This window comes from Myodes glareolus, chromosome 17, assembly GCF_982192425.1.
Source record: "Myodes glareolus chromosome 17, mMyoGla1.1, whole genome shotgun sequence".
NCBI lineage: Eukaryota > Metazoa > Chordata > Mammalia > Rodentia > Cricetidae > Myodes > Myodes glareolus.
In genome coordinates, this window is record NC_142042.1 from 60324602 (window position 1) to 60448343 (window position 123742).

Below are 123742 nucleotides of genomic sequence, written 5' to 3' on the forward strand. Positions count from 1 at the left end.
AAGCACACATCATGGCTCTCCAGAGTTAAGCACAGAGCCTTTTGGATAATCCAGGCCATGGCTCCACGGGTAGTAAGGACTGGACTTCCTTGGATACTTACTATGTGCCTGGAACTGTTTCTGAGACTCCACACATGTTGGCTATGTGACCCTCATAAGTACCCTGTGGTGTGTGTGCTATAGCTAGACCATCTTCTTTAACTTATTTATTTTTTTAAGATTTTGTTTTTACTATTTATGTGTAAGTGTATGTGTATATGCATGTATAGGTGCCCAAGAGGTCAAAAGAAGAGATCTTGTTTACTTTTTTTCTTTTTCAAGACAGGGTTTCTTTGTAGTTTTTGGTACCTGTCCTGGAACTAGCTCTTGTAGCCCAGGCTGGCCTCCCGAATGCTGGGATTAAAGGCATGCGCCACGCCAACCATCCCCCCACCCCCCCACTCCCCCACCCCCCACGCACCTTGTTTACTTTTTTGTGGTTGTGAAGAGACACCATGACCAAGGCAACTTATATAAGAATGGGTTTATTTGGGGCTTACAATGTCAGAGCGTGAGTTCATGACCGTCATGACAGGGAGCACAGTAGCAGGCAGGTAGGCACGCAGCTGGAGCAGTAACTGAGAACCTACATCTTGATCTACAGACATGAGACAGAGAAAGAGCTACCTGGGAATTGTTTGAGCTTTTGAAACCTCTAAGTACACCCCAGTGATTCACCTCCTCCAATAAGGCCACACCTCCTGGTCCCTCCCAAACAGTTTCACTAACTGGGAACCAAAAATTCACAGATATGGAACTATGGGGACCATCCTCATTCAAACCACTACAGAGAGTGTCAGGCTCCTGTGAGCTGCCTTTCCAAGCATTTGTGAGCTTCCCCACGTGGGGGCTGGAATCCAAACTCCAGTCCTCATGATAAAGCAGCAAAGCCTTAACCACTGTGCTGTCCTTCCAGTTCCTATCTTAAATGAGACGCTCTGTATTGTGTTCCATGTTCTGTACATGCTAGCACAGTCTTTACAAACTATCTCCCCAGACCCTAAACCATATTCTATACATAAAGAAACTAAGGCACACAAACCTCACTCGTTTTCCTGAGGTCGTATAACAAGAATGGCAGAGTGCAGATGTGAATTGGCCAGCTTAGCCATTATCCTCACTGCATTTTTAAGTCTTTCTGGGGATGGAGAGTTGACTCGGCGGTTGAGAGCACTTGCTACTCTTACAGAGGACCCAGATTTTGTTCCCAGCCTCCACATGGTGGTTCACAACCATTCCTAACTCTGAGTACAGGGAATCTGAGCCCTTGTGATCTCCACAGGCACCAGGCAGACACATGGTGCACATATATACAACAGACAAAACACTCATACATAAAATAAATTTCAAAAGGTTATAAATATTTGGGGTGGGTGGGTGGTGTGTTCACATGCACTCACTTCCATGTGGGGTACACGTGAGTGCAGGCATGACACAGTACTCCCCTGGAAGTCAAATGAAGACAACCTCAGATATCAGTCCTCACCTTCTCGCTTGTCTGAGACAGGGTCTCTCATTCTCTGCTGCCTACACCAGGTTGGCTTGCCAACTGCCAGGAATTCTGTTTGCACCTCCCATCTGGAGTTAGGAGCACTGTGATTACCTACGCATGAATCCAGCATTACATGGGTGCTGAGGATCCAAGTTTGTTTACAAAGCAAGCGTTCTACCCCCTGAGCCATCTCCCCAGCCCCTACACTCACTGTGTGTTGGGAAATGGCAATCGCCTTGTAAAAGCCGGACAGTGGGCCAAGAGTTTTACCTAGATTATTTCATTAAGTCCCTGTAGCAGGCACCCTCTTTTGTTCTTTTAAAAAGAATATGATATAATGGCCCGGGCAGCCTGCAAGCCAGGCAGAAGCTGCCGCCGGAGCAGTACAGGGTCCCTGGGCGAGCGGCAGAGTCAGGCGGCTGGATACAGTGAACGGCAGAGTAAATGAACATAAGGCTATACATAAAGCTAGACATTTATTACTTAAAAAGGGAGATATAGACAAACATAAAACAAAGACACACACACATACACACGCGCGCACATACGCGCGCGCGCGCGCGCGCGCGCGCGCGCGCAAGAGAGAGAGAGAGAGAGAGAGAGAGAGAGAGAGAGAGAGAAGAGAGAAGATGGCGGTGGGGGGGAGGGGTCCAAAGTGGCTGGGATGGGCGTGGTTAGTTCTTAAAATATCCCAATGGAATAACACCCTCCTCACCTCCAATGACAAAGACTGAGGTTTAAAAGAATGAACTTGCCGAATTCCCCACCGATAGTAAACAGCTCCTGAGCCTGCAGACGGAGCCTTAGAGTGCAGACAATGCTAAGCCGTGTTTGTGAGACGCACAAGCTCAAACCACAGTTCCCACGAGGACTCTTTCCTCGTCAGGGTATGGAGACGTAGCTGCTGGGTCTAGGATAGAAGTTCCTCTGGACTTCTGCAGGACTTTGCAGATAGGCCAAGAGAAGAACAGGCCCCTGCCCAGGAAATTGAAGTCTCTGTTGGTTCAGCTATCCTACCAGATAGTGCCCAGGATGGGAGCTTTAGAGGGCAGGCCCAGCATCGACAGCTCACAGCAGAGAAGGCCTTGTTGCCCTCTACTCCCGTTGGGGACTGCAGACCCTCAGACCCTGAATTTTCTGTGACCCCTTGCCTGCCAGAGTAAAACAACTTGTTTTCCTATGCTCTGAGCATGAGACCCTCATGAGATCCTGATGGCAGGGGAGTGGTTTCTGGTGGGTTTGCAGCTGAAAAATCCCGAGAGCTAGGGCATGGCCATTAGTCAAGGAGAGCCCTAGATAAGCTGCCCTGGAACACAATAAAATGGGCATTCTTGTTTCAAGGATGACCGTGTCTCTGTGTGTACATGTGTTTCAATCTCCAGCCTCTTGTCCCATCACGAACTGTCCCGGGTAGACATGTGGTACTGTACATACTTCCTACAGGGCTAGGGCTCTACCAGTCCTGGCTACAGCTACTGAGGCTTCCGGTAGCCAGGTCTGTCTCTGATTTGCATGTTTGTGAGTTAAATTCACTCAATCCTAAGCGTAACTCTTGGCATAGATTCTGGACAATGCTAACCAAATGTCCCCAGAATGTTTCTGTCTCCTGCTCTCTAGACTCAGTGGCTTCCCCCTTTGCTTTTCTGTCACATAAACCTACTATACCCGCTACATTTTCTTCTTTCCCTTTATGATTAATTGTCACTCCTGGTACAGGCAGGGGCACAGCAGAACCGTGGAAAACCAGAAGTGCAGGCAGGTCTGCCAGAGCTATTGGGGGTGTGGCCAAGAATAAGACTTGTATTTGATCCTTTGGGACTTGGGGGACAGTGGGAGATAGGGCAAAGATTCCAGTCATGAGAAAGGCTTTTGCGAGAGGAGGAGAGAAGTAAAAAAGGAGGAAGAAGAGGAGGAAGAGGAAGAGAAAGAAGAAGAACCCTGTGAGTCATCTAACCCCACCAGCATAGTGAGGACACTGGAAGACCAGTCCAAGGATTTTGGCCATGTAATAAAAGATTACCATCCTCGCCCCACCCCCACCCGCACACCACCCCCGCGCAGCTGCCTATCTTCCTACCTTGCACCTTCTGCCCCCTCAGCCCCTCCCGTGAGCCCACGCCCATTTATTTTAGTGTGGAAAAGAGTCACCTACTGCTCTCAGCCTCTAAAGACATCCGACAACTGTTGGAAGCAAACGAGAAACGGCGTCGCCCCCTAGTGGTCCAGACTCACCTCAGCGCCGGGCTGGCCCTCTGCTGGATTCCCCAACCAGGAGGTAATGGCACGCTGTTGGCGCTGAAATGACTTCCTGATTCTCTTAGAATTTCTGGCTGTTAAATGGTTTGTGTCAGAATGGTGAGGCCCAGGTGGCATCGCCTCACTCCCTCTACCTTTCCAGCCAGTTTTACACACAGACAAGCTATAGCTACCTACGACGCTACAGCGGGAATTGCTGCTGTTTTTTAAAGATGTATTTTTATTTTAGGCATGCGAGTGCTTTGCCTGCAAGTATGCAAGCGACTAGGTGCATGCTTGGTACTGTGGAGGCCAGAAGAGGGCACTGGGTCCCCTGTAACTGGAGTTACAGATGGCTGTAACCGTGTGGCTGGGAACCAACCCAGGTCCTCTGCAAGAGCAGCACATGCTCTTGCCGGATGGCCTCTCTTAGTCCGATACAATGCCTTTTGATGACAAATTGCCCCTGGGAGGATTTTTTTCCCTCATGGTTTAGTAATGCAGCAGACCGGTGTTAAAGAGGAAAGAAAAAAATCTTTGTTTCCGTTTGGGACCATTCAGCCAAGTTGAAGCAGGCTGATTTTCATTCAGTTGAAACCCAAATAAACAAATAAACCTCTTAAATAAAGCCCCATCACATGCAAACCTCTAATGAATAATTAATTTGGCAGAAGAGAAAAAAATGAACAGAGAACCACAGCCGGATATAGGATGGGGAGAGGGGGGTGGTGGTAACTGTGCTGACCAGGTACCACTTCTCAAGAACGGAGACAGGAGAATGGAGCCCCGCGGTCAAGTCAGGGCCTCCCCTGCCAAGCTCCCCATCTGCTTTCCTTGTCCTATGCAGGCAAATCATCATCATAGTAATTGTGTCTGGACTCCTGAAGCTTCACCACCCTGTAAGGTCACTGTCCCCACAGCTCCTCCCCTGCCTCCATTTAAGAGAAAGTAAGAAGCAGGTGAACACAGCAGAGTGGTCTGGGCACAGACACAGCCCCAACATTTGAGGGCAGGACCTGAAGTCTAGACCTATTCTGGCCACCACAGAGGCAGGGAGTGAGACAGGCAAAAGGGAGCTAGGAGCCAGCCCGTTTCCATAGATACCGATTTCACTTGCATTTTATGACAGCTGTGCCAGGCTGCCTGGAGAGGCTTTGTTTAGATGCCTGGGGACAGGCTCAGAAGAAAAACGCTGTAGGAATGATTTCTTTTTAAAATCCTTTGCCTTCCCTCCCCATCTCAGGCCAAATGCACCCTTAATCTCAGCTGACCCTCTGGCAGGGGGCACCCCAGGAAGACCTTTGCCTTTACCTAAGCAGCTGTAGCACCTCAACATTAGACTCTGTGAGGGTCGGACAAAATGGCCCTTACAAGCAAGCCACTTTCAGGACCACTCAACCCTGATCCGAGTGTGAGAATGTCACCAGGGCTTAAGGTGAAGAATCTCACTCTGGTTTCCAGCGGGGACTAAGGGAAACCCTTGGAAAACTTCCCCTGGGCTTCAGTTCAAGCCATGGACTCCCCAGAATCTCCACCTTCCTCTCTTACTTTTCCATCTTCATCTCCTCCATCTCGTCTACCCAGAAGGCCCTTCTCTCTGCTCGTCACTCATTTGCCTCCCATACACACCATCAGGTTTCTCCTTTGCTAGGGCTTCGTGAGATAGATTGAGATACATTCCCTGTTCTCAGTGACTTCGAGGACCTGTCTCGGGGGAGACAGACGTGTAAGTGAGCTACTAAAATCAAGGCAACTCTAGGGTCAGAGGAGGCTTTCTAGAAAAACTAAAGTTCAAAGGAGGCCCCAACAGACAAGTCGGAGCTGAGAGATGGGAAATTCAATGTAGGGGAACTGCACAGGCTTGGAGGCAAGAAGGGTGATGGGGATTGTGCCCGCAGCAGGATCATAGATGCTGAGAGCTGAGTGCAAAGCTATCAGTGGCAAGAGGTGGGTAGGTGCTGCAAGCAGACATGAGACAGTGCGGGCCCTGTGCAGTGTGCTACAGGCCCAAGCCCCTGTCTCCTGAATTTCCAGAGCCTCCCAGCAGTGACTTATTGCTAGCAAGCCACAGAGAGGTTTGAGTATAGGAAGGGCATGATCAAATTTGTGTTTCAAAGGGCTGTGCTGACTGCCAGACCCCACTTACAGTCATTCTCAGAGCAGCCTACTTAGCCTGAGACAGGTTCTGACAGTAATAAAGTTTACATCAGAAAGGGGGCACTCTAGGAGAGCTGCCCTATCCACCCCACACTTGGGAAAGCTCTCCCCACCCCTTACCATGAGCATGGGAGAGCTAGCTCTGCCCCTCACCTGATTGAAATGGTCCCATCCACCCCATACTGACCAGCTCAGCTGCCACCCAGGCACGCATCCAGGACTTCGGGTTGGCACTCCCCAACATCTACCCGATCTACAACCTGCTGGAGCGTGTGAAGGGACTGGGCCTGAGGAAGCATAGCCATAGGATCTCCATGACTTGGGCAACAGCAGGATACTGGAGAGGAATGTGAGTCCAGTATTGATGGTGACCAAAGTCAGAGACCTTGAACCTGACCAACAACTCCTTACACAGCAAACATTTGCAAGGAAAGCTGCTCGGACAAAGGGTCTACTGCAGGGTACACAGCAGCAGCTCCCAGTGCATCCCTTTGAGATGAATGAAGAGGGGATGGGGGAGAGGAGGGAAGGGGATGGGGGAGAGGAGGGAAGGGGATGGGGGAGAGGAGTGAGGAGGATGGGGGGAGAGGAGTGAGGAGGATGGGGGAGAGGAGGGAAGGGGATGGGGGAGAGGAGGGAAGGGGATGGGGGAGAGGAGGGAAGGGGATGGGGAGAGGGGTGAGGAGGATGGGGGAGAGGAGAGAAGTGTTTTTCGGGCTACTTTTTGTTTATTTTTCTTTGGCTTTTTTGTTTTTTAAATTAATATTTTCTTTTTATTTTTTATTTTTATCATCTCTTTCTATGTTTTCCTTTGGGGAGATGCTACAAAGGTGAAGAACAGTTACTGAGGGGCTGGAAAATGAGTGGGATTTGGGTGCACGTTGTAAAATTCCAAAAAATCAATTAAAAATGTTTAAAAAATAAATTAAAAATAGCACATATCGGAACTCTTGCTTGAATGTGTAAGACTGGGTTGATCCCTAACACCACACCCTTCCCCCCCCCCCAAAAAAAAAATAGGAAAAGGAAAAGTTGGATCATCGACAGGCTCTGTTACACTTTCTCCGGGCAAGAAGACCTCCCACCTTGGCTTCAGGTTGTCTTTTCTCCTCTGGCTGTGTTGATGGCGCCATCTAGTGATAGAACTGTGTCTTGACCTCAAGCTTGCTTCCAAAGAATTACCTAAAAGCTTGTATTTTAAGCTTTAAGCCCCCATACACCTCAGGAACGGAATATCTCAGTATTATTTCCATACTAAAGGCTAGAATCCCAAGAAACAGTACACTTGCCTTGGGTCTCCTGGGACCTAGAGACTACATTCAGTGATTCCCATTATTTCCTCTTCAAAGATGAAGGAACTGAAGCCCCGACGAATGGCAGACTAACTAAATGAAGCCATAGGCACCGAAGTTTTCCTGCATCCATTTCTTTCTTTTTAGGAAAATGTTGTCGCATTCAAAACATTTATTTGAGTCAAAATAAAATGAAATGGTAAAAAGAAGGAAGAAGCTTCTCTCTCTCTCTCTCTCTCTCTCTCTCTCTCTCTCTCTCCCTCCCTCCCTCCCTCCCTCTCTTCCTCTCCCTCTCCCTCTCTCTCTCTTCCTCTCTCAATTCAAGGCAACTGGCCCAGGCTGCAGTTATTTTCCCTGTCAAGCATGTCAGCCAGGGTACAGCTGTAGGCTAGACTTGGGTATAATTACAAGAAGAATAATTGCAACCAGAATATTCGAGTTTGCATGAACCTGACACCAATCAGCGGTTAAACAAGTTTTGTTTCTATAGGCTGCGTCGCTGCTTTCTGCAGAACAAGATGCATCCTAGGGTCAGAGAAAGGTGTGGGAATTGTAGCCTGAGGACCACAATTGTGAGTCTGCAGAGGTCACGTTTGTGTCAGGATTAGTTACCGAGTTCCATGTCTGTTGTGTCAGATCCTGATTGCTGCTACAGCAAGTCACCACAAATTCAGCCCCTGAAGACAATCATGGAATGTTGTTACCTCACATGTTTATGTTACAAGTCTGAAGTAAGAAATCAGAATCACTGAGATCAGAATCAAAACGCCCCATCCTGTGTTCCTATCTGGAGCTCAGGGCACCATTTTCCCTGCCTCCCCAGCTTCTGGGAGCCGCTCACACCCACCGACTTCAGCCTCCCTTCGAAGTCAGCAGTGACCCCTCATGTCCTTCTCTCTGTGCTCTCCTGATTCTCTGGCTCTCTTTTTATCTGCATTTTTCTATCTAAGGACTTCTGGAGTCACACCAGGCTCATCTGTCCTGTGAGGATAATAGCTTGGGACTTGGGAGATGGTTCAGTGGGTAACATGCCTGCCCCAGTGTCTCAGAGTTCAGATCCCCCACACCCATATAAAACTGGGTGTGATGACCCATGCCTGCAACCCTGGAGCTTACTGGCCAACCAGTCCAGTCAGTTGGTGAGCACCAAGTTCAGTGAGATTTTCTCAAAAGATGAAAGGTAGAGAGGGATAATAGAATATACCCAATCTTGACTTCTAACCTTGTGCATGCCCACACATGGGCATGTCCGAACATATGTGTAAATACAGAGTCACACACAGTGATGGGGACTGAAAGAGAGGGGGAGAGAGAAAAATTTAATCAATACTGAACTTAGGCAGTAGCTCAATCAGTAAAGTGTTTGCTTTGCCAGCATAAGAACCTGAGTTTTATCCCCAAGCACAAGGTGGTGTGAGCTTGTAATCCCAGCACCAGGAAGGCAAAGATGGAGGATCCCAAGACTTGTTGACCTGGCCTAAACAGAAAGCCTGGGGTCAAGTGGCAGCCCTGGCTCAATAAACATGGTAATGGCTGCTGAGGTATGACATCCTCAGTTGGCCTCTGACATCTACATGAATGTGCACACATGTTGACATTCCCTCCATACGCATGCAGAATTGCACACACGTGTGCACACATAAATGCACAAAAGAATACTGTCCTCATGTCAAGGTCAGCTGGTTGGCAGGTTACATATCAGCATCGTCATAGGTTCCAGGGGTCAGAGTGTGGGCATCTTTGGGGTGCACTTTCCTGCCATCCACGTACACTGAGATAGACGAGACGAAGTACTTATCAAGAGAGTCAACACAGTCACATATGGCAGTGAGGTGTACTTTCCTGTAACATTAGGGGGCTGGCTTGTTGGGGTTTCTGTCCCACCTGGTACCCCACAGCCAGCAAGCCCCAAAGAAAATCACACAGAGGACTCCATAAGATTATAAACTGATTGGTCCATTAACTCAGGCTACTTATTAGCTCTTATAACTTATGTTAGCCCATTATTTTTATCTATGTTAGTCACATGGCTCCGTACCTTTCTCAGGGTGGTAGCTCACATGTTGCTTCTTCAGAGTCTGGGCAAGAGTGGGAGGAATCAGCTTCCTCCTTTCCAGAATTCTCCTGTTCTCATTGCATCACCTCTACTTCCTGTCTGGTTTTCCAGCCTATACTTTCTGCCTGGCCAATCAGCATTTATTTAAAACATGATTACAGACAATTCTCCCGCACCACTTTCCCGCACTTGGGATGTGGAGGCAGGAGGATTAGGCACTCAGGATCATCCTCAGCTATATAGTGAGTTCAAAACCAATTACATGAGACTCTGTCTCAAATAATAATAATAATAGTAACAATAATAATAATAATAATAAAGAGGCCAAGGGTAATGGTGCATGCCTTTAATCCCATCACTAGGGCAGCAGAGACGGTGGGATTTCAATGAGGCCAGGCTGGCCTCCATAACCAATTTCAGAAAAGAAGAAGGTCAACCTAGATGCTTAGCCGAGCCGCAGAAAGCACAGCGTTGCTCCTCCATGAGAAACTACAGACTCATGACGATCTTAGAGGTGCCAAGGCGATTTCAAAGTAAAAAGAGGGAGGAAAAACACAATCTTGAAAAGCTCCCTCTTTATAGAAAGGGTAGAAAATATGCCTTCAAAAAAGAAAACAGCCCCCCACCCACCAAGGAAACAAGTGTAACTCAAACATCTAGAGTCACAGAGACAATCTACTGCAAGATTCAAGCCCACGAGCCCCCAAGTTCAATGTTCTGATTTGCAAGTAGGCAGGAGCCAAACCAAGACATGGTGGTGGTGGAATCTGTTGCCAGATGAGGTGAGATGATAAATATAATATGCACTCCTGCTGAAAAAGAAGCTGAGGTCTAAAGGGAGAGACACCCAGAACGACTCTAAAGCGTTTGGTTGCTTTCTTCTGTTTTGTTTTTAAGGTCCAGGCCCACTGGACAGGAGCTGCTCCGACAAGTCTCCTAACAGCTTCCTGAATTTTAATGGCATATGGAGGCCTTTCTATGCCAGGCAGAAAGTCAAGAAACCATAAATTTTTAAAAGATAAGATTTGATTTGATAAAAATATCAATTCTCTGCACAGCAAAAACACTAAAAGCAAAGCAAAAGATGAGTCATCAGCTGGAAGTCTGACAACGTGCGTAAGGAGGAGAAGTAGCCATAGTCCGGAGAAAAGGCTGCTAAGTCAACAAGGAGAAAAACAAATATCCAACTCATATACACGCACGCGCGCGCGCACACACACACACACACACACACACACGCACACACACACACACACACACACACACACGCACTCAAAAAGTCAGGAGTAAATAATTCCAAGGGAAAGAAATAGAAATAACTAATAAACGTTCTAGAAGTAAACACATCTCTCGAGTAATCAGGAAAAATGCAGATTAGCAGTCTCTTCCCTGCCCCTCCATTGGCACACTGAGGCTGACCACAGCAGTGACAGTGGAACACAGGCTGAGGGGCCGTCCTGAAAGCTGCCATGTCGTCTGGGAGTCTGTTTGAAGAGCAACTGCTGTACTCAGCAACTTTTCAAATCCATCTCTTCTGAAAAGTTAATTCTGCCTGAGAAGTCTTCCTCCACTTGCTCAAAACAGACACACACACACGTTATTCCAAAACTTTGCAACAGAAAATATGGGTGTGCAAAGTGAAACAGATGCAGTACTTAGAAAGTATTCACAGTGATGTTGGGTTTTTTTTTTAGAACAACAGAAAAAGAGGAGGGGGAAGAAAAGGAAGAGGAAGGGGAGGAGAGGAAGCTGGGGGATGGGGTGGGAAGGACCGCAATCCTAACCGGCCTTCAGAACAGGCTAAATACATTCCTAAGGTGGACCTTATCCTGGAATATTATTTGGGGCATTAACCAAATGAGGTTGATTTGTGGGCACTGCAGAGATCAGCAGGATGTAAGTGAAAAGGGCAAATGACAAAATCATGTGCCACACACTGGCCTTGTTTAGGTTTGCACGCATATGCACGCACACAGAAACCAGGCTGGGGTGCACATCAAATTGCTCTGGGGGGGTCACAGTAGTGGAAGCTTTGCTTGAAAAGTCCCTCGCTGTCAGATGATTCGCCTGTCTGTTTGCTTGTTTCCCGAGTGTATGATATTTGCACCTTACACTTGTCCTTTTGAAACTATGCGTATTCCAAGTGAAATAGTCTTCAGTCCTTGGAAAATGTCAGCAGTATGTTGGTTTTTCAGAACAACAACACAATTTCAGCCCTTCAAGTGTTAACTGACAATCACAGAGTCAGGAGACCTCAGATACTAGGGAAGGTCAGAGCCAAACTGTGTAATTGAAGGAGACAGCAGGGGCCCAGAGCAAACGTGGGCTTTGGAGTCAAGCAGCACTGAGCCAGCCCCAGAACTGCCCTTTCTTCCTGTGCCCAGAATCTGGACCTCCCTGAGTCTCTATAAAGCGGAGAGAGAAGTGTGTGCCCCTCAGTCTTGATGCACATATGTTCGGCTCCTCTCTGAGTCCGTGGTAAGCATACGTGGTAAGTACAAGCTAAGTGTAGGGTGGACTCATGCAGCATCTGGGAAGCTTCAGAGAAGTCGTCCCAAGAACTTCTCCCAGTTTGGAAGGACCAAAAAGAAAAAAAGGGCAGGAAAAAGTTTCTAGGGCTTATCTTGACCGTAGAGTGTCTAGACACGCAGGAGGTATAGGAGAAGGCTGGGTAAAACACAGATTCCCGGACAAACCCGGAAGTGCGCTGTGGCCAGCAGAGGATCCAGCATTTTGCATGTTTTAGAGTCTAGCGAAGGGCTGGTACTGAGCTTGCAGGTTTCCACTTTGGACTTCTAATTCCCTGGGTCTCAGGAAGACATAGTGGTTTATTGCAGGTGACTTACTGACCACACTTTAAGACCCACTGACCTGAACACCAAAGTGACATGGCCTCGTTCTTTATCCTTTCTCTGAGACTCTGATCTGGCATTCTCTCTACATGTCCCCATGCACTAAGAACTCTGAGACACACTCTGGGCTGCAGGCGACCAGAGGCCAGTTACTGTCGCCTGAACCAACTATGCCTAACGTGGCAACGGGACCGCTGAGTGAACTCAAGATTTTGAGTCTGGGATAATTCTGCGAGCCAGACCCAGCTCTGGCCTGGATCCTGCCTGTGTGACATGCTCAGCACAAGGACAGGAAGTGTGTCCACCTTCTGCCTAAGCAGATTGGGAAAGATAACTTTGTTAGCAGGAGGCTGGGCTGAGGGGTCGCGCTCTATAGAATTGGCATGGTCTGCTCTCACGCATGAGTTGTTCTGTTCAATAGAGGGCCCCGCCTTGCCCTGACAACTGTCTGGGCTGGAAATCCTCTTCAAAGTGAAAGTGCCCCCTAGTCCCCCTCCAGTCCCTCTCCGCCCCCCAGTCCCTCAGGGCACAGGAGCCCTTGAATTTCAGTCAAATAGTCTGATAATGAAGAATCTAGCTTATGAACAAATAAACCAGGGAGGAAGGACACAGAGGGCATAGCTCAGAGCCCGGTCTGTCCATGCAGAACAACCTAGAAAAAGCAAGCACTGAGTCCCATGCCAGTGAAGCAAAGAACCTTTGATCTCTCTCTGAAGGTGTCCTGACCTTCTTCCCAGCAATGGCAAGGATGGCAGTTACCATTTATCAAGGGATACTTGGTCCGCGCTGGGCTCAGTTTTACACGCTGTTTTATTTAATCGCTGCAACTGTAAGGATAGTCATGTTTCCTTGGGGTTAAGGAGGGGAAAGTCTCTTCTACAAGACCTGGCAGCTGCCTGGTGCTGAGCTGAGACCCCTCACTCCAGATCTTCACATCCACCAGCCTGCTGTTCAGTTTTCTGTAAAATGACAGGCAGGTCTAGGGTTCAGCACACACGGGGGGGTGGGGGGTGGGTTCTGCCTTTTCTGCCACCATGCCTCAGGGCAGAGCAAATACGTGCACACTCCATGTACTATGTAGACATCACACCAGGAGCCATGCCTCAACATGTCGGCATTCGTGTCAAAATGGCTGCTTAACAAAATCCGTGGTAGACAGAATGGACCCGGCACATGTTGGACGTGGTGGAGTATCTCATTTCTTGATGGCTATGGGCTTTGGGACACATGCTAGTAAGAAACTGTATGTGGATTAAAATAAAATCAGGAAATTTAAAAATCATACTTCTAAACATTTTTGCCCTTGCCACTCCATCTCCAGCCACTCTCAGCTCTTTGTGGGTTGGAGCCGTCATCCCGAATTGCCTGTGCCATCATGGGCCCAAACCTTACCTTGTCAATGGCATCTGTGTGAGCACCAGCCCTCCCAATCCCACTCGACCTCAAGGGTGAGTGGGTCCTCCACCGACACTTGTCTGAGTGTCCAGACTCTGCTTGCTGAGTCACTAAGAAATATTCAGGGAAGTGATCCAGTTTGCACATGACCCTCTGTGATATTTCTCGGGGCTTCCCACCCCGTTGCACACAGTAGAGTCTGGAACTTGTTCATCTTCCATTCCCAGTCTCCAAAGGGACAGACCAAGGGTGGTTTCCTCGGGCCCCTAAATCTTCGTGCTACCTGCTGCTGCCAAAAGACCTTTGCTACCTAAGTGACTCTGGCCTGGATGTAGGGGCACCAGAACCACACAGAGCGCGTGGGCTCAGCCTGTACCTGGACTCCCAGTGTTCTGCTCACTCTGAACCTTGGTTTCCTTATCTGGAAAATGAGGGAATTGAGGTTGGTAATGTCTCCCAGGCTTTCCCAGTTCTGGTTTCTCTCCGAGGGAGTGGGGCAGGCATGATCTTAGTCAAGATGGGCTTGGGGACGAATCAACCCATAGATCTGAGCACAGGACAGCAAGGTGACAAGTGGATTCCTCCTGTACTCAAAGCCGCAGAGGTGGTGAGAAAACAGGGGCTGTGAGGGGCTGGATGGCTCTACCAACCATTAGACAGTCCGGTTCCCAGCTTCAAACTCCATATTCCCACACATCACAGCCTCAGTGCTCCCAAAAGCAGAAGGCCAGTGAATTACCCAAAATGCCATGATCTAATAATCTGTATGGTTTCAAAATTTAAAGTTGAAATCTGCCTTTAAATTTAAATTTATGCCTCATGTTTTTGAGACTCAGAAATCAAATAATGCCATACGATGCCAAATGTGGTTAAATCCCAGCATTCAGGAGGCAGAAGCAATCGGACAGATCCCTGTGAGTTAGAAGTCCCACTGGTCTTCATAGTGAGCTGCTCCCCGCCTGCCAGGGCTACACGGGGAACACATCTCAAATAAGAAAAAGACAAGAAAAAAACCAAAGCAATACAGCCTCCATGAGAAGACTTCCTACTGAATGAACTACAAGACCATCTCTGATTCCTGGCAGGCATAGACATGTCCTTTCTTCTCAGTAAGGTTAAGGTGAGCCTCACTCCTCATCTTTTTCCAAACTTTTTTTCCAGAAGGTATGAGATTGGGTGCTAATATTTTCAAGGGCTTGTTAACTGCACACAGAGCCAACAACAAAACTTAATTCTCAGGAGCGGAGGTACATGGCTATAATCATAGTACCTGGGGATGCTCAGGCAAGAGGATCAAAAGTTCCAGAGCAGCCTAGGATACATCCAAGCAAGACCTCCTCTCATAGAATAGAAAAAAAAATAACAGTTAATTAGGCCTTGTTACTATGAATGTTCTTCCATGTCAACCAAGTAAATAAGCAAAGCGAGTGCTAATAAGAAGTGCTAGAAAGCTAACCAGACATAATGACTTTAATCCTAGCACTCAGTAGTGTGAGGCAGGAGGACTGCCCTAAGTGTGAGGCCGGCATGGGCTACATGATGGTTTCCAGGCAACCTGGGCTACAGAAGAGAATTGTCTTAAAGAAAATTAAGGGAAGGGAAGAAAGTCTAAAGAGAAGGAAGGAGGGAAGAGAGAAAAGAAAGGAGGAAAGAGAGAAATGTCCCAAACCCACGAGACTATGATCAGAGCTATTTGACATTCTGCCCATCTGTGCTCAAACAATCCTCTCCAAATGTCTACAAAACGGCACTGGATGCCACCCACCACAGCAGCTGAGGTCATAGGTCACTCCTAGATTAGGTTGGGGGGAGTCATTTTGATAACAAGTTCTGTCGGTCCTGGAATTTCTCAGAGAGAGAGGAACTACAGGAATGAGCGTGCGGGCCAATCCTTCTCAAAAGGGTGATTTCCCTCCCTCCCACTTCTGGCTCCTCTCCTCACTGCTATCAAGGGAACAGTCTTAACCACTGTTGTCAATGGAAAGGCTCCCTGGAAGGCATTGCCCTAGTGCATGTGGGCCATTTCTTTTGAACTTGTGAGTTCGAAAGAAATCAGAAGTAAGGCTGTGGGTTTGTGAACATTTTAACGACAGTGGCGCTTAAGACTTGCACGGTTGATGCCACTCTCCTTCTCCCTGTACCGCTAAAGTGAGACGTGTTCATGGCCACAGAAAACAGAAGGAAAAACAGAGTGAAAGGGAGGTGGCGAGCAAGCACTCCAGCTTTCAGGGAGTCAGTCTTGCCCTTAATTTGTGCTTGAGTAATTGTGCGTTGTTATTTCCTGAAAGAATCCAAATACCAGCTATTTTGCCCCAGTATTTCCATGAGTAAATTGGTAGAATAAACTATCCCGAATTTTGGCGTGTGCCTGCAATCCCAGCTACTTGGGGGGTGGGGGGCTGAGGCAGAAGAAATACACATTTGAGGTCATCCTGGACCCTGGAGGTAAACTGTGTCTCAAAACAAAACCAAACCCTGAGACAGGTCAGGGGTTAAGAGCACATCCACCCTTGCAGAGGCCTCAAAATGTCTTCCCAGAAGTCACATCAGCAACTCACAGTCATCTGTCTTTACAGCTCCAGGGTTCCTGAACCCTCTTCTGAACTCCACGGGCACCTGCTCCCTCACATATACATACCTGTGTGTGTGCGCGTGGGCACACACACACACACACACACACACACACACACATGCACGCGCGCACACACGGTTAAAAGGAAAATAAATTGCTTTAAATCTTTCGTTGGGAAAACGTGGTGAAAACAGCCACTTTTACGACTGTGTAATCTAGTCCGTCCCAGACAACGAAAGGGGTGTGTCTCTCGGACAGCACGTGTCCATGCCTCCTAAGGTGACTTCCCAGTGTCGTTCTTTACAGGGCTACAGTGATATTTCATCCACGGCCCTTTTGAGGAGCAAACCATCACACCATCGTTTACAGAAAACATGCAGCCCTGCATAATCCCTCCACACCATGCAGCTTCTCAAAGGTACTTTAGGTGATGAGGTGAGAAACGATACAAAATTGACAAATGATGCCCGAGCCCTTTAGAGTCAACAGCTTACTGTTTCATTCACTAAATTTGTTTTGAGATAATTATGCTTGTGTACACAACACATACCGATCGCTCTAACCCTGCCTCCCCACCGTCTCCCCCCTTGCCTTGCCCCTTCTCCCCGCAAATATCGCCATCGTGTTCCTGCCTATTCCTTTTGCTTTGTGACCCACTGAGATGAACCAGGGCTTTCTGTACGGCCCTGGGTTTGGTGTTATCTGTTGGAGCCTGGTAGGTTCAACAGAGGGCAAACAACAGACAAGAGATCGTCCTCTCTCAGAACCTATCAATAGCCAATAGCTCAGAGGTAAAGGGTAGGACCTCACAAACCCCTCCCACCTCCTTGATTGACAGTTTTCAGGGGCAGTCTTGTGTGGACCCGGAGCCGGTAGTTACTATTATTCAGAGTTTAATAACGACAGCCTCTGTATTGAGTCTAAAGAAGGGCGATTTATAGCCCTTAGCCCTGTATTCTGTTCTACGAACTTGCGGTCCTCTCTTTTTCGGTGTTCCCTGAGCCCCAGAGGGAGTGGTGTGTCCATTTTGTTTAGGCCCGGCTCACAACTGTTGCTTATTCTCAGCATCTTGGGAATCCTTGGGTCTCTGCTGATACTCTTTGCAGGAAGCGGCCTCTCTAGGATCAGCTTTGTCTATGCGTAGAAGCATAGATATTTAGAAGGCCGTTTGCTTTGTCCATTTAGTTAGCTATCACACATAAGTTCCCCCACTGGAACCTGGAGTCTCCCTAGACCTCAGCTGTTAGCTGGGCTTAAAGTACCAGACAAGCACTGTCACCCCACCACCACCACCACCACCAAAACACTCCATCTAGAAGGCATCTGGGTACCCCCCCAGCACCATCAAGTCACTTTTGCACAGGTGAAGCAGGCCTATTTTGCCCGGCAGGTTGAACGTCTGTTTCACCGGGCTCAGAGCTGGGCAAGGTCAGCGGTGACCTTTCTCCCACAGCATACTGCTCAGCGCTCACTGTGGTTTGATTGCCAGCTAACGTGGCAGGAATTCTAGTTTGGTGCCTCCTGCTTTCTCTCCCCGACAATCAGAGTGTGTGGTGTCTCAGTGTGATTTTAGCCTCTCGTTCTGGTGGGCAGCAGGAGGAGTGATAAGAGCCTGTGTTGCTTCGGGGGCTTTTGGTGCTTTCCTTGGCTCCCCCGGGGGCACATGCGTCCCAGCTGGGACTGAGAACTGTGCCCAGCACCCCACTGTTTCTAGCAATAGAGCCATCAGGGAGGATGCCTACTAAGGGTGTTGAGTCACAAGACCAAGCCCCGATGGAGGATGAAATACCATCCTTTGAAAGGAATCACCCCCTCTCATTTAGTCTGACTAGAAGCAGAAGACTGCACAATGGGCACTTGTTACTCTCCCTACATTACTAAGAGTGTCCAAGAAGATAGCTTCAGGACCTGAAGAAGGACCCCTACACACCTGCCCTCTGCAAGAAGCCGAAGATTCCCCCTCACAGAAGGCCAGTCTGTAGCTAAGAGAAACGTTTGGAGCCTGCAGAAGCCCCAGCTAAGTTTTCCCACGTCAGCTTTCCCCCAACCACCTCCCCCGGGTGCCCAGCCTAGCTGTCCCATTCTCTCCCTCCCATTGTTTCCCAAAGGTCCCTCCCTTCAGAAAAGCCGTCTGGCTGGGAGCTTAAAATATTGCTGGACAGTAAAACCTACCCATCAGGACCGATCCAGTCATATCTGCTCAGTCGTGCAGCATATTAGGGGCGGGGTAGAGAAGGGGGAGGTGGGCTTTTAGGTGGCAAAGGAAAGACATCAAAGTTGCCATTTTCCTGCCGAGCACCAAGAGAGAAAGACAGCACCTGTTTCTCCGTGGGACCCAACTCATACCGGCAAGTTTCCCTTGGGCGGCTACACTGTAACCTTCCCTTCTGGGCTTATTTCCCAGCGATCAGGGTCATACATAGCTTTCTCCAAGACAAAGAAAGATGCCACCACGTTCTATTACTGGGCTGAGATGGCCGCACTTCCAGCTCAACCTTGAAAACCCTCTGAAAGCTCTTCTGAGGGTGTGTGGAGGTTTGGAAGGGAGAGAGTGCTGGGATGTGGTGGGTGTGAATTGAGATGATGTTTGAACTCCAACTCTTGACTTCTTAAGCTCTTTTCATTTTCAGAGACAACAAGCGCCTCCAGGAATCCAGAGGACTATAAATATAAGCATTCCAGTTACCAATCTTTTTTTTCCCCGATTTTTTTCACTACCAACTCTGAGAAGGGAGGGAACGTCCCAATCGTTGAGTGCTGTGAGTGGAGGGGAAGCCACCTGCTCAGGGTTCGCAATGTTAAAGCTGTTCATGGGGGACAGGAAGGAATCTGGCTAAGGGTCCTAAAACTCTTCTAGGGGTGGGTTCTATTGTCTGTTGGTGAGAGCCGCTGCCTAGTGGTCCTACATACAAAGATGGAGGCACATTTACTCCCCACTCGCAGCCAGAGTGGGGCATGTCCTCTGGAGCTTTGAAAACCTTGTAAGCATGGATGTTTATGCGTTTCTGTGCCTTCAAACCCATGAAAAGGCCACACGGCCCTGGAAAATCCCTGGGGTTTCAGAGTAGGGAAGACAAGGCCTCACATCTGAAGTCTGTCCTCCCTAGATGGACGACTTCAGGAGAGTCAATAAACTTCTCCACTTGCCCCTCCCTGATCGTAGTGTCAATATTCTTTATTCTCTGGGTCTCAAAATGTAGATCTGTCCATTTTAGATCAAGGCAAAATGTTGACAGCCCGTGACAAAACTGTAACTGTACCGAAGGGAACAAAGAGGTGAATGTCTCGTCAAGTTAAATGTGTCTAATTTAAAGAGTTGACCTTTATTCTGAAATTGTGTCCTCTTTAAGTTTTGGGGTCTTAAAGGCCCCCTTCAATCAAGCGAGGGTGGAATCAGGCTATAGACACTGTTTAGTGATCTAAAACATTTCTTATTTTCAAAATAAGGACTTGGCAGCTGTATGCTCCTTTATTGTGCTTGCTGTGTTTAGGAACCTGAAATCTCAGTATGAGAGCCACTGCTTCACTCATAACTTGCCGTGGGGACTGACGGACACATCAATGCGCATCACTGTTAGGCAGAGGCGAGCTCTCCGACATAAACTGTGGCTTCAGTTATCACCTCCCCCCACAGTTCTTGAGTGGGAAGTCACCAGGAATAAACGGAGGTCCTGGGGTTGAGGCTTGAAAAAGAGCATCAGTTTAATTTTCATCTGTACTAGGTTGGCGCACACCATCTTCACAACAAAATATAACAGAGAGAATGGCTAAAGTGAGTGGTTGTGGCCCCCACTTTCTCTGTGCCCCAGCATGCTACTGCGGCTTTACTGCTTTGAATGTTCTCTGTACATGCAAGTTAAGACCAGGGCTGGGGGTGTAACTCAGTCATACAGCGCCTGCCTGGCATGTTTAGTCCAATCTTTATTCATGGAGGACAAAAAGAGACAACAATTCAAACACATCACAGTTTAAAGGGGGAGCGGTGGCTAGAGAGATGGCTCCGTGGTTAACTTCATTCGCTGCGCTTCCAGAGGACCGGCCTTTAATTCCTAGCACACATTTGGGTGCTCACAATCATGTGTAGTTCCAGTCCCAGGAGGTCTGATGGCCTCTTCCAGACTTCGCAGACACCAGGCACTCAGGGAGGTATAGACACACACGCAGAAAAAAACATTGTACACATTAAATAAAAAATACTTTTTTCAAATAATTTACTTAAATTTAAGAGGAGAAAGGCAGCAAAAGTTCAGTGGGTTAAAGGTAAAGACTCCTGCCGCCAAGCCTGATGACTTCAGTGTGATCCCAGAAACCCACATGGTAGAAAAGAACTGACTCCCAAAAGTTCTTTCTGTCCTACACACACAGACACATACATGCATACGCAGAGACACACACATACACCACAGACACAGACACATACACACACACACTCACAAAGACACACACAATCTAAAACATATTGTAATACCCCAAACACTTCCTGAACAGCAGAAGGGACCTGCTTCACCGCCATGCTAGTAGGGAGATTTTGTCCTAAGTTACAGTTGCTTGTAACTTGACACAAAACTCTTGAGTAGGCGTAAGGAAAAAAATTTAAAAATTCAGAACAATCCTAACATGGCAGGATGGGTTATGAAGGACACGCTTTGCTCTGACTTTTAGAAGTTACTGATATCATTGTCAGGAAGGTCTTGGGCCGTGTATCATGATACAGTGTGTTAAGGGTCACTGTCTACCCAATTACATCCCAATGTTTCATAAAACAAGCACCATCCGCCCCAGCTAATGGGAAGGCTGATTTGTTTTGGTTCAAGATAGGTACTTTGGATCATTTTACTTTGTTCTTTTTTCCTGGTGTTTGCATTTCCTTGGAAATACTCTTGTCTATTCTAAATTTTATGACCTTGATTATTATTTATCATGAGTTCTTGCTCTCATTACTACTATGTCGAAGAAGACTGGAGGTTCCTGAATTTTGGTGGGAATTGTCTTTATGGGAGCTGAGACTTTTGGCTCTTAAATCCAGCACCCTCAGTCCCAATCCTCTGGCATCTAGAGAAGCCCCACACTCTGAGGTGCTTTGCTCTGTGCTGTGACGGGTCACGGAAGATAAAGCCAAAAGAATGGTCTATTCTAAGGGAGGAGTGAGATTAAGCACACAGAAATAATAAGTCTTACAGGAGAAAATAGAACTATCTAACAAGAAACCAAGCTCCCTGGATCTGTCTCGTGTGTGGGCTTGATGTTTAGATGGATCACCCAACTGTGATGTTTCTCATTTATTTCTGGGTGATGGCCAGAAGAAACCCAGAGGAGGCTCCTCCAAGGAGCTATTGTCTTGTTCTTAGGGCAGGCATGAGTGAGTTCCACAGCTTCAGAGATGTTCAACGTAGAGGAACAACTGACCTGAAGTGATGCGAGAGGTTTTATTTGTTTTGCTTTTACCTTAGTCCTGAATGAGCGGCCCCATTTGTACACACCCTCCTGGTCAATTCGGTCCTCTCCCCGTCAGCCCCTGCTAAGCTGGAGACATTATATATCGTTGTGTTTAACGATCAAACTTCTATATTTAAACAGCCACCTGTAACTAACCCTGCAGCCTATTCGTTCTGTGAAACACTGAACAGTCCTCGTGGACGTCGGTAATGCAACTCCCTCCGAAAGCACCCTCTTTGCACTTGGGACTTAAAGGGGTAATAATAAAAATATACTGCCCTCAATTTGTAACACTATTAAGAGGGGTTTCCAGCTCTCAACCTCAAGTAAAGAAAGCATAAATTAGGACTATAGATGTCAGAGAAACATGTAGCCCACATTGCAGGTCTTATTTCTTAACGGTTTGAGAATCAAACCTTTGGGATCAGGTATGGAACTGCTAGTGTTTTGCTGTCTGGTCCATCTGCTTAGCTTCTAAGGCCCCTGTTGTCTCATATGTTGAAAGCAGATTGGTTTTTAAAAACTCATATAAAGTCCTATGTGCTGGGCTATGTGCAGGCGTTGGGTACGCAGCAGTAAATACAACAGGCACGTCCCTACCACACGAGTGCTTAAAGTCTAACAGGATTAATGCAAGATGAAAGAATTAACGCAACATCGAAGGTCTAGCCATTAAAATTGCTCGATAAATGTTCATACTCTCCCATTTCATTTTATACATGTGATCACGTACAGTATATGGAATATTACATATTCCAAAACAGACCATAGGAAGGTAGCTATTTATAATTTCATTCACATAACAACGTGGTCAGGAGCCCAGGAACCCACTGTATAGGTTTGTTTTTAGTATTACGATTCATGAATCTTCCATTACCATGTGGTCTTGATTTAAATTCATGTAACCACAGTTTTCTACTTCTGGTCCATAGTAAATCACAATAAATTCAAGGAGTAATACAGATACTTAATTCAAGGATTCTTTGAAGTAATTTGTGAGGTGAATGAGAACAGATATTATTAGTAACACTATTTTACAGGTTAGTATTAAATCCCCTTCATGGCCCCTTTCGTCCCTTTGCACTAGTCCACAAACAAGGCACTCCATGGAGACTGTTCACCCGTATGACTGGGCCATCAGCTTAGAAAGATGGGCACTCCAAGAGCTGGGGAAGAAGTCTTCTCAGAGTTGCACTGTGACCACTTAGGTTTTGCCTTCTTTCTCCCAGGTGGTGAGCAATGGGTGACTGGAGTTTTCTGGGGAACATCTTGGAGGAGGTGAACGAGCACTCCACGGTCATTGGCAGAGTTTGGCTCACGGTCCTTTTCATCTTCCGCATCCTCATCCTTGGCACGGCAGCAGAGTTTGTGTGGGGTGATGAGCAGTCTGATTTCGTATGCAACACCCAGCAGCCAGGTTGCGAGAATGTCTGCTACGACGAGGCTTTTCCCATCTCTCACATCCGCCTCTGGGTCCTGCAGATCATCTTCGTCTCCACTCCATCGCTGATGTACGTGGGGCACGCGGTACATCACGTCCGCATGGAGGAGAAGCGAAAGGACCGCGAAGCTGAGGAGCTGTGTCAGCAATCCCGTAGCAACGGGGGTGAGAGGGTACCAATCGCCCCGGACCAGGCCAGCATCAGGAAGAGCAGCAACAGTAGCAAAGGCACCAAGAAGTTCCGGCTGGAGGGCACACTGCTAAGGACCTATGTCTGCCACATCATCTTCAAGACCCTCTTTGAGGTGGGCTTCATCGTGGGCCACTACTTCCTGTATGGTTTCCGCATTCTGCCCCTCTATCGCTGCAGCCGGTGGCCCTGCCCCAATGTGGTGGACTGCTTTGTGTCCCGGCCTACTGAGAAAACCATCTTCATCCTGTTCATGCTGTCCGTCGCGTTTGTGTCCCTCTTCCTCAACATCATGGAGATGAGCCACCTGGGCATGAAGAGAATCCGATCTGCCTTCAAGAGGCCCGTAGAGCAGCCACTGGGGGAGATCCCCGAGAAGTCCCTCCACTCCATTGCGGTTTCCTCCATCCAGAAAGCCAAGGGCTACCAGCTCCTGGAAGAAGAGAAGATCGTGTCCCACTATTTCCCCTTGACTGAGGTTGGAATGGTGGAGACCAGCCCACTTTCAGCTAAGACTTTTGGTCAGTTTGAGGAGAAGATCGGCACAGGACCCCTGACAGATATGTCACGGGGTTACCAAGAAACCCTGCCTTCTTATGCTCAGGTGGGGGCCCCGGAAGTAGAGGGGGAAGAGCAGCCTGTAGAGGAGGCCGTGGAAGCAGAAGCAGAGAAGGCAACCCCAGCAGGGCAGGAGAGGGTCACAGTGCCAGATGGGGAGAAAGCAGAGACCCCCGAAGTAGGGAAGGACGGGGAGAAAGAAGAACTTCAAGTTGAAAAGGTAACCAAGCAGGGTCTGTCTGCTGAGAAGGCCCCTGCGCTCTGTCCGGAGCTGACGACCGATGACAACAGGCCCCTGAGCAGGCTGAGCAAAGCCAGCAGCAGGGCCAGGTCAGACGATCTCACCATATGAAGTGGTGCAGAAGACAGACATCCCACCTCCTGCTAATGCTGACCAAGATAAAATCAGCTGGTGCCAATATACTTGGAGCCCTTGGTGTCCTTTGAGCCACCCCCACCCCTAGTTGGATAGATGCTGTCTTAGAACAGAGCAAGCTGTACGACTGAAAGACCGCCATTTGTACGGGCTACCGAGGTAAACCCCCTGTCCTAGCCAAGTTCCCGGTTTCACACGCCTGCCCTGTCTTCTAGCCCAACCACTATGGGGGGGGGGCTTTACTTTCCCCCTTTTTCCCCCATGGAAAACCATCAGGTCACATTTGTAGTTACCTTGTAACCTTTCACTAGGCTTGTCTCAAGCTTGCTGAATCAGTCAGACCCTGAACCCAGCACTTCCCTAGCAGAAGTCACTGATCTTACATGAGTGATCTCAAACTTAAAAGCCTGCAGGATGCAGGCAGATGATTTAATAGCTAACGTGGCCCTGCTCTAATAGGACATGATAGAGAGAGGTAGGGCTGTGAAGGCTGGGGCAACAGCTGGCTGCTTCCAGACAATCGTTTCCTTGATACCTGAACAACTTTTTAAAAAGAGAGAGAGAGAGAGAGAGAGAGAGAGAGAGAGAGAGAAATCAGAAATTCAAAATAGAATTGAAATTTGAGCAAGTTAATTTTCAGTACAATATGTGGACCAAATGCAATGTGTCCAAATTTAACCTATGGGGTATCAATTTGCAACATCAGTTTACATTAATGAGCCCACATTTGCTAAGGAATTTGCCTCACTTTTTTGTGGTCTTGGCCTCTTTTTGTGGTTTCCCAACTTCATTTTTATCAATTTGAAATGTTTTAAGTCGCCAGTCCAGGAGATGCGCAGAGTTCTTGCTGACCGTTCTTTTGGGTCACTGTGCCCCCGGGTAGAAGCAGTAGAGCCTTTGATTGGCAGGAATTGTGCCCTGGGCACAGTGAGAGAGCTAGCAGGCTATCAAACCTCTCCCCGGGAAATGAAAAGGCTTTAGGCTTTCAAGTCCAATTGCAGTTTTCTTCCCTGGAGCAACAAAAATACTTTTAAAAAAATTCTCCTCTTCTAAAATCAGTATTCAGCCTAAAATCTGCATTTCCTTTTACCAGGGCTGGGAGCAGAAAGAGTTCCAAAGCTAGAGGACGTCTGCCCACAGGCCTGGCCTGAGGGAGGCAGCTCTCAAGCTTTGTTTATCAGCGGGGAACTGGCAGGGGAGGAAAGCAGCTTACTCTAGCACCACCAGCTGGATGTGCAGTCCCCCAGGACACAGAGACTAAAGGGGAATCTCTTAGGGCTCAGCCAACCCACCTCAAACACTGAGTTCAATCAGGGGAAAATATAAAGTACATATGCATATTTCACACAGGGAACAATTCACACAGCCCATACTCAACTGATTTCCAGAACAGATGATAGATAGATAGACAGACAGACAGACAGACAGATGATAGATAGATAGATAGATAGATAGATAGATAGATAGATAGATAGATAAATGATAGATAGATGATAGATAGACAGACAGACAGATAGATAAATGATTGATAGATAGATAGATAGATAGATAGATAGATAGATAAATAATAGATGATAGATAGATAGATAGATAGATAGATAGATAGATAGATAGATGATTGATAGATAGATAGATAATACAGATAAAATCAAGTAATATAAACTTCATATCTACCTATCTGATTCTTTTCAAGAGAAGGCAGGAATTCGTGTTACTGGGCTTCACATCCCACCCAGGACAACCATGAATGCAGCCCAACACAACATCACAAACGTGATGTCTTAGTGTGGGCTACTATTGCTGTGATGAAACACCATGGCCACAAGCACGTTGGGAAGGAAAGGGCTTGTTTGGCTTATATTTCCACTTTGTCATCCGTCATTGAAAGAAGTCAGGACAGGAACTCAGACAGGGCAGACACTTCCGGGAACTGATACCGAAGCCATGAAGGGGCTTGCTTCTCATGGTTTGCTCAGCCCGCTTTATTATAGAATCCAGGACCACCAGCCCAGGGAAGGCAGTACCTACAATACAGGCGGTGCCCTCACTCGTCAATCGCTAATTAAGAAAATGCCCTACAGGCTTGCCTGCAGACCAATCTTTTGGAGATGTTTTTCTTAACTAAGGTCCCCACCTCTCAAATGGCTCTAGCTCGTGTTGACTCGAAGCTGTGTACCATGCTTACTTAGAACAGTGTAAGATTCTTGCAACTTCTTTGTGCTTCAAATCCATGATTGCCCACTGTGAACTTTGTAGACAACAGAATCATAATGTCAAGAGCACCGAATATGCCAGAACACCATGCCTCAGGAACTGCGTGCCAGAGATGGGTAGGAAGTAGAGGAGCTAAGTTAACAGGGTGGAGACTTGGACAGGACATCAAGGTGCCCAGAAAAACTGCCCTTCATGCAGTCCTACTCCCTGGCAACACCATCTCAAAGTGGAAAGTCCTTTCTCGGCCCTCTGGATACCACCCTCATTTTAACATATTTATTCTGGATAAGCCTCCGAAAACTATCCCTCCCTATGAAAGTTAATGTTCTAATTGCCTGGCGCCACATTCTAAGCCAAAGCAGTTTTGAAAATAAACTCATATATATATAATTATGCCTAAGAAATCTGCATTTAAAAGAGAAAGGCTAACTATATACCTATATATCTATCTAGAAAACCAAAGTAACAAACTGTCAACGGAAGACTGTATCGGGCAAGGAACAGTTGAATGGAAGGCCGTGTTTACCTTCCCAACATGTGACTTTCCAGCTACTGCTGGAATCTTACTCCTGCCAGGTAATAACAGCCCAGCACAGACCTGGTCGTATGCAGTGAGAACAATAGCAAAATTCCCAAGCCTGAGAGCCCAGGGTGTTCTTGACCCCCATGGCTGTCCTATCACCCCTACAGTTGTGCTTACGGTTTAAGAAGAATCTTCTTTCTGATCAATATCGGGGTGGAGGGCATCTCAATTAGGACACAAGAGGAGTGTGGTTCAGTGGTAGAGTGCTTGCCTGGCGAGTGTAAGGCCCTGAGTTCAATCCCCAGTACCTCAATTAAGACCAAATTTTAAAAAGAAGAAAATGAGAACTAAATCCTGTTTTAAGGTGACATTGCCAGTGCTGTTCGGAACCAGCTGCGGAACTGTGAGGGAAGGTTGCTGGCCTCCTTGTCTTGGCTGGATGTCAGCGTAAGTGAGGTATTCCCTCAGATGAAGTAGTGTCTCGCTTCACTGCCCACACCTGTCGGGGGCCTCCATATAAGCCGCTGCTTCTCTTTGGGCCTTTCCAACAAAACGGAGTCTATGCTGGAAGAAACAGACACAGGCGCCGAGCAATCAGGATTTTCTTCCTGTTTCTGCCAGTCAGTGGCAGAGCCATCATTGCGTCTTATCCGCGCTATACCTCAGTTTTCTGTCTACAGACAAGCAATGGCGCTCGCTGCCTGCGTCTCTCCGGGGTATCACAAGAACTGACAAGCTGGCCACCACACCTGGAGCCTGCTTTCTGGAACCTCGCTTCCTGAGATGTTCCTCCAACAGCAGTAAGACAGGGTGGGGAACAGGTGGGTGGCTCCCATCTGTCCCCTCAGCTCTGTGGTGAGAGTTAATCAAGGTAGACATTCTAGAGCCTAGTTTCCTCAGAGGAGACTCCACAACATTTTGATTCCATATAAGGACCACAGACAGATGGGCAACTATTTAAACGATTGGAATAAGGTTCCTCTTCGGCTGCCACATGGTTCCTGTCAGGTCCCGTTTGGATGGTCTGTGCTCTTTGGGGTACATCCATGCTCTCTGTTTGGGGGTAAAGAATCGTGACTGATTGGGATTACGATGCTTTGGGGTTCTATTAGGTCCAGCTTTACTTCCGACTCATTCAATAAACCCCTAGAGCACAGGGTCCTGCCAACGAAAGATGGCTTAACTAGAAGACAACGGAAGTGTGGCTCCTTCCAGGGGAAAAAGGCTAATGACTGGATAGTGGTCACCATTAGGGGAGGTCTGAGCCAGGAAGGCTAGAGTTGCTCAACATTCAGGTAGAGCTGCAAGCTTGTCTGGGAAATCCCTAGCATCTAGGGCTTTCTAAAAAGATCTATTTGGTTTCCATGACTTTGGCCCTTGATGTTCAGGTGATGCATCCAACACAGCATTGAACAAATATTCCTGAAGCTCAATCTGGTTTGGAGACCCACAAAAATCACTGGCACTTTGTGAGATGCAGTGGCCACCCCTGTTTAACTCTGTGGATGACAAGTTGTCGTTCCTCTGCTCTATGACAGCTTTCTCTAAGGTAATAGGGAGTAGAAGCCTCCTCCTTCTCAAGGTCTAATTCTTCTTCTCCAAAACGTACTAATGTAGAAATAAGAAGAAGAGAAAAAAAGGCCTTGTCCAAACTGTGAGATCATATTTTAAAGTACAGCCTGAAGCAATGACACTCGTCACTCCCGAAGAAGGCACAGAAACCAAGAGACTGTTTTATAAAAAATGGACAATGAGTACAATGAGGAGAAGGTCCTGAAGTCCTAAAAATCACGTTGCAGACAAAGAACATTCTTAATCACATGAGGATCTGTTGCTGCAAGCGATGCCAAGGTGTTCATCTTACCAGAGCTCATGTACAGAGGAGGCAGGATGTGTCCACCCCTGAGTCTGACTCATGGCAGAGGAAAGAGGAGCAAACAAGAACTGCTCAGCTGAAGCCACATGGAAGGTGTGGGGTAAGACTAGTGAAGACAACTGTTCCTCCTCAGTTCCTGAGGGGGCAGTGGGCATGTGTGGAGCCCAACAGCACCTCCCGTTCCATCCTCCTGCTGTCTTATTCTGGCTCCAAATTAGCCCTTTGGGCATGACATGTGCAGATGATTGCCCAGCCAAAGTTAGCGCAGTCTAGATAAAAAGGACGGGTTGGATGAAGAACTACTCTGAGCGTAAATATGTTCTGTAAGATGTAGCGTGTGCCTAGAAACTACGTTTAAAGTTTCCCTTTCTGGAAATTATTGTAGTGTAACCAAATATGTCTTTGGGGAAGGGAGGGGATGAAGGAAAGGTAACTCTAGATCCAGCAGTTAAGTAAGGAGAGAGAAGCGAACTGGAAGGCAACTCGGTCTCCACTGCATTTGACACTGTCCGCAGTGGCCACCGTGTGGAAGTGAGACAGACTGGAGTCTCCAGCCTCACTGCCTTCAGAAGATTTCCAGAGCAGAAAATAAATTCTAGGAGAATTCAGAAACTTGCCTGAAGAGAAAAGGAAATAGCACTGTCGCCTTCTCTGTGTGCTTTCTTGTCCATCTGGGAAACACAAATAAAGAATAAGACGAGATGCATTCAGACTTAGCGCCACTGGGAAACGGCTCACGAGCGGCAGCATGGGGGTGCTGGTCCTGTACTCTCCAACCCTCCTCATTCTTGTGTCAGAACTAATAACTACATGTTAGATTGATAACAAAACAAATAAACTAGCTGGACTTTTAACCACCTTTGTTTTCTTTCTTGACTCATCAATCAAGTAAAAAGGCTGCCTCAGTTTCTAATTGTCATTTTTGGAGTTGGGGTCCCGGGAAAGGAAGGGAACGGGGTACGCTAGTAAATGATTAATAGCTTTCTCCAAGGTAAAGAAGCCCTAGCTTGTGGGTTTTCCTTGCCTGACTTGTGTAAATTCACCCACCATTGTCAATTTTGAGTTACCAGTATGCTATCCCTGGCATAGCAGTAAGATGTCCAGTAGGGCCTTAGGAAGTTTCCCTATCATACAATGCTTACGCAATATTCCACAACTATGAAAAATAACCTCAGTGCTATGGTTTGAATGCCTGCAACAGTCCATCGGATAGGAAGCCTGGTCCCCAAGCAGCTGGTGGAAATTTAAGGTCAGGCCTAGTAGGAGGTCCTTAGGTCATCCGTGGTATGATGTCCTTCTCACATGACCCCACAGTAGTTCCCACCTGACACCTTTATAGTTCTAATGTGACCTCCTGATAGCTCTTCAAAAAAGAGTGGTTACAAAAGGAGCAATCCTGGCCCCTTCCAGATATCTCTGCTTTCTGGCTTGAAATATGGCTGCTCACACAACATACGCTTTTACCATCTGTCTTCCACCACAGATTTGAGCTGATGCACGTGCTGTGCCATTGAACCTCCCAAACTGTGAGCTAAATAGCACTACTTTCTCTTACTCATAGCCGTGTCCAGCATTTTGTTGACGTGATGTGAAGCTGACTCATGGAATAAAAATGATTGGAGGCTTTGAGTAGATGTTATCTTTGTTCCATTTTAGGTTTATACAATCTAGCTGTTAATACTGAATGAACCAAAATGCTGGCTTACAAAGTTCCTGAAAATTCAGCAAACAACTTGCTCCACGGCGCCAGGATTCTCCTAGGTGAAATGAGGGCAGATATGATCCAGACAGAGCAGAAAGGCTCTCCCAGAGAGGGGGAAAAAAAAATGACTCTCCCAGTCAGCTGAGATTTGCTCAGTGTGCTTCCTCTCCTCCTCCAGCATCCCTCAGAGAAGAACAAAAGGCACCCCTGGTTAGCCCATGGAGAGAAGCAAAAGGAGAGCATGTGTTCTCTTTCTTTCCCTTGAGCATTTGAAGAAGAAATAAAATGATTCATTGAATATGAAAACAGACTGATAACCAGGTTAAGTTAGTCAGAAGCTTCTGCTTGGGATTGATCATGTCTCCTCTCTTGTCAAAACTCTCTAATAATTCTTCATTCCCTATAATTGGCAAAGTCATTTGTAGCTTGTGCCCACCCACTTAGAGAATAACTCTCTTTTTAACCTGTTGATATTCTCTTCTTTTATATCAGCCTAATTTATCTACAGGAAACACCCTTCTGCAGTTGGATACAGACTTGGTAGATTCCCCCATCCCTTTATTGTATGTGTATGGGTGTTTTGCTGCAGGGATGTCTGTGAACTATGTGTATACAGTGCCTGAGGAGGACAGACGGGGGCATCAGATGCCCTGGGATGTGAGCTGCCATATGGGTGCTGAGAATCGAACTCAGGTTCTCTGGAAGAGCAGCCAGTGCTGTTAAGTGTTGCGCTATCTCTCCAGCCTCTCTAGATGGCTTCTTAGTTGATTTCCTGGGTGGAGATCAGCTTTGGGGATTGACTAGGTCTATCAGACACAGTCCCTAGAATGTCTCTTGTGGGATAACAGAAACTGAAAATTAGTTGGAATTCATTTATAATGGCACAAGCTCTAGACCAACCAGATTTCCAGGAAATACCTGGTTCTTCAGACTATGGTTTTTAGCCTTCCTTCAACGTGCTAAGCTGCTCAGAGTTTCTTCCCCCTCCCACGGCCTTTTTAGACTTAACGTAGCCCAAGTCACTAATCCCACATGGTTGAACCACCTTGAAGCCTTAACCCCCACCTCTCTCTTCATGTGTTTGCCTTAGTCTATTGGAACCAAGATCTAGTATCCAGTAAAGATAGTTCTGGCATACAGAAACCAATAAGGGCTATATTGTTTCAGACCCATGTCTCTTTGTTTACTAAATCTCACAGACTCTAAGAAAAAGTTTGTTGCTACTTCCCTTGCAAACCCTTGATGCCCATGAGCCCTTCTATTGCTGTCCTCACTTACCAGATTGTTCTACTGGGGCTGGAGAGACGGCTCAGGAGATAAAGGCACTGTAGCATGAAGGGCTGGCTTGTTGGGGTATCTGTTCCCGCCCAGTACCCCACAGCCCACAAGCCCCAAAGAAAATTACACACAGCACTCCATAAGATTCTAAACTGATTGGCCCATTAGGTCAGGCTACTTGTTAGCTTTTATAACTTTTGTTACCCCATTATCCTTATCTACGTTAGCACATGGCTCAGTACCTTTCTCAGCTGGGCAGGTTACATCCTGTCTCTTCGGTGGTCTGCGCAGGAGTGGCGGAGGGAGCTTCCTGCTTCCCAGAATATTCCTGTTCTCATCACCCCGCCTCTACTTCCTGTCTGGTTGACCCAGCTATACTTCCTGCCTGGCCAATCAGCGTTTTATTAAAATATACGATTGACAGAATACAGATAATTCTCCCGCACCAAGGCACTTGCCACCAAGCATAGGGACCTGATTTTAATCGCCAGGACTGACATGGCAGAAGAACAAGTTGTCTTCTGACTTCTACAAACAAGCAATGGTGTGTGTGCACCTATATATGTATGCACACACACAGAGAACACTAAAAATTATATGTAATTTTTTAATGTTTTAATTCACTACGACAGAGCTTTTATCCTACTTATCACTGCATACTGAGTACTTGGAACATAGATACATTTGATGAATAAATAAATGAATTACTGAGACCACTCAGGGCAGGAATGAGACAACTGGCTAAGCCCTTCACAGCAGCAATGCTCTGACTAAGGCTATGTCTGAGAAAGTGGTTCACTAACTGTAGTGATGTTTCATTTGTATTTTAACAAATAAAGCTTGCCTGAAGATCAGAGAGTAAAATAGTCCCACTGGTCAGCCTTACAGACCAGGTAGTGGTGACACACACCTTTAATCCCAGTAGCTACACTAGTTTGTTATAGAAACTGGGTGGTAGTGGTGTATGCCTTTAATCCCAGCCCTAGGGAGGAATATAAGATGGGAGAAGACAGTTCTCAGTCACAGTTTCATTCTGAGATTGGAGGCAGGATCCCTATTTCAGATTGAGGTAGAGGTAAGAGCCAGTGGCTGGCTGTTTTGTTTTTCTGACCTTCAGGTTGAACCCCAATTTCTGCCTCTGGGTTTTTATTAACTGTGCTACACCTAATGGTCCCAGGTTTCCAGACTTGAAAGCAAACAGGTTTCCATTGTCATAAATAAAGAAAAGGAGGTTTGCAAATACATTCCTGGACGTCATCAGAGAAACCTTGGCAACCACATGAGGACATCATGCTGGGGATGCTTTCACACGTGTTCTCCTTTTGCTTCTCTGCATGGGCTAACGAGGAGCACCTTTTGGTTTTCCCTGGGGGATGCTAGAGTAGGAGAGGAAGCACACTTGTTGCAGGGAGGCCGCGTGTTCATCCCGGTTGCCCAGAACTGAAACAATCGTATAGAAACTGTAACAAGCCTTCTCAGGTTTTAAGTGGATTTTAGTTGGCCACGTGGGCGCCAGAATCTCAGCTGACTGGGAGAGTCTTTCTGCTCTGGCTGGATCATATCCTCCCTCATTTCACCTAGGAGTATCCTGGAGCTGTGGAGCAAGTCCTTTGCTGAATTTTTGATAATTACTAAATACATTTAAGCATATGGTAAATTAAATGTAATTGCTGTGAGTATAGTTATAAGCTCCAACTTATATATTAATAATTCTTAGTATATTTTGAATTTTAACTCCTAGATTATATGAACATAAACTTGGGGATGCGAATGGAGGTAATTCTGGACGCCACCTTAGGAAGATGTCATCTTTGGATGACCAGAGAGCAGAGGGTGCTCCATACCTCCAATCCTCATTATCTGAACTTCTGGACATTGTCTGCATTAAAAAGCTAAACCTTTCTTGTATAAATCCACTGAGATATCAAGATTTACATTACAGTAGCTATCATGATCTGTTTACAGAAACTGATTCATTGAGGTTTAGTAGGTCTGTAACAAAAATTCAAAATCCATATGCTTGCTTAGTTAGTAGCAAAGAAACAAAAATCAAGGCTACATAATAGACCCCCGGATAACTCCACACAGATATACAGTAAAAATGTTACTTGTGGGGACATATATTAGTTATATAATTACTGTGTAATAATCGCTCCAAAACATAGTGACTTCAAACAAGAAGAACATATTATCTCTGAGCCTTTCTGTAGGTCGGGCCTGGAGGAGCCTGGAGATGTCCCTTGAGGCTACAATTCAGTATCAGTGGGGCATGCTGTTCTCAAAGACTTGACTACCATGGTGGAATCCACTCACTCAGGTGGCTACCTGGGAAGAAAGTTGATGCTACCAAATTGGTCCCCGTCCACTCAGGCCTCTCCACAAGGCTGCTTGAGTGTCGTAATGACCTGGTGTCTGGTTACCCTGGAGCAAAGGTCCCAAAAGATCAAGGAGAGATGTTTGACATCTTTAGTGACCTAACCTTGGAAGTCATATATCTTCCACCATATTCTATTGGTGATTCCCCTCAGACTGCTCCAAATGCCAGGGGGAGAATAAACTAGAAAGAAAAAGATTAGGTTACCAGAAAAGGGGGAAACATTTGCTGTCATCATACTTCTTCATGATCATATTAAATTTCAAGAAATAATGGGATGTCGGGGCTGGAGAGATGGCTCAGCGGTTAAGAGTACTGCCTACTCTTCCAAAGGTCCTGAGTTCAATTCCCAGCAACCACATGGTGGCTCACAACCATCTGTAATGAGGTATGGTGCCCTCTTCTGGCCTTCAGGCAGACACGCAGACAGAATATTGTATACATAATAAATCAATAAATATTTTAAAAAAAAAGAAATAATGGGATGTCTATAGGACACTGAGAATGAAAATAGAGCCCATGAACTCTGAACAGATCAAATTTCTCCAGGAGTCAGTGCAACTTAAAGGTACTCTCTGGCCAGCAAGATGGCTCAGCGGGTAAAGGCATCTGCCACCAAGTCTGACAACCTAAGTTCGATCCCCAGCCCCACATGGTGGGAGGAGACAACTGACTCCCACAGGCCGTCCTCTGACCTCCACCGGCACACCACTACACTAGTACACATATGTGCACATACAAAGTGAATGAACAAATGAATTTTAAAGTAACAAAATACGCTCTAAACTGTACAGAACACAAAATAACTGCAAAATATCTTCAAAGAATAAACTATTTCATGATTCATTCAGGTCAAAGATAGAAGAAATGTTAAAACAGCCACAGAGCCAAAGTGGACAAGAAGTAAATGATAATTACTAAATACATTTAAGCATATGGTGAATTAAATGTAATTGTGAGTATAGCTACAAGCTACAACTTATATATCAATAATTCTTAATATACTTCTTTAAGGTTTGGAGTCCTAGATCACATGAACATAAACTGAAGGGCTGTGAATGGAGGGTGGGAGGGAGAAGGACAAACATGAGAAGGCAGAAGTGCCTGATTGTTTGATTCTGTGAGTGTATGGAAAACATGGGGTTCCACCTCTTACACTAAAGCAATCTCTGCCTTCTAAACTTCTAGAAGTTAAAAAAAAATCAAGACACACAGAGTCTGCACAAAAAATAAACAAAAGTCACAAAGTAAAGAGACCTTAACCATCAAAACAAAAACAAATGTTAATTCTCATTGATGGAAAATATAATAGCCACAAAGACATAGTATGGATCATTTATGCTGGAAAAAACTCGGGCATCAAATTAGGAAGTCATCAGAAGTATGAACAGAGATGCAGTGGCTCTGAGAGACTTGATCCCGCCCCCTGGTCTTAGGCAATTGGTAGAAGACAAAACTACAGAAGCAATTGCTAGGCTGGGTGGCAGGCTTCTCACCCACAGCTCATCAGCACCCACTACTCTGCTGTAGAAGTTCACAGCCTCGACTCCAGATGCCGCAGGAGCTAGCTAAAGGAGCTCAGGGTGTGTCCCGGGAGTTTGGGCCACATACAGTGAAAGTCCCTTGCCTAGAGAAAGTTGAAAGTTTAGATAAATATTACTTGTGGTTCATAGTCTTTGCCATGCAGAAGAGGCTGGACAGGAGGCTCAGCCAGTAAAGCGCTTGCCTTGCTGAGACACACCTATAATCCCAGTGCTGGGGAGGAGGAGACAGGAGCATCTCCTGGGCTTGCTTGCTTGCCAGTCTAGCCTGGTTGGTAAGCTCCAGGCCAATGAGAGACATTTTCTCAAAAAAGATGGATGGAGTCTCTGAGGGTGACATTCAAGGCTATCTCTAGGGCTTTACACATGGCACACATACATATGCCCACACATGTGCATATACACACATGCATTAAAAATAAAAAAATATTTCATCACATAATTGCATTATAGCAAACAATATAAAAAGCATCAGACGTAACTGAGGGGCCGGGGAGATGACTCGGTAGCAAACTACTTGCCATGAGAGCATGCAAACAGGAGTTCAGATCCCCCGTATCCTAGTGAAAAAGTGAATCATGGCGTCACACAACTGCAACCCCGATGCCAGAGCAGTGGAGACAGGAGGATCTCTGCAACTTGCTGGGCAGTGAGTCTAGCCAAACTGGCAAACTTCAGGTTCGCTGAAAGATGCTGTCAAAAAATAAGATGGAGAGCAATGGAGGAGGAGGGTATGAGAAGGCGCTCAGTGTTGACCTCTGCTCTCTACATGCACACACGTGCACACATACATATGAGCACTTTCCCCTCCCCACAGACGTAGATTAACTAAATCATGGCATGACCATTTGTTGGAGTGTTATTGAGTTAATGAAAATGAAAAGCTTTTAGCATGAGAAAATGTTCATATATGTTTCTAATTGAAAACTATACAACAAATTATTTTAACTGCCTTATTTCAAGCTAATATGACAAAATACCATAGATGGTGGCTTAAATATCACATATTGATGGGTCACAGTTCTGGGAGGCTGCAAGCCTGTAATTGAGGTCCTAACATTGTCACTTCCTGGTGACAGTCCTCTTGGCCTCCAGTCAGTTGCCTTCTCGCTGCATCACATCACAGGATGGGAAGGGGCAAATGGAGGAGAGAGGGGCCGAGGGAACATGCACATACTGCTCCACGTACCTCATTGTAGTGGCACTAATCATGAGTGTCACCCCTCATGACTGAACCAAACCTAATTACCCCACAAAGGTCTGCTTCCGAGTACCACCACATTAGGGCTTTGACAAGAGAATTTAAGGGAGACCAATTTAAGGTCCACTGTACTCACTCACTGTGGGCTATTTGGTAGGAAATGGAAAAGTGTATATATTAGGATAACAAATAAGGATTATCTCAGACTTTGGAATACCACCAGCATTACACTCTTTTCTGATTGTCTTGCCAATGCTATGGTGTCAAATCACAAACCACGATAAAAGTAGGTGCGTATCTAAGATGAGTGAATGTCTTGCTAACGTATTCAGGAAGGTCATTACTCTTGGAGCAGGAAGTTCTAGCTACGGTAGGGAGAACTGTCTGTCCTACCCAGGCACAGAGGACAGGTGGCTCGATGTTCAAAACAGTCCCTTATTGTTTCTTTTGTTTATCAATTTCAACTTACATTTCCATCTCTCTGTGTGCTTAAATTCATCTCTGTGTGTGCTCCTTTTTGTTCACAAATTATAAAGATCAAATTAATTAGGCATGATAATGATAGGAGCAAGTTCTCCCAGGATTCTGCACCACCCCACAGCTTTGAATGACAATGACAACTGAGTGTCGTGCTATAGACAGCCACCTACTTCCCTGATAGATGGGACTGGAAACCCAAGTTCTTTGGTTTAAGACACTCTCATGGCAAGGCAGCCTCCGCACTTCCCTGGCACTCTAGAATAGAGATTGGACAGTGTGCTGGAGAGTTTTATGTCAACTTGACACGAGCTAAAGTCGTCTGAGAGAAGGAACCTCAACTGAGAAAATGGCTCCAGAAGACTGTGCTGTAGGCAAGCCTGGAGAGTGTTTTCTTCAGTAGAGTATGATGGCGGAGAGCCCGGCCCATGTTGGGTGGTGCCACGCCTGGGATGGTAGTCCTTTTTTGTTGTTGCTGTTTCTTTTGGGGTTGTTTTGTTTGTTTGTTTGTTTTGTTTGAGACAGGGCTTCTCTGTGTAACAGCCTGTCCTGGAACTCGCTCTGTAGACCAGGCTGACCTCAAACTCACAGAGATCTTCCTGCCTCTGCATCCCGGGGAACTGGAATTAAGGGTGTGTGCACCGCCTCCCAGCTGGTCTGGCAGACTTGGGCTATAAGAAAGCAGGTTGAGTAAGCCTGTAAGTAGTACCTCTCCATGGCCTCTGCATCAGCTTTGGGCATTGCTTGTGGTCATGGTGTTTCTCATCACATCAATTGTAACCCTAACTAGGACAGGCTGCTTGATGGGGCAGACTTGAGATCAAAGAAAGTCATCTCTCTCTATGTGCAGCACCCCGAGGGGGTGTCCCCATTTATTTATACTGTAGTAACGAGCACTCAGAGTCTAGATACTAGCCTTCCCCCCACACACGCACACCCCCTTCCAGGTCTTGCCTGCAGCCTTGACTAGTCACTCCTACCCAGGGTTGCTCCGAGCTGAAGCCAGTTTCCTGGACTAGGAGACCACAGTGACTATAAAGACTAGCTAGGGTTCTAGAGGGAAAAGAATAAGCCCCACCATAGTGCATTAAGCCTTCATGAAATGAGGATACAATGGGGGAAAGATGTAATTCACTTTGTATTTGAGCCACAGTCACACAGTTTGGTGTGAAGGAGAAAACTAGTGTTTAACAATAACCCACCTGCAGACTCCTAAATAATTATTACTTTGAATTAAAATCTGCCTTCATATAACTTCCAGTTCTTTGCCCTACAAGCATCCCTTGGGGTTAATATCAGTGCTACCCAGTCTCTAAGTTCCTGAGCCGTCAAATCCCTCTTCCTGTCCTTTCAAAGAATCAGTTTTGATTATGTTCCAATGATTTGTGCCCCTCCCCGCCCCACCGCAGTTGTGGGTCTCACACGATGCCTAGTACTCCACAACCAAAAGCGCTGGACTATCACGCTGGTCTCCTTAGAGTCCGATGAACACACTCTCACTGTAGGCGGAGTACTTTAGTTGCTGTCCTATCAGACACTGACTTAGTGTCTGATTAAAACCTTACCTGCCTGTCCACCGTCACTTCACCTGTAGATGTGACATTGTTTTTAAACCAAGTAAAAGCTGTCACCTTTACAACACATGTATTGATTTAAAGCCTAAGTCGTTACTTCAACTTATTTTTATTTTTTGCAGTGCTGGGGATGCAATTCAGTGCCTCTCTGCAACTCTCAGTCCAGTAATTGCTAACTTCCTGTTTTTAGCCTTTTTTTAAAGGCAGTACTACTTAAAACAAGACGTTACTTCTCAGGCCTCAGCGCCTTCTGGCTCGCAAGAACTGAACTTGCATTGGGCTTAGCCTACTCTGCCTTTTCCAGCCCGCGGAACTGAGCGCTGCGCGGCCTCCAGCCCTGCCCACCCTCACCTGCTGTGCAAACAGGGATGCGACCGCTGATTGGCTGGCTGCGGCGCAGCTTGATGGCGTAAGCACGCGACAGTCCAGCCCGGATGGCTGGGGGCGAAGGCCGCTTACTGCTGCAGCTGGAGTGTCTTAACTTGCAGCTTCTCTGAGGGGTAGACAACTGGGCATGGGCCTCCCGGGGCTTCGCCATGAGCTTCCTGATCGACTCCAGCATCATGATCACCTCCCAGGTGAGCCGCCGCCGGCCCTCGCGCGCTTCGGAGAACCCGGATTTGCTCAGCCAGTGCCCTAGCCCGGATGGTATGGGCTGACTTGTGGCCCTGTCACTCACCTAGCGTGCATCCCACCCCCTGACGTGGGGGTCCGCGCGGGGGCCGGTGCCACCGGGTGGGGTGGGGGCAGTTCCTTCAGTGTCCCGAGGCATCGGGCTGCGCCGTGGACCGCGGAGCCTGGAGAACTGTGGCTCCGGGCGGGAGGCCCACGGCGGCGTGTGGGCCAGAGCTGAGTGCTGCGCCTAACCCGTGTAGGCTTAGCCGGATCCGGGTGCCGACGTGTTTACCTCTACGACTTCCGAGTCTGACGTTTCCTTTGTGCCGTGACACCTCCGCTTCGTCCTCTCCTTGCTGTCCACTCTTTGCTGATCGCGGTCAGAACCTCGTTGCTTCTCGGTTGGCCACCTCCATTCTTTTCTGTAGTCGACACCCACTATTATACAAAACTGTGGGCGAATATAAACCACTGATAAGTCCTGCTCTCCAGTAGCTTCATCTAGTGAGCCTCTTGCTTTCCCTACGTCCGTGCTTCTCGAGGGTCCCCTTCCCCGCTAATGTTTATCACAGTGTTGACAACATGTACGCATTTATGTGCATAACTGTGTACTCGCCTCCAAATGCAAGCACTCACTAAATAATGGGTGACTAGCAGAAGTTCTTCCGATTATTGCTCTTGCCCCCTCATCTTTCCAGTCAAAGATTTTCTCTTCATCGCACCCGAACGACAAGTGAAGGAAACAGTTCCCTTCAGGAACCTAAAGTAAGATAATATTCCTAGGTTTAAACCCTCCAGACATCTAGGGTTTGCACTGCTGACTGCGGAGCCTTGTCCTTGCCTCTAGAAAACTTTGATGACAACACAAGACAATATTAGACAAGAAAAAGCCACTCGGTTTCACCATTCTAACATAATAACTATTTTCCTTTTTCAAAATTAATACTATCCAAATACATTTGGTTGTTTCTGTTGCCAGCATAGTTTTAAAATGTGTGAATACAGAAAATTCTGGACACACAGCCTTCTTCTTAAAACCTCTCGACACCTCCCTCTTATCCTTCATAACAACACACAATGGCTTTAGCTTTAGTACCGAGTCAAGAAAAAAAAACAATATTTAAGTTTTAAGTGACATTTTCCCCCATGGAACAATATAAATGTCAGAGAATTGAGCTTGTAGCTCAGTGGTATAGCACTTGACTAGAGTATGCAAAGCCCTGTGTCCTTTGCCAGCCCCTTAAGAATACAAAATTAAAAGTGTAAATAGAAAATTGCCATCCACTTTTGCCTGTGAAATTGTGAATATAATTCAAAAGTTAACCCAAGAGCATAATGACTTTCTAGTCTTTTAAATTTGTAACCTTTAACTTTTACAAATATATCCAAATGAAATATTAAATTTAATGGATCAAACAATGCTTTATATTGAGTATCCCTAGCCCATATGTTTATGGGGACATTTTATTATCATTGAGGTGTTAATGAAAATAAAAATATCACCTCGGGGAGGCTTTATTTGCTCCGTATCAATAACCAAAGTGGCCTTTTGTTCCGGCCACTTTCTTTCTCGTTTCTTCTTTATTTCTCTGCTGCATGAAATCCAAGGTAGTATCTTCCTTAATATGTCTGTAGTCCCTCACATCCGAGTCAGTTGCTGGAGAGTAGAGACCTAGTCAGTCTTAGTTTAATAGAGAGCTCCTCCCTAGGGAAGCATGCTTAACTGGAGAGCAACACATACACCAGTTTTCCAGCTTGGTATGAACTGAAAGGTTTATGAAATGCAACCGGAGGCTTCATATCAAACCCTGTCACCTCAGGCCAGTGAGATGGCTAAGCAGGTGAAGACACTCCACACAAGCCTGACAACCTGAGTTAGATTCTTGGTGCTCACAATGGAAGGAGAGAACCAACTCCCTAAGTTGTCCTCTGGCTTCTACTAATGCACTGTGCATGTACTAGCATGCTCATGTGTGTATCCACGTGCGCACACATGTAATACTTAATATTAAATTCTTAAAACTTACTATCTTAGACATTTTTGTTTGCCATTCCATATAAGCACAAGGTCTTCAGTATGCCTTACAAGCCTCTTACCTTAAGACACTGAAGTTAGCTCTTTAGCCTTGACTCTCACTCGCTATGTCCTCATTTCAGTTTATACTTTATAGACTTCCTGGACTTCTTTTAGTTTCTTAACCTGGATGCACCTTTGTGCCTCCAAGTTTTCAGAGTCTCTTTTCTCCTCTGGGATCCTCTCCCTCATCCCTTTCACTCTTTCTCCTGGCCAACTGCTGTTCAGCCTTCAGATCTCAACTTGGGTGTCCAAGTACTTCTCCCAGTCCAGGTTAGACCAATGTTTCTATTCTTGTCACCTTGGTCCTTTTCACTCACTTCCCTGTGGGCTGTCATACCACCTGTAATGACTTGTTATCTCCTTCGTGGTTATAAACCCTTTGAGAGCTGCAGTTTTGCTTTCTCAGTTCCTGTTCTATGTCTGGAACCTGCCACATATCAATTGCCAATAAATATTAGCTAATGAATAGAGGCACGAATAAATACTCAAGGAAAGTGTCTTCTCCGGGTAATTCTTGAGAACTGTTCTGCCAATCATCTTTTTTTAATCTATCCTACTTTCCAAATTTGAAGTCGTTTCATAAAAGCGACTGCCACCTAACTTCTGTGGAGTCATCAGTTCAGCTGTGTGAACTTATCAGTTCCAGACTACTCTCGTAAGTGCCAGCAGTACACTGTAAGCCAAGGTCAAGGGTCTGCTTTGCACAGTTCTAAGATTGTTCAGGTCTTTTTAATAAGCCATGCAGGTCCCCGTTTATTTGAAGAAAACAATAAAGATTGAAGTTACTTTTTCCCTCTATAACCTTGCCAGAGTTTGTAGTTGTCCTGAATATAATAAATCCTCTAATTCCTGTTTTGTTTTTAAGACAGGGTCTCACTGTTTCCCAGACCTAACCTCAAATTTCTGGGCTCAAGGGGTCCTCCTGCTTTGCTTCCTGTGTAGCCACACAGCAGGCCTGGGCAAGCACACCAGCTGTAGCTGTTCATTCGTGTGCTTGTAATTTAAAAGTCCTTTCGGTGGAGCCTTGTCAGTGAGCACAGGGTAACACGTTAGAGCCAGATAGCTGTCTCTTGTTTCCCATTCCATGTATATCATTCACATATATGTATGTATATTGTCTATGTTTAGCCACGTGACTTGGTACCTTTTCTTAGTGAGGCATTCTCATCTTGCTTCCTCTGTGTCTTGGTGGTGACTGCAGACTGAGTCTTTCCTTTTCCCAGAATTCTCCTAGTCTGGTCACCCTGCCTATACTTCCTGCCTGGCTACTGGCCAATTCTCATTTTGTTAAACCAGTATGAGTGACAACTTTTTCCAGGGTACAAAAGCATTACCCCACAGCATCAGCGACCCTCATCTTTCCAGAATAGTTAAAGCTCCTCAGATGGCATGTTGGGCTTTTGGTGATGGGTCTCCTGCTTCTCCTCCCTATTATTGTTTTTAAACTTTCTCCTTAATAGACATTATCTTCTGCCACCACCCAGCCATGTAGTTGCCAGTGTGTGCCAACATCAAGTACCCACCTTTGTTCATGACCTTTGCTGTCTTTGTCCCATCTTCCTGTTCCTACCACCTTTGTCTTTTACTTGCCTGATTTGTTTTCTTTTGTTTTGTTTGTTGGTTAAGACAGAGTTTCTCTGTGTAACAGCCCTGGCTGTCCTAAAACTCACTTTTTAGACCAGATGGCCTCAAAGTCTCAGAGATACCAGCCTCTGCCTCCCAAGTGCTGGGATTAAAGGTGTGTCAGGAATAATTTTTAATATTTTAATGATTAAAAACCTTGGAACCTCTGTAGAAAAATGCAGTACTCCCTAAATTTGCACATGGTATTAGGGTCTCACCTCAGATTGCGACCTTCTTCAATATCACCTCCAGGAAACCTAACAAACCTGTAGAGAGTGGTCTGGTCCCTCTGCTGTGTACTTTACAGGGTCAGGCTCAGGCCCCTCCACTGCTCATCCACATCACATTATTTAGTGCCTTCTTCACCACTGTACTGTGGCTCTTTGGGATGATAATTGTCTTACTCATCTTTCAATTTCTAGTGGCGAGCACCCCACTACAGACGTTTTTACAGGGAACATTATTTACAAAGAGCAAGCAACCAACCCTAATCCTTATTGTGACAGCTTTTATTTCAAAACCCATTTCATCAAGCATTATAAAACCATGTGCTCAGTGCCTTGATAAGGGAAAATAAATATGATTATACAGAAAGCGTGCTTGATCTGTAGTTGGGAGGCTAGAGAAGGTCTTCCAGAGGCCACATACATTCACTAAGACCTGTGGGATTATCTGCAGAGAGAGCTGGAGAGAGTTCCTGTCTGGGACCACAGAAGTCGCAATATGAGAGAACATGTCTCCAGAACCGGGAGAAGTTGTGCCTAAGTAGATGTTGGGTTGGCTGGAAGGACAGGCTGGAATAGCTTGTGCTGACCTGCTCATGCGTTTAGACTCCTGCTATAGTCAATAGGAAGGGCGTAAAAGAATTTTATTCATAAAATTCCCAACCAATACAAGAAGAAAAGAGGATGTGTGTGTGTGTGTGTGTGTGTGTGTGTGTGTGTAGTTACCTCAGGGATGAAGCTTTCAGATCAGATCCAGCTCTAATCATCCGAGTCTTGTGTCTAAAGTGCTTGGTTCTTCAGCTATGGGGATTTCCATTTCCTTCCAACCTCCAAGTGGGGTTGCCGAGACACCAACCGTAGCCTTATTGTTCCGAGAGTCTTTTGGACTTTGCTGACCAACAGTTTGAAAAGAGGTTTCTTATGCCAGGTGTTAGATTTTTATTAGACAGTCTGTGGCTCTTGTGGGGAACATTGTCGGCCAGATTGCCATAACTTCATTTTAATATAGTTTATTTTATGTGCATTGTGTTTTGCCTGCATGCATGTCTATATGAGGGTGTCGGGTTCCTTGGAACTGGGCTTACAGACAGTTATGAGCTGTCATGTGGGTGCTGGGAATTGAACCCAGATTTTCTGGGAGATCAGACAGTGCTCTTAACTACTGAACCATCTCTCTAGCCCCATAACTTCCTTTTGGGTGGATGGATGGATGGATGGATGGATGGATGGATATGAAGACACATGTGTTATATGTAATATTAGTTAATTATAAAATAATGTTTCTTTAAGATTCTCTTAAACATTCTTGGAGCTATTTATCTCTCCTCCCTTTCTCCTTTTGACTTCTTCCTAATGAAAGCCCTTTCCCCTTTTCCCCTTTATATTGTTCCTGTCCTGCTGTCGTTCTCTCTGGTGCCTGTTTACTAGCCTGCTTCCTCCAGGTTGTATGTCACATCTGAAGAGTTGGATAGGAGCCTAAAGATAAGAGACAACATGTTTTGTTTTTCTTGGTCTGATTTACCTCACTCAATATAGTATTTTCTGGTTTCCTCCATTTACCTGCAAATACCGTGAGTACACTCTTCTTTACAGCTGAATTCCATTGTCTGTCTACACCACATTTTCATCATCCATTCATCAGTTGAAGGACTTTTATGTTGTTTCCGTGTTCTAGCTATTGTGAATTAGAGAGGTAGTGAGCATGGCTGAGCAAGTGTCTGTGGAGTCTTCAGACATATATCATGGAGTAGTATAGAGAATTTTCCGTATTGGTTTCCATAAAGTCTCCACCAGTTTGCCGTCCCACCAAGAGTGAGCGAGGGTTCCCTTTTCCCTACATCATCCTTCAGCATTTGCTGTTCCTTGTTCTGTGACCTGAGCCATCATGGCTGGGAAAGATGACATTTCAAAGTTGTCTTGCCGTGCATTTCCATAGACATTTCTTAGCGGTTTCGTTTCTTTTGAGAACTCTGTATAAATCCATTTTTAGAACAGTGTTTTGGGGGAGGTTTCTATTTTTTTAGTTCTTTATATATTCTGGATATTAATCCTCTGCAGGATATGTAGCTGACAAGATTCTCTCCCACTCCGTGGCTTCCTCTTCGCCTGGTTGTTGCCCAGGTTGTGCAGAAGCGTTTTACTTTCATGAGTCCCACTGTTCAGTTGTCTTCCTGAGCCCCTGGACAAAGGAGTCTTCTTCAGAAAGGCCTTACCTGCACCTGCGTCTTTAGGATCCAGCTTGTATTTTCTTCTAGCAGTTCCGGTGTTTCAGGTTTTACATTGAGGTCTTTTATTCATTTGTACTTAGGTTTAGTGCAAGGTGATAGATATGGGTCTAATTTTATTCTTCCGCATGTGAGCATCTAGTTTTCCCAATATCATTTGAAGATGCCGTTGTTTCTCAGTGTATATTTTTGGTATCTTTGTCAAATATCATATGGCTATATTTATATGTTTGAGTTTTTTATTCTGTTCCTTTGGCCTACACATCTGTTTCAGAGCCAGCAACGTACTGTTTTTATTCCTATACCTCTGTAATATATCTTGAAGTCTGGGGATGGTAATCTCTCCAGTATTGTTCTTTTGCTCAGAATTGCTTTGACTAGCCCGTGTCTTTTGTAGTTCCAAATAAATTTTAGGATTTTTTTTTAAATATTTCTGTGAGTAATGAGATTGGAATTTTTTATCGGGATTACACTGAATCTGTAAATTGCTTTTGACATAATGGTCATTTTCACAATTTGAATTCTACAATCCATGACCATGGGCTGTCTTTTCATTTTTAGTGTCTTTCTCAATCTCTTTCTTCAGAAAATTAAAGCTTTCCACTGTAGAAAGCTTTCCTCCGCCTCCTTGGTTAGAGTTATTCTCGGGTACCCTGTTTCCTTTAAAGCTGTTGTGAATGGGAGCGTGCATGTGACCTCTTTCTCAGAGTTTGTTGTTCGTACATAGAAAGGCTATTGATTTGTACACATTTATTCTATATCCTGCCGCTTTGCTGAAATTGGTAATCATTCTAGAGTTCTCTGGTGGACTTTGTGGGATCTCTTAAGTATGACATTTCATCTGCAGATAGAAATAATTTAACTTATTTTCTTATTTGTACCCCTTTAAATTTTTTCCTCTTGCTTTATCGCTCCAGCTAAAGCTTTGTGAACTATATTGAAAAAGAGTGGGGATGGTGGCCAGTCATAACTCATTCCCAGTTTTAATGGCATTGCTTCAAGTTTTTCTCCGTTTAAAGTGAGGTTAATGTGCATTGTCATATATAGCCTTCATTATGCTGAGTTATGTTCTCTCCAGTCCTACTCTCTGTAGGATTTTTATCACAAAGGTATATTGAATTTTGCTAAAGGCCCTTTCTGCATCTATTGAAATGATTCATGTGATTTTTGTCCTTAAGTTCACTTACGCTATTTATTAAACTTATTGACTTGTGTATATTGAACCATCTCTGCATCTCTGAGATAAAGCCAGTTTTATTGTGTGGGTAATTCTTTTGGTATATGCTTATATGTGGTTTGTTAGCAGAGTCTGTTTTTAATGAAGCCTCCTGCATCTCCCTCTCCTTAGTTCTGACTATGCTTGAGCTATGGTGAGGGCTGCAGCTAATGCTTTCTTCTTCTGACTTTTGCATGTTTAAGAACTGAGGTGATGATGGGAATTAGGGCCCAGGCTGTATTGTGGGTAAGTTTTCTCTTAAATCCTCCATTCTTCTTTAGCTCTTGAACCCCATCCTTGTCTTCAGAATTTGGGTCCCTTCTGTGAGGTTTCCTGGGTTTTGAGTGCTTATTATCATCGTGTGTCTTTTGCAGACTCCATCTCTCTAAGAGGAAGTTCTGTGCCCTCAGGATCCTAATCCGACCTGTGAACCGCTTCCTTTCTCAGTTTGCCTTCCACCTCTTGTCTGGGGTTTTTTGTTTGTTTCTATCCATGTTTTCTTTTCTGAGCTGCCTGGCGAGTTACTGGATCATGTTCCCAGAATCTGGATTTGACAGAGACTTTTACTGTCTGGGGGACCAGCCTCCAGCAGTGCAGGGCCCAAAGGGAATCTACTGACTCAACAAGTACTATGAGTTTTGTATCTGAGGGGCTTAGGAAAGGCAGTCACACACGCTCTTGATGGTTTCCTTCAGGCCTTTCCTTTATTCTTCTTTTGCATTTTCTATTCTTTATTTTCCTGGTGATTTCCTTCTCACATTCTTGATGCTTTCCTTCTAACGCTTTCATTCTTGGTGTTTTCTCGTTTTAACTATTATCTTTATTCTTTTTCTTTTTTTTATACACCCCAGAAAAGTCTTTCAGGCAATATAACAATTACCATGTGGTTATATTCTGTTTTTCAAGTGAATGATTGCAATGAATACAAATATAAAGCAGCGTGGTTTCCGTGTCCCTTACACCTCCCAACATTGAGATTAGAAGAATTTCAACTAACTGGGCTACTGAGACTCAATTGTTTTTCTTAATCATTAACCCAAGCCACAGTCTGCATGGCTCCTCAATAGAAACCCATGTTTCTAGCTGGGTGACACTTCCTTGTTTTATTTTTTTATCATCAAAGCTCTGTGTAAACTAACATTATTATTATTATCAATGAGTCAGTACAGCTTAGGAAGAAATCATCTTCATAATAATCCACAGGTAAAAATGCCCAGCAGAACAGGCATTTTCAGAATCCATGAGATAAACACACACATTACAGGGAGTGGGGCTCCCCCCACACCATTCACACCATGCCAGACACCAGAGAAAGTGGCAGCGGCAAACATGGAAAGACACTCTGGAGTCTGTGGTCTCGGGGCCTTACCCAGCCGAGGTTCACTCATGGGGGTTTTCCTCCTGGTGGGCTGACACCACTGCTCCTCTGACATGGCCACCGGCAGGCGACCCTGTCTCCGACTGGTTATTGTTGTGTCTGAGACTGCGCAGCTGTTGCTGTCAGCTTTGGCTCACTCGTCCCCTGCTCTCACACATAGACTGGATCCTCAGTGAGCGCTCCTCCTGCTTTGGACTTGCAGAACACTGGAGTGTGACATCTTCGTGGTGACATCTAATGAGAATAGTTTGTTGGGACTCATCGGCCAGGACCTCATGCTTTTTCTTTTCTATTTAATAATTCTTTTCATACAGAATGTTTTGATCATATTCTCCCCCCTCCCCAGCTCTTCCCAGCTCTTCCTCACCTCCCTACTCTCCCAACAGCATGTTTTCTCTCTCAAAACAGAACCAGTGAGACAAAAGAATTACACAATGAAGCATGGCGCCTGTTTTGTGTTGGCCAGTTATTCCTGAGCATGGCCCTGGAGTGTGGCTGATACACCCCGTTACCTCCATTGGAGAGAACTTATTTTCTCTTTTCCAGCAGGTGTCAATTGCAATAACTTCTTCCTTAGGGGTGGGACTGTATGTCCGCATCCCCTTCTCAGTGCCAGGACTTTGTCTGGTTTAAGCCTGTGTAGGTCTTGTGTGTGTGTCACAGCCCCTGTGTGTTCTTATGCAACATGCAAAGGTGCAGTTTTTGATTGGCCAGCAGGACCTGCTGTGTTTGTTTCTTTCTGAGTAGCAGCTTTCTTTACCTGTGGTCTTTTAGTTTTTGTATATTATTTTAAGAACTGTGGACCAGGCAGAGATGGTACACATCTTTAATTCTAGCACTTGAGAAGCAGAAGCAGGTGGATCTCTGTGAGTTTGAGGCCAGCCTGGTCTACAATATGAGTTCCAGGACAGCCAGGGCTGCATAGTGAAACCCTGTCTGGGGGGGAGGGGACGACAAACAAACAACAACAAAATGAAAAAATAAACAAACCCTAAACTGTGGTTTGGGCACTACTGGCCCTCTGTTTCTGTTCCTGCTTTGATAACAGAGCAGTGCTAAGACCTGCCCTGGATGCTTCAGTGCATTCCATAGTCATAACTTTACAGTATTTGTCAGCCTGGAAGGTGTTAAAGTAAGGTGTAGGAAAAGAATGATTGAACCCATAACTCAGGTACGGGGTGCTGGCATCAGCAGATAATAGGTGTAAATGGAGGTTTCTCTCCCACCCACCAGTTCCTGAATAACCACAAAGAGACTTAATATTACTTATAAATGCCTGGCCGATGGCTCAGGCTTATTACTAGCTAGCTCTTACGTTTAAATTAGCCCATATTTCTTATCTATGCTTTGCCATGTGGTTCGTGGCATATTACCTCATTTTCTACATGTCTTGCTTCCTTGGCGACTGGCTGGCTGCATCTCCCAGACTACCCTTCTCCTGTATCTCTGCTTGGACTTCCTGCCTCTCTCTATCCTGCCTTACCACAGGCCAAAGCAGCTTATTTATCAACCAATGAGAGCAGCACATATTCACAGCATACAGAAAGTCCATCCCACAGCAAATAGGTGTACTCTGTGGAAACAGGCTGCTGAACAGACATGATGGGGTGGGCAAGGTGTAGTCCAGTAGGGCTTGGATGGGCTGTTGTCAGCAATTATCATTGGTATATAGAGGTAATTGCCAACTGACTGGGTTTTCCTGAACATGTGGGTAACAGGTAACCAGACAAGTGGAAATTGGGATTGATCTGTACCAGAAACGCTTCATGCTCATTTAGGAGATTTGGAAGGAGCATAAATGCCCCAGGATTCTTTTTTCTGGGGAATAAATAGCTCTGTTTCTGTGAAAGCTTGACATTCTGCTTGGCTAGCGTATGACCCGTGGCACCAGCCTGACACTGAGTAGGCCTTTGTTTGTTTGCCGACTTCTATAGGTTATAAACTGGTTTATAGCATTATGGGAAAATATATGTATTTCCATTTTTGTCTACCTTAAAATTCATTCTGTACAATGAATAATTTAAAAAATTCTAAGAGTATCTAAGTGTCTCTTTCCAATGTCATAAGTGGGTCTCATTTTTAATCTCTAAAAATAACTGTCTAGCTAGCAGACATTTTATCATAAAATAATCTCTATGAGGCATTTGTCAAAAGAAGGTGGATCTTGACATTTTATCTTTCTTCTCCCCTAGATACTGTTTTTTGGATTCGGTTGGCTTTTCTTCATGCGACAGTTGTTTAAGGACTATGAGGTGAGAAGAAACCATTTTATGCTTTAGTTTGTTTAGAATGGAACAAGAAAAATGGTTCCATGAAAAAAACCGAAAAAACCTTTCCGGGCAGTGGTGGTGCACGCCTTTGATCCCAGCACTCAGGAGGCAGGAGCAAGCTCCTCTGAGTTCGAGGCCTGCCTGGTCTATAGCGTAAGTTCCAGGACAGATAGGAATACACAGAGAAACCCTATCTTTAAAATCAAACAAAAAGATTGTGTTCACTTCCTCAGATAGAAAACCTGTGCCAGTCAAGAATGTGCAATTCTGAAACTACATACGATGACCAGGCTTCACTGATGACTCAGCTATCTTCTTACTAACTTACGTATCACAGTGTTTTGAGACTGGGCCTTGCTATGTATCTCAGGCTGGCCTGGGACTCCCTGTATAGCTCAGGCTGAGACTAGTAACTCATAAGCAATCCTCCTGCTTCAACCTCTTCAAGTGGTAGTGGGATTACAGGCATGTACCACCAGGCCCTACGAGTTTGGAGGATTTAAAACCAGAAACCACAACAAAACTAAGAATAAGGAAGACCATCATTTTGTCATTTGGGGGCCGTATACCCCAAAAGCAGATGCTTATTTTCAAGAGGAAATTTAATTTCTAATGCCTGGAACGTACCCTTTTAGTCCACAATTGCCAGCCTTCAAGTTTAAGTCAACACCCAAATCCCAAAGCTACTCTGTGTTTTGTTTGTTTGTTTGTTTGTTTGTTTGTTTTATTTTTAAGATCCTATGCTGGCCATTTTCTAATATAACTTCACTACTTAGTTATCTGGACACTTTGGAGGCATCTCTAAGATGTTCATTCGTAAGTCTCCTCTGTAGTTTTAGGAAGAGTTTGGAAGAGCCCAGGATCCTAGAGAATCTGTATATTCTAAGGCCTCTCAGGAAAGTTCTAGAGCCGATGTGAGCTCAACAGTGTCGAAGAACTGTTAACTTTAACCATGCGTGCAGACCTTTTTCCTTTCTGTCATTGACATCAGGCATCTAAATGCTGCTTGTGGCCCAGACATTTCATCCTTTGTGCTTTAAATTCCCCAACCGTGAGAAGATTCTGGTAAGAGGCGGCCATGATTCCTAAGTGCTGCCCACTTTGATTGTGTAACCCAGGTTTCTGCTTCAGACTACAGAATTCAACACAAGTTTTCAGACTTGCCGTTGGAAGATTGTGCATTCAGAATGTCAGGGAAGGAAATGACTGGCTTCGCATCTGACTTTAACAGGTGCGGCAGTACGTTGTGCAGGTGATCTTCTCCGTGACATTTGCATTCTCGTGCACCATGTTTGAGCTCATCATCTTCGAGATCCTGGGAGTTCTGAGCAGCAGGTGAGTGCCGGCCCGGCATCCTTTCCCCGGAAGTGTGAGGTGAGTGCCGGTCCGGCACCCTTTCCCCAGAAGTGTGGTGCCTCTCTTTCAGTACATGTGCCTCCTGGATGCCATGGTGGAAAGTAGCTACCATGCGGCTGTAGGTTAGTCTCAGGAGCTGCAGTGATCGCCAAAAATGGTTACCTAGTAACAGGTTCAGCGAGATGTCTCCAGGGGAAACTGCCCTGACCATTAGCTCTGCAGAACCCCCTGAGCGTGAGGCTATAGGAGTCCCTGTCCTGGGCTAGCAGCTCTCTGATTCTCAGACTCTGACCAAATGCTAGTCACACCCCCCAACTTGGCCGCCACTTGAAAAGATCAAAATTCCTCAGCTATTTAAGAACTTCAAGGAAGATTGATCTCCAGTTTGTCTATCTTACCCACCCCGGTTAATTTTACATGTAGTCGGGTGGATTGAACTGAGAATGGTTTTGAAAATGTCTTTCTAAAGTACCTCCTGGAGCTTGGTTATAGCCGTGACTCCCCTACTCTAGACTTGTTCCATAGTAATCCAAACCTTGTCTGGATGAGCTATGGAGGATGGACAAGTAATTTTTATGCTATTTGCTAGATTGCATTATCATAACATGGATATTTTACTCTCTTGGTAGAATTTAGCAAACTTTTCTGTGAAGGACTAGATAGTAAATATGTCAGACTTTGTAAGCTATAGGGTGTCTTCCATAACACTCAGATCTGCCCTTGTAAAGTAGAAGCGCTGTAAGTGGTACAGAAACAAACGAGTATAGTCCTGCCCCAGTGAAACCTCTTTGTGAAAGTTGCTAGGTGCAGGGTCCCTGGTTCGCTGACCATAGAGCTGAGCGGTAGTCATGGTTAGAGCACACTTGCTGTTTGTGGTGCATTGTATCCCCAAACTCACAACCCACGGTAATCCTTTCCCGTCAGAAACGGTCTGGCTTTAGTGCGCATTTCTCGCATTCCTCAGTTTACCTTAGAGCGCAGAAATGAGTGTCACTCAAGTCCAGTTCAGGTTCATTTTTCGGACGGGCTTTGTTTAGGCTGAAACATGTATGCACCTATATCTCTTTCTTCATGCCAACATTTGGCCCAGGTGTGGACAGAAATGTGGACCTTGATCACATGGTCTGTCTTGCATTCACTAGATTCGGAATAACTTTGAGAAGAGAATTTTGCCTCTGAATGAGTATTCCTTTGACATACCTCTAGGTAAGGATGTAGGCATCCTGTTCACATGCAGAGGATTGTTTGGATCCTTTTTTTTCAAGATCACTTTATTTCCTGTTCAAAAGACCAGCTAAAACATGTGACTGCTTTTCTTAAGTGTAACAGTGTTTTACCTGCATGCATGTTAAGTGTGCCATGTGTATGCCTGATACCTAGGTTAGGGGCATCAGATCCTCAGGCACTGGAGTTACCATGTGGGTGCTGGAAACTGAACCTGGGTCCTCTGCAAGAACTGACCTTTAATCGGCAGTACAAGTAACACTTGGACTCAGATCTCCCGCCTCCCGGCCTGCCCCAGAAGCCAGCTGAAGTACTGTGTAGACTGCCTAGAGGACGCGTGGCTCCTCTGCCTTTTTACATATTCTAGCTGGGTGGACTCAGAGAGCAGAAGCTGTCAGTGCAAACAAACACATCTGCACTAGGTGACTCTGGCTCCCTGTCGGCTCACTGCTACAGGCTTTTCATTCATGATGACTGCCATCTGTAATAAGGGGAAACGGTAAGGACAACCTTCCGTGACCCATAGAAGTTTCTTTGGGAAGAATATTGTTCAGGACATTGTTAAGTGCAATCCTATGAAATCTTAGGGGAAATCTAGTTATCTGGGTCATAAGTCAGTAATAATTATGACCAATTTGGTTTATTTTCTTATAGCCACTGATTTATCTGTTTGATTAAATCATCTATTTTATATAAATTATTAGACAATTTAGAGCTAATTTAGTGTCCCACCTATAGCAAGTTTGCAGAATTCTTACTTCATAACAGCCATCAGGACTAGCCCAGTGTTTTACCTGCCTTTACTATTGCCATTCATTTCTCCTGCTTCCTCAGTTTGCGTACTTATTCTGTGTTTCCCACATCCTAGTAAGCTACCCACCATTTACCCGTGTGTGTGTGTGTGTGTGTGTGTGTGTGTGTGTGTGTGTGTGTGTGTATAACAGGGCCTGAGTGGAAGGACACTGTTGAAAATGAATAGCCTTCCCAAGAACAGGAGAGCAGTGTTTCAAGCCACCTGTCTAATTAGGATTTCTTTCTGAGACGTATAAAGTGATCTTATAATTCAGTAGTAAAGTAGCATAGATAAAAAAGTGAGTGTACAACAGTCGGAAAATATAGTTCCATGGTAGAGTAGCAGTACCTAGCATGCATGGGGCCCCAGGTTCAATCCCCAGTTCCATAAAAGGAACGAGGAGAACAAAGTATAGGAAGTAGACAAAAGGTCTGAATGGGCGTTTGTCCAAAGATAATAGAGATGGCAGTAAACACGTGGAAAGAGGGTCAGTGTCATTAACCATCAAAGACTTGCCAGTCAAAACCCCAGTGCTGGAGTACCTCCCACCAAGATGGCTAAAGACAGCCGCAAGTGGTGTTAGAGCCAAAGAGCGGGAACCATGTGCACTGATTTGGTGGCAGTGCCATTCCGTCGCCATGTGAAGAGAAATAAAACCATGGCCATGTTCCACCTAACACAAATGTTCACAGCGTCACAGTAATAGTTTAAAGTTAAAACAGCCAAATCTGTATTGACTGCTGAATTGATGAAGAAGGGGGGAATTTACTCAGCCAACAGAAGGGTGAAAATGACTGACAGATGCTATAGTGTGGATGAACCTTACAAACCCTATGCCAAGTGGACACAGCTAATCACCAAAACAGACCACATATGATAGGATTGAATAAAATAATTAAAGTCATGGCTACAGAGATCTGTGCATATACTAAAGACCTTTGGATTATACACTTCAGGTGGGTAAATTATTTATCAAAAAAAAGCTATTGTAAAAAATAAAAGTACTACCTTTTAAAATTTATTTTCTTTTTACTTATTTATTTTGAGAAAGGGTCTCACTGTATAGCCCTGGCTAGATTGGGACTTATTTAGACCAGGCTGACCTCAAACACATAAAGATCTACCTGCCTCTTCCTTCTGAGTACTAGGATTAAAGATGTGTGCTACTATGCCCTATATAAAATTTTTAATAGATAAAATTATTTTATAAATATTAACGAGAGTTGTGCATGTCAAATCTTTAGATCAAACTATGAAAGAGTTTGAGTCTTTGTTGCTCAGAATTGCTATTAACATATGTTTTCCTTCAATGATTTTTATTTAATTTTTATTACATTTATCTATTGGGGAGGGGCACATATAGGTCCCTGCATATATGTGGAAGTTGAACAACTTCAGGGGTCAATATTCTTTTTCTATCATGTGAGTCCCGGCAGCAAATGCCCTTATCCACTGAACCATCTCACCGGCCCTGTTTTGGTTTGGTTTTGAGACAGGGTGTCATGTAGCCCAGGACGACCTCACACTTACTATGTGATAAAGGCTGATTTTGTGTCTTCTTGCCTCTACTTCCCAAGTCCTGGAATTATAAGTGTGTAGGACTAAGCTTTCCTTTAATTCTGTCTGTACCAGGGTTTTTGGGGGGGCACCAACCAGCTCCCAAATCCTGACACAGACTTCTTATTAAGAATGAATACTTGGTCTAGCTTAGGTTCGTTTCTGGCTATCACTTTTAACTTAAATTAACCGTTTCTCTTTATCTACCTTTTACCGCAGGGATTTTTTTTCTACTTTTCTTTCCTTCTGTATATCTTGCTTTCAGTGCTTCTTGTGTCTGGCTGGCAGGTGTCTGCCTGGCTTCTTGCCCCAGCCATGTCTCTCTTTTTCTCCCTTGTTCTCTTCTCCTCCTCCTTCTCTCATTCTCTAGAGTCTTCCTATTTATTTTCTCTGCCTGCCAGCCCCACCTAGCCTTTCTCCTGGAAAAGGATTAACCATTGAAAGTAATTCAGCTTTTTATTAGACCAATCAAGTGCCTTAGGCAGGCAAGGTGAAACAAGTGTAACACATCTTTACATAGTTAAAATGATGTTCCACATCTATTATTGTTGTTGTTGCTGTTGTCGTTATTTGTTATTATTATCATTCTTGTTACATTTAGAATCTGTTATCCATATTACCTAGTATTAACATTCTTTTTAAGGTGAAAACCTCAGCTTAAGATGGTCATGTACTCTTCAGAAATTGTTTCTTGTTTTCTTGCAAGACAGGATTTCAATGATGTCAGCCAAGCTGGCCTTGAATTCACAGTTCCTCATCCTAAATTCTGAGATTATAAGCATAAACCACTGAGGAGGGGGAAGGTTTAAAATAGGGTATCTCTCTGTAACCCTAGCTGTCCTGGAACTCACTATGTGAGACCAGGCTAGCCTCAAACTCACAAAGACTCTCTTGCATCTGCCTCCCAAGTGCTGGGAGTACAGGCGCCCAGCTGTGTAACAGTCTAGTGGGATGAGTAGATTGAGTGTGTTCGGTGTGGGCTTCAAGAGCAGGGGCCTTTGGAACACTAACAGAATGAGACTTGCCGACCTGCCCTCCAAATAGCTTTAATGTTGATTTCAGCTCCCGTTACTTTCACTGGAAGATGAACCTGTGTGTGATTCTGCTCATCCTGGTCTTCATGGTCCCTTTCTACATTGGTTATTTTATCGTGAGTAACATCCAACTTTGTGAGTATTTTGCCTCCTTACGTCAGCACCTAGACTGGGATGCATGCTTTTGGGAGTAGATCACAGACAGCTTCACTTCTCTATTTTTATACTGATGTCTGGGGACACCCAGCATCCTAAAGCAGTCATAAAATGAGTTCTGTCTGAAAAAATAGATTGTGTCTCCTGCCACAGATTAATTTCTGCTTCTGCTATGATGTTTCCTTCAATTCATCCACACTGTAATTTTAGCAACATTTTTCTAATGAGGGGGAGGGTCTGGGGGAGTTGGGGAAGGAAAAAGAATATGACCAATATATGAAATCTTCAAAGAATAAATGAAAGCAGTATTTTAAAAAACTGAGTAAGAGAAATTCTTAACTAAAATATAAAATGTTCTAATTACACACAAAGATTTCCTAATGGTGGTAAGAATGCTTTTGAAAAGAATTGTGTAGTGCCAATATTTACATATTAATTACATGTGTGATGAGCTGTGTAGTAGCTGTAGTAGCTGCCTCCTGACAGCCCCGCTCCATCCCAGTGCACAAGCAGCGCCTGCTCTTCTCCTGCCTCCTATGGCTGACCTTCATGTACTTCTTCTGGAAGCTGGGCGATCCATTTCCCATACTCAGCCCAAAACATGGTAAGTACAGTGGGAAGCGTGGCTGTTCCATCTTCTAATTAAAAATGAAAAATAACCCTTCAAACTTTGATTGTGGGAAATACAGCAAGATATTTCTCTCGAAAGTATTTGACTTCAAAATAAAATTCTTCCTTCTTTCCAAGGGCATCGAATGCTAGTTCGGCTGCATAGGAATTATAGAGCATGCATGATTGCCAGTCAACTTTCTGTTACTGTAGCAAGAATTAATTAGCTTAAAACAAGAAAGATATTGTGACTCACAGCATTGGAGGTTTCCATCAGTGGGCACTTGGCCCGTTGGGTCTATTACAAAAAAGTGCATTATAGTGGGAGCATGTGGCACTGAGAAATACAGGAAAGGAAGAGGGGTGCCTGGGTGTCACTGTTCTCTTCAAGAGCATGCCTTTCTGATAGACCCTTATTTTCTTTTTCTTGACACTTGTGGGTGGGCTTGCACATGCCAAGATAGTCATGTGGAGGTCAGTGGACATCTCTCAAGAGTCAGTTCTCTTCTACCACGTGGATCCCAGAGATCAAACTCAGGTCATTAGCCCTGGCAGCAAGTGCTCTTACCCACTGAGCCAGCACAGAGCCTCTGCCCAGCCGCTCACCAGCCCCACACTGTTCATATCCACATGGGCATGCCAGTTTGGTGAAACCTACAAACATTTGAGCCTTAGTTTCAAGAAAGTCTGGGAATGCAAGAGCTTTGGGCTTCCCAGATCCTAGTACAGGAGGAAAAGCTGGAAAAGGATTGGAGTGGATGCCGAGTGCAACAGAGTCTGCAGTCCGCACACCTCCCAACATCCTTCCCTGTGTTCACATGACCTGGTAGCTTGGATTTGGGGAAGAAAAGTTTTCCTTCATTTGGGTCAGAGGAAACACATAGTTTCTAAAAGCACATAGCCATTCAGCGAGATGGCTCAGAAGTCAAAGGCATCGGCTGTCAAGCCTATGACCCGAGTTCCATCTCTGGGATCTACATGGTGGAAGGAGATCACTATCTGCCACATACACTCTAACCATGTGTGTGCTGTGGTCGGGTGCATGCAAACAAAGCAAATTAATAAAGTAATAAAAAACAGTTTTAACAGAAGCACATTCTGCATAACTAATTATATTTAAACATAAATAGCAATATTTGTTGCAGCATTTCAAATAATAAACACAGGCAAAGTTCAGCAGCCTATCATTAATAGTTAAAAATAATGCTTGTCAGCTGGAGAGCTGGCTCAGTGGTTAGAAGCACTTACTGCTCCTGCGGAGGACCTGGGTTTGGTTCCCAGCACCCATGTGGTGATTCACAACCGTCTGGAACTCCAGTTGCAGGGGATCAGTGCTCTTCTGACCTCTGCAGGCAGCAGGTATACTCGTAGGCAAAACACTCATATGCATAATAAATGAATCTAAAACACAAGTTGTACTAGGCTTGTATTAGCTACACATACATGCTGGTTGATATTTAAGTAATGTTAGCTTTCGTGGTGCAGGTGAAAGCCACACCGTGTGTATTGCCTGGCCTTGATGTGTTTGGATGTTTTTAGGGATCTTGTCCATAGAACAGCTCATCAGCCGGGTGGGCGTGATCGGGGTGACGCTCATGGCTCTGCTGTCCGGATTTGGTGCTGTCAACTGCCCGTACACATACATGTCCTACTTCCTTAGGTAATGCATACTTCATTTCTTTCCTGTTTCATTGTTACTGGAACATATTCGTCATGCCATATCTTTAATATTCACATATTAGATCTAGGACTGCTTTTTTATTCTTCCTCTGTGTCCATGGGTGTTTATCGGACACCTTCCTAACAAGTCTTTTCTCATTTCTTTGGAAACAGCAACTCCGCAAGTAGCCTAAGTTGGCATTAAGTTAGAGTCTCTGACCTCAAGCTCCAGACACTAGAATTACAGGCATGTGCCACCATATCCAACTGCTTTATTTTTTAAGTGGCAAATTTCATGCCCGTGTGCCATGCTATTTAAATGCATGTTTCCAGTGGGCAACAGTGTGAACTTCTTCCAACTTCCCTAAATTCGTTCCTCCTTAACATTGAATAGTAGAAAACATTGCCAATTTAAACATATTTTAAAATATTTTATGTATATAAGTTCCTGTGTATTTGCATGTGCATTATGTGTGCGCCTGGTGCCCACAGAGCCTTAGCTGCCGCTCCGGAACTGAGTTACAGACATGGGAGCCGCCACGGAGAGGACAGGAACTGGCCGCTCTGCAGGAGTGACCCTACTCTTATTTTTTTTTTTTGACCCCTCAAGTTTGTTTGTTTGTTTTCAGGTTTTGTTTTGGTTTTTTATTGTTTTTCTTTTCAAGACATAGCTTCTCTGTGTAGCCCTGGCCGCCCTGGAACTCACTCTGTAGACCAGGCTGGCCTTGCACTCACAGAGATCTGCCTGCCTGTTTCCCAAGTGCTGGAATTAAAGATGTGCACCACTGCCTGCCCAGTACTCTTAACCCCAAGTCAGCTTTCTAGCCACTAAACATTTTAAATATGTCTGGGTCAAAGCTAAGAAAGACTGAGGCTCAGAGTACCCTCTACTGCTTAGGACGACAGAAAACTTACCTGTAAGAAGGAATAGTACAAGCATTTTAGCCTAATGGAGTCATTTTAACATTTTCCGGAAGCGGGTCCTTGAATTGCTGAGTAGCAATTGAGGTTTATGATTCGCCAGATGGTTTGCATGACGCCCATGGATGGGACCCCAAAACCTGACTGTTTTTGCTCATTGCAGGAACGTGACTGACACGGATATCCTGGCCCTGGAACGGCGGCTGTTGCAGACCATGGACATGATCATAAGCAAAAAGAAAAGGTGAGGCCAGCACGCTGTGCTCACGTAGAGAGCGGAGGCGCCTTCTTACTGTCTCCACCGCAGGGCTGTGCTCGCTGTAGAGAACCTAGGCGCCTTCTTACTGTCTCCACCGCAGGGCTGTGCTCACTGTAGAGAATCTAGGCGCCTTCTTACTGTCTCCACCGCAGTGCTGTGCTCGCTGTAGAGAGCCGAGGCGCCTTCTTACTCGTCCACTACAGGATGATGTACCACCAAAGAGCCAGTCTCACTCAGATGAAGACATTCTCAAGTTCTGCTTTCTGATTTTCAGCTCTTCCCTTAGATCTGTTGTTAGAATAATGTTGATATTTGGAGGATGTTTTATTGTTTTCATTTGCTTTTTCACTCAGTTATTCAATGTCACTGTGCAGGGATAAGGACAGGTACTCTAAGGCTGTTGTCCTGCAGTTTTACAAACCTGTGCTTGCTTGGCTTGGATTTTTTTTTTTTTAATTTTTCTCCAACTACCTAAGACGTCTTTAAGTCTTCTAGCCATTGCTATTTTTATTTTTGTTACAATGTTTTCCTGTCTGCCCCAGCTAGAGAGGGCCGTGACAGAGCAGAGATGAGTCCAACCAAGTCCATCTTGATAGCCTGGGAGTTTAGCGAGAGCCACAGGAGCGTGGGTGACTTGGCGGTTACATCACTGAAAAACCCATTCCAGTGTGGGTGACACCTCATGCAAGTTCTAACAGTGGAGCCCCAACCCTGCAGCTTAAGGCAGTTCTCTACCAAAGAACATCCATCTGCATGCATGTGCATGCATACACGCACACACGCACACACTCCTGCCTCCAGCAGTTGCTCAGCACGTCTGTGAACTGTAAGAGGAACTTCTTTGAATCTTGTGTCTTCTGAATTATATTCACTGAGAGTCTACAGTGGAATGCAGTATGAGGAAATACACACACACACACACCAAAAAGTTGCATAAAAATTGCCCAAAAGAATACTTCTGCCATACGTGTTCTCAGAGTGGCATATTTATAAAAATTTGTGTTGTAGTGGGCCTGCAAAGCTCTCGGAATCAAACTATCTGCATTTGAATCTTCTGTCATACCTTGATTAGGCACTGTGTCATTGTGCCTGTGTTTCCTCATACAGAAAAAAAAGAAGAAATAAGCCAAGTGCATTGGCACATGCATGTAATCCCAACACTTGTGAGACAGAGGCAGGAGAATCAGGAATTCAGAGCCTGAGAAGGGTACAAAGTGTGCATTAGTGAGCATGGCCCATGTGGCAGAGCCCTGTCACACATGCACAACAGAAAGGAGATGGCAATGGCCCATGTGGCAGAGCCCTGTCACACATGCACAACAGAAAGGAGATGGCAATGGCCCATGTGGCAGAGCCCTGTCACACATGTACAACAGAAAGGAGATGCATAAGGATTCGTGCAGCTTCTAAGAAGAGTGGTCATACCTAGCAAAAGCAAATATTGAGCTTATTGATAATCTAGAATAATCACTTGGTTTCCATAAGCTCGTTTATTTTTATCTTTAGGAAACAGTCTCTGCTAGGCACTATACCACACATTCATGAAGCTTCTTAGGCTGCTGTCTTTATTAAAGCCATTATCCACATGTGACCAGTAGTAAGTTTTGAATTGACAAGTAGTTTTGTGTTTCATCTTCCTTCCTTCAGCACATTTCTGTGTTTTGAGCCACAGTCACGTCAGGGAAGCCATAGTGGAGGAGACAGCAGTAAACATCAGAATGACAAGGATGGCTCCAGCTCACTGAGTAATGCTTGTCCCTGTCTTACATGTCTTTACTGAAGTGTGAAAGGTAGACATGTGACTGTACACTTACTTTACTTACATACATGTCACTTATATTTCATACATAAATCTATGGAAATGTAAAAAATAAAGACTATTTGATAGTGAAATATACATACATACATACATACATACATAAATATGAATTATATTATTTTGTTCCCCAAGGTTATTTCCCCTTTTGTGATAATCTGTTAACGAAAAGACACTTAAAAGATATTTAAGATAGAATCAAACCTCGGGCAGTTGTAGACGGACCCTCACCTGTCTTATACTAGTTGTGGTTGGGAATTGGCTCTGACTCAAGCGCATTGTTATCCAGTTCTTCTATAACCTGTCTGGTCTGGATCAGGGGCAGTTTGGATCCTGTAAGAATCACTTAACCAAACAGGTTCTCAGAGGAATTGGCCTCCCAGCTTCTCCCACTGGAGCTAAGGGACATGAAAACGGCCAACAACACTGGACTGGGCCACTTATTACAATGTAGAATAACCTTTTGGCAAATACCTGTAGCCAGGGAGGAGCGGTGACCAGAAGCCACTGTAGATTTAGCAGTGGGGGAGCACGGCACAATGGCCTGCAAGAACAGTATCTAGTGTGGACAAGATGGGGTGGGGGAGACATGGAACAAGGCAGGAAAGATCTTAGCCACTGTCTGGAGTCAGGTGCCGCTAGACTGACCCGGATGGGGACAAAATGCATCCAAGTGAAACTTAAGCACCAGCCCTCAATGCTTTAAGTCTGTCGTCCAGAGAACTTCCAGGACTGACAGTGGGAGTCAAGCAGTTGCTTTTGCAGGGAGTCTTAAGATGGGTAGTTGAAGTCACTGGTAAATGAACACTGGTTAAAACAATAAAATTAAGAAGAGCATCAAGTAACTGCTAGAAGCTTCTGACTTTATTGTCTGAGTGTGTTCTGTGGAGTTCGTATTAGCATAATAACTGGAAAATGAGAGTGCAGTGTTGGAACCAGGGATGCTAGAGGGGCCACGCTCCATAATTTAAATGTCGGTTCCACCAGGTCCTGCCTGGCCACTCAACAGTACATACACAGAAATCTCCAAAGAGCCCAAGAAGCTTGTCACTGATAGTCACACACTTCCTAGATTTGCAAGTTTTCTCTGCCTGAATGGCTGCCTGAGGTTTGTGCAGGCTGGGCACACACTTGGATGACAGAAAGGGAAAGCCTTCAGGCGTGACATATGAGAAGGCAGAACTCAGGACTGATGATCTGAAGTTTAGGAGGCTGTACGGAGAGGAGCCACAGAGAGTCCTCAAGTGTGGCTACAGAATTTGTCTGATGTCCTTAGCAAGCGCTGTGGACTTCAGCCGGAACTTACAGTACTGGGGGCAGGGTGGAGGCGGGGCGCTCCCACAGGCACACATATCTACCAGAGCAAGTCTCCATCAAAAAGTCTTAACTCAGCTCTGAAGGAATGAAACTGAGCATTTCAGCTACAAAATAGGCAATAACTTCATATGGGCCCAGACGATGAAAGTTAGGCTAAGACTTGAACACAGTTAGCATAGATCCATTCAAAGGAATAAAGGAAAATATGATATTAATTAGTGGACATAGTAAGAAGTTACTACAAAAATGCAGATTCAGAAAAAGTTCAATGGAGGCAGGTATTTTACCAAAGGATTCTGAGACAACCCACAGCCTTTCCCTCCTCTGGTAAAACCAAAATCTAAGTTTCACAATATGTAGAAAAATGAATTCAAAACAGACCTTGGACTTAGATGTACAGTATAAAACAGCAAAACGTTTAGGGGGAAATCTTTGCGATCTAGAGATAGGCAAAAATTCTAATACTTAGCCCCTAAAATACAGTCCATACAACAAAAACAGAGGACTGTGTGAAAAAGAAGGAAAGAAAAGCTACAGGCAGGGAGAAAGTGTTTGAGGAAAGACTCCCAAAGTTCACATTAAAAACAACAGTACAGTCAGAACGCGGGCAACTAACATCTGCATGCCATTATGTCAGCATGGTGGCAGTGACATAGTAGTAACCTCTATGGACATGCAGTTAAAATGGTAAGGCTACTGCGCAGTTAGGATGACTCAGATAAAATTTGGTGACAGTGGGCTGGAGAGGTGGCCCAGCAACTAAGAGCACATCTGTAATTGCATAGAATCCATGCTTGAGTCCCATCACCACCTCAGCTTATAACCACCCGTACCTCCAGCTCCGGGGATCTGACGCCTCTTCTGGACCCCACAGACATACTCACATTCACAGACACACAGATACACAGACACACAGATACACTCACATGCACACACACACACACATACAAACAGACACACGTGCACACATACACATAGATCCACTCACATGAACACACATACACATAGATCCACTTACATGAACACACACACACATACACACAGACCCACTCACATGCACACACACGCACATACACACAGACCCACTCACATGCACACACACACATACACACAGACCCACTCACATGCACACACACGCACACACACACAGACCCACTCACATGCACACACACGCACATACACACAGACCCACTCAAATGCACACACACACACACAGACCCACTCACATGCACGCACACACACACACAGACCCACTCACATGCACACACACACACAGACCCGCTCACATATACACAGATCCACTCACATGCACACATACACACAGATCTACTCACATACACAGACAAATGAACATGTTTTAATGGTGATGACACAGAATGCTAGTTGGTAAGGATATAGAAAACAGGACTTACATAAGTTCCTGGTACAAATGTAGGGTGGTAGAGTAACTAGAATATAATCTAGTTCTCTTTTTTAAAAAAAAAAAAGCCTAAATATTCCAGAATCCAAATCCAGAAATTGTATTAGGTGTTCACACAGAAATAAGGACACAGAAATGAGCATAGCATTGTTTTTAGCAGCTTTATTCATAGAAAGCCCAAGCTAGAGATAACTTTTCATGGGTGAGTGATTAAAAACACTAGTAATAGCCATACTGCGGACGGCTATTTAGAAGTAAGAATGAACAGACTTCAGTGCACACAAGAACCTCAACAAACCTACAGGACCTTTGCTTAGTGGAAGGAAGGCCGTTCTCCATAGGACAGACACTGCTCCATCCTAGTCACGAGGAAGGCCATTCTCCATAGGACAGACACTGCTCCATCCTAGTCATATGCACGTTCCAGAAATGACAAAACTGAAGAATTGGAGGACATTTCCAGGAGCTGAGGAATTGGTAGTAGGTGAGTTGTGGACTCTCCAAGGGCAGATCCTTTAGTGATGGAGATGTTGTATTCATAAGTGTTTGAGTGTCGATAGCCCCATACTTAAACCATATATGAGTGTATGTTATTTCTAAAATTCAGAGTTCTGATGGGCTAGTGAGATTGTTCAGCAAGTAAAAGTGTTTGCCACTAAACCTGGTGATATGATTCCATCCTCAAACCCACATACTTGAAGGATATACACACAAATAATAAAATTTTTTAACTAAAGAGAAGTAATGGCTGAACTAGAAATGGGAACTGTAAAACAATAGGGTGACATAAAGTAGGGTAGAGTGCTTGCATCAACAACACGTGTGCTAAAATTGGAGTGGGCAGAATTAGCATGGCCCTGCACATAACAAGGATGATGTGGATTTTCATGATGTGTTTGATATTCTCTAAAGAACGGAGTAGACATTTTTCAGAATCTTCTCATTCATGCTTGTGCCAGACCTCAGCCACCTACCTGCTTATGGTTTTCCTATGAGGAATTTTTAAACGGCATCTGACCCATAGTAAATAGCTTCTTTCTTGTTACAAGATGACCTTACAAAGGGAGGCAGTGGGAAATCTGAAGGTAAAAATGGCTACGGTGCTTGTGTGTTTGTTCAAATACATTGGAAAAGCACATCTCAGAAAGTTTGATCCTGTTCACCTTCTCTTCTTAAGTGTATGTTTATTTTTGTCTGCAACTTATTTGCCAAGAGCAAAATGGGATTAGAATTAGGTGATTAAAACCAAAAGTAGAAGTGAATTGTCTAAAACTGGGGGTACCTGTCTGCCTACAGCCAACTTTCACGTCTGGTTATTCCGTTTGTCTGTCTGCTGAGAGTGCACAGCATGGTGTCCGTCACCTTCACATAGGCAGCCAGCGCCACAGCACAGCTTTCCATGTTGAAGGGACAACAGAAATGGCTTCTGTGCTCCCTCTTCCAGCTGCCTTGCCGCTCACCCCAGGTGCTGAGCCCAAGTAAACTGTGAACTGCAGAGCCCAGTCCCACGCTCCCATTAGAGCTGACGAATCGTGGGTCTAAGCCTTCGCTGGTTCCTTTTTATGTCTTCCCAGCATGCCAAGTTGTGGAGAATATGTCAGGAAAGGCAGAAAGCCCAAGCTTGGGCTAGTTCATTCTTCCAGCACCCAGGCAGAGCTCGCTGAGGAGGAAGCTCTTCCAGCAGCCATTGTTGTGAATGGCCTTTTACCTGAGACTTTAAAAATTTAGCCCACAGAAATGCCACCTAGCCCTTGATCCCCTGGTGCCATTTGTAGGAGTCCCAGACGTGAAACCAATGCCAGTGCCTTCTCCTCACCATTTTTACCTCTCGTCACCCGGAAATGTCCTCCCTGAATTTCTCTGTGGCCTCCTTCCTATCTATACTAGATCCACCCTGGCTGACTTTGGGCCCGTTGTACTCTGCAATCGTTTGTATGTTTTCTGATCTCACGGGACCTTGTTCTTATTGCCTCTGAGCAGATTAGAACTTGCCGGCAGCTGGCACTGGGCCACCGAGTCCTCCACAGATGAGGAGGGGTGGAGGGAGTGGTGTCATTATGTCACTTCATCCAGCCGTGGCTTGGGTAACAGTCATGGAAAGAGGTGGACTCAGAGAGCCATGAGGCCCTGTTTATGTGATCTTCCTTTTTCCTCTCTGTCATCGGCCTTTCCTTTTGTCCTCCTCTGCCTGGTTCTGTATCTAGATCTGTTAGCTGTCTTTTGTTCCTTAATTGATACTAACATACAGCGAGGACGAGGCTGGCTGTTATTAGTCTGTACAACCATCCAGAGTGGGGAAGGAAGCTGTAGGTCTTCCAGCTTTCAAGTGGCAGAGCTGGTCCTTAGATATTGCTTCCTCCACATTCTGTGCCTCTGGACCAAGCCACATCACCGCTGGGAGTGTCCTCTCCCTCGTAAGTCCTGAAGCAGCAGACACACAACTGTGGCGTGGAAAGGTGGATAGGACGAGGCTGAGGCACACTTCTTCACTCAGCCTCTGCTTTCCTCTTTTCAGGATGGCCGTGGCACGGAGAACCATGTTCCAGAGGGGGGAGGTGCAAAACAAGCCGTCAGGACTCTGGGGCATGCTGAAGAGCGTGACTGCATCAGCCCCAGGAAGCGAAAGTATCCTTTATCCCCTCTGACTTTTCTCCTCTCTGCACCAGGGGCAGAAAAAGCCTAGTGCTAGGTCAGACCCCTCTAGGGAGCCCGATGCGTCAGGGTCCTGTCTAGCCAGCACTGGGCATAGGAAGTACCTGGGTACCTAACCACAGAGGCAGCCTCTGAGCTGGAGGGGACCTGGAAGGTCATTCTTGCCATTTTACACATGAGAACAGCCCCGGAGAGGTTTGTGGCAAATGTAGGAGCGGAACCGTGTTCTCACCTCCATAACTTGTTCTGCTCTGCTGTTCCGTGTCACATTGCTGCAAGACCACAGAGCACAGTGGCTCCCTGCAGCAGCGGGTGGTGCATTCATGTGGTGGCAGGGGTCCATTTCTTACCCATGCAGGCCGTTGAGATAGACCGTGCCACACGGTTCTGATGTGGCTGCAGATAAGAACCAGACAGGAAGCCAGGCGACTGTGGCAGAAAGAAAGCGAGTAATCAGGTCTGGAGAGATGGCTCCGTGGCTAAGACAGTGCACTGCTCTTGCAGAGGCTTGGGTTCAGTTTCTAGCACCCACATCAGGTGACCCATAGCCACCTGGAACTGTGTTTCTGGGGAGATCCCCCAGCTCTGCCTTCTGAGGGCACCTGCGCTCATAGGCATACCCCACCTCCCCCATACAAATAACTAAAAGTAAAATCAATTTGTTTTTAAAAAAGAAAAGCAATCCTGAAGCATTTGTTTTGTGTCTGTTTCTAGACAGTGCTAAGTGATAGAACAATGAGTCGAACCTCAAGGAACTCTCTCCCTTCTCAAGGGAGACAGACTGTGACTGTTCCACTCTTTCTTTGAGGGCCGTAGGCCTTGCTAGTAGCCCCTGGTGAGGGGGGGAACGAAAGGGCACTTTTGATTTCACAAAGGAAGGAAGCTTTGAATTACTATCTTTATATCTTAAAGTAATGAAGGACTTAATATCTTCATTACTTTAAAACTCAGAAAAACCAAAGTGTAGGTTAATAAATATGTTAACAAGCTTATGAAGGTGGCGTTAGCTCTCTGGGCGCCTGTTTCTTTAACAGTGACACTGCTCCCCAGGTGTGGAAGACAACATCTGGCGGTGGAAAGGGCAGGCCCACCTGGAGGCGAGTGGCCCTAGCAGCCATGCCTGGGTGTATGATTGGAGCCTCTTTCCTTGTCTGGGAGATGGGTAGCAACTGTCCTGTGGGAATGTGGGGGGTAAAGAAGGTAGCTTCTGGAAGAGCTAAAGAAGGCAGTGAGGAAAGCCAGCCTGGTGACTCCGTGCCACTGAGCCACGCACTCCCAGCACAGACTGCTCAGATGGCATAGAGTTGCTGCATCATAGGTCTTGGTGCTGTGCTCCATTTGAGGCCTCAGGGATTGAGCAAACACCAAGCTCAGGAGAGCATCTGTCTGAGAAACCAGATGTCTGGGTGCTCCTTCACCCCCACTGTCGAGCTGGAGCACTACTCTGGAGCACTACTGGCTGAGGTGGGAAATTCCAGACACTGGCAGTTCCCAGCGTCCGCCCTCTAGAACAGTCAAAGCGAGCCCTTTCCTTCCACTGTTTTCTGAAGTTTCTCAGTGGTTTAACCCTTGATGCCCACTTTCCACCAGATCTGACTCTTATTCAACAGGAAGTAGATGCTCTGGAAGAACTAAGCAGGCAGCTTTTCCTGGAAACAGCTGACCTGTATGCTACTAAGGTACAGAGCAAGGGTACAGCTATGGTTCTACCACACGGTTGAAGAGAGGATAAGACCTCCTGGCTTGTCAGAGTCCTCTGTGAACAGGCAGTGCTCCTGAGTAAGCTGAGTGGCGTTAGATAAGAGGGCTTATGTGTAGGAAATCTCTCCTGGGATGGCAAAATCATTCCTGGAACCCTTGCAACAAAAGAATTGGAGGGATAGGGGAGACTTCAATACCCCTGAGGCTGGCCCCTTCCACTTCCTGCTCTGGCCAGGGATAAAGATGGCCGCCGCAGTTCTTCTTCCTGCCTCACAAATTAGCCCCGTCACAAGAGTGATGGGTGCCTGTGTTACTGGGACTTCCCAAGGCACACCGAAAATGCAGGGTGGTTGAAATACACAGACTTAAGGTTGCAAACGATCCTAAGCTTCTCTGAGGGCCGCTTCCAGGGTGGCTCTAAGGGCCGAGGGTTGCCAGCACGGCCTGAGCCCACTCACCGCCTGACCCTGGGCAAGTTGTTTAACCTCTAGGACTCAGTTTCCCATCTGTAAGATGAAGGGCCTAGACCATATCTCCCAAGGGTTGTGGAGCTCTGGCTGACAGGTAGTGCCCAGCCCAGGTTGCCCCTGGTAACGTCACTGACTGTTGCTACCGTGTGTACCATTTGACTCAGCCTCAACAGTGAGTCGCAGGCTTGGGAATGCTTTTGTTGGAATGTTTGCCTCTTGTCAAAACCATGTTTTGTGTTTTGTTTTCCCAGGAAAGAATTGAATACTCCAAAACATTCAAGGGGAAGTATTTCAATTTCCTGGGTTACTTTTTCTCTATTTACTGTGTCTGGAAAATTTTTATGGTACGTATATTATAGGATTTATTTATCATTTTTATTTATTATTGATTTTGCTAATATTTTCTATGTATTATTTCTGTTGTTTGTTAGTGTTTATTAGTAATAATAAAGTTTATGCTGAGTGCAGGTTCATGTGTAGAGGCCAGAGGATGCTCTGGGGAGTCAGTTCTCTCCTTCCACTTTGTTGGAGCAGAGTCTCTTCTAAGCTGAGCCCTCCCGGCCAGCTGAGCACTCCCGGCCAGCTGAGCCCTCCCCGCTAGCTGAGCACTCCCGGCCAGCTGGCCCACGGACTTCAGGCAGTTCTCTGACTCTACCTCCTGTCTTGGCAGAGGACTACAAGGGTTACAGATTCAGACTGTCATGTCCAGCTAGGGGTGGAGCAGGGCCCGGTCTAGGGCTCAGACCTGGGTCCTCAGGCTTGCAAGTGGTAAGCACTTTCTCCCTGAACTGTCTCAGCAATGGTGTTTTTAATGGTCAGAGTTTGGTGACTTTCAGGGAGTGGCAGGCCTTAGATGGCCTTGACTGATAACACTGAGCGCAGTTGCACATTGGACCAAACATCACTGTCACACCGCCCTTCTGTCCCCCCTCCTAGGAGGGCTTAGAAAAGGGGGTGCTTCCGTTCCTTATTTTATACTCTTCCATAATGCCTGTGAGCACTCGATTATTTCACCTCAACTCCAGTTTTCAACTCAGAATAGAAGCTACTTGCCAGTTTTATAATGCGCACCTAAAACTTAAGTACAAATAATTCTAAGATGTGCTTCTGTCGGTCATACTTGTTTTCTGTCCTTGCCAGTCTGGCTGTCCCTCAGTGATCTGATTTATCCGTTGTGTATTGATTTCTCTGCCTCTGACTTAGCTGTAGTGTCCACGCATGTCCTGTGGTTGTAGTGAGAAGGCTAATGTCCTGGTCTGGTTGGGTGAGTTTCCTGCTGGGGCGGTTTGTACAAAGAACAGCTTTGTCAGCCCGTTAGCTCATTTTGATCAGTGCGGGTGAGTGGGGGCTAGAGTCAGTCACACTCACAGGACGCTCTAGAGTCTGATGCATCCTGGGAGAGAAGGCAGAGCTGCGGTCCTCGATCCTTCCAGAGCTGCAGCCTCTAGGGAGCATGCCACCTGTTCAGCAGCTGCATTCAGCTGCAATAGGCATGTACCGAGCTATGTGCATTTTAAAAATGCACAGTTTGGTAAGTTTTGACACCAGGTACATCTGTACCATAGCTGCTATTCTGTTCCGATAGAGAAAACCCATCATGGTCAAATTTCCGTGCACACCCAGAATGCTCCCTCCCATCTCCAGTCCTGAGGCGGCGGCTAGTCTTTTTTTCTGTCACAGTGTATTAGTCTATATTTTCTAGGTGTTTATATGGATGTAACCAGACAGTGCGCGTACTTTTTCTGCCTTGCTTTTGTTTGTTTTCTATCTTCAGCCTGATTGTTGGAATATGGCAGTTTACTGTGTGAACAGTAATTTGTTCCTTCTTACTGCTGAGCAGGATTCTGTGGTGTGGCTGTGCCACAGTTTGCAAACCCATTCTCCAATAGTAGATATCTGGTTGTTTCCTGTTTGGGGGTGTCACATGTGGTGCCGTGAACACACACATACAAGACTGTGTGTGGACATATGCACTCTTTTCTCTTAGGCAGACACATTAGGGTGGGGCATCTGACTAATGTGACAGACACATGCTTCACTTTTAAACTTCGTTCTTAAGGGAGTTGCTTGCCCAGGCGCACCTGTGGAGGTCAGAGGACAACTTTGAGGCCGTCCTCTCTTCCCACCTCTGTGCGGGTCTGGGGATTGAACTCGTGTTGTCAAGCCTGAGAAGCAAGTGTAACCCGGTAGCTGTTGATGTTTTCAGAGTTGTACAACTATCACCATAGTCAGCTTTGAACATTTCTACCAAACCAGAACCATTACCTCAGTCAAGTACTGAACATTTTTATTAAACCCGAAAGAAGTCCCAGGTTCACTAGCAGTCAGGCGGCATGTCTGCTCCAGTCCCCGTGCCCCGGTTGTGTTGGGTTCCCCTCTGCTGGTATTTTATGACCAGAGTCACACAGTTAAGTCTTTGGTTTAGAGGATTTAACTTCGCACACCTACGCAGTGTGCAAGGGCACTACCACATGATTATAAAATGACCCTTCTGACACCACCCTGGCAACGTTTCTGCTGTGAAGTCCTTATGTGATATTAACAGAGACACTGCCTTCTTTGAACTGGTGCTGCTGGGATGTATCTCCTCCCATCCTTTTACCTTTGACCTAATTGTGTCTTCATATTTAAAGTGAGTTTCTTATGGACGACATATACAGGGATCAGGTTTTGATTTTTTTTTTTTAATTCAATTTGACCGTCTGGCATTTCACTGGTGGGTTTAAACCAGAGATTAACAGTCTATGGTCCTCGGGCAAACCCAGCTCTGCTTTGCCTTTGTAAATAAGATTATATTGGCACAGAGCCAAGCCCAGTGCTTTACTGTCATGGCTGCTGTCATGCTACAGGGGTTGAGTGTGCTGACCCACAATTTAGACTCCTTACGTTTAGTGGTGTTGTTGGTGGTTGGGTTTAACGTGGCGCTTGGCTTGGCATCTGTCCCACCTCTTCCTGCCCTCCTGGTCTTTCAGCTGCCGCAGCTGGGATGAATCAGGTGTCTGTCAGCCGCGCGCTCTCGTTTGTCAGCTGGTGTCCCTCACAGCTGTGCTCCTCCTGCCGTAGCTCTGAGAGCACTCACAGAATTGCCTCAGCAAACGACCCTGGCAGTGCTTGGTTCTTACTCTAACTTCGTTTGCCAGACGTTAGCTTCTGACCTCGGAATCATAGAACACATGTGCTTTATTGCCCCTGACTCTTTACAGAAAATAAATATGGGCTAGAGACTCATTTGCCTGTGTGTGAGCAGACAAAATAGATTTCCTGCTCATGCATTAGATTGGAAGAAGGATTAAAATGTGTTTTAGGAAACATCAACCTGTAAGATATGTTCATTAATTCATGTGGAATATTTTTTATTAAAAACCTTTAAATTATATTTGTGTGTGTGTGTTAGAGCACATGTGACATGGACATGTGTGGTGATCAGAGGACAACTAACAGGCGTCAGCTCTCGCTCCCACCATGTGAATCCCAGGGATCAAGTTTAAGTGGTCAGGTTTGGTGGCAAGAGACTTTGCTCCCTGGACCTTCGGGGCTTGTGTCACTCTTTGAGACAGTGGTGAAAGGTCTTCTGACATACAGCTCTGTCTCTGCAGGCAACCATCAATATTGTTCTTGATCGAGTTGGGAAGACTGACCCTGTCACCAGAGGCATTGAGATCACCGTGAATTACCTAGGGATCCAATTTGACGTAAGAGCCGTTCTAGACCCTGGTTTGGTTCCTGCTGCTCCATCCAGCCGTAGCTTGACACTCAGGTTTTAACCCCTGAACTTGGGTCCTTCTGTCTGTGTGTTGACAGCTCACCTGGCACATTTGTAAATGGTCCGATTTAGCTTTCTACTGTAAAGCCATAACAGTGACCTGGGTGCCACCTGCTGCTACAGGGCCTCCTCGGCCTGCCCACAGCCAGCTACCACTTTGCCGGTTTCTCTCCACCAAGTATTCAGATCTTTTCTGTGATACTCAGCGAGCTCTCCACGCTCTCAACTCACCTTTGATCTCCTGGTAGAAAATTAACAGCTAATTAGTGTGCTGAAATAGTGCTGAAGTGGTTTCTACTGTAAGAAGCGACCTTTGTCAGTCGAGTCAGGTGGGCCTTGGACTAAAGTCAAATTGTTACCTATGCACAAAGTTAGGGATTTTTTTTTTCTTTTCTCCCTATTTCATAAGACCAGGCATACACACACCTTATCTCAAGTTCAATGTCTTTATTCATAGTATAACGTGGTTTCTAGATGACATCATTCAGGCTGACAGTAAGACCGCTGTCACATTTCATTGTCCTGTGTGGACTGCTAAGCTTCCTCTGAGCCTGGGTGAGGGGTGTGTGTTGCCGTTGGTCCTCCATCTCCGCATAGCACGTCCCTCATCTCAGGATCTGCTAGATAAAATGAGCAAGCGCACTGAGCTGCAGTCCTGAAGAGGCAACGCCAAGGATGCTTTTGTTCCTTTTAGGGAGGGTCTCCCTGTGTAGCACAGGTTGGCTGCAGATTCGCAGCCCTCACTGGGGCAGAGGAGGATGCTGTGGCTAGTCCTCCCTGACTGAACTGGGGCTTGACATTTCAGCCGTACAGGGTCTGCCTGTCCCTGACTCCCAGTGCTGTTGTTAAGACACACACAGCCATCCCTGGCTCTTACACGAGAGTTTGGAATTTCAGCTCAAGTCCTGTTGCTGTTACAGCAAGCACCCTGACCCACTGAGCCATTTCCCCAACCACTAAAGAACACATTTTTAACAGTAGCTTAACTACTTGTGACAGTATTCTTTCTGCTTGTGACAGACCAAGGAATCTCTTCCTTCGGGTCATATGGAATTCCAGTGGTCCATGTGCCTTATTACTGATTCCTGTGTGATTTTCTCATTTAAATTTCACTTGGCTTTCCAGACTTGCTGGAAGCGGTGGCACTAGGGAGGCAGAGGCAGGTAAATCTCTGAATTCAAGGCCAACCCGGTCTACATAGCAAGTTCTGGGCTAGGCTAGGCAAGGCTACACAGTGAAATCCTGTCTCAGAAACAAATGTTGTCTTTCCTGGGCTACACTTTGAGAAGTAGGCGCTCTGAGGCTGCTCACTTATCTGTTCCAGCCTGATTTTGTCTACTCCTCCATGTTCTTGCTTTCAAATAATAACAAGCCTTTTACACATAGGAAGGGCCTCGGCCTCATATACCAGAGAACAGAGTCAAGAACAGTTCCCAAAACTGCTTCTCCCTGTCAAGCAGTACAAGAAAAAGAGCTCCATTGTGTGGTTCAAGTGAAACTCTCTAAGAACCTACCTGTGTAGTCTTACTGTAGTGTCTTTGCTCTTTACTCCTGGAAGCCTTGTGTGATCAGCACTGCTTCATTCACAGCACTGAAAACAATCAGGGTGCTACTGAGTTCATTTCCAGTAATCCCTCCTGCACACCTCACAGTAGGACCCTCTCATCACTGTGGGCCTCACAGTAGGACCCTCTCATCACTGTAGGTCTCACAATAGGACCCTCTCATCACTGTGGGTCTCACAGTAGGACCCTCTCATCACTGTGGGCCTCACAGTAGGACCCTCTCATCAGCTGTGGGCCTCACAGTAGGACCCTCTTACCAGCTGTGGGTCTCACAGTAGGACCCTCTCATCACTGTGGGGTTTCTGATTAGTGTTTTTTTTTTCCCTCGCTTCTCTGTACCCTTAAGACTTGACTAAGCCTGCTAATAAAGGGATCCAATGCAGTCTTCCCATAAGCACCTACCACCTGTAAGTATTTACTTCAGAACAAGCCAAGAGGAACCTAATGGAATTCATTCTCATGGTCACACAAGTAATCAGAGTTTACATGGCTCTCGGCTGTGCCTGGAACTAATGTCCTGCTGCACTTCCTGTTCTGATGGCAGGTCAAGTTCTGGTCCCAGCATATTTCCTTCATTCTGGTTGGAATAATCATTGTCACATCCATCCGAGGACTGCTGATCACTCTGACCAAGGTATGGTGCACCACAGTGTTTAGATCCTTATTTAATTACATGCCTTCTGAGTTAGGTCCTGCACACTAGTCTTGAACAACTCAGAGGACATCCAGAAAAATAAAGAGACTATTAAACTTGTCTGCAAGGTGTGGGTAAGGTAAGGCGTCATCTGCCAGCCACAGGCCATTCCAGCGGTCATAGAGATCAGGGATCCCTTATAGCTGTCATCACCCATAGCCAAACCTGGCACATGGTATTCAGCAGGTACTTAGGGAAAACGCCAGTCAGACACTCAGGGTTAGAATGATTGGAAGTCACGGTGAGGAAGATAAGAACACTCAGCTCTTTTCTGAGCAACATAAGAAGACCACGTGGTGGTGAGAAGTGGATCCTCTCTGGTAGAAGGTCCAAACACTGAGAGAGAAACTGAGAGGAAGGGACTCCCAGGATCTAGCACAGTCCAAGGAGAGCTCAGCAGCTGCATACTTGGAGTGGCCCAAAATTGTGGTTTAGTGTTGTGATGTCGAAGGCATTAGAGTTTCTGAAATTTAACAGTGAGGATTACTTTGTTGTTTCACACATAAAACCACCAAACATCTCAGGGGGAAACTGGTTTCTCTGGTATTTTAGTCCCTCTCTGTAGCCTTAACCTCTGAACTGGCTGTGTTTTTGTGCCGGGAAACAGAAGCTATTAAAGGCTAACCGTGTAGCATGCTGTTCACGCACCCCTCCCTCTCTCCACAGTTCTTCTATGCCATCTCCAGCAGTAAGTCCTCCAACGTCATCGTCCTGCTGTTAGCACAGATAATGGTGAGTGTACTGATCTTCCTGTGTGCCCAGGACTGTAAAATGCCAGAAATGTGATTTTGTTGGGGAGGGTCTTTGAGACAGTCTCGTGTAGTCCTTGCTGGCCTCAAGTCTTCTACATAGTGAAGGGTAGTCTTGAACTCCTGATCTGTTTCTCCTTCCCAAGTGCTGGGATTTCAGACATGCACCACCACAGCCAGCTTAGAAATGTGTGGGTTTTGTTCTGTTGGGGAGGATATGTATTTGTATGTATACCTTAGTCCAGTTGCACTAGGCAGTTGTAAGGCACCTGACGTGTGTGCTAGGAACCATACTTCGGTTATCTGCAAAAGCAGGTGCACATGTCACCGCTGAGCCATCTCCAGCTCAGAAATGTTTAAACTGTCTCAGTTGGGCCTGTACGATGGCTTGTTCAGTAGTGGGTCGTCATGGTTGCCTACAGGCCTGATGACCTGAGTTCTGTACCCAGACCCACGTGGTAGAAGGAGAACCAACTCTGGCAAGTTGTCCTCTGATCAGATGCACACGAGGAAGATGCACACCCACACACCTATGTACACACTGAGGAAGACGCACACCCACACACCTATGTGCACACGAGGAAGACGCACACCCACACACCTATGTACACACTGAGGAAGACGCAAACCCACACACCCACGTGCACATGAGGAAGACGCACACCTGTATACACAAATCATTTAAGAATTTTCATTCATTTATGTATATGGGTGTTTTGCCTACATGTATGTATATATATCATGTGTGTGCCTGGTGCCCATAGAAGCCAGAAGAGGGCGTTCAGGCCCCTTGGACTAGAGGTACAGATGGTGAGCCGCCCCGGGCGGGTGCTAGGAATCAAACCAAGATCCTCTGAAAAACAGCCAGTCTTAACCACTGTAGTCTCTCCAAATCCAGTAAATTTTAAAAACAGTATTAAAGTTTGCTCTGGCTTGTCCCTGGAAACACCGAGTAGCTTCTGAATTAATTGACTCAACTTTGCAGGGCATGTACTTCGTCTCTTCCGTGCTGCTGATCCGAATGAGCATGCCCCCAGAATACCGCACCATAATCACAGAAGTCCTGGGAGAACTCCAGTTCAACTTCTATCACCGCTGGTTTGATGTCATCTTCCTCGTCAGTGCCCTCTCCAGTATCCTGTTCCTCTATCTGGCTCACAAGCAGGCACCAGAGAAACATATGGCACCCTGAACTGAGACCCACTGCAAACTGTGAGAAAAGGAGACACAGTGGGCGCTACCAGGGTCTTAAATCCTTTACGCAGAGGAGCTGCTGGGGCGGTTTAGTCTGCCTCCAGCACACGCCGTCCTCCTGCGCCATCCTCCTGCGCCATCCTCCTGCGCCATCCTCCTGCGATCCTGGAGTCCTAAGTGACTTAGACTGAGGTACAGGAGGGAGCAATCCCCCCTCCCCCGCCACAGCATTCGGCAGGGAGCCTGTGTGGGTCTGAGGCTGTGTGAATGAGGAGGGTGAGGGTCAGGGCCGGAGGAGACCCTGGTGCTCCTCAGGTGCCTTCCTTTGAAAAATTTAGTAAAATCAGAGTTTGTAACACTGTGGCCTTGGGTTTACTTTTCAGTCCCAGCTTGGTGTGCTGTGTTATTGTGGTCTAATGTGAATACGTCTCTCCCTCCCCACCCGACTTTACCCAGAAAAAAAATACCCAAAGATTGTCTGTTCTTTTCTGGAAAAGGAATTTTACCAGAAGATTCAGGTGTGCCATGTGTTATTTTCCTTTAAATCAGTGAAGAGTGGCTGTCCTACACTGATCAGTGAAGCGTGGCTGTCCTACACTGATCAGTGGTGGGGTCTCGGGTCCTTTCCTCTCTTGTGGGATGAGACACTGGGCTGCTGTGAGCTGCAACAAGCCCTGTCCTGTCCTGGAACACAAGCTCTCCGTTTATAGAAGGAAGGTGGTGGTGTTTTAATACTCAATGCAGTATAAGACAATTCTGAAATGTATTGCCTGGAAGTCTCCTTTTATTACTAAGGTCATAGCATTTATTTTGCCATTTGGGGCTTCTAGAAGCAAATGGAAAAGCATGAAATGTTTATAGAGAACAAAGGCATTGTTCAAATTCAGATCCTGTTAGCCAGCAGGGAAGTCACAAGCAACTCGAATAGCACTTTGCTAATCTAAAGCTGCTTAGGCACAGCATTGCTACAGAAGCATGCCTCTCACGGGACGTCTGCTTGACCCTTTAATTAGCCGCACTCACACACAAACGAATAGCTCCAGTGCTCAAGAAGCATACAGAAGAGCTTTCATCAACAGCGGTGGGAATTTGCGCTTTGGAAGATTTCACATATAAAGAACCTGGCGGCTCCCTCTAGCTAGGTTGAGCAGCCCTTCCAACAGCAGACAGTCACATGGGACAAGTGATTCCAAAGGTCTAACTGGGTCAGCAGAGAGCTCCTTCCTTGGAAAGGCAGTTCCTAGACGTGGAAGAAATCCAGCAGCCAAAACCATCATTCCTTCTCATCACATCTCTGTGTCTTCAGAATTGGAAGAAGAAAGCGAGGCTGTGCTGTAAGTCTGTGTAAGAGAAAACCAAGGGTTTACACCTGAGGGTGTGGGCAGCAGGGAAGCGTGGCGTGCGCTAGACTGCATGTCTAAGGCAGGGAGGAGAGCCGTGCACTTCTAGAAGGCATGAGTTGGCATCTATTCTTGGCTTCCTTTTTAATGCAAACTGTTACTATTCAGTGCAAAGTCGTTGTCATATATATGTGTGTGTGTGTGTGTGTGTGTGTGTGTGTGTTTATATCTATGTATACATGCAACCGGTTTTCTATAGGACACTATAGTGCTATGATTGACAGTACCAATCAGTAGAATAATACAGTGGGAAGGACAGCGCAGAGAGATTTTCATCAGAAGCCCGACTACCATAAATTTCCTTTTATAAACTTGGATGTCAGTTCATTTTTAAATCCCAAGTTCATCTATAAAGGAAAAAAATTGACTAGAAAAAATTCTGACAAAAATAATTGTAAATCCTGCCACTTAATACTGCCCCAGCCACCTCTGTTTTCACTCGCTGTGAGCCAGATGCTGTCCGAACACTTCATTCTGAAAACGGCTGTACACATAGCCCTGTTCTATAAAGCTAAAGCACAGGGCCAGGAAATCCCAGTGTGTGGCAGAGCCAGAGCTGGCTCTACAGAATCCAGTAGGGTTCTTTTGGTGGTCTCTGTCATGTTCCTGATAAAAGCTTCATCAATGGCTTGCCAACCGCATGCCCAGAAAATAACTTCACAAGCCACAATCCCAGCACACGGGAGGCCAAGACAAGGAGACTGAGTTCTAGACCAGCCTGCGCTCCATACTGAGGGCACATGTCTAAGAGGACAACAGATGTGTCCTCGTACAGCCTCCTCTCCTCACAGAACCCTGACAGGTTGACTACCCCGTGTTACTTTGGGGGACTGTGTCCCGGGGAAGCAAGTCGCCACTCACTCGCTCTTTTGCTGTGTGGGAGTCAGGCTGGGACTCCGCTGCCGCCGCCGTTTCTCCTTCGCCACCAGGGCTAGCAACCAGGGGGTCAGCCATGGAGGAAACGATGGGAATTTTCTTAGCTCGGAAGTAGTCGTAGGCCTTCTTTCCACAGACCAAGAGGGTGATGTGCTCGCTGCTGCCCTTGATCCTGTCCACCACCCTCTCGTAGGGCTCGTCTTGCACACTCTCCCCATTCACTTCAATGATGATGTCCTCATCCTCCAGCCCAGCCTTGTCAGCCGGGCCACCCTTCTGCACCTGTGAGTGTCAGTTCCAAACATGGGTGAGGATGTCGCCTCTACTCCACACTGGTCGAGCACCATACTGAACATCTTTGGGTTGAAGGCATTAGGCCCCTGTTATAATTATAAATCTGCTGGCCTGGCCTGTCACATGGATAGCCTGTCCCTTTAAGAGATAAACTCTGCCTACCCCAATCTCCCCCTTTCCCTGCCAAGGCAAGCTGATCTGTGCCTCTCCCTTACCCCCTTCTTTCCTCTGTCTCTCTCTATCTCTTTTTCTCTCTTCCTTCCATAATTCCCTTACCGTTAAACCTCTCCCAGTACCTACTAAATCAACTCTCCACGCAAGCTCTCTCCGCACGGTGCATGCATCTGTCTGCCTCCCACCCGCTGCAATCTCCCACCCACCAAGAGACCTGTCAGGGTCACACCACCATGAATCATAACTGCCCTCCCTAACTTGAGAGCTGCAGTGGTCTCACTGCCACTCCTGCAGGGTACGGGCACCTTGACACATGCACAAAAGCAGACAGGTCGCACTCCCCGAGGTGGGGAATGTGACCGCAACTAGCGTGTCAACTCATGGCTTGCCCTGGATGTGCTGACCCTAACTGGCCGTGTCTACCCGCTGCCAGGACCAGTTACCGTACCTCTTTGACAAAGGAGCCTGGCCGACCCTGAATGGTGTTAAGGTGGAAGCCATAGCTGTCGTCCACTTTGATCAGCCTACAGAGCTTGGGCTTGTAATCTCCCGCATCCTCTGTGGCATCTGAGCTCGTGGCCTCCAGAGGAGCAGGGACTGGAGCTGGAGCTTCCCTGACAGAACCGTTAGGCAGTTCTTGGCTTTGGCAGTAGAGCAGGGGAGAAAAACGAGCCTTTTGAAAAGAAGGGGGAAAAAATATATGAGTAGTTACACTTCATCAACCGTGTTGGCTTAATACACAGGGTGTCATCCATGTCTGTTCTTCGATCGTAGACTCCGAAGATTCTCCACCACAGCCAGAGAAGTAGAAACATGTGTATAGACACATACAGGTGCATAAGATAGGAACAGTATAGGGTTCTGTACCAAACCGCAAGCTTATCTAACAGAATTGCTAGCTTAACTCCACCAAAGCAGGCCAATCACAAAACACCACCTACACTCACATGGGGACACTTATGAGGCTGCTCCAAGCAGCCCTCCTTTGCCCTTCAGTGAAACTGTCTTTAAGCACGCTATAGAACCTAAAAGGTAGTGGGCGGTGGTGGCGCACACCTTTAATCCCAGCACTTGGGAGGCAGAGACAGGTGAGTCTCTGAGTTCGAGGCCAGCCTGGTCTACAGAGTGAGGTCTAGGACAGCCAGGGCTACACAGAGAAACCATGTCTCAATAAAACCAAAAGACAGAACATTTTTGTGGCCAACTGAAGACACAAAGCCATCAGAAAAGGCCAGCTCCACACACTAATAATGGAGAGGTGACCACATACGGTGGCAATGATGGATTCCATCCTCAGCTGCGTGCCAGCTCTAGTGCTGGCTTCAGTTATGCTCAACTTACTTGGCTGTTTATTGTAATTATCTTAGCACTTCTCTCCCACCAAGCTTCTGCCTGTTCCTAAATACTTCTGGTCCCTCCCACTGTCACAGCCACAATATGATGGCCTTGAATACAGAGAGAACAGGAAAGGAACTGGATGCTTGAGCAGGCGCACCCCTGATGCCTGTGTTCCAGTTTGCTCTGGTACTTTCCTGCTTCCCATGCCTAGGTATCCCCAGGAACACCTGCCAACTTGAGACAGGTTTTTTTGGCCTGCCGCTCATCCAGTAGTTTAGCCTGGCCTGCCAAGCATCCCCAGGAGTTATCTTTGCCTCCCAGGCACTGTGCCAAGCTCAGCATTTTAGCACAAGTCCTGGGGATCAAAGTCCTCGCCCTTTTGGGGCAAGCACTTTAACAATTGAGCTAAATCCCCATCTTGATTTTTTTTTAATTTGTATTTTAATAGAGTTAGCTGGCTGAGGATTTCGCCTGATTGAGGGGCTAGATTTGGGTGTGCTATGGACCTGCTCAGCAGTTAAATTGAGTTCAGCAGGTGTCCAGAACATTTACTAATCAATGTGGGAGGAACACTGTCCACCTCACTACTGTAGGAGCTTAGCGAGAATATGATCTGCCTTCCTGCCCTCATCACCTTAGAAGCCGGGTACCCGGCTGCTCAGCCCCATTCCCCCCCTCAGTGATGTTGACAGCCCGCCTTGGAGGCTGGAAGGCGGTGACTCATTACCCCTGCGTGGGAATGGCTGCTGGTGTCAGCACTCAGCATGAAAGCAGCAGCAGGAAGGCTTTATCCATCCTTTTGAGAACTCGTGAGGCCCACCAGGAATTGTTAGAAGTGTCTCACTCATTCACCACTGTGTCTCAGAGAGCCACCCCACCCCCACACCAGCCCATGAAGCCCACCTTGGAGAGTGGGCAGACTGAACCCGGAAAGTTCCATCATTCTATCATACAGTTTTTCCCCCTCGGGAATTACAAGGAAATCATCAGCTTACAGACATCAAAACCGTGGCTTGCAGAAGTTAAGTTTGTTCCCATTTCTAACAACTACAGTTGTTCTTAAATAGCTCCTTGGAGCTTAGGTCATGGAAATAGCCTTTCAAATTCTTTTCTTTATTTATTAAAAAAGAAAAGAAAGAAAAAAGAGGAACAAACATGTATTTGGGCTGGGTAGTAATGCGTGTTTCTGCCTGCGATCTCCCTCTCCTCGAACCCCAGTGTCCTGTCTCCTCCGTCATCACCTTTTTGGTGGCAGAACTTTATCAGAACAGGTTCTCAGAACTGGACGCTATGAATTCAGCGACCATACATGTGCAACATTCACATGGACTAAGGAGCAGCTAAATTAGTCCTTTCCCTACCCTTCATGGTCCCTTACAAACCAAGAAAGCTGGAGCTCAGGACGGCTCCCCCTTAATCCCACTGCTGGTGTTTCCATGGCTGGTCTGACTACCTCGAGAAGCCAATTAATGTAATCTTAAATTGTTTGGGGATGGTGGGGGAGAAGCTTTCTGGATACGAAATATGTTCTCGACATTTCCTATTCAATTTACTTTCAAGTTAGAATAATACTTTAAAACCATCTCGGTTCTGTCTTTGTTTTTATTCTTCCTAATCTGAATAGGAGGGTGTGTGTTCCTGGGTGTGCAGGGACACACACAACCTTGGGTGTCCTTCCACCTTGCCTCTTCTGTGACCGGCTCTCTCAGTGGCCTGGCACTCCCCCATTAGGCTAGACTGGCCAGCCCCTGGGCTCAGGAATCCTCCTGTCCCCACCTCTCCAGCACTAGGATTACAGCCCACACCACCACACCCGGCTTTGTTACAGAGGCACTGGAGAGCAAACTCAGATCCTCATCCTAGGTGAGGACTTTGGACTGAGCTATCGCCCCAGCCCCAGGCTGGATATTCTGAATGTTAATCACATCCTCCTGTCAGTTGTCCAGCATTCCTCTAACTCCTCGGGGAATACATTAAACATGTCTCCATCCCAGTGTAATCAGTTGGGATGTATGTGTGCCACGGCTGACATTCTCCCAATACCAGAGATTCTCTAGGTGTGATTATTCAGCGAGCTAACAGATCCATTCTTTTTTTCTACCATCCAATTAAATCTTTAATCTTGTTTACAAAAGTATCTTGAAAAACCTAATCAAGGGGCTGGAGAGATGGCTCAGAGGTTAAGAGCATTGCCTGCTCTTCCAAAAGGTCCTGAGTTCAATTCCCAGCAACCACATGGTGGCTCACAACCATCTGTAATGGGGTCTGGTGCCCTCTTCTGGCCTGCAGCATACACACAGACAGAATATTGTATACATAATGAATAAAAAAAAAAAAAACCTAATCAAGATTGAAGAGAACATATATGGTCTGGTGAATTGACTCTGAGAACTTGAGTTCCGATACTGGCGAGTCTCTTCTAAGCTGGATGTCTAAGTTTAGTTTCCAAACACTAAAAAGAGGTCAGCAGCACCACCCAAACTCTTCCTCCCTATGCCGCGGCCCTGAGGAACTTCTGTTACTGTGTAACACACAGAAGATGACTATTTATCCCTGTGACCAACATTCAGCAAGACAGATGGCACTTGGACCCCAGACATCTGCTAAACTAGACTGAACCCCAGTCCTCATGATAGAGTAGCATAAAACATTAACATTGGGGGTGGAGATATTCAGTGGTGGAGAGCTCATGCCACTCTTGCAAAGGACCCAAGCCTGGTTCCCAGCACCCACATCCGACGGCTCACAGTTGCCTGTAACTCCCCCTCCAGGGGATCCCACACTGTCTTCTGGACTCTGTTCTTCTGTACGCATGCCCACACACAGCCACACATCTGCACATAATTTAAAAGTTATGAGAACAATTTTTTTTAAAAGCCTCACCACCTGCAAACAGCTGGCATAATACGAAGAGGGAGTGGGGCTCTTCATCGGCTTGTTCAAGGTGAGCCAGTTTCTACTATGTTTACCAAGGACAGTGTGGGTGAGAACCCCCGGATGGCAGCTATGTCTCCAGTGATCAGAGCGTCCAGCACTGCAGAGGTGTTGGGAGGCCGCAGGTTCGGAGCCTGATTTCTCTAGGGTGATCTCTAGCCCACCTCTAACATTCTGATAAGCCAGGTGGAGTGTATCAATAAAACCTGTCCTTCGTCAACCAAAGGGCTACCTGCTGTCACATGGTGTCTGGGGCCTCTGCCTCGCTGTAACCTGCCTCTGTTTCCACAAATGTATTTTTAGGCCTTGGTTTATTATATCTTTCTTTGTTCTGTTACTATAAAAACTCCATTAAATTGTCCCCATGTTGGAGCATGGTGGGACTTGGGGTAACCTAAATCTATGTTCTTGCACCATGGCCACTCCAATTTAACTCCAAAATAAATTCCTATTCCTTCTGAGGTGAGAGCTGTGGTTTTGCATCATCATCAACAACAAACTAATAAACTTTCTAGATCTTTACTCAAGACAGAGGAAGCTTGCTGACCAGAAATATCACATCCCCAAAGCAGGGCTGGAGAAACGGCTCAGCAGTTAGGAGCGCTCACCTCTTACAGAGGACCCAAGTTCAGTTCCCAGTGCTTGCAACCTCCTGTAACTCCAACTCCAGGAGATCTGACACCCTCTTCTAACCATGTGCATGCATGCACATGTGTATACACACATGCAGACTCACACATAAAAATGAATCTAAAACCAAATAAATCCATTTATGTCTGTGCCAGCTTGGAAACATCCAGGCTACCTCTGTCCAGTTTCAGATTCATGTTCTTAGTAATTCTTCAGCTAATTTACAAATTCAAAATTTTAGTCCAGGAATTTAACTCATTTAAAACTCACGTCACTACCAATGTGAGCCACAATTTGATCTTAATGGTTGTTATGCCCCTTCCAGGCTGAAGAACAGTAACTCAGCTCAAAGTTGGGGCGCGGGGGGCGTGAGTGAAGGGACCCAGCCTTAATGCATGAACTAACTTACCAGTCTATAGATGCTGTCTGCCTCTTTGTCCACCACCAACAGTGTAGTTTGCTCTCCGCCCTTCTTAATCATTTCCACCACGCTGTCGTGATCCAGGGCTTCCACAGACTCTCCGTTGACAGCCACCACCAAGTCATTGTTCCTCAAGCCAGCTGCCTCTGCCGGGCTCCCAGACTCTATGTCCTTGATGACTTGGCCTACCCTCCCCACACAAAGAAAAGTTACCAGAAAAGTCTCCAAACAATAAGTTCTGGAATTTCTGCTGGATCCCAGGCCTGAAAACATAGGTATAAAAGGCATGCTGAATCAAACTCCTACCACCTCTCTGCACGGCAGGGGCCCACAAATCTACTCTCTGGCCTGTTCCTGGACCCAGCTGAGCCTCAAACAATGAGAAGATCTTAAAAGACTGAGAACCCAGCCTTTACTAAAAGTACCTGAATGGTTACTTTGGACAAAGTGACAGGCAAAGAAACTCCTAGAAACTCAGCGGGCACACTTACAACCACAATCCATATCCAGCAGTGAGTCACGGAAGGGAAAGGGGCCAGGACTAGGGAGGTGGAAGCAGGAAGGTCCCAAGTTCAAGGTCAGTCTGTCCACAGGGAGACCCTGAGCGAAAGCAGGGAGGCAGGTGAAGAAGCAAAGGCTTCCAGCCTTTGAACCGGGCTGGCATTTTAGTAGCCCTAATTGGGGGTCATAGACTGTGCCCCAACCAGCAAAAATTCAGCCACTACCCCCCATAAGCTGACCAAAACAGCCGAATTAATAGCAGAAAGGGGAGACTTATTCAATGTAGCTACCTTGGTAAGGACAAAGGGATCTAGAGACCCCTTCAAGTCTATCTTCAGGGTTCTAAAGTCAGGTTAAGACCCCACCACCACTGGTCCATCCTGTCCTCTTCTGCAAGGTGGTCTGATAAGTTGTGAATTCCTTCTGGGGCCCCCCACCCCCAAAACTTAAACTTTCTCTTTTCCCAGCATGAGATTCCTGAAGGAAGTTCCCGAGGCCGATTCTGTGCAAACTGCTCAACCTTCCACTGAAGGTCATGTTGGCAACGTGAGGTCACAAAACGTTGGGGTGTTTACACCCCAGGAATCAGCAAATGCTCTGAATTAAGATTTCTTTCAGAGAGCCAAGTTAGTCCCGCCAGTCTATCCAGATCCTAAATTCTGCCTGACTACTCATTACAGAAACTGAGACTCCAGTATCAAGCCACCTGGGACAATGGGAGCTCTGCCTGCTACTCCCCGGCAGCTCCCCTGTGGGGCAGGAGCTTGATGGCCCAGCACTGAAGAGGAGGGCTTCGGGACTTGGTCTGCTGTCCTGTGTCTCACCTTTCTGTTCAGGGCTGGCCCTCAGGTAGAATCCGTAGCCATTGCTTCCCTTCTGGATCACCACCACCCGGGGCTGATGGGGCAGCAGTTTCAAACTGGCTGTTTCCCTCTTGAACTGTGTCTTCTGCTCACTGTGACACTTGGCGGTCTCCTCGTCCACGAGGAGGAACACGACACGGCTCCCTGCCTTCTTCACCTGCAGAAGTGCACACAGATGAGGGGCAGGGGCCGCCACAAACCACGCTGGCAGGAAGGCTGCCTTGCAGCGTGGAAAGCTCGGGGTACACGCCTGAGCACGGATGTTTGAGTTGCTCCCCAAGCCTGACTGGTATTTATCCACCTACTGGGAAGGAAACCATCCAACCGCACAGATGTTAACTGAACTCAAGTGGGAGCCCAAATTCTCAGAGCCCAGAAAGATGTGTGGGTGAGAAGGATGGAATGGCATTTTAGAAAAGAAATAAGGGTCAACTCTGTCAGATCATCCTACTGAGAGGTTGGTCGGTTTTCAAGATTCCATCTTGACCTCAACAAGAGAGCCCTGCTCCGGTGCCAGCACTCTGTGGGCCTTCCAATACCTGGCAGGTACAGTTTGATACCCATGACCGCCCACAGGATAGAAATGCTAAATGGAGACTTCAGAAATCGCTAAAAAGCTTAGCACTGTATTTTGTTTTGAGTAGTGATGAAATCCGTCCCTTGCCACCCACACCACCATCCAGAAGGCACCTAGCAGATCCATCTTTGTGCAGTACACCCGTCAGTCACTGAACGACACAACCATCCACAGAGGGCAAACAATACCAGGCCTCATCTGGGCTGTTTCTGCCTCTGCACATTAATCCATGATAGTTGAGCTTACAAGTTGGACACGGTGACTAACAATAAATAATAAGTCCATTATCACACTGTATTGTAGTAATAGTTATTTGAACTTATGAACTGTCTATTTCTGGAAGTTTCTATTACTTTCACATGCAGTTGCTACAAGCAAATGTAAAAATGGAAACAAAAGGGGAGGACAGAGCCCTGTTAGCACCAGAGGTGAGAAATGCGCCCTTTGGATTACCTTTGCCACCGCTTCCTCGTGGCTGGCGTTCTCTACGTTTTCTCCATTTACTTCAATCAAGTGGTCGTTGGCCAGGACACCCGCCTTCATGGCCACTCCTTGGGGTGTTATGTCAGTCAGGTACACACCCTTTTTACCTGAAGAGAGTTGGAGAGAGATTCAGTTGCACAGAAAAACTACACATCTGGCAATGAAGAGTTCCCTCTGGATCCCTGACTTCAGAGCGGACTCAGATCGCATCAACTCAGTTACAGCTCCCAGCACAAAGCTGGGCACTGCTGCTACCCAGTGCTGTTGGTGTGAAGAGCAAGTCTCAGCCCGACTTAAGGAAAGGCGGGACTCCCAGTGACAAGCTGGTGAGATGGCATCAGCTGCCATCACCCTCTGCGCCAAGTCTGACAACCTGGGTTCAATTCCCAGGTCCCCCAAGTGGAAGACCAGAGCTCCTGCATGCTGTCCCTTGATCCCCACCCCATTTAGCATGGCATGCGCGTGCGTACACACACACACACACACACACACACACACACACACACACCAATGGAAATCTTAAAAATAAATGTCTGGCATTGGCATCTTGAACCAGAAACGACAGCTCCAAACGCTTATCTTTGCATCTGTAGGATGAGATCCCCTTTCGACAGAACCATCACGTACTGCTGGCGTCCATAAACCTTGGCGGCTGCTGGGTCGAAGGAAGGAGGACGAGGAAAAGGATCGCATGTGTGGCTTAGGTGCCAACCCAAAGAAGTGCTAGGAACTCTTCTAGACGCCAGCGTTTCCACCTGTTCTAGGGGCAGCTTTATGCGGCCACACGCGTTAGTTGTAAGGAGTAGGAGGACCATCAGCTCAGCTTCCTCGAGCACTTAATGGCTCCCATATCGTCCATTAGAACACAAGGATGGCACCTTCGGACCAAGGATCAGATCACGCCTCCCTGCGGCTCCCTCTGGAACAGTTAGAAGCACCTGTGACGGGACTCGCCAGCTCTAGCCTTATGGTACCTGGGTCCTCCATGTTCCTGGTCACACATAGCTATACTGAACTAAATTCCATGATGGGAAACTCCTGACCACCCCTAAAAGGTAATAAAAAGCCAGACCTTTCCTTTGTTCTGGGCTCAGAGATAGCTCTAAAAGTGAGCTCTAAAAAGAGGCTGCTCTAGCCCCACCCCCAACATCCTTCTCATGTTCATTCACTCATTCATTTTCTCATCTCGTTCATTCATTCATTCATTTTCTCATCCCGTTCATTCACTCATTCATTCATTTTCTCATCTCTTTCACTCATTCATTCATTTTCTCATCTCTTTCATTCATTCATTTTCTCATCTCGTTCATTCACTCATCCATTCATTCTCCCTCTCTTCAGGCTTTAAGGGAAAGCCTGCCCTTCCCTTTAAGACCCAACCATGTTTGACTCTCCACATATTATGTCATCCGGTGTTTCCCCTCCTGCCCCTAGGCCCCATCACGGCCTCAATGCCCTCTCTCACTCTAGTAAATTTGAGTCCTGAAGGCAATTGTCAGCTTCCTCTCCAAACCAACTGCTGCTTGGTTTCTTTTACAGCCACCATTATCTTAGTTTGTCCTGAAGAAAACCTTCTCTCCACACAGCTGACAAACTGCCTTGCTGCAGGCGCCAGTGCAAGCGCCACCTGAGTAGACTGAATTTTGACTTTTTATCTGTGTCTGTGGATGAACACACATACACATACACACACATACACACGTATATACACCATACCATGCATGTGGAGGTCAGTGTTGGTCTTCTCCTTCACCAAGGGGACTCTGGGGATTAAGCCCAGGTCATCAGGCTGGGCAGCCAGCACCTTTACCTACTGAGCCAGCTCACCAGTCCCCTGCTTTTCTTTAACACTATTTTACCACTAATATATTTCTAAGAAATGTCAAGGTTCTCTGACCCTCAACACCACTGGGTCTAATAGTCCAGATGTGAGGACTGTCTCTCGTGGCTTTAATTTCTATCTCTTGCTAGAGGTCATGTGACCTCTGAAAACCATTTTAAACTGTCAAATGCTCTTCTCCTCTATCTTCCACCAAACACGACCGGCCATCAGTCCTCTCCAGTCCCAGAGAGAGTGTGGGCAGGGGCAACACTAGCTTTAGGTGATCAGCAAACACTCACCTCATGGCCCTTTCTTGTAATAAAGCTAGTTTCTGAAAGACATTTATGTCTCAGGATCTTTTCTGAACCTACCAACCACTTCTATTCAACAGTTAAAGATGGGGCCAGCCAGCTAGCATGACTCCTGATTCTGGCCAGTTTCCCAGGGGTAAACAAACACTAAAGAACTCCGGGCAACAATGCAGCATGGTATGTCCCTCTGAAACCGCAGAAACAGGGCCTCTAGGACTTCCCGAGGACCAGGGATTCTCAAGTGTGTCCTTTGCAGCATAGGTCAGGACACAGCTTGAGACAACTGAGACTGGACTTTGACTGAGAGGGCAGGGTTTCCACAGCAGCCCTGGGGTTGTAACATGGCAACAGATGCTCAAATTTGTTTTTTGACTAAGTGAATGACCACTTGGCTTCTCTGGGCCATGAAAAGAGATATCGGTCTCACTCATAGGTAACTGAGAAACCTCGTCCCCTCCATCTTCTCCTAAGGAAGCCAGAAAAGAACAAGGAAGCCAGGCGGTAGCGGTGCACACCTTTAACCCTGTACTCAGGAGGCAGGGGCAGGCAGAGCTCTGTGAGTTCGAGGCCAGCCTGGTCTACAGCGTGAGTTCCAGGACAGTCAAGGCTGTTACATAGAGAAACCCTGTCTTGAAAACCAAGGGAATGTGAAACAAAACAATGAAGAGGCACCAAGCCCTAGAACCCCGGCCTCAGGGCCAGCCTGGCAAGCACTAGGGAGAGGGTGCCCAGGCTCTCCTCTCAGCCCTTGTTGCTGTCAAAAGTCCAGATCTCTCTCTGTACAGCTGCAGAGAAAGGATTCATGCTGGAGATGAAGGAAGAGACTGGCATTGCTGTGGGCATTCATAGCAACTGCAGAGAGACAGTCAGGAACAGCATCATCTTCCGGAAGGCTATTGCTCAGCCCACCCCAAGCTCACCTTGGACGGTTTTCAGAGAGAAGCCAAAGCTGTTGCCCTCCTTCACCAGGTAGCAGAGCCGTGGCTGGGTGCACGTCTCCACCGCCCCGTTCATCACAGGGCCTGGTTTCTTATCGTTCAAAGCCGGCTCCTTCTGGCTTTGGTCCAATTCTTTCAGGTCCACCTGTGTTTTTACAGCCTTCTCATAGGAGTCTCCATCCAGGACGAGCAGAGTCACGGAATTCCCACTCTTTCTCACCAGATCCACCACCTTCAAAGAGAGGGGAAGTGGTCAAAGGATACCATGTCCTGATCACCACCCTCCTGCCCCCATCACCTGCAGGAGGAGGATGTGCATCACATGCCCCTAAAGGTCTGGCGGCTGACCTGATACCCATACCCTAAGCAGAGGAGTACCAGACACCTTGACCCCAACACTCCCAATATATATGAAAGTGTGTATATATATATATGTATATGTATATGTATATGTATATGTATATGTATATGTATACACACACACGCACACACACACACACACGCACACACGCACACACACACACACACGCACACACGCACACACACACACACACACACACACACAGGAGGATTAGACCGGGCCCTGGCACCGTGGAAATCTATGAAGTCCTTACAAGGACTGGTCTTTCCCAGAGATGAGTGCTCTAGTGCAGTGGTTCTCAACCTGTGGGTTGTGACCCCCTTTGAGGGATTGAACAACACTTTCCCAGAGGTAATATCATGTATTAGATATTTACAGTTCATCACAGTAGCAAAACTACAGTTATGAATCAGCAATCAACATAATTTTATGGTTGGGGACAGCACAACATGAGGAACAGTGTTAAAAGGTCTCGGCATTAGGGAGGTTAAAAGAGCACAGCGGGGCTTCTCGGGTCTAGGGGTGGCATGGTGCAGCAAAAGGGGAATGGTCGTGAAGTGGGGCAAGGCCCCCCTCCCGTATAGTCACTGCACGAATGTGAAGAAGCTAAGTCACCTGCACGTGGCTGCCTCATCTGTGCAATCACACACGCCTCACAGGCTTGTGCTGAGGGGTATAGCTTATTCAGAGAAAACTGTCTAGCGTGCAGCAAACAGGCTATGCATATTTGACCCGACACTGTTACATAGTAACAGTTTTTAATTGATTGATCAGTTTTATAATAGGGCCCAGGAAATCAGTTCTCTCCTTCCACCACGCAGGTCCCAGGGATTGGAACCCCTTGGGTCATCAGGCTGGCCACATATTACTTTCTCCAGGTCTTAGTTCATCATAAGCAACTAGACTGCCCACCATGAACTATGATAGATTCTTGCCAGTGGCATCCAGAGGAGAATCAAGCTCCACTGATCCCCCAAATCAGAGTGCAGAGAGATGTGGAGCCCAAGAGGTGTCAGAACCCCAAGTGTCCATTCACCTGTGCATGTTCTTCCTTGTCGACAAAGACCCCGTTGATCCTGAGAACTCTGTCCCCGTCCAGGAGCCCTGCCTTCTCCGCTGGGCTCCCCTTCTCAATCACCCGGACCAGGTGGCCATCCGTGTCCTTCTCAATGCGCAGGAAGAAGCCATAGTTCTGCCCTTCTTGTTTGGACAGTTTACACTCTCTGGGGTTGAAGGCGGAGGCCATTTCTGTGATGAAAAGCAAATGGGTAAATCCACAGACAAGGAAATCCGGTTGGAGTGTGAAACCCATGTCTTTGCTTGTCCGGTCCTGTTCTGTTGTGCGCGGTGTAGCAACGCTGGGGCTCCAGGGAACCTTTGCGCAGATCGTGCTCATGATTTCCAAACACATTCCCCAAGAGTGGCTTTCCACTTGTGTTTCGGACCCATGTGTTCAACCGAGTACTTCCCACAGGAGCTTTAGCTTCGATAACTCCAACCAAACTCACCTTTGTCCCCGTTCCAAAGAGCTTCAGTCTGAAAACGTGTGATCCAGAAGGTTTAGGAAGCCAAGTCTACCTTATTTTAATTACCAGACAGAATAGTAGACTTCCTTTGGGCATGTGCTGGGGCTGTTGTTATTGTTGTTGTTGGTGGTGGTGGTGGTGGTGGTGGTGTGTGTGTGTGTGTGTGTGTGTGCACATATGTGTAGAAATCAGAAGTCTTGTCAGGTGTCTTTCTCAATCCCTCCCCACCTTATTGATTGAGAGATTCTCTCAATGAACCCAGAGCACACAGCTCTGACTGTAGTAGCTGGCCAGCAGGTCCAGCCGTCTTCCGTCTCTGCGTCTTCAGCATGAGGACTGCGGACACACCACAGCCTTTTACAGAGTTTATGGGGATCCAAACTCCTGTCCCTGAGGAGCTCACACAGCAGCACTTTAACGAACAGGTCTGTCTGCCCAGCCCCCGGAAGTTTCCTTAAGACACTCTCACACCTGTGCTCTGCCCACGGCCACCTCCGAGAAGCACACCTGCACTCACATTATCCGATGAGTCTGTCAGCTTCTAGCCCGTGAACAAGAGGAACTACATGCTGCCTCTCAAATCTAGGAAAATAGCTTTTTCATAATTATATTTTTAAAACAAAATGTTCTGCGGGGGTGTCCTCCTGAATATGTGTTGCTTTTATTGGTTGATGAATAAAGTTATTTCAGTCAATGGCTCAGCAAAGTCAAGCCAGGTGAGAAATCCAGATATATATAAAGAGAACAGGCAGAATCGAAGCGACGACATGTAGCTGCTGAAGGAGTAGCATGTCGCACCAGTAAGCCACAACCCTGTGGCCTGCACAGATTAATAGCAATGGGTTAATTTAATAGTGAGAGCTAGCCAGTAAGAAGCCTAAGACATTGGCCAAACAGTGCTGTAATTAATAGAGTTTCTGTGTGATTATTCGGGTCTGGGCAGCTGGGGAACAAAGGTGCAGTCTCAATCTACAAAAATGTGGTGTATGTCAAGAGCTAAGAGATACAGGATGGTACAAGGAAGGGACTTTGGGAAGGAATGGGCTAGGGAGAAAGAAGACCAGCTCCATGGAGAAATGAATTCCCAAGAAGAACAGGGCTAGTGGAAATTGGGTGAGGCAGGACAGGGCAAGGCAGACTTCAAACAACAGAAAGAAAGAAAGAAAGAAAGAAAGAAAGAAAGAAAGAAAGAAAGAAAGAAAGAAAGAAAGAAAGAAAGAAAGGAGGGAGGGAGGGAGGGAGGGAGGGAGGGAGGGAGGGAGGGAGGGAGGGAGGGAGGGAGGGAGGAGGGGGAGAGGGAGGGAGGGACGGAGAGGGAGGGAGGGACGGAGAGGGAGGGAGGGACGGAGAGGGGGAGAGATGGGAGAGGAAGAGAAGGGGAGAGAAGAGAAGCCAGGCCTCAGACCTGCTAATTGTGTTAGTAATGCAATAGCAAAGATGGTGCACCCCTGGCTGGTGCAAACACAATTGGGGCACACAACAAAAACATGTGAAAGAGGGTCTTGGGAAGTAGGGGTTCAGCAGCAGAGGACAGGAGGGTAACCAGGAGACATGATCAAAAGACATGACTTATACACCTGAAACTATGATATAGTAAATGAGATTGGGAGGAAGGGACAAAAATGGCCATAGGTGGTCCCGAAGTTTCTAGTCAGAGGAAGGGCACCCAAGAAAAGATGCCAATGGCAGACTAAGGGCTCTCCTCCCCCCACACCAAGGCCATATTATCTGTCTCCACCCATCCTGCTCCTCCTGTTTTGCTGCTACAGGGAAGAGCCTGGGTCAACCAGAGGAGAAAAGGAACAATGTGTGAACAATGGTTGGGTCCTCACTGCTAAAGGACGTGGGCCAACTGCTAGGGGCTCCAAGGCCTCCCACTCAGCCCTGTGCTTTCAGAGCAAAGTGGGAGTGGGGGCAGCCCAGCCAAAGGCTGGCATACGAAGCAAAGGGCCGAGGTGGCTGCAGCCAGCTCCTTCAGTTGTCTTCAGGGCACAGCTCCTGCCTGTGAGCACGTCCCTTTGCTCTGGAAGGACAGGACATGGAGGAGCAGAATGACGAACAGGCCACAGTATGTTTGCAGGCTCCCTGGAGGCCTTGCTGTGGCCACTCAGGATGCCGTTAGACCCACAGAGCAGGGCAGAAGAAGCAGACAGGAAGAGCCCCCACCCCCTGTGGCTCAGTGCCTCAGGCTTGCCCTTCTCTCTCTGCAAAGCTGAGTGTGAAATTTTCTGTGGTCAGAAAAGCCCAAGAAATGGCCCCATCAGGCACCTGGAGGAGAGAAAAGTGAAGCCGCGGGTAGCAGTGGCCGTCCTCACACCTTAGGAGAGCACAGCTGCTCTTCACATCAAAGGCACAGCCCGGAAAAGGGCCCCTCAGGGAGGAAGGGGCCAAGCGCAGCCAGCACCAGCCGGCTCTCCTCACTTGCCCACCTCCGGTCTTGTTCTGACTTTGACTTTTGAGCTGCTTGGTCTGCTCAGCCTGCGCACACCACCTGTTTCCCACCACACGCAAGCGCCTCTCTAGACCTCGTCAGTTTTCAGCGCCACACGGCTGGAAGGCCTTGAAGGCATCCGTCGTCCCTCTTCGTTCCTCCAGGTAAACAGTGGGCAGCCTCATCCACAGGCTTCCGATTCAGAATGCGCCTGTTCAACCAGAATAAAGGGTGCTGGGTTCTGTGTGTTCGTCAAAAGAAGCGGCTGTGTTTTTGGTCGACAGATGAATGTTTGCTTTTTAAGGCATCTACCTTAAAACTCAGCTGTCTCACACCCTGGGTTGGTCACCACAGGATCCCTCCTTTCTTCCTCTGCAGGCCAAAGAGAACATGTGAAATCCCTCCCCACTGGGGGATGTTTTCCCATTTCCCTGGAGACCCAAAGGCCTGATAGGCCAAAAAGATATGAGTTGACTCTTACTTGGCCCAATCTCAAGCTGTGTCTGGTTTGGGCAACTGTTCAGTTTCTAACAGCCAGTCTGAGAACAGTGAGACCTGTGGCTGACGCTTTGAAGAGACTCGGGTGCACGAGGTCACCTTTCTTTCCCACAGCTATGGCTACAGTCAGGGTTAGAGCCAGTTCAGAGCAACAGCAACTCTGAAATGTCATCATGCCTACAGGGAGAGGTCAGCGCTTCTGTCCACTTCCTGTCATGCCTGCCATTACAATGATCCAGTCACTAACAGATTAGTGCTGGCCCCTCCATCAGCAGGTGCCCCCCACAAAGATTAGTGGATACCATCACCCCAATCAAGCCACCCCAAATTCCAAATTCCTGGTCTTACATGGGACCCTCTGGGCAAAACCTCTTTCCGTTACAGTATTTAAGAGAGTCAATTCAGTTTAGCTCCATTGTTCCACCTCCATTCCTGTTTCTATCTAGTCCACATCCTGTCAGGTCCTCGGTCCTGTGTTGCTGCTTCCTGAAGATGTCTGGACTCTGAGCTTTGACCTAACTAGGACACTGCGCACAAGGATCTGTTTCTTGTTTCTTCAACCCCCAGTTCATCTACTTCTTGATGAGGAAATCTGAGGACCAGGCCTTGATGGTGAACGTGTAGGTAATTAGTGAAGACTTAGAGATATCTAGAATATCCCAAAGCAGCTCTGTTTCCAATTATCAAAATACTGGCGATGACAGGAAGCCACGAACCTGTCTGAACTGACACGGGAAAGTCAATTCTTGGTAACCAAGTTGTTTTTGTGTGGAAAAACAATAAAGTCCCTGGCCAGGCAGACAGCAAGAACGAAGGCCCTGGCCAGGCAGACAGCAAGAACCAAGGCACTGGCTAAGCAGACAGCAAGAACGAAGGCCCTGGTCAGGCAGACAGCAAGAACCAAGGCCCTGGCCAGGCAGACAGCAAGAACCAAGGCCCTGGTCAGGCAGACAGCAAGAACCAAGGCCCTGATCAGGCAGACAGTAAGAACCAAGGCCCTGATCAGGCAGACAGTAAGAACCAAGGCCCTGATCAGGCAGACAGTAAGAACCAAGGCCCTGATCAGGCAGACAGTAAGAACCAAGGCCCTGATCAGGCAGACAGCAAGAACCAGGCCCTGGCCAAGCAGACAGTAAAGGCACAGAGGTGTTTGTCCATCACTCTTTCTGATAGCATTACTCTCACCTTCAGACTTCATTTTCTTCCAAACAATTGGATTCTTCCTCTCAAGAATGAATGATACACCGAGGTCCAGAAGAAAAGCTCAGAGCATTTTGCACGTTAGGAAGGCGAGAAAATGAACACAGATGCGTTAGGAGGCTCTTCTGCCAGGGGTCAGAGTAGAAAGGATTCAAACTACTAGGCTTTTCCCACAGAAAAGCAGTCACTGACAGGGCCAGAAGACAGTTCCCGAGCCCAAGGCAGGCCCCAACAACCAGCAGGTCCAGCTTAGTTGGCCTCAGTTCATGTGTCTGAGGCTGGAAGCTGAGGACTCTTTGGAGGAAGGTAAGGGACTGTTATCACTGTTCCTGCTGGGAGTGGGTTTGTGGGAAGGCCTGTCTGTCCTGTCAGACTGCTCCATGCAAAAGTCCATCTGAAGCCTCTGTTCCAAGATAATGTTTCATGTGGGTGGAAATGTCCTACCAAGAAATGTCATAGGCTTGAATGTGCATGAGCCAACCCAGACCAAAGTGGGGAAAGAGCCCTTTAAACATCAGCTGCATGATCTCCTGAAAGGATTTGAAAATCTTAGCTCAAGTGGAAACCTGACAGGAACACAGACTGTGCTCCAGACAGAGACAGAATGTGGGATTCCCGGAAACATTTCAGGCTCAAAAGCGCAAGAGCCTCTCTGTGAGTTTGAGGCTAGCCTGGTAAACAGAACTAGTTCCAGGACAGCTGTTACACAGAGAAACTCTGTCTTAAAAAAAAATACAAACAAACAAACAACAACAAAAAGAGTCAGGTCACAAAAGGGCTCAGAACTGAATGTTGGCTCTTGTTTTTCAAGCATGAGGACATGAGTTTGCTCTCTGGTATGGTGATTTGAATAGGAATGACCCCCAAAGACTCAAGTGTCTGAATGCTTGGTCCATGGAGAGTAGCAGTATTAGGAGGTGTGGCCTTGTTAGGGGTGATTTTGTTAGAGGAAGCATATTACTACGGGGTGGGCTTTCAGGTCTCAGAAGCTCAAGCCCAGGTTCAGTGGTTCACTATCTCTTCCTGCTGCCTGCCGGTCCAGATGTAGAATTCTCAGCTCCTTCTCCAGCACTGTGTCTGCCTGCATGCCACCATGCTCCCCTCCATGATGATAACAGACTGAACCTCTGAACTGTAAGGCAGCCATAATTAAATGCTTTCCTTTATAAGAGTTGCTGTGGGGACAGTGACTTCCTCAAGAGCAGGATCCAGGCAGTGACCTCCACAGGAACAGGTACAAGGGAGCCACCACAGAACAGGCCCAAGCCAGAGACCTCAGCGGGAACAGGTTCTAGCCATGGACCTCCGCAGGGGCAGGTCTGAGTCAGTGACCTCTGCCAGAACAGGCCCAAGGCAGCAACCTCAGTGGGAGCAGCCCCAACCAAGCAACCTTCCTGGGAGAAGGCCCAAACAGCCCTGGGATTGCAGGGCTACCCCCTCCCCAGCACAGAACAACCTCCGTGAACAGCTAGTGACCTCAGGTGTAACTGGAACCATGGCCCTGACTGCACCATGAGGAGCAACCATCTGAGCCTTGGATTCACTGGCACCTGGAAGATTGGTCACCAGAGACACAGCCCCAACTACACCAGTCAGAAAAAAAGAAGGATTGACAAGGTAAGAACACATTCAACATCCCAAAGATCAACATGACACCAACAAAAACTAGTAGCCCTAAAACAGTAAGAACCAAATATATAGATGGAACAGAAGAGAATGGCCTAAAAAATAACTTTAGGAGAACGTTTGAGGCCCTTAAAGAACAAATGAAAATTTCCCTCAAAGAAATGGAGGAAAAGGCAAACAAAAAATTGAAAGAAATCAACAAATCCCTTAAAGAAAACCAAGAAAAAGCAATTAAACAGATGAAAGAAACTATTCAAGACGTGAAAATGAAATAGAGACAATAAAGAAAACACAAATTGAGGGAATTATAGAAAAGGAAATTATGAGAAAATGATCATGAATCACAAATGCAAGCATAAACAGCAGAATACAAGAGATGGAAGAGAGAATCTCAAGTGCTGAAGATACAATAGAGGAAATAGACTCATTAGTCAAAGAAAATATTAAATCTAACAAAAGCTTAACCCAAAATATCCAGGAAATATGGGACACCATAAAAAGATCAAATCTAAGAATAATAAGGATAGAAGGAGAAGAAGTTCAACTCAAAAGCACAGAAAACATATTTAACAAAGTCATAGAAGAAAACTTTCCCGACCTAAAGAAAGATATGCCTATGAAGATACAAGAAGCTTAAAGAATACCAAGTAGACTGGAAAAAAAAGTCCCCTTGCCACATAATAAGCAAGACACTAAATATACAGAATAAAGAAAGAATATTAAGACCTGTAAAAGAAAAAGGCCAAGTAACATACAAAAGCAGACCTATCAGAATTACACCTAACTTCTCAATGGAAACAATGAAAGCCAGAAGGTCAAGTATTATGCCTTCTGATATTAAGAGACCATAGATGCCAGCCCAGATTACTATATCCAGCAAAACTTTTAATCATCATAGAAGAACAAAACAAGATATCCATGACAAAATGAGATGTCGTAGTAAAAAGGAGGAGCGGCGGGCCACTTCCCTGTGCCTGGCTACCTGGCTTGTTTACATCTGAAATAATTACACAGAAACTGTATTTATTTAAACACTGCCATACCCATTAGTTCTAACCTCTTATTGGCTAACTCTCACATATTAGTTTAACCCATCTCCATTAATGTGTATTGGCACTTGACTGTGGCTTACAGGCATGAGTCTAACCAGCGTCCATCTCAGAGAGGAGAGCCATGGCATCTGCCTGACTCTGCTTTCTTTCTCCCAGCACCCTGTTCAGTCTACTCCACCTATCTAAATTTTGCCCGATCAAAAAACCAAGGTAGTTTCTTTATTTGACCAATGAAAGCAACACACAGAAAGAAGACCCTCCTACACCAAGATGTAACCAATATGTAGCCACAAATCCAGCCCTACACAAAGTACTAGAAGGAAAACTCCAACCGAAAGGAAGTTGGCTACATCCCCAACCACACAGACAATAGATGATCTCACAGCAGCAAATCACAAAGAACGGAAAAACACACACACAATAACATCATCAACAACAAAAACTAAGTTAACAGGAGATAGCAATCATTGGTCATTAATATCCCTTATATAAATGGACTCAACTCACCTCTAAAAAGACACAGGCTAAAAGATTAGATACAGAAACAGAATCCATCCTTCTGCTGCATACCAGAAACACACCTCAACCTCAAAGACAGACATCACCTTAGAGTAAAGCATTAAGAAAAAAAAAAAATCCAATCAAATGGACCTAAGAAACAAGCTGGTGTAGCTATTCTAATATCTAACAAAATCAACTTCAAACTAAAATCAATCAAAAGAGACAAAGAAGGACATTTCATATTAATCACAGGAAAAAGCCATCAAGAGGAAATCTCAACACTGAACATCTATGCCCCAAATACAAGGGCACCCTCATATGTCAAAGAAACACTTCTAAAGCTTAAATCATATATTAAACCCCACACACTAATAGTGGGAGACTTCAGTACCCCACTCTCAAGACTGGACAGATTAGTCAGATAGAAAATTAACAGAGAAATAAGGGAATTACAGATGTTCTGACTCAAATGGACTTAACAGGCATTTATAGAACATTCTACCCAAACATAAAAGAATATACCTTCCTCTCAGTACCTCATGGTACCTTCTCAAAAATTGACCAACACGCTTGGTAACAAAGTAAACCTCAAAAATACAAAAAAAAAAAAAATTGGAATAACCCCATGTATCTTATCGGATCACCATAACTTAAAATTAGAATGCAACAACTTTAATTCCAGAAAGCCCACAAACACATTGAAATTGAACAATGCTCACCTGAATCATCAATGGGCCAAGAAAAAAAAATAAAGAAAGAAATTAAAGTCTTCCAAAAATTCAATGAAAATTACCATATAACATACCCAAATTTATGGGACACGATAAAAACAGTGTTAAGAGGAAAGTTCGAGCTGGAGAAATGGCTCAGCGGTTAAGAGCATTGCCTGCTCTTCCAAAGGTCCTGAGTTCAATTCCCAGCAACCACATGGTGGCTCACAACCATCTTTAATGAGTTCTGGTGCCCTCGTCTGGCCTGCAGGTGTAAATAGAGAGAGAATGTTGTATACATAATCAATAAATAAATATATAAAAAAAAAAAAGAGGAAAGTTCATAGCTCTAAGTGCCTACATAAAGAAGCTGAAAAATCCCACACTAGTTAATTAACAGAACACCTGAAAACTCTAGAACAAAAAGAAGCAAACTCACCCAAGGGGACTAGATGGCAGGAAATAATCAAATTGAGAGCTGAAATCAAAATAGAAACAAAGAAAACAATACAAAGAATCAATGAGACAAAGAGTTGGCTCTTTGAAAAAAAAGTCAACAAAATAGACAAACCTTTATCCAAACTAACCAAAAGGCAGAGAAAGAATGTTGAAATTAGGAGCTGGGCAGAAAATAAAAAAGAAAAAAAAAAGAATGTTGAAATTAACAAAATCAGAAATAAAAATGGGGACATAACATCAGACACGGAGAAAATCCAGAGAATCATTAGGTCATATTTCAAAAACATGTACTCCACAAAATTGGAAAACTTAAAGGAAATGGACAACTTTCTGGATAAATAATACTTACCAGAATTAAATGAAGACCAGATAAGCAAATTAAACAGACCTATAAGTGCTAAAAATAGAAACAGTTAATCAAAAGTCTCCCAACCAAAAAAAGCCCAGGACCAGATGGGTTCAGCGCAGAATTTTACAAGATTTTCAAAGAAGAACTAATACCAACACTCCTCAAATTGTTACACAAATAGGAACAGAAGGAACATTGACAAACTCTTTTTACGATGCTACAATTACCCTGATACCCAAACCATGCAAAGACATTACTAGGAAAGTGAATTACAGACAAATCTCCCTCATGAACATTGATGTAAAAATACTTAATAAAATACTGGCAAACTGAATACAAGAACACATCAGAAAAATCATGAAGTTGGTCTCATCCCAGAGATGCAGGTATGGTTCAACATACAAAAATCTATCAATGTAATCCAACATATAAACAAAATGAAAAAAACAAACAAATATAATCATCTCATTAGATGCTGAAAAAAAACCTCCAACAAAATACAACATTCCGTCATGATAAAGGTCTTGGAGAAAGCAGGGATATCTAAACATAATAAAGGCAATATACAGCAAGCCAACAGCTGACATCAAACTAAATGGAGAGAAACTCACAGCGATCCCACTGAAATCAGGAACAAAACAAGGTTGTCCACTCTCTCCATATCTATTCAATATAGTTCTTGAGGTCCTAGCTTGAGCAATAAAACACCAAAAGGAGATCAATGGGATACAAATTGGAAAAGAAGAAGTCAAACACTCGCTATTTGCTGATGATATGATTGTTTACATAAGCCACCCCAAAAATTCTACCAAGGAACTTCTACAACACATAAACACCTTCAGTAACGTAGCAGAATACAAGATAGACTCGAAAAATCAGTAGCCCTCCTGTACACAGATGATAAATGGGCTGAGAAAGAAATCAGAGAAACATCACCTTTCACGATAGTCACAAATAATATAAAATATCTTGGAGTATCTCTAACCAAACAAGTGGAAGACCTATATGACAAGAATTTTAAATCTTTGAAGAAAAAAATTGAAGAAGATACCAGAAAATGGAAAGATCTCTCATGCTCTTGGGTAGGTAGAATTAACATAGTAAAAATGGCAATTTTTTTAATGTTTTTTAATATATTTATTTATTATGTATACAATATTCTGTCTGTGTGTCTGCCTGTAGGCCAGAAGAGGGCACCAGACTCCATTAGAGATGGCTGTGAGCCACCATGTGGTTGCTGGGAATTGAACTCAGGACCTTTGGAAGAACAGGCAATGCTCTTAACCGCTGAGCCATCTCTCCAGCCCTAAAAATGGCAATCTTATCAAAAGCAATCTACAGATTAAATGTCCATCTAAATCCCAACAAAATTCTTCACAGACCTTGAAAGAATGGTACTCAACTTCATATGGAAAAGCAAAAAACCCAGGATAGCCAAAACAATCCTGTACATAAAGGAACTTCTGGAGGCATCACAATTCCTGACTTCTAACTCTACTACAGAGCTACAGTACTGAAAACAGCCTGGTATTGGCATAAGAACAGACAGGAGGACCAATGGAACTGGATCAAAGACCCAAATATCAATCCACACACCTATGAACACCTGATTTTTGACAAAGAAGCAAAAAATATAAGATGGTAAAAGGAAAGTATATTCAATGAATGGTGCTGACGGAACTGGATATCAACATGTAGAAGAATGAAAATAGATCCATGTCTATTACCATGCACAAAACTCAAGTCCAAATAGATCAAAGACCTCAACATAAAGCCAGGCACACTGAACCTCATAGAAGAGAAAGTGGGAAGTACACTTGAATGCATTGGCACAGGAGACCACTTCCTAAATATAACCCCAGCAGCACAGACACTGGGAGAAACAGCTAATAAATTGGACTTCCTGAAACGGAGAAGCTTCTATAAAGCAAAGGACACAGTCAAAAAGACAAAATGACAGCCTACAGAATGGGAAAAGATCTTCACCAACCCCACATTGAACAGAGGTCTGATCTCCAAAATAAACAAAGAACTCAAGAAATTGGTCATCAAAAAAACAAATAATCCAATAAGAATAGGGTACATACCTAAACAGAGAATCTAAAATGGCTGAATGACACTTAAGGAAATGCTCAACATCTTTTGTCATTAGAGAAATGCAAATGAAAACAACTCTGAGATTCCATCTTACACCTGTAAGAATGGCCAAGATCAAAAACACTGATGACAACTTATGCTGGAGAGGATGTGGGGGAAAGGGAACACTCCTCCATTTCTGGTAGGAGTGCAAACTGGTACAGCCACTTTGGATTTCAGTGTGACGATTTCTCAGAAAATTAGGAAACAACCGACCTCAAGATCCAGCAATACCACTTTTGGGTATGCTCAACCATACCACAAGGACATGTGCTCAATCATGTTCATAGCAGCATTGTTTGTCATAGCCAGAACCTGGAAACAACCTAAATGCCCCTCAGCCGAAGAACAAATAAGGAAAATGTGATGCATTTACACAAAGGAGTACTACACAGCAGAAAAAAATGAAGTATTGAAATTTCTGGGCAAACGGATGGGTCTAGAAAACATCATATTGAGTGAGGTAACCCAGACCCAGAAAGACAAAATATTATATGTACTCACTCATAAGTGACTTTTAGACATAAGGCGAGAGAGAGAGAGAGAGAGAGAGAGAGAGAGAGAGAGAGCGTTGCCTCTCACATGATGTCTCTTTGCAGCAATAACAGCAATAGAACCCCTAAGACACCTGGGACATGCTGATATGATAGCAAACATTTGCAACCCCAGAGCTGGGAAGGTGGAAACAGGCAGAATCCTGGCGTTCATCAGTCAGCCAGCCTGCTCCAGACCAGTGAGGGGCTCTGCCTCAAAAAAAGAAAAAAAAAAAGGAAAATCTATTTTTTGTCTAATTCCTTTGAGCCTCTGCCTCCCATGTGCTGGGATTAAAGGCGAGCACCACCACTGGCGATCTTTTGTTGGTGGCAGTACTCAGGTTCAAACCCAAGGCCCAAGCTCTACCAAGGAAGGAGCTAAGTATAAGTAGCAAACCCTAGAGATGTAAGATCAAGAGTCAGAGCATCCTCTTCTCACCCCTGGGAGTTGTCCAGCCTCACCCAAATGTGCTGACTACCTTCACTTTGTGAGAGACAGGGGAGTTGTCCAACCCCGCCCAAATGTGCCAGCTGCCTCCATCTGTGTGAGAGACAGGCCAATCAAAGCAATATAAACCCAACAGCCATCAGATGTCACTAATGGTAATAAATCATGCCTGTGAAGACCAGTGCCGGGCTAGAGAGAAGCCCCAGTGGTGAAGAGCACGGCTGCTCTCCCAGAAGACCAGGGTTCGGTTCCCAGCACCAACATGGCAGCTCACACCATCTGCAACTCCTGTTCCAGGGGATCTGATGCCCTCTTCTGGCCTCCAAGGACATCAGGCATGCGTGTGGTTCACACACAGACGGACATACAAGGAAAAAAGTCACACACACAAGATTAAATGGTTCAGTGACAGGTATGGGGTACCATCTCGGTGTTCACGGCCACCCACAAATTGGATCTCAATCCTAGCTGTCCCTTAGATTCACCTGCATATCACCTGCACAGAGCCATAAAAATAGATACTTAGTCCCCTCGTCACATCTTTGGGCACAGACTTTGAGGCATACATTGAAAACTAGTCTTTGAAATCACCCCACGGGGTACTTGACTCCTTTCCCCTCAAGGACAGTTCTCCTGGGTCACAGAAGAATGTCATGCTTGGATGAACTATTAACATTACCCAGAGCTCACCTTTACTCCCTGAAGAAGCCCTGGTGACAGTCTGGCTACGAGAGACTCTTGGTCACCCTAAGGGTCCTCAAGATCCAGCTCTGTCTAAAGTGAGTGCCTGATCACAGTGGCTGGAGCAGGCACCCTCCGGTCCCTGTCTGTTGTCTTCCTCCCCCCTCGACAGTTCCGTGCTGTTCTGAGTCAGGCAGACATAAAATCAAACCGTTGAAAACTTACGTTTAACCTCTGGATTTTGATAGAACTCTGATGCTGCCCCCAAACCTCACTTCCTTAAGAGCTAGCCAGGCTTTGCTGGGGACACCTTTAATCCCAGCACTCAGGAGGCAGAGGCAGGCAGAACTCTGAGCTGAAGGCCACCTGGTCTGTATAGGGCATTTCACACTACCTGGGGTTATATATTAAGACCCGCAGGGGGAACTAAGGACACTGTTCCTCCCTCACCCAGCTGCACTCAAGTCTGAGAAACCTAGCCAGCCCAAGGAAAACTGACCACTGTAGCCCTGCCTCAGCTTCTTGCGACATCCCAGTCTCTTTCTTTCCCCTCCATAAAGCTCCTCCAGTCAGCGTGCTCAGGCAGGGGATGTCTGTCTAGAATGGTGAATGTAACCCCTTCAGTTTTCCACTAAAAATCAAGAGAGCTCACTTACCCCACACCCAGGTCATGCGTTCGCACCATGTCCCTATACTAACATATAAAGCCTCCAGTTCTCAAGGGACTTAGGGGTCGGTTAAGTTATGGGAAATGGCTGATAGATAATTCCCAGAGGCTGGAGAGATGACTCAGGAGTTCAGAGCACTCACTGGCTTTGCACGCAGAGGAGCTGGGGTTCAATTCCCAGCACCCACATGATGGCTCACAACTGCCTGTAGCTCCAGTTCCAGGTGATCTGACACTCTCTCCTGGTGTTCATGGGCTCCAGACATGCATGTGGCACATAGACATATATGCAGGCAAAATAACCATACACATGAAATAAAAGGAAAAGAAAAAAGAAAACTTTACCACTACAAAGTATACATGTGTAAGAGCTACATCTTGGGACAAATTAAGGACTACTTCAGAATGGTATGGCTACCAGGCCATGGAAAAGTCCGTGGGCATGCTTGAGGAAGAGCTCAAAATCAAACCAAAGGGAGCTTGCTGGTGGGAGACATGGAAGAACTTCACGTCCAGCCCATGGTATCTGGCCATGGCCTGGTGGCACAGGGCCCACTCGGTGTGTTTAAACAGAGGGACAATAAGGTTAGAGTTGGGCTCAGGAACAATTGGTGGAGTGGACTGGAGCAGACACCCTGGAGGCAGGCCAGGAGGAAGCTGTCGCAGTGATCACAGAGGTGATAAGGGCCTGCCTTGGCCTAGAAACTGTGACAACAGAATCACAGAAAGGGGAGGGTGGCGGACCAAACATGGCGCTCTAAGCAATCGGTTGGCAATCGGTTGCATTCATTCAACCCTGTCCCTTCGTATTTCTCCATGCTGAGATGGCATCAGACAGAGCAGGTGCAACAACAGTGAGGTGACACAATGTGTCCCCTGCCAGGACAGCTTGCAAGCAGGAGCTGCAGAAATGAAGTAGGTGGTACTCTGGCCACACACTTCTCCCCTGCTCCCTGCTGGCTCTCACGCTGGTGCTCTCCAGTCCTGCCTAGCCTGGCTGCTTCTCCACGAGGGTCCAGTTTTTATAACTTGCCTTGAATTTCTTGCCCTACCCAGTTTATTCTACTAATTAACTATGATATTTGCTCCTACCTCCCAGCTAGAGGCTCCCTTTCCAGTATGGACTGAATGGGGGCCCTGCCTCTGAACCTGAATGTCAACCATGATGTTAAAGGGGCAACTAAAGTTAAACCAGGTCATGAGGAGGAGACAAATCTGGTAGGACTGCTGTCACTAGGGTGAGATGCTGGGGATGACCTCGCACTGGGGAAAAAAAAAAAAAAGATCACGTGAAGATACAACGAGGTGGCCATTATGAAAGCTGAGGACAGGGGCCTCAGAGGGCCCAACCCTAACAGCATCTTTGTCTTATTCTTCTGGTCTCTAGACCATCAAGAAAATGACACTCTGTAAAATTCTATTACAGCAGCCCTGGCACCTGCCTCCTGAGGGATGACTCAAGGGACACCAGCATGGCACAGTTTTCGACAGGCATGGTGACACACAGTTGCAATCGCCATGTTTGGAAGTCTTATTAGGAAGAGCATGAGTGTTTGTGGCCGGCCTGAGCTGCATCGTGAGACCTTGTTTCAGAGAAATACAATAGTACAACTGAGGAACGGGATAGCAAGGTCGGTTGCGGTGGGTTTAAATCAGAGGGCACAGCTCCGGTAGCTCTGGCGACTGGAACCAGAGTCCTCCTCCAGGGCAGTCTGCGTGGGTGTTCCAAGTGAAGCCCCATGGGGAGACGGTGGCAGGAAGAGAGATTAGGGTAAAGCCTCAGGGAATTCCTAGCAAAAAATCAGCAGAAAGCCCAGGCTATGGTGCCATCCCGAGAGGCATTCCAACCTAAGACACATATCAATGCCAAATGATGTCAAGAACAAAACCAGGGAAGGCCACCAAGCTCAGACACCAAAAGGCCAGGGAAGCAAGAGGGTACTGAACAACAGAGGCACAGACATGTCTCAGAGCGGGAAAATGGCAGCTGGGACAAGAAGCTGACACTTGCTCCCTTTCGTTGTCGCTGTTGTTCTGAGACAAAGTCTCATGTAGCCTTGGCTAGCCTAAAACTCACTGTGTAGACCAGGCTGACCTTTAATTCAAAGACCTGCTTGTCCCTGCCTTTCTAGAACTGGGATTGAAGGCGTGTGCCGCCATGTTCAACCAAGTGCTCCCACTTTTCTCAAATGTATTTTTTTAATTTTTTATTTTTATATGGAAGGGTGTTCTGCCTGCACGTGTGTCTGTATGCCATGTTCTTTTTTTTTAATTTTATTTATTTATTTTGTATACAATATTTTGTCTGTGTGTATGTCTGCAGGCCAGAAGAGGGCACCAGACTCCATTAGAGATGGTTGTGAACCACCATGTGGTTGCTGGGAATTAACTCAGGACCTTTGGAAGAACAGGCAATGCTCTTAACTGCTGAGCCATCTCTCCAGCCCCCTCATGCAGTGTTCTTGAAGGCCAGAAGTGGGTGTCAGATCCCCTGCGACTGCATATACAGGTGGCTGTGAGCCGCCGTGTGGGTGCTGGGAATTGAACTCAGATTCTCTGGATGAGCAGTCAGTGCTCTTAACCGGTGATCCATCTCTCCAGCCCCAGTTGCTCCCGTTTTTAAAGAGTTTGCATCCGTCTCCAACTTTTAAGAACATGGAAAACCCAACCAAACAGAGCCCGTGGGCTGGCAGCCTGTGCAACCATGTCTGGAATGTCACAAGCAGTATTACTTCACTGTAGGGAATCAGGAAACAGATTTAATTAATCATGTATCCTATACAGAAAATGCAGTTAGGTGAGCATTGGCGTTTTCACCATAATGGACACCAAGAGCAAGAAAGGGATGGGGGTGCGGGCCAGCAATGCAGCATGAGCTTATTATGCCGGGGTTCTTGGACATGGCCACCCGCGTAAAGAAAAATGACAGACTGAGAGTACCTTTCACCCTAGCTGGGGTTTGACATTGAAAAGCAGGAGGCTGGCTGGTGAGGATTCTAGACTGAGGATCAGCCCAGAGTAGGGTGGTAGAGTGCAGAACCAATGTGAACTAGGAGTGAGGAAGAACCAGGAAAGTGGGAGCAGGAAGATGGGGAGGAAGGGCAACCTAAGGCAGTATGCTCTAAGTGAATTAAGGAGATGTCCAGGACAAATGACCAAATCCTCTTCCCTAAGGTTTTTGGAAACAGAAAAGCCAGCCCCACTCCGCCTCAAGGCACAGGTAGGAAAGCCCAGAAATGGATGTTCCCTAAGTCCCAGCACCATCATTCTTTTCCAAGGAATCAACTTGTTGTTGGTTATTTAAGGGATTCAACTGTTTTGTTTTTTTTTTTCTTCTAGTCAGTGGTTAGTCGGGGGAAAGGATTGAATGTATTTTCAATTCAACAGGGAACCTTTTCGGAGACAGGACCTCCCTGTGTAGTCTAGGCTGTCCTTGACTTAGTGATCCACCTGCATGTACCTGCTTCCCAACTGCTGGCCTTAAAGGCAACACACAGCTTCAACAGGGAACTCTTAATTTGTACCCATTTGGGGAACCTAAGGAACAAGCCAGAAATGCCCAAATACAGACACCAAACTTGGGGTAGGAGAGTTAAGAGGTCATGAAGGTCCCTTCAAACAGACTAGCTCCTGTCCAGGGAGCCCACAGCCACAGCCCTGCAGAGCTAATAATGTGTGCTTTTCTCTCCACCTCCACATGACATTCTACTCCGGGTAAAGCACATTAGGAAGGACCAGCGTTAAACCTAGATCTACCTAGTTTTGAATCCCAGGTAACCCCTTGCTAACAGTGAGGATGTAGGTGAAGATGATGGTACCCCTTGATGGAGACAGTGATGCTCCAGATGGATGTTAAAATCTCCGGAGCATAGAGTCTAGAGCAAGGACACCCGCGCCACAGGAGCCATTAGTCCTGACCTCTAGTGGGAGACCCGACACCCGACACAATGGCATTTGCTGGTGGAGGCGAGTAGGGACTGAAGAATGCGCAGGCACCGTGATCATCTGGCACAGCCAGAAGTTCTCCTATTCTCTCCTGACAGTCTCTGCAAAGCTAACCTTAGCTGCTGGGAAGAGCAGATGCCTCTGTTCCCAATGAACCACTCAGATAACTACGCTGAGACTCGCCCTGACCCGGGAGTATCTGTGAGTCTATGTATCAAAGGCTCCAGCAGAGCCTCCAGGCTGAGCTGAAGCCAGAACCCATGAGCTCAAAGTGGAAGCCAACAACCAGGGACCTGCAGAGCCAAAGGATGGAGGAGCTGGAGTGAGCGAAACCCTACCTTATACACTGCTATCTGGGCCTCGTGTGGATCATGGTCACCAGGGAGTACTCAGGGACCAGGTCCACTCAACCAGAAAACATCAAATTTCCAAAGATTTGATAAAGGACGTAGGATCAACAGGAACTCCGCCTATAGGTAGGAAAATGTGGTCTGCGGTCAGCAATGGGCTCAGGAATGACAGCACCTATATAAACACCTGCTTCGGGAAGCAGTTTTACTGAAAGATAAGGGCTCACAGGTCAGCTGGTGAGTAATGTTTAACCTGGTCACTGAGCCTGTGGAAGGGTCCTCCATTATATAACCCAGGACAGAAGCATGATGGAACCAATTGTCCACTTCACTGAGGCAGAAGCGGGTGGGGGAAGCAGGGCCTATCTGGCCACATCGAATCTAGCCCTGACTCACCTTCACTGGCCTCCACGACTGTTAGAAAACCTGTGCACTTCAGTGAGAAGGGAACTAACACTCCCTGGAAGTTTAACCGGGTGCAGCAGCCCACTCGTACCTGAGAAGAAGGTTACTCGTCCTGCATCCACACACACCTATGTGACCTGAAAAAGCAGAGGTCGCCAGACTTCAGTTAGAAAAAATATAGTTGGTGGAGCATGTGGGGGTTAAGTCCAAAATTGCAGACAGGCTGTGAATTCCCGATGTGGTCAACCCTGGCAAAGGGCTTCCCGCCCAGACAACCACATCCCTCTGTGGCAAAGCCTCGCACAGACTGCTTCTGCTAACGACATTAAACATTAAATGCAATCATGCTGTGGGGCTGGAGAGATGGCTCAGCAGTTAACAGCACCTGCTGTTCTTGCAGAGGACCCGAGTTCAGTCCCAGCACCCACATGATGACTCACAACCATCTGCATTCAATTAACGTCTTCTGAGTCCCGTGGGCAACCGGGCACATACGCAGTGCAGGCGCATACATGCAGGCAGAACGCCCATACACGAAACATAAGCAAACTTTAAAGAAAGAGGAAGGCGGCGTACTGTAGCTCAGCTGACACTGAGAAGAGGATCTCTGGCAAGCAAGATACAAAAGTGCTTTGATTTCATCCTTCGAAAGCCACTCACCTAGAGCACAGTTTAAGATTTTGGTGCAGGTGGCAGATCTTAGGCCACCAAGGCTCCTGCATTGAAAAGCAACACCTATGGAAATTCAACAGGTCAAGTATATTTACATGACTAGTCCCAAAACAGAGGGGAAAATGAGGCCCTAAACACAGATTTGCTAACTGCCCCTTCCCATTGTGACAGTCGCTGTCCGGGTCTCAGCTGGGGATAGATTTAAAATGCAAAGAATTCATGGAGGCATTCCATGGAGAATTATCTAGATAATAGTGATGACAGGCCTGGTGAGCAATTTTTATCTCCCTTTTATGATAAAGAATAAAATTTCTTTTACCAAAGGTCATTTGATCGCCGGTACCTAGTATCCTCCCTACCGCAGGCTCCATAAATGATATTTTGTACTGTATGGTAGGACTCCAGTCTGGGAGTTCATTGCTCTCCACAATTTAATTGCTTACCTAAGGGTTTCAGGGGCTGGGAGAGAGCTGGAGTTAAAATTGTGAGAACACAAGAGAGGATGCGCTCACACTGTTGATGGGACCCGAAACAGCGAAGGCCTCCTGGAGGTCAGCTGCAATGAGGGTTTCCCCCCAAAACAGCGCCACGCTTGTCTTGGTGCAGGATCTCACACAGCCCAGTCTTAAACCTTACCTTCAGCTGCAGACTCTTCTGCTTCTCCTGACTAGCAGCCACAGGTGTGCACAGCCACACCTGGTTTATGTGGCACTGGGGACCAGGTCCAGGGGCTAGTGTATGCCAGGTGAGCACACTACCCAGTCCCTAAAACTTGCTTTTCTACCCACTTACATTTTCCATATGCCTGATCTATTAGTGGAGTCCTCCTGCCTCTAGATAAACTTTCTGACCAGTCTTCAAAAGTAGAGATTCCTGCTGGGGCATCAAGCATGTGTTGCTCCTTCAGAGGACCCAGGTTCTAGGTACCTCACTACCCTCCGTTGCTCCTTAGGAAATACAAACCTGGTCTTTGCATGACCACCCACACCCAGCCTGCCCTTTGCTCACGCCACAGGCTCTGCCTGGGTTCCCTTCCCCAATGCTGACTACCCATTTATAGGAGGTGCTAACTAAACATTTTTTCCAGGCGGATGAATTCAGGACCTTCCCGGGTCCAGGTCAACATTCAAATCCTTGCATGACTAACACATTCTGTAGGTCACCCCTCCTCTTTAAGCACCCTCTTTACTTCCATCAAGGTACATTTAGCCCCCACAATGAAGCAGGTGTCAGGCTCAACTGAAATTAGGCAAGACATTGTCCTACCTCCAGAGAGCCCAGAATCCAGTGGAGAGAGTCACAAAACACACCTACTAGCGCCGATACAGTGGCTAAGAGTGAAAATGTGCTATTGTTAAGCATGTATCGAGTCCTTTCTAGAGTTACTTGCTACTTCTGAATACGGGATGAAACTTAACAAGTCATTTCTCATGGAGTGGGGGAGACTCCAGATGGCTACGTTGGTTTCACCTGGCTAGATATGCCGAGCCTAAACTCTGATGTGAGGTCTGGACTCCTTTGCTTCCCAGCCTCAGAGGCTACGCTGTGCTTTGGGATCTTGTAGGTAGAGTGGGAGGAGCAAGAAGTCTCCAGGCGGGAGAGCACACATGTCTTCACGGAACAGCGAATGTTTCAGAATCACCTCCGTGTGTATTCAGGATGAAAGACAGAAAACGGGTCAGGATAGGCAGTGAAGCACCTTGGACTCAGCCACAAAGATTATAGATGCCATTTCGGTTGTTTGCATCAGCATCCCCATCAAGACAAGCTGCCTGTGGAGTAGGCAAGCTCCTGGTGGTATTTTCATGCTCTATAGGTATTCCGTACCGCTGGTGGGAATCCCATGAGCTAGTCCTGTTTGGGTTGCAGGTGTGGGAAAAGATGTTTCTGTTGTTCTGTTTGTTTGTTTGTTTTTAACTTTTGGTTTCTGTGGTTCCACCCAGCTTCATAAATACAGCTATCTGTTTCTGGCCCAGGCTCCAGTATTGGTGTTTCAAGCATAGAGAAACCTCACAGCAGCTATTCAGTAGGCAAGACATCATCCTTCCCTATTACAAACCTCTCGTTACTGCCGGGCGTCCTGAGTTCTCTGGAACCGCACACAGAACAGGGGAACTAAAGACATCATGATGGGGCGTGTAAGATGCATTGAGCATTTAACTTTCCTCACAGTTAAGAACTGGGCCCCCCCCCAATACTCATGTGAGAAAGAAACAGAGGCTCAGAGTAACACCCACGTCGCACCTGGAACCCAGGCTTCCAGTCCCAATGCCTGCATTCTTCACTCCCTGCACCTGAGACAGGGGTTTCTCTGTGCAGCCCTGGCTGTCCTGGAACTCACTCTGTGGACCAGGCTGGCCTCGAACTCGGAGATCTACCTCCCAAGTGCTGAGATTAAAGGTGTGCACCACCACCATGCTCTTAAGCACTTGTCTAGAATGCCAACTGGGCAAGAAGAGCTGGGTGGTGGTCTCTCCTGAAGAACCAAGGAAAGGAGTTGCTGAAGAGCTTGAGGGAATCCTGGCTACCTCCATCTCCTCTTGCCCACCTATGCAAAGCCATGAGCCGTTTAAACTAAGTTGTGAGTGGAGAGGTCCATTTCCACGGTCAGACAGCCTGACAGGAAGTCCAAGTTCCTCAGCCTCCTCTCCCCAGGAATAGCTGACGAAAACAACCCCTGACCCAGCTCCCTTCCCTCCACCCAAACATGTAAGCATCTATTCTGAGTCAGGAACTGTCCCAAGAACTGGGAACACTGCAGGTAGCGATGATTTCAGACGACGGGTGCTATAGAGTAACGCAAGATCGTGACGAGACGGAGGGAGGCTGGATTTCGGAAGTCCTTCTTGGAAGATAACGTTTGAATTCTTCCTCGAGTCACAAGGAGCCCACCTTCAAAGAACGGATCCCCTTATATGGGAAAGGCCTTGAGAAAACAGACTCAGTGACACCAAAAGACTCATACACGGTCTCCAGCAAACCGCATGGATGCCGCTTCCCGCTACTCCATGGCACAGCTAGATACACTCGTCCGAAGAGTAGGCATCTTAGATTTGGACTGTCAAGTCCCTCAGACACATTCACATTTCTAATTTTATTTTCAGAACAACCCTTTGGAAATGGTACCCGATTTTCCTTCAACAAATAGCAAAATTGAGGCAAGGCATGTATCTAATGACCTGTGATAAATGATCTAAGACCTTAGCCCCTGGTTTCCCAGACCTGTGCTCTCTCCCTCGGGTGAGCAGCAGCTGCCTACCAAGTGGTCTAGGACACACAACAGCAACAACAAGCCCATACGGCAGAGACTACACAAGAGTCAAGTATGAGAACAGTGTGCTCGGTCATAACACACAAATTCAAAGTCCCTGATTTGTTTGGACAGGAAAGACTAGTCAAACTGTGGCCTGAAGCAGTCAGGGCCCTGTCACTTATGGATACAGGATGACACTTTCTACATCAAAGCCCCCGTGAGAGTCTTTATAAATATAGTTATAGACCAGCAATCTTCAGAACTAGTGGGCCCCTAGGTAAAGATCCTGATGCTCCGGAAATGAGTTCCTCCCCAAATGCCTACACACAGAAGAATCCGGGAGAACTTCAGAATAACAAGAGACATTTCAGGTTCACCCAAGACACAGAGATTGAGAGATGCCCCAAAGGGAGATTGAGGGACCTGAATTTCCACTCAACTAGCCCAGGAATCCGTGGCTTTCCTCATGGTTAAGGGTTAAGCACTGGCCTGGGAGGTAGAGAGGCGGCATTTATTTTGACTAGCCAGGAAGTTTAAGGGCTAGCTGCCCTTACACCCAAAAGGCTTGGGCAGTGGTCTCAGGAAAAAACTTCCTGGGGCCTATGAGGTCTGTGGTCTCTCTCTTGGCTGTGCATCTTATACAACACTCCTCAACCCCCCATCACCCCATCTCGTACAATCCAAGGAGAGTGAGCAGCTCACCTTTATGAGGAGAGCCTAACTAGCCCTCACAGCCCCAGCAGAAAAAGCTGTGAAACCACAGGAAACAGTCCGCACCCCTTCACCTGCCCTCCTGCCACCACCAAGGGCCTCAAGCCCTCCCTGTAGTCACTTGCTAGGAAAAAAGAAAAGGGAAAGAGGATCTCCAGGCCAGGCGGCTGGTTCCAGAAGCCATTTCTTACCTATGAGAGAAGGAGCCACCGGGCCACTAGGAATTCTCTCTGCTGCTAACACTACTAGTCTTGGAACTTACTGGACTTTGGTCAAAGATTGATTTAAAAGCTGATGTATTTAACAGGGACGTGTGGTCTGAGTTCAAGCGACCTCTGTCCTGCTCCCTGCCAGCTGGAAACCCTCAAGATCCCTTGACCAACAGAAGCCCTGCCCCCACCCCGGCCTAACAATGTGGGGAGTAGGAGGGCTTGTCTGTGCTCCCTCAGGACAGAAAGTGGGGAGCAGAGGTGGGGAGGGCAGCTGGGGAGGAGGTGCCTCTGCCTTTCCAGTCCTGTCCAATGAACAGAGGTCTGGGTCATACCCAGCCAATCCCTAATCCCAGTAGGAATTTCACTGCCCCTAGCCCAGGATCAGAGTAGGGGCTCATCACCAGCCACCTTCCACACTGAGGCCATCCGGAGAGCAGGGCACTGCACCTCCTGCCCCGAAAGCCACCAGCAGGCTAATAAAGCCCAGCGAAGGCAGAGCCCCTGTTCACCGGTCCTGCCTCCCACTGTGCCCTGGGGTCTTGCACTTGCCTGCTTGCTGGGGTCTGCAGCAGCAAAGCCCGGCTCCTGTCTCCCGCTGGCTGATGTCTGTTCTCCAACTACTGATACCTGAACTCCTCTCCACACTCTGCAGCCTCTCAGGAAGGCGGCTGGGCAGTGGACAGCGTTTTCACAAGTTTCCCTGTGGGCTGGAGCCGTGCCTCAGCCAGGGCCGCAGCTGATCTCTATCAACCGCACCCACACAAACCATCCTCACCTGGATTATCAGCCCACATTCCTAATCCAGGGCAGGAGACGGCTCCCAGCAGGAGACAAGGCAAGCCCTAGCCTGGAGGCCCTAGCCTGGAGAACCGGTGGCCTCACCTTTCTCCACTCATGAAGAGCTAGCCATTATTTTCTCCCTGGGTCTTGGCTTTGCCCTCAACCCATGTGTGACCTAAGCCAGTGGGTAACAGTTTAAACTGGCCAGCATCAGAGCCACTCCATCAGACCCAGCTGCCTTCCATCTTTAAGCCATATTCTCTTGACTGCTAATATAACTTTCAAAGCATTAGGGTGCTGTATATTTAGGATCAGAGCCCCCAAGTTGAAACTCTGACTTGCCAGATTCCAGATGTTTGATCTGGGCTAATTCTCTTTCTTACAGTGTTATGGGTGGAACGCAGGCCCTCCCCCCCCACACACACAATAACAATTACAAAATTTTGATGTCATACCTACAAATGAGCCTGACCTGAGTAATGCAAGAACAATTTAAAGTTCTTCGCTCTGGATGCTCTAGAGCTATAGATCTCGTAGGGTTATCTGTGCCCTTCAAGGCCTTACATTGACTACTCTCCTCAGCCCTCATCATGTGACATGATATTCATCTCTAGATAAGAAAGCTGAGATTCATCTATTTAATAATCCTGCCCAGGGTCACCTGCCCAGGAGGACTGAGGAGTCAGCCTTGGACTCCGTCCTGTCTTCTTAGATGACTCCTTTACAGCGGTAATAAGACCTGCCTGCGGTGCTGCGGTCGGGAGAGCCTTCTGCCTCCTCTTCCATACCTTCCCCAGCCGTATTTGAGCGAGTGGCGGGGGGGGGGGGGGGCGGTGACAATGTATTGCTCTACTAGGAGGTGTTCTCTGTTGTACAGAGACAAGATGGGATTTCCTGGGTCATTTCCAACTTCAAGATTTGGTGATCCTAAATATGCTTGGCAAGGCGGGGGGATTGGGGGGTGGGAGGGTAGGGGGCATTGTTTGTTTTTTGAGATAAGGTTTCTTTGTGTATCCTTGGCTGTCCTGGAACTCACTCTGTTTTTCAGGCCAGCCTGGAACTCAGAGATCTGTCTGCCTCTGCCTCCAGAGTGCTGGGTTTAAAGGTGTGTGCCACCACTGCCCAGCTAAATCTGCTGGGCTTTAACACACACACACACACACACACACACACACACACACACACCCTGCAGCCCACCCTTGAGGATGTGCAGTGTAAGCTCTGGTTTGTCTGCAGGTAATAAGCTATGAGTACAGGCTGTAACATAGGATGTAGGGGTGGTTTTGAGCTTTGTTTCTCAAAACCCAGGCCATGGAACCTAAAGCCTCACTGTGCTAGGCTAATGCTCTTAATCCTGAGCCTTAGCCCAGCCCGGGCTTTGGCATCAAGAAGATACAACATTGAATCCTAAATGTGTTGTTAATGGTTTCTTCTTTGGTTTGTTTGTTCTCTTGAGCTGGAGGCTTTATCTTCGCTCAGGCAGCACCCATCTGCCCCAAGGAAAGGTAAAGAAATTCTCCACCTACAATCTGTGTTCACTACTTACCTTGCTGCTTCTATTAAGGAAGGACTTCGTGCAAGGTATCCTCAACCCCAGCATGTAACATGCAGGACCTGCTTGTTGAGGTTTCTGTCCTGCCCAGTTCCCCAACAGCCAGTAAGCCCCAAAGAAAATCACACAGAGATCTCTATAAATTATAAAACTGATTGGCCCATTAGCTCAGGCTACTTATCAGCTCTTGTAGCTTATATTAACCCATTATTCTTATCTATGTTAGTCACATGACTCGGTACCTTTCTCAGCGGGGCAGCTCACATCTTGCTTCTTCGGTGATCTGGGCAGAACTGGTGGAGGGAGCTTCCTGCTTCCCAGAATGCTCCTGTTCTCTTTGTTCCACCCCTACTTCCTGTCTGGTTTTCCCGCCTATACTTCCTTCCTGGCCAATCAGCATTTATTTAAAACATGATTGACAGAATACAGACAATTATCCCGCACCACCAGCACCTCCACTATCCACCCCTCATCCAAAGCAGGTCTGTGACTAGGACTTTGCCAAAGACATTTCTTTTTTCTCCCCAGAATCTGGGCTGAGACAGTCATTTTCTTGTTGCCCTCCTGGTCTCTTCATTGTGCTCCATTTTGTCCTCAGATTTGGGTATTGTGTTGTTTGATTCCTTTGTCCCTCCTGTCAGAATATCAGTTCCTCAAGGACAGAGACTTGTGTTTTCTTTTAGATTTATTTTTTAAATTTTATTTATTTGTATGGGTATTTTGTCTGAGTGTGCATCTATGTACCACATGCATATCTGGTTCCCAGGGAGTCTGGAAGAGAACACCAGATCCCTTGGAACTGTCTGGAGTTAAAGACAGTTGTGAGCTGCCATGTGGGTACTGGGAATTGAACCCAAGTCCTCTGGAAAAGTAACCGGTGCTCTTAGCCATTCAGCCACCTCTCCAGCTTCCAAGAAGACTTTTATAGCCATATAAAATATGGCTTATATAGCCAGATAAAATATGGCTTATATAGCCATATAGATCTAGTAAACGTTCAGGGCACAGTGCTGCTTCATGTTTGCAAGAATCAGTCCTCTTACTTCTGAGTGCACAGTGTACCAACATTCATGAAAATGGATGGGCTAGAAGTACAAGGTGGTGTTTGGGACACTGTGAATGGCACCCTGCCTACTGGCAACTCAGTATCCCGTGCCCCTGGTCGGAAACACAAAGCTAAAAACACCTTTCACTATTTCCTAATGCGTGACCCTCACTGGGTCACGTACAAAGACTGGTAATAGTCCTGCAGCTATTAGGGTGGGCAAGTGAAGCTTCTCAAGACTGGAGCAACTGTCCTGGGGCCAGGTCCCCTGACTCTGCTCAGATGCCCCGGAAGCTGGGGTTGATATTCTGTTATATTTGGAAAACTCTAAAATATTGTGGAGTTGGAAGTCCATGAATAACAAACAAAAAGACGCCAATTCTCTCCAAATCTACTAGATAGATGATAGATTGATAGATAGATAGATAGATAGATAGATAGATAGATAGATAGATGATAAATAGATGATAGATAGATATTGACATTTCCAGTGAAAGAAATTTCCCTCATTTGCTGGTAGAACCGGGATAAGCCAGTTTCAGAAATAAAAACAAGCCTAAGGAAGGGAGCCAATGAGATGGCTCTGCCAGGAAAAGCAGTTTCCAGTCAAGCCTGATGACCAGAGTTCAATCCCCGAAACCCAGAAGATGGAAGGAGAGAAACAACCCCACGGAGTGTCCTCTGACCTCCACTTGCCTGCCATACCATGCTCACACCTGCACATGTGTTTGCGCGTATGCATGCACGTGCACACACACAGAGACGTAAAATTGTTTTTAAATGCCAGTACTCAGGGAGGAGTTTCTTTGTCTGGATACCAAGACCATGTAGTAAATGGTGGCATTTACTACAATATGATTTGGGGACCAGGTAGGCAAATGAATAAACTAGAATGAAATAAACTAGAAAGCCCCCAAAAAGCTCCAAACATATACAAATAGTTGATTCACGACAAAAAATGAGGACAAAGGAGCTAGGCTATTTTCATACAAAAATGTGTGTATGTTTTATTCCTTTCAATCAAGTATTTGTGAGATTCAGCCAAGTTGATATGTGTACTTTACTGTCATTTAATATTAATATTTAATACTATTATAACGTTCCATTTAGATAGTATCTGAACACAGGGCAGAGTGTTGGAGGCTGCCTGACTGGTGGTTAGGATGTTCATCTGATTTCTGGGAGGCCCCTGAGATTCAGGTTCCTTGGCTGGTTTCCTGGGGCTGATGGCTCATCCCTTGTTTTGTCTGAATTTGTGCTTGACCACGAGGTTAGGAAAGAAGAAGAGTTTCTTTGTTTGTTTGTTGTTATTGAGACACTGTCTCTCTATGCAGTGCTGACTGTCTTGCAGCTTGCTCTGTAGACCCGATTGGCCTTTAACTCACAGGGATCCACCTTCCTCTGCCTCCCTAATGCTGGGATTTAAAAGCCATCATGCCTAGTAAGAATATACTTTTTTCAGATTTATTTTGTTATTTTTAATTGTGTGTGGGTATACATGTGTGGAGGTCAGAGGACAGCGTTAGGAAATCAGTTTCTTCCTTTGACTCTGGGGCTCCTGGAACAGAATCCCAACGCCTCCGCCCACTGAACCATCTCACCAGCCCCACGCTGTTTCCCATAATGGCCGTGCCATTCTGCTTCTTCACCAGCAGCGACACAAAGGTTCTCCACATCCTCACAAACACACTTCACCTAGCTTGTTGGTTTGTTTATTGTTTAGACACTTGTCATCCTGATGAGTGTAACAATTCATTTGCGTTTCCCTAATGATTGACGCCGATAGCATTAGCTTTTCTCCTGCTTCCTGGCTGATGGCATGTCTTTTTACAGAAACAGCTGTTAAGAGTCCCTGCCCCATTTTTTAAAAAGCTGTTCTTGTTATTCATGTTGAGATGCCTCAGTTTTTGACCATAAAACAAAGACCCAGAGAGATGAAGTGATTTAACCAAGGACACCGTGTGCGCGCAGAGGTGTGGCAGCTGGAGGCCGCTGCTTCTGTTTTGACAGGCAGTGAATGTTCTTTCCTCAACACGAGTCAGCTTGGCCACGGGGGACCTGAGAGACCCCTGTTTTTACTTCAGCTTCAACATTTGATTGTCGCACATCACTTTTTAGTAGCTCATTAACTTACTCCAACCCGAACATTTTAGATCCTGCTGTCCTCTGTCCCTGTCCTGAGTCACCTTTGCTTCCGTGCGTTCCTGGCCTCCGCTAACATCTACAGAAGCTGGCCACGCAGGCTGCATACCTTCAGGGGAATTTATTAGGTCAGGGTCCAGATACAGGACAGAGATAAATGTTTTACAGCTGTGAGGATTGATGGGTGGCACGTGGGACAACGCCACCCTCCCTGCCGTGGCATATGTTGAGGCCCCATGTGGTTGCTGACCAGAATTTTCTAGTATTTATAGGAAACAGGTTTCAGGCCAGTGGAGGCCTGAGGACCCCTGGAGAGCTAAGAGTTGGTAAAACTTGTAAGTTGTCTGTGAAAGATTTTTTTTCTTCCTTTTTATTTTCTAAAAGTGGGTGCTTGCCAGCATGTGTGTCTGTGCACTGCGTGTGTGCAGGCCCCAGAGGCCAGAAGAGGATGTTGGATCCCTCGGGACTGGAATATAGACAGTTGTAAGGCACATGGAGGTGCTGGAAATCAAACTCCGGTCTTTTAGAAGAGCAGCCAGTGCTCTTAAATGCCAAACCATCTCTCCAGCCTCATGAAGAACTATTTATAATCATTTCCTCTCCCTTTACCCAACTGAGAGGTCAGAACACACAGTCTGCTTCCACCAAAGGTAAACTGTGGGACAGAGCAAGTATATATATGACACACACACACAGACACACACACACACACAGACACACACACACACACAGACACACACACACACACACACACACATATATATATAGCCATGTTCTAGGCCCCTGAACGTACCAATGTCACTCTTTTGAAATACAGGTTTTAAGGGTCTCTGCTTACTTTTCTGAGGGACACGGGGACTGTGAGTGACCTGGATTCGATCTTAGAGATCCAGTTTCTCAGGAGCCCCTAGAGCAGGGGTCTCAGCCTTCCTAACACTGCGACCCTTTACTACAGTTTCTCATGTTGTGGTGACCCCCTCCCCCCAGTTACTTCATAACTGTAACATATACATCGTAATGTAAATATCTAACATGCGACCCCCATGAAAGGGTCATTTGACCCCAAAGGGGTCATGACCCACAAGCTGAGAGCCACTGCCCTAAAGGGACAGGCTAGGCAGGGACAAGAGAACAGCAAGAAAAGTACTGAGAGCCTGGGACCATCTTACCAGAGGCAAAGGGTCTGTGAGAAAGAACAGGAAACAGTGGCCCACCTCTGGCTTGCCTTCAAAAAAGCCATTCCTCATGGCTGGGCAGGCTGGGCAGTGGTGGCACATGCCTTTAATCCCAGCACTCGGGAGGCAGAGGCAGGTGGATCTCTGTGAGTTCGAGGCCAGCCTCGTCTACAAGAGCTAGTTCCAGGACAGGCTCCAAAGCTACAGAGAAATCTTGTCTCCAAAAACCAAAACCACACACACACACACACACACACACACACACACACACACACACACAAAGGCTAATGTACTAGGGAAAAAAATCATTGGGCCCTAGGGGCACACTTCCTCCGGAGCCTGAGACTGCGGCGTCTGGTCTGGGAGAGCTGGGTGCAGTCTCTGGACCAACTGCGCGAGGGTCTGCCCTCACCCTCACGGTGAACCCTGGACTGGATACTGACTTTCCTTTCACAAAGATCACACAGGAAAAGTCCTGGAGAGTAAAATAATAAATCCTGAATCCAAGGTATTCAGCATCAGGAGGCTTAGGACTCCTGGTTTGCGAGAAGATGAGAACCCACGGGAGACCAGTTTCCCCAGCTCCTTTAAGAACGGAGTTTGGAAGGAGCCTGAGGAGGTACCCTAAAGTATTCACAGGGTAGGCCGGGCCAGGCTCAGGAGGCAGTGAGCAGACTTAGGTGGATGATCTTACATGTTCTTACCTTGGTATGAGGAAACAGTGTGGCCCTGAGTTGGTGAGGAGCAAGTGTCTATCCTTACAGCAGAATACGGCTTTGCAATAGTGAGGGCTGCAGAGTCCACTCGTCCTTCCGGCAGAACTCTGACTGTGCCCACTTCTGCCACCAGGCTGAGACATCGTGGAAAAACTCAACTGACCTTGAAGTATTCAGTGGGGGTGGAAGGGGCTGAGACAGCCTCCACGTGCCGGTCTCCATTCAGTGAAGAGATCTAATTAGAACGGGAACTGGTACCCTATGCGGTCCAGAAGGAAAGCGCAGACTGTCCAGGACACCACAGTATTGGGCAGATGCTCTGCCTTCTAGCTTAAAAGGACAGAACTTGAGGCCCAGATTCTTGGTGAACCATTCAGTACAGACTGGAGATTAGAAACGAGGCTGAGACATTCTTTTCACGGCCTGCTCTGCCAGCCCACTACCCAAAAGCCTGAGGCTGCCAACCTTGTCTCTACAGTAACACAGTCCCGGCTCCCTCCTTGTCTTCCCTAACCGAGAACTCTGGGCTACAGGCCAACAGAAACGGGGGCGGGGTGGGGATGAAACACCCGCACTGCTTTGATGCAATTGCCCTCTGGTCCCAAGGATTGGTTTCCTTCCAGCAAGCTGTGCCAGCGTAGCAGGTCACTCTTTTC

General features: G+C 46.4%; 3 protein-coding genes across 8 annotated transcripts; 2 read left to right on the forward strand and 1 right to left on the reverse strand.

Moving 5' to 3' along the window:
* The first annotated feature begins 22760 nt into the window (after positions 1-22760).
* On the forward strand, positions 22761-25149 carry Gja8 (gap junction protein alpha 8). The gene has a single exon (XM_048447138.3). It carries the CDS (start codon positions 22766-22768, stop codon positions 24065-24067), a length of 1302 nt encoding a protein of 433 aa, XP_048303095.3. The 5' UTR covers positions 22761-22765; the 3' UTR covers positions 24068-25149.
* Positions 25150-39260: 14111 nt separating this feature from the next.
* Gphra (golgi pH regulator A) lies at positions 39261-77751 on the forward strand. Of its 2 annotated transcripts, none has more exons than XM_048447117.3 (14): positions 39261-39429; positions 50402-50461; positions 51711-51814; positions 56472-56578; positions 57102-57203; positions 58748-58868; positions 59952-60032; positions 67116-67225; positions 68303-68349; positions 69675-69767; positions 73020-73115; positions 75296-75385; positions 76112-76177; positions 77180-77751. In XM_048447117.3, exons 1-14 carry the CDS (start codon positions 39388-39390, stop codon positions 77384-77386), a joined length of 1326 nt encoding a protein of 441 aa, XP_048303074.2. In that variant the 5' UTR covers positions 39261-39387; the 3' UTR covers positions 77387-77751. The 2 variants fall into 2 exon arrangements, with proteins under 2 accessions (XP_048303074.2, XP_048303064.1); XM_048447107.3 differs by lacking the exon at positions 68303-68349 and adding an exon at positions 68843-68931 and having other exon boundaries at positions 39262-39429.
* A 399-nt stretch (positions 77752-78150) lies between these two features.
* Pdzk1 (PDZ domain containing 1) lies at positions 78151-115817 on the reverse strand. Of its 5 annotated transcripts, none has more exons than XM_048447086.3 (9): positions 115656-115817; positions 92348-92559; positions 90933-91182; positions 87850-87986; positions 86781-86976; positions 85444-85640; positions 80581-80805; positions 79650-79946; positions 78151-78728 (listed from the first exon to the last, which is right to left on the reverse strand). In XM_048447086.3, the coding sequence occupies exons 2-9, from the start codon at positions 92555-92557 to the stop codon at positions 78675-78677; spliced, it is 1566 nt and encodes a 521-aa protein (XP_048303043.2). In that variant the 5' UTR covers positions 92558-92559; positions 115656-115817; the 3' UTR covers positions 78151-78674. The 5 variants fall into 5 exon arrangements, with proteins under 5 accessions (XP_048303043.2, XP_048303053.2, XP_087753857.1 ...); XM_048447096.3 differs by lacking the exon at positions 115656-115817 and adding an exon at positions 112137-112276; XM_087897731.1 differs by lacking the exon at positions 115656-115817 and adding an exon at positions 110920-110942.
* Between the last annotated feature and the right edge of the window lie 7925 nt (positions 115818-123742).

Coding starts and splice junctions, on each gene's coding strand:
- Pdzk1 (XM_048447078.3), bottom strand. Junction 87,987..90,932: donor CTCTCTGAAAACCGTCCAAG/GTGAGCTTGGGG, acceptor AACTCTCTTCAG/GTAAAAAGGGTGTGTACCTG. Junction 80,806..85,443: donor CAGACAGCATCTATAGACTG/GTAAGTTAGTTC, acceptor TCTTTTCAAAAG/GCTCGTTTTTCTCCCCTGCT.
- Gja8 (XM_048447138.3), top strand. CDS start 22,766: ATGGGTGACTGGAGTTTTCTGGGGAACATCTTGGAGGAGGTGAACGAG.
- Gphra (XM_048447107.3), top strand. CDS start 39,388: ATGAGCTTCCTGATCGACTCCAGCATCATGATCACCTCCCAG. Junction 56,579..57,101: donor CGTGAGTAACATCCAACTTT/GTGAGTATTTTG, acceptor GCTCCATCCCAG/TGCACAAGCAGCGCCTGCTC. Junction 57,204..58,747: donor CATACTCAGCCCAAAACATG/GTAAGTACAGTG, acceptor GGATGTTTTTAG/GGATCTTGTCCATAGAACAG.